This window comes from Bos indicus, chromosome 14 (assembly GCF_029378745.1).
Source record: "Bos indicus isolate NIAB-ARS_2022 breed Sahiwal x Tharparkar chromosome 14, NIAB-ARS_B.indTharparkar_mat_pri_1.0, whole genome shotgun sequence".
Classification (NCBI taxonomy): domain Eukaryota; kingdom Metazoa; phylum Chordata; class Mammalia; order Artiodactyla; family Bovidae; genus Bos; species Bos indicus.
This window is the reverse complement of record NC_091773.1, coordinates 23,765,362-23,881,415: the sequence shown is the minus strand read 5'-3', so window position 1 is coordinate 23,881,415 and position 116,054 is coordinate 23,765,362. Positions and strand designations below refer to the sequence as shown.

Below are 116,054 nucleotides of genomic sequence, written 5' to 3'. Positions count from 1 at the left end.
AATCTTTCTTCACTATATAATATTATATAACATGTACATTTTGCTCTCTTTTAACAATTCTACTAGAAATTTAATTTTTCACATTGGAACAAATGCTGCAGTTAACTCTTATATTCATGCACTGTCTGTCCTATACTATACAAAAAAACATGTATACATGTGTGCATGTAGTAGTAACTGTCTAATATAGCACTCTACTGCTCCAGGGCAAGGTTTGAAACTTCTGCCTGCTCTGTCTTGAATCCACCTGCAATGCAGGAGACATGGGTTCGACCCCTATGTTGTTTCATTTTATAACTATTTGTTAATTTGTGTGGTTGATTTTTGTCTCAACAAGTAGACAGTTATCCAGGGAAGAATACTGGAGTGGGTTGCTGTGCTCTCCTGTAGGAGATCTTCCCGACCTAGGGATCAAACCCATGTCTCTTAAGTCTCCTGTGTTGGCAGGTGAGTTTTTTACCAGTAGCGCCACCCAGGAAGCCCAAACTCATTGCAAAGATATGTAAATCATTTTAATTTAAATACATAATTATGCTCAGAAAATTATGAGCCTGTATGTAACTTAGAACCATATTAGAGACACTGCATGAAGTGGGAGCTGCAAACTGAGCTCCCAGGCTCTGAGTCTGGAGTCTGGTGGAGGCAGCCTCCTCTTTATCTCATGATAACTGGGGCTAGGAGGGGAGTGTGAGATCTGGGTCCATTGCAAGGACCTCAGTAGGGGCAGGTCTCGCCCATCTATTGAAGATGGCCAAAAGAAAAAAAAAGCCAAGACTGCTGACCAGGACTGCTGGATAGTTGAGGTGGGAAGGGCAAGTAGATGCAGTGGAAGAACCAGTATCTGGGCAAAGCCACCTATTTATTGAAATAAGATTGACTTTATGGTGGAGAAGTGGTTCAAACCTCCAATGTAAATTCTCTTTCTGAACCAAAACTCGTAAACAAGTAAGAATAAGGAAAGTGAGTGAAACAAATACTTTGGTTTGACATGAGTAGCACTACAAAATTCTACAATATATAAAGAAAATAACATGAAGAAAGCCAACATGCAATACCAAGAGCTGATTCATGTTGGTATATAGCAGAAACCAACACAATATTGTAAGCAATTATCCTCCAATTAAAAATAAATATTTTTAAAAAAGAAAAAGAAACCCAACAAATGCAACTACTATCACTTCACTCTCAAGCAAATATTAAGCAAATATTAAGACCACCTAAAAAGGAATTTTACAAGCATTTCAAGATTTTCAAAGAGATAAAGACAGGAAGGTCTTCCATAAAAAAAGAGGAAGAAATTTTGAAATTAAAATATGTTAGCAATAAATGAGGCATATTGTTATTAGGAAAAAACTAATTAAACAGGATAGATACTAGACCAGATACAATTAAAAATTGCTTTATGTAACAGAAAGTTAACAATAAGGAATTCATTCACAACAAAACACAGAAATTTTTTATTAAAAATTGAAAATGAAATTAACTGACAAGAATCAAATAAATGCATATAGCTGATTCACTTTACTATGCAGTAGAAACCAACACAACATTGTAAAGTAACTATACTCCAATAAAAATCAATTTAAAAATAAAGATGATACTGCAAAAAATGACAGAGAAGAAATAGTAGTCTTTTATTCTCACTGGAATGGCTATAATAATTTTTTTTTTTTTTAAGATGGTCAATAACAAGTGTTCTTAAGGATAACAAAAAGTTGGAACCCTCACACATTGATGGAAAGCAGTTGGGAAATTCCTCAAAAAGTAAAACTTTTTACCATCAATTCAGTTCAGTTCAGTCACTCAGTCATGTCTGACTCTTTGTGACCCCATGAACTGCAGCATGCCAGGCCTCGCTGTCCATCACCAACTCCCAGAGTCCACCCAAACCCATGTCCACTGAGTCAGTGATGCCATCCAACCATCTCATCCTATGTCATCCCCTTCTCCTCCTGCCCTCAATCTTTCCCAGCATCAGGGACTTTTTCACATCAGGAGGCCAAAGTATTGGAGTTTCAGCTTCAACATCAGTCCTACCAATGAACACCCAGGACTGATATCCTTTAGGATGGACTGGTTGGATCTCCTTGCAGTCCAAAGGACTCTCAAGAGTCTTCTCCAACATCACAGGCCAAAAGCATCAATTCTTCTGTGCTCAGCTTTCTTTATTGTCCAACTCTCACATCCATACATGACCACTGGAAAAACCATAGCCTTGACTAGACGGACCTTTGTTGACAAAGTAATGTCTCTGCTTTTCAATATGATGTCTAGCATAACTTTCCTTCCAAGGTCATAACTTTCCTTCCAAGGAGTAAGTGTCTTTTAATTTCATGGCTGCAGTCACCATCTGCAGTGATTTTGAAGCCCCAAAAATAAAGTCAGCCACTGTTTCCACTGTTTCCCCATCTATTTGCCATGAAGTAATGGGATTGTTGTAGCCACACGTTCTGGAAAACAAACTCACTCAGAAGGACAATGCAGATGGTGGGGTGCAGTTTTTTACACTGGTGGGCCCAAGGCAGAGTCTCCTCTTAGCCAAGGACCCCGACCAGTTTTTGTGAAAACCTTATATACCCTAAGTGTATGTGCCCAAACCCACCTCTCCAAATTCCCTGAAACTAGTCTGAACAAAGGAAAAGAAAGATACAGTCAAAGATAACTCATGATTCATATGTCTTAGGCCTAGGACAATTATCAATAGGCCTGTGGTCATACCCCAATAAGCATAATAGAATTTATGATTCTATTCGGTTACACAGATAATTAGGGTATTCTTTTGGGAGTCTAGGTATGAGCCTTGGGGCTCTTCCATCCGGGGTCTGGTTTTCCAGTTGGTATGTCATTTCCATAGATACTGGGCATATAGATTAAAGTCCATAGTCCAGCCCAAGATGGAGTCCTGCTTTCAAGACAGAGCCTGTTCTGTCTGTTTCCTCCTTCAGGACCGGATGCCATGACCTTAGTTTTCTGAATGCTGAGCTTTAAGCCTACTTTTTCACTCTCCTCTTTCACTTTCATCAAGAGGCTCTTTAGTTCTTCTTCACTTTCTGCCATAAGGGTGGTGTCATCTGCATATCTGAGGTTATTGATATTTCTCCCAGCAATCTTGATTCCAGCTTGTGCTTCATCCAGCCCAGCATTTCTCATGATGTACTCTGCGTATAAATTAAATAAGCAAGGTGATAATATACAGCCTGGACGTACTCCTTTTCCTATTTGGAACCAGTCTGTTGTTCCATGTCCAGTTCTAACTGTTACTTCCTGACCTGCATACAGGTTTTTCTCAAGAGGCAGGTCAAGTGGCCTGGTATTCCCATCTCTTTCAGAATTTTCCACAGTTTATTGTGATCCACACAGTCAAAGGCTTTGGCATAGTCAATAAAGCAGAAACAGATGTTTTTCCTGGAACTCTTTTGCTTTTTTGATGATCCAGAGGATGTTGGCAATTTGATCTCTGGTTCCTCTGCCTTTTCTAAAACCAGCTCAAACATCTGGAAGTTCATGGTTCATGTACTGTTGAAGCCTGACTTGGAGAATTTTAAGCATTACTTTACTAACATGTGAGATGAGTGCAATTGTGCGGTAGTTTGAGCATTCTTTGGCATTGCCTTTCTTTGGGATTAAAATGAAAATTAACCTTTTCCAGTCCTGTGGCCACTGCTGAGTATTCCAAATTTGCTGGCATATTGATGATCCAACATTTCATTTCATAGGTACATGCACAAGAGAACTGAAAACATATGACTGCACAAAAAACAGGAACACAAATGTTTATACCAACATTATCCATAATTTCAAAAAAAATGAAAACAACCCAAATACCATCAGCTGATGAATAGATTAAATAAAATGTGGTCTCTATACAATGGAATATTATTCAGCCTTAAAAATGAATGACACACAGATGCATGCTACAACATGATGAAGCTTGAAAACATTAGGTGACGTGACAGAAGCAGAACACAAAAGGTCCCATACCGGGGTCCAGCCCCTGCAGGATCCAGGGAATCCCTCAGGATGACGGCGTCAGCGATAAGGAAAGTAAAAGGGGAAAGAAAGAGGCTTGATCTTCCTTGGTTTACACAGAAAGCCAATAAAGCTCCTGACACAGAACTTGCTCTGTTCACGGAGGCCGCAGGTGCCTTCTCGGTGGGGTGAGGACGCAGGACGCCCTCTCCCCTGTGAAGATGCAGGGCGCCTTCCAGATCGGGTCTTAGAAGCCCAGGCAAAAAAGTGAACTCAGAGAGCCCCTGTTTCCCAAGGAGTCATCCTGAAAGAAGAAGAGAGAGAGAAAGAAAGAATAGGAAAGAAAGAAAGAATGACACGGGGAGACCAAGCTCTGATGAAGCCGGGTCTGCAGCTTTATTTTCAAAAGGAGCTTTTATACCCTGAATTACACATTTCCAGAAGTGAAAGATACAGAGTCATGCAGAGTCAGCTCAACATTACATCAATTTGACCTTCATCGGGACCAGGATGTTTTTTTGCATACCTTTCCATTTACAAGGGTCTTTGTGTTATGCACATTATCTTCTTCTGGCCCTGAGGCCTATTGACATTTTATGACCTTTTTCTGATAAAGGTTGGTCAGCCAGAAAACTTGTTTTCCCTTAAAGTGTTTCTTCTTTATTTTTTCAATCTGTGTCTCCCTCAGAAAGTTTTAAATAAAGTTACATTCTTATGGAGCAAAGTTGCAGTGGGTTACAACAAAGAAAGAACTTATTAACTCAAGGGTTTTATGTTGCTAATGTCAAGGCTACTGCTTGTTTTTCTTGCACACCAACTATACTAGCTAATGCACCCCCAGGCTCACACTGGGTAAGGGATAAGGAAACTTGGTAGCAAACATTGGCTCAACAATGCAATATTATTCTAATAAAGCTTTTTTATTGCTCAAAGGTTATACTTGGGGTGTTGTGAACAATCATGTGTGTTAGTTCCAAGAGGATGGATAAACCTGCCAAGCAAGCTAAAATGCTAACAGAGGGGTTAGAACTGAAATACTCCTTTCAAGCCCAGGAGACTTATTAATTAGAGCCCTAAGTTGATTTTCTTCGGAGGAAGGTGGTCGGGGATAGCCCCCTGTTAATGTCAGAAGAGTTGGTGAAAGGCATAATATAGTAAACAGTAGACAGACAGACTTTGGTTTCGGGGTCGATGCTCGAGCAGGTCCAGGGAGTCCCTCGAGTCCTGATCCGCCTTGCCTGTCAGGTCTCTTCCGCATGACCTTGTCATGGGTGGGATCTCCTGTGCTGGCTCCCGGCAGTCCCATATTGTATAATTCCATTTGTATTAAATATCCAGAATAGATGAGTTTGCTAAGGTCTGAGGTTCATTTTCCAGTTGATGAAAGTGTCCCAGAATTGAATAGTAAGGTGGTTGCACAACTTAGTGACATACAGAAAATGACTGAACTATACACGTAAAAAATGAATTTTAGGGCTTGTCAATTATATCTCAATAAAGATGTTATTTAAAAATACAGTGGCTGCAGATTTCATGGGATTGAAGAAAGATTTTAATCCAAAAATAGAAAGCATGAAGGTGGTGCCAACAAGGTTACATAAAAGTAAATCCATATCTAACTACACCATGGTGAAATGTACAACACCATCAGTAAAAAGAAATCTTAAAAAACTACCACAGGAAAAGGAAAATTATCTACAAAGGAATAACAGGCAGATTGAAGGTTCTATATAGGACATAATGTATGCTAGGAGACATCAGAAAATAACTTTTAAAAACTACCGGCAGTGTTGGGGAAGGATTGAAGAAATTCAAACCAACAGCCTATATTTAATTAAATTAATATTAAGAGTATGAAGCTGAGACATTTTGACTAACAGAAATATTAATAAAAATAGTGAAAGCTTTTTTGGCATATAATTGATAACAATAAACTGAACATATTTAAGGAGTTTTAAAGATATCACTTCACAGTGCTCAGGACACATGTTATTACAAGAAAGATGCTGCTGCTGCTGCTCAGTCATGTCTGATCTGGGATGAGGACTGAGAGTGGTACCAGGGAAGGTTTGGAGTCCGTATATAATGCTGTTAGTATTGAAAATGAAAGTGTTAGTTGCTCAGTCGTGGCCAACTCTGTGACCCCATGGACTGTAGCCTACCAGGCTCCTCTGTCCATGGATTTCTCCAGGCAAGAATACTGGAGTGAGTTGCCATTCCCTTCCCTGAAATATCTTTCCCACCCATGGAACCAACCCAGGATTCAAACCCTGTTCTCCTGCATTGTAGGTGGATTCTTTACCATCTGAGCCACCAGAGAAGCCAAGACACTGTGAATGTTTCAGGAAGAATAGGACAGAGGCTTGGAAAGCATGCTTATGCATTATGGTCACACTTCCCTTCCAAGGTATGTTGGAAGAGAAACATATCCAAGGCAAAGAAGAGAAGTAGGGAGCAGCTGATTTCCACATCTATACTAGATGTGGTCTGTGTTCTATTTTGCTATGAATAAAAGAAATCACAAGCCTTGGAAGTGGACCACCTAGGTTAGAGTGATCATATTCCATTGACTAAATCTGTGTCATCTTGACAAGTTACCTACCATTAAGTGCTATAAAAGGGATGATAATATTGCCTAACTTGAATGCCTGTTATGAGAGAAAGCAAGATAATATAGGTTCAGTGCCTAACAGAGATAAAATCCCGAAAAAACCCCAGTGAACTGTGGGACAACTTCAAGGAGACAGATGTATGTTTGTTTGGAGTTTCCAAAGGAAGATGGGTGGCAGGGATGGGGGGCAGTCATAATAAAATATTTGAAGATACATTGGCCAAAAATGGTCCTGCTCTGGTGAAAACTATAAATCCATAGTGTCACTGAATGCAACAAATGCCAATCACAATAAAAATGAAGAAAAACACCAAAATACATGGAGGTCAAATGAAAGGCAGGCAGAGGAAAAAAGACATATTCAGAAGAAAGATAAGAGTGCCAGCATACTTACTGTATGGAGGAAGAAATGGCAACCCACTGCAGTATCCTTGCCTGGAGTATCCTGTGGACAGAGGAGCCTGGTGGGCTACCAGGAAGAGCTGAAAGAAGAGCAGAAGTGTGGCTCAGCCCATGACCTCCCCACCACCAAGTCAACTCTAGACTTTTCCTCAAGTTCATTACCATGAACAAACTAAATCCTGTATCAGAAAATGTGAGGATTCCATGTTAAAATCCATATCTGCCTCCTTCTTTCTTAAGACATATTTCGATATTTGTCCCACTTTAAAAGTTCAGAAAGGAGATTCTGTCTGGAACAAGAAAGTATGTATGAAAAAAAGGCCTCAAGATGTATAGGAAAAAGTTCAATATCAGCCGCAGCAGCATCTTCCATACAAAGATACTAACATAATTGCTACACTGAAAATGGGCTTCCAAAAGTGGGAATCTGGGGAAGTAGGCAAAAAAATCTTAAAAGAATAGAGAAAAAGGGAGGGGGAGAAAAGCCAATGTTTCTAGGACTTTGGTCTTGTCAAGTGCATCCTGCCCAGAGTGATCGCTTGCCACCCAATCAAGATAGGGACAGAATAAAAACATAGAACCCAAAGAAAGCAGCAAGGACCATCAGCAACGAAGGAAGAAACTGAGTTACAAGAACCAAGAGTGCTGATCATAGTTACAGGCTGAGCAGAGAATTAGTCAAGACAAGACTAAGCTGATTATGCCCACTCATTTCTCTAACAAATGCTTATTAGGTACTCTTCTAAGTTGTGCCTACTTGGAGAGGAATTCAAAGCAATAGCACAAGGATGCAAAATTAAAACTATGCTTGCTCAACAGATATGGGGATGGTAGGGCAAAGGCAGATTCAGAAGCTGGAACCAAGGCAGAGCACAGTGTGTCAGAGTTCAGAAGCCATTCTGTTGAAACACCAAGCTTTGCCCAATCTGATGGCCACAACTTGCATCTCTTCAAATTGCCAGGTTTTGCTGCGGGTATGTGCCTGACTGTGTTACTAAGTCACTGAACGAGAGATGAGGCATTGAGGCAAAGAATACGACTGTATTCAGGGAGCCTGCACATCAAGAAGATGGAAGACTAACATCTCAAAACAGCCATCTTCTGGGGTCTGGTTGCCTGATTCTTTTATTGATCAGAGACGCGGTGCAGGGTGGAGGGGGGCGGTTGGTGAGGAAACAAAGTAAAAAGGCCATTTAATCTTGCAAGTCTCTCCTAGAATGGCAAGCCTCAGGCAGGGGGATGTGTTAATTTCTTCTTTCCTGCCATATACAGGTGGACAGGGTTCTGAACAATGGCACTTTAGTTCAACAGTCAGGCAGAGTTCTCTGAAGCAGGCCACTATATGTAATTATAATAACAAAACCAACGGAAAGCAAGTCAAAGGAACAGTTCCAGCAGAGTCAGAATTGACTTCTCCCTGCAACAACTGTCTGATAAACATCCTCCATGCTAGCTATTTCCCCTTCCCCTCCACCTTCTCCACTCTGGAGGCCAGCTGAATGGATTCCTTCCTTCCCTGGGAGGCATTGCTCCCTGGCTTCCTGCTGGGCTTCACCAGCAGAAGCACCTGGTGTTGAGAGTAAGAGGTGGATGATTCACACCTCCAGCTTCCTCCTTTCCTCAGGCTAAAGGTCTCAGATGGCAAAACTCAGCCCTCTCCCAGGGTCTCTGCCTCCTACCCTGGTAACCTCCCTCCCTTGCTCCTTCAGATCTCAGGGTACAAAGTGCTGCCTGCTGCTTGCAACCACTGAACTCTGCACTCTGCCACATGGTTTTCTCAAACCCTGCCCATATCTCTGTAAACAGGCTTTTTATTCAACTCCCCTTGAAGTATCCTAATTTTGAGCATTTCCTGCTGGGACTTTAACCATGCAGTTGCTGGTACCCAGGCTGCAAAGGTGTGAAAATAGAAAGCCCTGATATACAAAAATAAATGTGACCAAAAAAAATGAAGTAATATGTTTAAAAAAAAAAGAAGAAGGAAGAAGCGGGGAAAGGAAAGACTGGAGGAGGTCGGGGGCGGGTGGGAAGGGGAGGAAGGAAGAAATCCACAGACTGCAGAAAAGACAACACAGAAGCAGCTCTCATGACAGGGCTGGCACTGCAGTAAGAACAAAGCAATCTGTATGACTCTATGGTTCGCCATCTCCATAACTGTGCTAATCAGGAACCTGGGAAAAACGTGACTGTGAGATGACTGTGGGGTTAGAGGAGATTTGAAATTCGTCCAACACTCAGAATCTTCTGGTGGCTCAGCAGTAAAGAATCCACCTGCCAAGGTAGGAGACAAGGGTTCAATCCTTGGATGGAAAAGATTCCTGAAAGAAGGAAATGGCAACCCACTCCAGTATTCTTGCCTGGGAAATTCCATGGGCAGAGAAGCCTGGTAGGCTTTAGTCCATGGGGCTGCAAAGAGTCAGACATGACTGAGTGACTCAGAAACCCACTCTGAGTCAATTCTCAGGTTCTTAGAAGGCATCAAAATAAACAAGGGGGAGGAATACTCAACTCCAGGAAAAAGATCCTATTTTCTGAATAAAAACACATATGTGGTCATTTTAGTAGATTATTTTAATGAAACAGCTCTCGAATGCCCTAAAGCTCCAGGTTTCTTATGGCCCATTAGGGATGGATGGCAGCAGTCAGACTCATTTTGAACATTCTTACACTAACGTCTTCATTTTAGTTCCACTCGCTCCTCCTCGTATTCTGCATAAAATAGGATTCTGTGTAAATGCAAAACCTAGTATTCTGGTAAGGGAGGATTCCTTTGTAAATTGTTTAAAGTGGGTCAGATGTATATTTCTATTGTCAGCTAAAAAATGCTTCTTGAAAATGAGTTGTTGAAACTGCTGTCACTATCAGTTTAACTTGAGCAAAATACATTTGTTATAACTAACTTTGGACCTATTAGTTGTAAGAATTTCAGAAATGACTTGTGCAGTCATGAAAATACACAGCTTCCTCAAATGCTGAGTGTTCTGCCAAGACTTCTATTTTCTTCTTCGTGTGACTATTGAACTTTATCTGACTTATCTTTTCTTATCTGACTATTGAACTTTAACCTGATTTTTCAAATTTGTGGCAAAAAATCAGATTATCTTCAAAAGGCCAATCTCTGTCCTATAATTCCAGTTAGAATCACAGGACATATTTCAGTAAATTCCTGAAGGCAAAAAGCAAATCACACACCCACATATACTAAACTTTCAAGTATAAGAAATTCTCAAAGTGTTTATCTTCAAATCTATCATCTTTTTTTCTCTATTTATCAACCAGAATTAGGTTTTCCATGCTTTGTGGATGATACAAACTCTGATTCACTCATTAATCAATTTATAAACAGCTATTAATACTATCATGTGAAAGATGCTACAGAATAGCAAAGTATATAAATATTACCAGGGAAGATCTGTTTTAGAGTTTCTGAATATCATGCTTCTTTCCTCTGTTGCATTTAATTATTTTTGCTCAATTCATGTTGTTTTCTATTTGACTTCCACTCAACTGCCAAGAAAATACAATGCTTGGTGCTTTGATATAATTGTGTCTGAGAGCCTACACACAGGTCTCAAACAAACAGGTGTTTGAAAATACTTGTTGAATAAATGAATGACTTACAAATTAGTTGGGAGGATGTTGACCACTTATATTTAGAGTTAATTATCAATACAAAGGGGGAAATGATGGGCTCAGACAACAATTCAGAAAAAGAGGCATCACCCATGGGCTGAATGAGGGAGATGGAACCTGAGTTGTGATTGAACAGAGGACCTATCCATCCTGGGATGTGGATTGGGGAGCTGGCAGGGTGGGTGCTGGTGAGAGAATCTGGCCTGGGTCTCATGTAACTAAGTCTTAAGTATTTTCAGTCATAGAGGTCCATCCTAACTTCTGGAAGTAGATTATGCTTATTACAGGAAACATCACCCAAACAGCACCAAGAATTGGTATTTTTTAAATAAGTTCAGTATTTGTGTCATTATCAAAACTGTACTTCAGTGTGTCTTCTGGGTTATAAAGATGACCCTTTAAGTGCAATTTTGAAGCCACAGCTTGCGTGTAAGTGTGGGATGGCACATAGATGTCAGCCCAGGCGTCAAGTGTGATTAATATCTAATGAGGGTTGGGACCTCACCTTCCAGTGCAGGGGCTGTGGATTTGATCCTTGGTCAAGGAACTATAATATGATCCCACAAAAGCCTCTCATCAAAAAACCAAAGCATATGGTAACAAACTCAATAAAGACCTTAAAAAAAAAATGGTCCACATTAAAAAAAAAAAAAAAAACTAGTAAGCGTTGAAAAGATCTAGGCCATACCAGGGTTCAGTAGCTACTGGATAGTGATACATGTCACGCGTGTGGGTTGGGGGAATGGCTACCAGGCACCCCTTACTTATTTATTTCAAATCTCAGATTTATTTTATTTATTTTTTAGTTGTGACATGTGGGATCTAGTTCCTGAACAGAGATTGAACCTGAGCCCCCTGCGTTGGGAGTATGGAATCTTAGGCAATGGACCCCCAGGAGGTCGTAGGACCCCTAATTTAGATCAGAGACAAGCTTGCACAGGTGAGGGATGTTGGCAAATTACCCAGTGGAATAGGAAGGCACAGACAGCAAGAACAAGACAAGAATGCCCACTAGTGCCACCACCATTTACCATTGTCCTGGCGGCAGCAGTCAGTGCATTTGACAAGAGAAATCTCAAGTGTGAGGACTGATAAGAAAGAGATGAAACTATGCCTATCTACAGATGATAGAAATGCAAGGGACTTTCCTGGTGGTCCAGTGGTTGGGAATTCACCTTGCAATGCAAGGGACACGGGTCTGATCCCTGGTCGGGGAACTAATATCCCACATTCATTGGGTTAACTAAGAGAGAAGCTCATGTGCCTCCATGAAGATCCTGTGTGTCAAAATCAAGACCTCACATAGCCAAATAAATATTAAAAAAAAGAAAAAGAAACACACGGATGTCAACCGAAAAGTGACAGGAAAGTCATTAAGAAAAAAGGATATAAAGTTAATGTAGAGAAATTTATACTATAATATAAAATCTGTTAGAAGATATCACTAAGAGAATACAGGCCTCACACAGGAAAACTAGACATCCCAGCTGTTCCACAGCGGGGCAAGGCCAGGGGACTAATTCTAGTGCAAGGTCAACTGTGCATGACTTTATTGATGGTGATACCATTGCAAAGAATCAGCCTGGCCTGCTGAGTTGCCTGACCCACCTAGGTCTTTGCAAGAGTGATAGACAGGTCTTGACTCTATTTTTGTGACTAAGCTGTAGGGCTTACTTTTTTTCATAGTACAGCCTAACATTTTATATTTGCGGTAAGTTCCGTTCAGTCACTCAGTCATGTCCGACTCTTTGAGACCCTGTGGACCAAATACAGCACACAAGGCTTCCCTGTCCATCACCAACTCCTAGAGCTTGCTCAAACTCATGTCCGTTGAGTTGGTGATGCCATCCAACCATCTCATCCTCTGTTGCTCCCTTCTCCTCCCGCCCTCAATCTTCCCTAGCATCAGGGTCTTTTCAAATGAGTTGTTCTTCACATCAGGTGGCCAAAATATTGGAGCTTCAGGTTCAGCATCAGTCTTTCCAGTGAATATTTAGGGTTTCAATCAATATTCAGGATTTCAACTGAATATTCAGGAATATTCAATCATTCATTCAGGATTTCCTTTAGGATTGACTGGTTTGATCTCCTTGAAGTCCAAGGGACTTTCAAGAGTCTTCTCTAACACCATAGTTTAAAAGCATCAATTCTTCAGCGCTCAGCTATCTTTATGATTCAACTCTCACATCCATACAGGACTACTGGGGAAACCATAGCTTTGACTAGATGGACCTTTGTTGGCAAAGTAATATCTCTGCTTTTTCATATGCTGTCTGGGTTGGTCATAATTTTTTTTCCAAGGAGCAAGCGTCTTTTAATTTCATGGCTGCAATCACCATCTGCAGTGATTTGGGAGCCCCCCCAAAATAAAATCTGTCACTGTTTCCATTGTTTTCCCATCTATTTGCCATGAGGTGATGGGACCAGATGCCATAATCTTCATTCTTTGTTGAGTTTTAAGCCAGCTTTTTCACTCTCCTCTTTCACTTTCATCAAGAGGCTCTTTGGTTCTTCTTCACTTTCTGCCATAAGGGTGGTGTCATCTACATATCTGAGGTTATTGATATTTCTCCCACTAATCTTGATTACAACTTGTGTTTCATCCAGCCCCGCATTTCACATGATGTATTTTGCATAGAATTTAAATAAGCAGGGTGACAATATACAGCCTTGCAATACACTTTCCCAATTTGGAACTAGTCTGTTGTTTCATGTCTGGTTCTAACTATTGCTTCTTGACCTTCATACAGATTTCTCAGGAGGCAGGTAAGGTGGTCTGGTATTCCCATCTCATGAAGAATTTTCCAGTTTGTTGTGATCCACACAGTCAAAGGCTTTGGTATAGTCAATAAAGCGGTATATGTTTTTCTGGAATTCTCTTGCTTTTTCTATGATCCAACAGATTTTGGCAATTTGATCTCTGGTTCCTCTGCCTTTTCTAAATCCAGCTTGAACATCTGGAAGTCCTCGACTCACACAATGTTGAAGCTTTATTTGGAGAATTTTGAGCATTACTTTGCTAGCGTGTGAAATGAGCTCAATTGTGTGGTAGTTTGAACATTCTTAGGCATTGCCTTTCTTTAGAATTGGGATGAAAACAGACCTTTTCCAGTCCTGTGGCCACTGCTTAGTTTTCCAAATTTGCTAGCATATTGAGTGCAACACTTTAACAGCATCATATTTTAGGATTTGAAATGGCTTGACTGGAATTCCATCACTTCCACTATCTGTTTGTAGTGATGCTTCTTAAGGCCCTCTTGACTTTACATTCCAGGATGTCTGGCTCTAGGTGAGTGATCACAGCATCATGGTTATCTGGATCATTAAGATCTTTTTTGTATAGTTCTTCTGTGTATTCTAGGCACCTCTTCTTAATATCTTCTGCTTCTGTTAGGTCCATAGCATTTCTGTCCTTTATTGTGCTCATCTTTGCATGAAATGTTCCCTTGGGAATCTCTAATTTTCTTGAAGAGATCGCTAGTCTTTCCCACTCTATTGTTTTCCTATATTTGTTTGCACTAATCACGGACGAAGGTTTTCTTATCTTTCCTTGCTATTCTTTGAACTCTGCATTCAAATGGGTATATCTTTCCTTTTCTCCTTTGCCTTTTGCTTCTCTTCTTTTCTCAGCTATTTGTAAGGCCTCCTCAGACAACCATTTTGTTTTTCTTTTCATTGGAGATGGTTTTGATCATGGCCTTCTGTACAATGTCACGAACCTCCATCCATAATTCTTCAGGCACTCTGTCGATCAGATCTAATCCCTTGAATCTATTTGTCACTTCCACTGTAAAATCATAAGGGATTTGATTTAAGTCATACTTTAATGGTCTAGTGATTTTTCCCTACTTTCTTCAATTTAAGCCTGAATTTTGCAATAAGGAGTTCATGATCTGAGCCACAGTCAGCTTCTGGTCTTGCTTTTGCTGACTGCATAGAGCTTCTCCATCTTTGGAGACATCCTTCAGAAGGACTTATACCAGCACTGCTGTCTTCTTGGAGGGCACAAACAAATCCTTGTGCACACCAGGACCCAGGAGAAAGGAACAGTGACCCCACAGGAAGAGACTGAGCCAGACTTGCCTGTGAGTGTCTAGGAGTTGTTGGTGGAGGTGTGGGGCGACAGTGGCCTGCAGCGGGGTCAGGGGCACTGAATAAAACAGTGCTGGCATAAAGCAAGTATACTCTTATGAAAAAAAAAAAAAAAGGAAAAAATAGTGACTGAGAGAGGTGTGCCCACCATGTAAGGTATAGTTCTGGCCGAGGCAGAAAAAGGAAAGACGACCTCAACAGATGGAGGTTACCTTTATTCAGGCAAGGAGGGGCGACAGTCGGCCTAACGACCAGGCTGAGCTCGGAGAGGGATCAGGGAGGCTCCATACTTATAGGGAGGTTTGTGGAAGCGATAAGGGAAATGTTAATCAGGTGGGATGTTTTGTGTATTCTTTAGTTGAGATGGCATTTGTAGTTGGGCAGGGGGTGATAAGTCTTCTGGACAGGTGTAGGGGGTGGAAGGTTTCTGGACAGGGGGTGATAAGTCTCAGATAGATGCAACCGGCCTGGAGCATCAAGGTGGAACCTAAAGTTCTGTTTTGTTTTCTCCGAAGTTAGATGATTCAGCAAGGGCCTTTGAGACTGTTGTTTTCTTTCCTAGGCCCAAAAGACTCCTTCACTCCAGACACTGAAATCATAAAAAATGGGGAAAAGAGTGCCATATCTCTCTGGCTATTTCCTGCTGGATGGGGCGACGGTTTTGGGTTTGGAATGGAGGATAATCCTAGGGCCCAGGGTCTCCTTTTTCTGAGCTTGGGATGAGGCTCTCGAGAAGAAGAATGGTCTTGACATAATCTCGAGAGATGGCCTGAATCCGTTCTTGGAGAAACCTTTGAAAGAGATTGAAGAGACAGTGTCCAAATAAGAGGAACAGAATGATAAGTACCAATGGTCCCAGGAAAGGGAGCAACCAAGGGAGGGCCTGTTGGAACAGGTTTTGGGGACTGTAAAGGTTTTGTAACTCTTTTCTGCGGCATTCAATTCTGTCTCTAAGTTCTTTGACTCTGCCCTGGACTGTGCCCATTTCATTAACAAAATAGCAGCAGTCCTCTCCTAGGAAAAGGCAGGTCCCTCCCTTTTCTGCGGTGAGAAGGTCCAGGGCTCGCGTATTTTGTAGGGCCACAGAAACTAATGAGTTAATTTGTCTTTGGATTGAAACGAAGGACTCCACTACTTGCTCCATGTCTTCATTAGGTTCTTGGGACAGCTTGTAGTAGAAATGGACAGAGGTCGAGATGCCTCCAATCCCGGTGCCTAGGGCTACTGCTAAGCCAGTCCCAATCAGCAGGGGGGCTATGACAGCGCTTCTTTTCCTGTGGGAAAGTTCCCCTTGGGGGTAGACTATTTGTTCTACCTCTTCTTTGAGGAATGTTAGGCCTGGGGTCAGGAAGACCAAGATGCAAGTTCCAGGGGGGTCCAAGGGGAGACATGAATATGCATAGGTCCCACAGAGAATGAAGATTTCCAGATTGGTGCAATTATTTGTGCTGTGGACACAAGTGGAAAAGAAGGAGGGAGCAGAGTTTGTAAGACCAGTGTAGTTGGGACTAGAGTAGTTGATACAGGTTAGGTTTGAAGAGGCTGAGAGTAGGACATTGTCAGAGACTGGCCCAATGAGTTGTGCAGTTTTTTGTTGGGAAGGGGAGGTATAGTTGCCCTGTGACAGCCAGATTGAAGGTAAAGGAATTGCTATGTGCGGTGAGGGAGACAGTGACATGCATATCCAACATTGGGATGTGTGTTGTGTGCACTGGAAGAATTGGAAGGAAGAGTTGAGAAGGCGGGTAAGGTGTTGGTTGCCAGAGGGAGATTTTAGGAGAGGCCATAATTGGGAAAGGAGGTCTAGGCGTTTATAAGGCTCAGGGGTCGCCTGTAACTGGGAAATTATGTTCTTTATGACTTGTTCTTGTTTCTTTTCCCGATTTTGATCTAGTACCCTGCCCCCATCTGAGTACCCCCAGTAGGTAATGGGATAGAAACATATGTTTCTTCCATTTGGCTTATGGCAGGTACTCATGAAACTCCCTCTCTTTTGTACTCTAACAGTGAGTAGGGATTTGGACTTCCCGCCCCTGAGGTTCATGGTGCATGGTTTTGGAGCTGTATTATAACATGAGGAATGTACACAGGAATAAATGTCTGAGCAGGGGCAGGGAGTAGCCAGAAGGCTGGGGAGTGCAGCAAGGATGAGGAACAGAGGAGTCATGGGGCTGTTATTTAGGCAGTGCAGAGGAAATAGCACCCTAGGAGTAGAACACATCCAGCAACGCAGGCGATACCCACGGAAAGACGAAGGATAGGTGGCCAGTCCTGAGGGGAGACAGTTACTAGGCCTATAGCAAGGATTACGATTAAGAGTGCTGTTACAGTTAGAGAGACAGGGAGAGGCCAGTCAGAGTGAGGGGCAAAAGGCCCCAAGTTGGTGGTGGTTTGAATCTGAGGAGGAACAGTGTTCATTAGGATGTAGAATGATGTAGAGAATGAGAGTAAAGAAATCAATTTCGTCTGCAGTCAGGTTGTAGAAGGTTCCCTAGAGCCACAGTTGAGATACCAGTGTAGTCAGGTTTTGAAGGAGGTTCCTGTCGGGGTGCTGGTCCAGAGGTCTGGTAGTAGTTCGGTCGGGAACAGTTGTAGGTTAAGGAGTGTCCAGATAATTCAGTGTCCTCCTGGATGGCTGACAGAGGTTCTCACCAGGTGAATTTTAAGGAGGTATGTCCAGTAAGGGAGACCTGTCATTTAAGGAGGGCAGTGCAGGATCAGAGGTGACCCGTTTTAGATGAGAGAGGTGTACCCAGGAGGTGACCTTCTCGAGTTTAGCTGCAGTTGGGGTAAGGAGGATGATTTTGAATGGTCCCTGCCACTTTGGGGTTAGGTCACCCTGGGGATTATCAGACAGATAGACCGTGTCCCCAATTTGTAAAGGGGGCAGGGAGGCTTGGGAGTCAGGGGCAGCCAAGTTGTGGTTGATGTATTTCCAGAGGACATTGCGGAGTTCCACCAGCAGAGGGGAGTATAGGAAGCTTGGTATGGGAGGAAGTTCTGGGGAGAGTCCAGGAGGGAGCATGGGCCTTCCATACATCACCTCAAAGGGGCTCAGCCCCAGGGGCTTTCTGGGCAAAGCCCGTATTCTGAGGAGAACAATTGGCAAAAGTTTAGTCCAATCCAGATGTACTTCGAGGGTTAGTTTGGTAAGGGTTTCTTTGATTATTCTGTTCATCCTTTCTACCCTTCCTGAGGACTGGGGACGGTATGGAATGTGAAATTTCCAGGGCATCTGTAAGAATTGGACAAGTTGTTGGGTGACCTTGGATGTAAATTCCGGGCCATTATCAGACTGTAGGGATGAAGGCAGGCCAAACCCGGGGATAATTTCTGTGAGGAGGATTTGGGCCACGGTGTGGGCTTTTTTGTTTGTAGTGAGAAACGCTTCTACCCATCCCGAAAAGGTGTCCCCAAGGACCAGGAGGTATCTGGCTCTCCCGACCCGGCGCATATGAGTAAAGTCTATTGGCCAATCCTGTGCTGGGAGGCTGCCTCGCATTTGATGGCTTGGAAGGATGTAGGTTTAAGGTTGGAATTGAGATTAGTACGTTGACATGTTTGACAGGGGTGAATAAGATTATCTAAATATTGTTGGTCAACATTGGATATGGGGAAGTGGTTACGGAGGAACTGTTGGAGTGTCTTGGATGAGGGATGAAAAAGTGAGTGTAGAAAGGAGAAGATTTCTCTGGTGGTGGGAGGGTCGGGTGGAGTCAGAGCGAAGATAACAGGGGACTGGAGGGAAGGATGGGACAGTGCTATCTCCTTTCCTTCTGGTCTGCAGCATTGTTGTAGGCTGATATGAGACTTCCCTTTTGATGTCCCCTACAGTGGAGGATGGTGGCTTTGTTTCATAAGAGTGCTGCCTCTAGAAGTTTGTGGATCAGGTCTGAATTAATAATGGGGGATCCTTTTTGGGTTAGGAAACCTCTTTCTCTCCATATTAGGATGTTTGAGTGAAGTATATTATAGGCATATTTGGAGTCTGTGTGGATGTTAACCCTTAGATTGTTAGCCAGAGTTAAAGCTCTGGTGAGAGCTATTAGTTCTGCCTGTTGGGAGGTGGTGTGAGGTGGCAGAGGTGAACCTTCAATTGTCTGGGTTCTGTGATTGTGATGAAGGTCTCCCTGGATGATGGCATATCCTGCTGCAAAGGGTGGGGATTTTTGAGAGCTGCCATCAATGAACCAGTGTGGGGTGTCTTAGTCTAGGACGGGCTGATCTGTTAAATGTTGGAAGGGGTTTTGGGTAAGATCTACTGTTAGGCTACAGCTATGTAGGAGGGAGTCTGTTGTAGAGGACATGGGTAATAAGCTGGCAGGGTTAAGGGGAGAGCAGGGGGAGAATGAGAGCTGAGGGTCAAGGAGAAATGCATGTAGGACCTGTACCCTGGAAGGGGGAAGGGAGAGGAAAGCCTGATGTGATAGTAAGTCTTGGGAGGTGTGTGGAGAACAGACTGTTCAAGGGGCATACCTAGAGAGTTTATTTGCTTCGGGTATGAGGGCTGCGATAGCAGCCATAGCCTGTATGTAGGGAGGCCACCCCTTGGTCACCATGTCAAGCTGTTTTGACAGATAGGCTATGGGAGCCCAGGTGTCTCCAGCCCACTGACACAGAAGTCCCAGGGCCTGTCCTTGGTTGGAATGTGCAAAGAGAAAGAATGGTCTGGTGTAATCTGGCAGGTGGAGAGTTGGCAGTCGGAGGAGGCTCTGGGTGAGCTGGCGAACAGGATTGGCCAGATAGGAGGGATTAAAGAGGGGCTCATCCAGACATTCTTTAGTTACCTCATAGAGCGGCTTTGCAATGAGGGAGAAATTAGGGATCCAGATACAGAAAAATTTTGGGAGGCCGAAGATAGACAGGAGTTCCCTTTTCGTTTTTGGAAGTGGACAGTTAATCAAGGCCTGGATTCTATCTGGGGGAATAGTTATTTGTTGGTGGGATATGGAGAGCCCTAGGTAGGTGACGTTTGTCTGGGCTATTTGGGCCTTAGATTGGGACACCCGATAACCCCAGGATCCCAGGGTCCCAAGGAGTTTGGCAGTATGTTGGAGGCAGAGTTTTCGGGTTGGGCTACAAAGAAGAAGGTCATCTACGTTTTGGAGATGACTCAGGGCTAGGTCGAGAGTCCGTAGGTCCTTTTGTAAACCCTGTCCAAAAAAGTGGGGACTGTCTCTGAACCCCTGGGGGAGAACTGTCCATGTTAGTTGTTGGGAAACATGAGTCTCGGGGTCTTGCCAGGTGAAGGCAAAAAGGGGTTGGGAGAGGGGGTGGAGGGGGATGGTGAAAAAGGCGTCTTTGATATCTAATACCATGAAGTGGGTTGCAGTCGGTGGTATGGTAGACAGAGGGGTGTAAGGGTTAGGGACTACTGGGAATGTCGATGTGACGGACTCATTGACTTTTCGCAGATCCTGGACCAGTCTCCAAGAGTTTGGTCCCTTCCTTACTGCCAGAATAGGGGTGTTGTGTGGTGAATGGTTAGGAATTAGGATAGAGGCTTGAAGAAGACGATCTATGATAGGCTTAAGTCCCTTGTGGGTCTTCGGGGTGGCGAGTACTGTTGGGAGATTATAGTCGAGGGGTCTTTCAGGGTAATGTGGACTGGGGGATGATGTTTGGCTATGGATGGGTGATCAGTGTCCCAGACTTGGGGGTCTAAGGTGGGTAGATCCAAGGGAAGGTCAGGGATGAGGGATAGGGACCATCCAGGTGCCATCTGCATGCAGAATATAGAGACTGTATCAAGGAGGGGGATATGGTAATAAAGACCCCCAATTTGGATAACAAGTCTCTCCCTAGGTGTGCCATCGGGCACTGAGACATTATGAGGAATGAGTGTATAGGGGTCGATGTTACAAATTGACAGAGTAATGGAGGGCTGATTTTTGGCCTTAGGGGAACTCCAGAGATCCCCTTGATTGTGAATACTCTACCTTCACGTCTGATGTCAGCGGTGGACTGGCTGATGAATTGAACGTGAAGGTAGAGTAACCCAGCAGGGGTGGTGATATACTTCTGGACTGCCTCTGTAAGGCGTGCTAAGAATAAGGCCGGATTTTCATCTGCCCCTTGGATGAATTCTCTGACTTTATCATAATTGACATGGATATGAGTATTTTTCTGCATTCCTTCTAGAATGCAGGTAATCATATGATTGAGTCTCCTGATACCTGGGTCCGGGGCTGGTAAGTCCAGTGGGGATCTAACTGAAGCACAGCCTCATCAGCAACTGGGCTATCCTGGTTTGGTTATGTAAGTGATCGACATGGGCTTTTGCCGCTTGCCAGATATAGTCTTTTTCATCTGGGGTGAGAGTGGCATTTAGGATATAATATACGTCTTCCCATGTGATGTTATAGGCCTGGGAGAGTCTCAGGAATTCTTTTCTGTATCTGGTAGGATTTTCAGAAAATGACCCTAACTTTTCTTCTATCTGGCTCATATCTGACAATGAAAATGGCACATGGATGCGGGTGGGGCCCTCTGGTCCTGCCACCTCTCTCAGGGGAAACATGTGTTGGGTATGTGACCGTGCTGGGGAGGGGGGGGGAGGGGGGAGGGGGGTCGGGGAGATGGGGTAGCGGGGTCTAGGGGGATTCAGGAGAGGTTTCTGGGCCAATAGGTGAGTTGGATGAAGGGGAAGGAGAGGGTTGGTGGGGTGGTGAGTAGGGAGGGGGCTCGTCCGCGGGGTCGAACTCTGGGGGTGCAGAAGGTCGCAGTCTGTGATTAGTTGAGGAAGAAGAGCCCTTTTGCTTGGGAGGTGTCACGCAAGTGTATGTTCCTCGGTTCTTTGTCTCGTCACAACAAAGATTTGGAGCGACAAACATTAAAGCCCTCGGTGCGTCACAGCTCTTGGGTCTTGGACAAACCATGTTACAGCTCTTAGGCAAATCAGTGTTACAGCTCCATTTTATTTATAAGATAGCAGGAGAATCCAAGACTCAAAGAGAAGAGAGTGGAAGAGTGCATGGGGAGGGAGAAAGGGAGGGAGGGAGAGGGAGAGAGAGAGAGAGAGTGCGCAGGAGGGAGAGAGAGTCCGTGAGAAAGCGCTTTGGCTCCTCCTTTTATGTTTTTTCCTCCACCTGGGCCTGCCCTATGCAAATTGGGCTTAGCCAGGAGTGCTGTTTGTTCTGCCTGAAGTTTTCACTCTGGTCCTCGGACCTTCCTTTGACCTTCCTTGTCTTTTAGCCACTGCCATTTTGGACTCCTTTTCCCTATTCTACCTACCTGACAGAGGCAAGGCGCATAGAAGGACCTCGTGGGTGGAGCAGGCCTTGCATAGGGAGGGCCTGCTCCGAAGGACCCAAAAGGCTTGGGCATATGGGACCTCCAACCACTTGCCATTCCATTTAAGGAAATCGGTGAGATTTTGACGAATGTTAAAGTCACATGTGCCGACTTCAGGCCAGTGGTCTTGATTGTCTAATTGGTATTGAGGCCAAAGCTGTGTACAGAGTTGTTTTAAATGGTTAGCTTTGAGTTCAGTGAGTGAGAGTGCTTTGAGATTTTTGAGAACACAGGTCAGAGGGGAATCTTTTGGGACAGATTGTCCAGAACCCATAATTGAAAGGCAAGCAGAGGCTCCTATTGGGAGTTTGAATTGTCACCCGTAGTCACAATAGGAGTTATGAGAAGAGAGCTCTGTGTCGAGGCGGAGCATCCCCCAACTTCGCCTACAGAGTGGCCCTGGGCCAGGGGTCCCCGGGACCCGGAGAGGACTGAGTTCTAGGGCACCTATAGAACACCGTCTGGATCTTACCTTAATCTAGGGGCCGGCTTGAGTGAAGTATTGCATGTACAGCAGTCGAATGGCAAGAGTTCCCTGTTCCAGAGATCGTCAGAGAGAGAGACGGAAAGAGGGTAGAGCCGAGGCCTGGGGGTACGCAAAGCACCAATAAAGCCTTAACCCAAGGCTTGCACCGCTCACGAAGTCACTAGGCATCCCCGAGGGGAACTTGAGCCCTGGCAGAAAAGTGAGCTCAGTGGATGTTCCCCCTCCCAGACTCTAGGAAAAGGGAAAACAACGAGAGAGAGGGAGAGTAAAAGAGAGTAAGGGAGAGTGAGATGAGTGCCTGGCCCCTTCCCGGGTTTCGGCACCAAGAATGTAAGGTATAGTTCAGGCTGAGGCAGAAAGAGGAAGATGACCTCAACAGAAGTAGGTTACCTTTATTCAGGCAAGCAGGGGCGACAGTTGGGCTAATGACAAGGCTGAGCACAGAGAGGGATCAGAGAGGCTCCATATTTATAGGGAGGTTTGTGGAAGCGTAAGGGAAACGTTAATCAGGCAGGATGTTTTAGGTATTATTTAGTTGAGATGGCATTTGTAGTTGGGCAGGGGGTGATAAGTCTTCTGGGCAGGTGTAGGGGGTGGAAGGTTTCTGGACAGGGGGTGATAAGTCCCAGATAGATGCAACTGGCCTGGAGCATCAGGGCGAGACCTAAAATTCTGTTTTGTTTTCTCCAAAGTTAGATGATTCAGCAAGGGCCTTTGAGACTGTTTTCTTTTCTAGGCCCAAAAGACTCCTTCACACCAGACATGGAGTGGGGTGGGTGCTGGGTAAGTGGAGTCTGTACTATGGCCGGCAGAGGCTAGGGCAGGCCACACACACACACACACACACACACACCCCAGTACTGGTTGCAGCACCAATATGAGGGCAGATGTTGGGAGGCCTCGGAGAACCCCGCCTGACCTAGCCCTGCTCCCTAGCTCCCTCCCCACAGCCTACAGGGTCACAGCTAAGCTTCCTGGCTCAGAGCCCTGTCCTCCCGAGTAAAAAAGACAGAGAAAGAGAACTAGGTACAGCATTGGAGCTTTCTGTCTATGCCTCAGCTGTGGCAAGATTTTAACCTGCTTCCTGAAAGAATCCCTGAAAAACACCCTTGTGAGAATCAAGGAAGGGATGAATACTGGTTTATACAACCAACGTTGCATATATCCTGAAAATAATACTTTTCATTAAGAAAAAGAAAAAACAAGAAGAGCTTGAACATTTTCTCTGCTCCAGGAGCTCAAATTTACCTGCCAAAAATAAAAAGTAAACTCTCGGTTGCGGGGGTGGGGAAAGGAAAGGAAAGAAAACAGTGGAAAAGGAGAGTGAATACTGAAGAGTGGCCTTTACATTGTTGTTCCGTTGCCAAGTCATGTTCAACTCTGTGCAACCCCATGGCCTTACCAGATAGTAAATCAGAGATAAAAAGTATCAAGGCCCATAAGCAAACAAGCAAACCAAGAAACAAAGTAAAAAGAAACACACAAATATACTTGAGAATTTAGAATATGATAAGGCAAAATTTCAACTGAGTCCATTAAAACGGATTTCAGAAAGAAATGTTATGGGTATGACAAGTGTGTGCGTTAGTTGCTCAGTCATGTCCGACTCTTTGTGACCACATGGACTGTAGCCCGCCAGTCTCCTCTGTCCCTGGAATTCTCCAGGCAAGAATACTGGAGTGGGTTGTCATTTCCTTCTCCGGTGGGTTTGACTGGTAATCATTTGAAAAGGTAAAACTGAACCCACACTGCGCACCATGAATATAAACTGGAGATTGTGGAGCCGAAGCGACTTTTTGAGTGGCTCTAGTGGTAAAGAACCTGTCTGCCTGGTAAAGAACCTGCAGGAAATGTAAGAGATATGGGTTCAATCCCTGGGTGGGGAAGATCTCCTGGAGGAGGGCACAGCAACCCACTCCAGTATTCTTGCCTGGAGAATCCCATAGACAGAGAAGCCTGGCGGGCTACAGTCCATGGAGTCACATAGAGTCAGACACGACTGAAGCAACAAGCACGCTTCATGCACGCATGCTAAGCGTGGTTAGAAACTGCTGAGTTCTAAGCTGGAGGGGTCCTATCACTTGATCCAAATAATCAAAGATCTAAAAGTAAACAATAAAACTATACATCATCAGAAGAAAACACGTGTGAATTCCTTCACTTTTAAAGTTGGACTATGACAGGCTTTTCTAACTATGACACAAATTCAGAAACCATGAAAGGAAACATGGATAAATTCAACTATTTTTTAAAAAGTATGTATGACCAAAAAATATCACAATCATAAAGCAAAAAGAGAACTGAGAGAAAATATTGAGTACACTTGTCACATTTAAAGGGTGAATCTGACTAGTCTCTATATGCATACATATATATGTATATACACTAGTAGAAATCAGGAAGAAAAAACAATATCCTAGAAAAATAGGCAAAAAGCATAAATTACAATTCACAAAAAAGAATTATAAATGATGCTTGAACAAATGATAAAATTCCCGACTGATTATTAGAAAAAGGAAAATTAAAACTACTCCCGAAACCTGGTGTTCATTCATCATATTTTTTAAAATCCCTAAAGTTAACAACAGAGAGTGTTGGCCACCCCAAGAGCTGCACCTTTATACACAGAACAGAAAGAGAGTAAATGTAATGGCAGGAGCTTGGCATTAGCTCAAGTTATGCAATTTCTTCTTTGACCCAATAAACCCATATCTAGTCATCTCTCCTCCAGGTAGCCTACAAGGGTATACACTGAAATTCATTGCATTCATTTCATCACTGTTTGGAATAACAAAAGGCTGCAAACCATCCACACCACTGAACACTATGAAGCATGAAAAACAAAGAAGAGCAAGGTCTCTATGTGCTAATATAAAAGTATCATCAGGATATATTTCTAAAGGAAAAAAAAAATCAAAGCATCAAACATTATATACAGTGCTATTCTGTGTGTGGAACAAGTGAGAATTCAGAATATGGATATATAGAAACAGGCACATACAAATATTAGTATTTATAAAAATGAACATCAGTTCAGTTCAGTCACTCAGTCGTGTCCGACTCTTTGAGACCCCATGAACCACAGCACGGCAGGCCTCCCTGTCCATCACCAACTCCCGGAGTTCACCCAAACCCATGTCCGTTGAGTCGGTGATACCATCCAACCATCTCATCCTCTGTTGTCCCCTTCTCCTCCTGCCCTCAATCTTTCCCAGCATCAGGGTCTTTTCAAATGAGTCAGCTCTTCGCATCAGGTGGCCAAAGTATTGGAATTTCAGCTTCAACATCTTTCCTTCCAATGAACACCCAGGACTGATCTCCTTGAGGATGGACTGGTTGGATCTCCAAGGGACTCTCAAGAGCATCAGATCAAGATAAAAGAAAATGCTAAAAAATTATATTTATAGGTATATGTGTGTGTGTGTGTGTACAACATATGTATATGTGTGTGTGTAAAGAGAAAGCAGAAAAAATGGGGGAGAAGTAGGCAGAGCTTCAGTGGACAGGGGACACAAAGAGGATTTTGGAGGACTGGTAATTTCTTTTTCCTGACCTTAACTTTGAATCCTTTGGAAGACCCATTGAATTATGATGTGCACTTTTTGATAATAACAGCTTGTGTATGTGTGTGTGCTCAGTCGTTCAGTCATGCCCAACTCTTTGCAACTCTATGGGCTGTAGACTGCCAGATTCCTCTGTCCATGGGATTTCCCAGGCAAGAATACTGGAGTGGGTTGCCATTTCCTCCTCCAGGGGATCTTCCCAACCCAGGGATAGAACTCATGTCTCCTGCATTGAAGGTAGATTTTTTACCACTGAGCTATCAGGGAAGCCCCAATAACAACATACTTTAATAAATAAATTTATTGTTTTAAAATGATGGGGCCATAGGAAAAGTTTTTAGGCATCAGTTGGAAGGTGACCCCACACATCAAAGTTGTGACAGTGTCAGCCTAAAAAATTTTAATGGATTTAATTGATTCGAGTGCATTTAATCAATGAAAATTTAAGACTTAATAATAATAATTCCCCCAAAATAAGAGAATGTGAACTATTTATGCATGTTACAAGTTGGATGAATTATGCTAAGTGAAAAAAAAAACAGTCCCCAAATGTTACCTACTGTATGACTTTCTTGATAAGATGTGTTTGAAATGCTAGCATTCTAGAAATGGAGACCAGAGGAGTGGTTGTCACGGGTGGATGAGCAGGAGGAGGGGATGAGGTGTGGGACTGTGGAGAGTGTGGTTACAAAAAGGCAATCTCAAGGGATCCTGGACTGTGGTGTAAATATATGTGAGGAAACTGTATAAAACAAAACAACACAGCAACTTCCCTGGTGGTCCAGTGGCCAAAACTCTGTGCTCCCAAAGCAGGATGCCTGGGTTCAGTCCCTGGTCAGAGTACTGGATCCCACATGCTACAACTAAAATCCAACTCAGCCGAAATTAATTAATTAATTCTAAAAAATAGATAAACACACACTCACAACTGAATACAAGCAAAATTCATGGAATCTGATAGGAGGTTGACTGTATTAATGTCAATATTTCAACTACAATATTGTACTGTAGTTTTTATGGTTGTAAACTCAGTAAAGGATACTCAGGATTCTCTCTGTATTATTTATTATAACTGAATATGAACCTACCATTGTCTCAATCAAAAATCAATTCCAAAAAATTGTTAACTAAAGAGAAATAATTCTCTTTAATGCTTCATTTTTTAAGCATTTCCAGCAGGCTCTGTATTTCAGGGAAAACAAATGAAGACTGATCTTTGCAGAAAAAGCTAACTAACAATTTAGAAGGAATGACTGAATTAGAAAATCATCATTTGGTAACACCTAACAAGAATACTGACTCATACCAAAATGATGCCAATATTAAACATATTAGGTGTGTTTTAACTACTCGTAAGTTTGAAAATGTAACCATCTAAAGAAGTAACCAGAGGTTTATTTCACCAAGGAGCAGACCGTCACAGATATTTACATTTCCTGATGTGATACAATACAAATTGCACACTTCCTATCATTTGTCTAGATAAAAACATTTTTGCATATGTCCTGTGAGATAATAGAAAACATATATTGGTCGCTGCCCCCAGTGCTTGGCACAGAGCCCCTGAAACTCTTGTAATTTCCCAAACGATAAGAGCAGGAAGTGCACCTTTGGTTCTGTGGTGGTGGTTCTGGGTAAGCTCCTGGATGAGCGTTGATCGCCAGAAAGACAGAGCCAGGATTAGAAGGGTGGGATTTTCAGCCCCACCCCCATTCTCCAGAGAGGGGAGAGGGGCTGGAAATGGGGTTATTAATAATCATTGTTTATACCTATGTCAGGAAGCCTCCATAAAACCCCAAAATATCAAGTTCAGGGAAGTTCCAGGTGGATTAACACATCCCAGGTGGGTAGAGTCATGTCCCAGGTAGGTACTTTCTAAGTCCCAGTCTCAGTAATGTTAGGACTTTGCCACCCCAAGAACTGTAGCCTGCCAGGCTCCTCTGTCCATGGGATTCTCCGGGCAAGAATACTGGAGTGGGTTGCCATTCCCTTTTCCAGGGAGAGTGATACACCACAGTACCTGCCCTCAGGACCCTCCCAGACCTCACTCTATCTCTTCATCTTCTGCATCCTTTATCATATCCTTTCTCTTAAGAACATCATAGTCTAGTGGAAGACAGAAACGTGTTAATCAGCAATTATGGCATGATAAATAGTCTGAAAGATATGACAAATGCTGAGCTTCTATAGTTATCAGATCTCAAAATATATCTCTTCTGCCATAATACCTTTCTTTCATGTCATTTTCTATTTTCCAAGACCTTGACAATACACTGAGAGCTTATTGACTACAGTCATAATAACATTTGAAGCACACTATTCAATTCAATTCAACAAATAATTACTGAGTACTTGTTCTATGCCAGGCATTGGTCTAGGTTTTACGGGGAAAGCGAAAAAATGAAGGGATAACAATTAATCTTCATGCAGCTTTCTGAGTCCCAAAAGGGCACAAAGCATGCTAAAGTTAGATGAGCAAGAGAGTCATTCTTTTCTTTAGATTCCCCACTGTGAAAGAGAGACTTCGTTTTTTTTTAATAGCAAAACTTTTCCTGTTACAGAAAAAGACTATTTAATAAATGTGGTAAGGATGCTAAATTAGGAATTTACCATTTTTCAAGCTCCAGAATAATCACTGATTCAGGCAAGGGTTATGGGTGGATGTTAAAATTACTGAATGCACCCACACCTACTTGAGTGGCTAAGATGCAGACACTGACAACACTCAGTCTGACAAAGACAAGGAGCAATAGGAATTCGCATTCATTGCTGATGGGGATGCAAAATGGTATAGTCCTGCAGTTTCTCACAAAACTGAACATACTTTTACCATACAATCCAGCCATCACGCTGCTTGGCATTTACCCACAGGAGCTGAAAGTTTTTGTCCACAGAAAAACTTTCACACAGATGTTTTTAGCAGCATCACTCGTATTTGCCAGCTAAGGTACAACTCAGGTGTCCTTCAATGGGTAAATGGATAAATAAACTGTAGTATACCCAGACAATGGAATATTAGTCTGCAATAAAAAAGAAATGGGAAAAGAATTTGAAAAAGAAAGATACATGTCTGTGTATAACTGAGTCACTTTGCTGTACACCTGAAACTGACATATCATTAATCAACTATGCTCCAATATAAAATTTAAAACTTTAAATAAAGTAATCATAAAAAAGAAGTGAGCTCTCAAGCCACACACACACACAAAGAGAAAACTCAAATGCAAACTACTAAGTAAAAGAAATTAATCTGAAAAGACTACAGACTGTATGATTCCAACTATATGACATTTAGGAAAAGGCAAAACTATGAATACAATGAAAAGAACAGGGGTTGGAGAAGGGAGTGATGAATACAGACGATTTTTAGGACAGTAAAACTACTCCAAATGGTACTGTAATAGTGGATACATGTCATTATACATCCATCAAAACCTAAGAACAGAATGAACCCTAAGGTAAATTATGGACTGGGGGTGATGACGTGTCAATGTAGGCTCATCAATTGTAACCAACACCCTACCTAGTGCAGGTGTTGATAGTAAAAGGGAAAGGAGTATATGGAAACTTCCTGTGTTTTCTGCTCAATTTTTCTGTTATCCAAAAACTGCTCTAAAAATATAAAATCTACATATTTTTAAAATCATGAAGTGAAAGATTGTTGGGAGCAATATAGTCCTGGGGTGACCAGGTGCCCCACCTACACCACTAGGAATTGTAAAGGGGAAAGGTGCCTTTTCCGTGGAGAAAGCTTGTGGGTCCACCCTCTCTAAAGGACCAAATTTAGCATCTCTGGTGGTGAAACAGTCTGCCACTAGACATTATGCCAGTTGTGGTAGGACGTGCTCAACAGTAGGTATGATATTTCCTTACCAAAAATACTTAAACTGTATATAACCAAGGCTCTAAATCTAGCTGGATGGCATCACATACATGAGATTAAGTAAGCTCCGGGAGTTGATGATGGACAGGGAAGCCTGGTGTGCTGCAGTCCATGGGGTCACAAAGAGTCAGACACGACTGAGTGACTGAACTGAACTGAAATCTAACTTAAAATCTGCAAAGGGACATCCCTGGCAGTCTAGTGGTTAAGACTTCAGCTTTCAACACAGGGGATGTGGGTTCAATCCCCGGTCAGGGAGCTCAGATCCCACATGACTCACAGCCAAATAAACCAAAACATAAAGCAGAAGCAATATTGTAATGAATTCAATAAAGACTTTGAAATGGTCCACATCAAAAATCTTTTTTAAAAAATAAAATAAAATTTTCAAAAAAAAAAAAAAAACAGGGAATGGAAGTCAAGTTAAATGACACCAAGAGAGAAGACAGACAAATAAGGAATTATAGGACATTCTAGAAAACATGACAATGCATGACATTTAATTGGATCTCTGGGAGGAGGAAACGTCAACCCACTCCAGCATTCTTGCCTGGAGAATTCCATGGACAGAGGAGCTTGGTGGGCTACGGGGTTGTGAAGATTCAGACATGACTGAGCAACTAAGCATTGGGACAAGTGGGGAAACTTAAATATAGATCAGTGCTAGATAATGTTTGGAATTAACATTAATCTCATGCGGTGTGATCATTTTACTGTGGTTTTGTATGATAACTTCCTCTTCAAGAGATGAGTGTAAGATACTTGTAGTGAAGGCTCACACCTACAATGTACCTTGAAAGAGCTCACCTACAGAGTGAAAGAAATAAAAAGTAAATATGGTAAAATGTTTAAATTGTTTACATATAAGTTTTTTTAATATAAATTTATTTATTTTAATTGGAGGCTAATTACTTTAAAATATTGTATTGGTTTTGCCATACATCAACATGAACCCGCCACAGGTATACATGTGTTCCCCATCCCTAAACCCCCTCCCTCCTCCCTCCCTGTACCTCTCAAAAATATACAAGCAACTCCTGAAGCTCAATTCCAGAAAAATAAATGACCCAATCACAAAATGGGCCAAAGAACTAAATAGACATTTCTCCAAAGAAGACATAACAGATGGCTAACAAACACATGAAAAGATGCTCAACATCACTCATTATCAGAGAAATGCAAATCAAAACCACAATGAGGTACCATTTCACGCCAGTCAGAATGGCTACGATCCAAAAGTCTACAAGCAATAAATGCTGGAGAGGGTGTGGAGAAAAGGGAACCCTCTTACACTGTTGGTGGGAATGCAAACTAGTACAGCCACTATGGAGAACAGTGTGGAGATTCCTTAAAAAACTGGAAATAGAACTGCCTTATGACCCAGCAATCCCTCTGCTGGGCATACACACTGAGGAAACCAGAATTGAAAGAGACATGTGTACCCCAATGTTCATCGCAGCACTGTTTATAATAGCCAGGACATGGAAGCAACCTAGATGTCCATCAGCAGATGAATAGATAAGAAAGCTGTGGTACATATACACAATGGAGTATTACTCAGCCATTAAAAAGAATGAATACATTTGAATCAGTTCTAATGAGGTGGATGAAACTGAAGCCTATTATACAGAATGAAGTAAGCCAGAAAGAAAAACACCAATACAGTATACTAACGCATATATATGGAATTTAGAAAGATAGTAACGATAACCCTATATGCGAGACAGCAAAAGAGATACATATAAGTTCTTGGAACACTTATGTACTATTCAAGTTTTATGTGTGTTGAAAAACTGTTCATTATAAAAATTGAGGGAAGACTTCCTTGGTGGTCCAGAGATTGGGAATCCGCCTGCCAGTGCAGGCAGCATGGGTTCAGTTCCTGATCCGAGAAGGCCCCGTGTGCTGCAGGTCAACTAAGCCTCTTCGCCACAACTACTGAGCCCTTGAGCCCTAAAGCCTGTGTTCCACAAGAGAAGCCACTACAATGAGAAACCCAGACACCACAACGAACAGTAGTCCCTGCTCACCGCAACTAGAGAAAGCCTAAGCATAGCAACAAAGATCCAGAGAAACCAAAAATGAATTTGCATCTGTGACTGATTTGTGTAGATGTATGGGAAAAACCACCACAATATGGTAAAGCAATTAGCCTCCAATTAAACAAATTAATTTTTTTAAAAAAAGAAACAAACAAAATTGGGGGAAATGATGTATCCTGATCATCAACATGCTGAGATGAGTCAACCACTGTTTCCTAGTTTTTCCTAACTGACCTAGAAGTAAAATTTCAGGACACTCTCATAAGGGCTTGTGCCTGCAAGTCAGCTTAAATGTGTGCCTTCACAGGACTTACACCTTGACTCCAGCCCACTGTGGGATTTGAAAGTTTAGGATGTAGGTTGCCCACTGTTGGTAATGTACACACAGATCAAGCACAGGCTCCATTATCTGACACTCACAGGGGCCACAGAAGGTGTGGGAAGACTTGAAAACACAAAGAACAGCTTGTAGCTGTTGATCTGAGCTCTGTTGCTTCATCCTGTGTAAGGAGGACTCCACTGGAAGGCAGTATTTCTGCAGAAATGACCTGGGAGCAAATGTTCATACCTGTTGCTCAGAGCCAGCTTCTCTGGGTGTAATTTATTCTGCCCCCCACCTATGGGCTGGAGGTTATGTCATCTCTAGGGTCTGTTTGATCTTTTCTGGTTTTGCTTACTTTGGGCGGCGTAAGGGAAGAGGTGGTGAAAGGACATGGGAGAAAGCCAAGAAGGAGCCTAAGAAAGATGCTTGGGGCACTGCTGTGCACACCTGTGAGTGCACGGATTTGACCTTGTGACAGGGCGCCTCATTTAGCAACAGCTGACACCAAGATTGCAACTTAGCTTAATCCCTGCGCAAACTTGGCTCCCACACCCCCCTCAACAGTGTCACAGTGGAGGCACAGTCTCAACAGCACAGAAAATCTTTCCATTCTGCCTCAGTGGGCCTCCTTATGGAGGCCCAGCTGCAGACTTACTGTCATCACCCAAGAGTTGCGGGTGCAAGTGATAAAAATCAATACTTGCATGACACTTTTACAGTTTACAGAATGCTTTGTTATATGCGCTTCTTCAATATTTTTAACATTTTGAGAGTCAGCTATTTCTACAAATACATCTTCCATGCTCTCAGCCAACACTCTAATGCGAAGGGCTCAGGAGGGTCTGAAAAATGAAAGAAGATCCTTGTGATTCCAAGTCCAGTTTACTGAACGAAAAACTATATGCATGTAGTCAAAGGAGCACACATCCTGCACTCAAATCCCACTTCAACTCATACACTGTGTGCCCCCGACTGCTGTCACTACCTGAGTCGCTTACTCACTCCACAGGACCATTTTGGGACTTACAAAAAACAAGGTAATCGAAAGATGTGATGTGGTTTAAACTTGATAAGTGTTTGCTCATTATAACGCTTCATGAGTTTTTTCTAACTACCTGGTTGCCATGACTCCCCAAGCACCACCTGGGAGTAGTCATTTTTCTCACCAGTACTTCCTACATCCAGAAGGAAGAATATACTTTACTTGTACTTATTCCCTTTGTTGCATATCTGAATGCTTTCTGCAGCCGGAGAGTGCAGTCTGTTAGTCAGTTCAAGGAACGTTTAAACAATGAATGCTTGGAGAAATGTCAAAACTCCTGTCCTCAGAATGGTCCTCAAGCGTAGCAATCTGTGGCAGTTTTTAATAATTTTCAGAGAAAGCTACTTGAACTTCAAGATAAATCATCTACTTTGAGGATAAACTTCCTTCCAAAGAAAAAGGATGAGAAAAGTTGAAATTTTGTTCTCCATGCAAGAATTATGTGATGCAGAACCCCAACTCTGCTCCATTTGTGTTTATTCATAATAGATTATAAGATAAGATTGCCACTCATGATTGTAACATACTACATGTTGCCAGGATTGCACCTGAGCCAAAAAAAAGTCTATATAAGTTTGGCCAGGCAAGAATTTTCCATAGCTTAAACTCTTTCCTGAATGAACACTTGAAATCTGCATGAACTCTTGGTGAACGTTAAGGTAAGTAGAAGTCTCTAAATTTTTCCAAGGATGATACCTTTTGGGATATAATTAGTATTCTTAATAAATCCAAATTGTTAACAGGAAAGACCTAGAATGCCCTTTCTCTTCCTCTGTCTGAAAGGCAGACTTCAAATTTGCACTTGAGCAATGGCACCCCACTCCAGTACTCTTGCATGGAAAATCCCATGGACAGAGGAGCCTGGTGGGCTGCAGTCCATGGGATCCCGAAGAGTCGGACACGACTGAGCGACTTCACTTTCACTTTTCACTCTCATGCATTGGAGAAGGAAATGGCAACCCACTCCAACGTTCTTGCCTGAAGAATCCCAGGGACAGAACAGCCTGGTAGGCTGCTATCTCTGGGGTCGCACAGAGTCGGACACGACTGAAGCAACTTAGCAGCAGCAGAACTCAAATGCCAAAGCTTCTGCCCATTTTCTTATCTTCTACTGAAAACCACATTCCCTGTCCCCAACCCTGGGACCAAGCTTTATCTGCAGCAATTTCACTCTGCAACCCTGTGTTTCTTTGTTATCTCCCAGAACTGGACTCCCTGCTTCTCAGGTCCAGGGATCATAACTTAGCATCTTTAAAACTCAATGCCTAGAGCCTGTGATATAGAGTGAAGTGAGTCAGAAAGAGGAAAACAGATATCATAGAATAACACATGTGTATGGAATCTAGAAAAATGATGAACCTATTTACAGGGTAGGAATAGAGATGCAAACAAGAACAGACTTGGGGACACAGCAGGGGAAGGAGAGGGTGAGAGAAACTGAGAGAGGAGCATTGAAACATATATGTCACCATATGTAAAGTAGATAGCCAGTGGGAATTTGCTGTTTGGTTCAGGGAGCTCAACCCAATGCTTTGTGACAACCTAGAGGGATGGGATGGGGTAGAGGGTGGGAGGGAGGTTCAAGAGGGAGGGGACATATGCATACTTACGGTTGATTCACCTGTGTATGACAGAAACCAACACAACATCATAAAGCAATTACCCTTCAATTCAACATACTCACTGAATTCAACAAAGGCCCTGACGCTTTCCTGGGGATTTTTTTGGTCCCGTTGGAAAACACACACAAATATTTATAACAGTGTTCTGGCAGTAATGCTCTTTTCTATCTTTTCTCAGGAGAAGGCAATGGCACCCCACTCCAGTACTCTTGCCTGGAAAATCCCATGGACAGAGGAGCCTGGTAGGCTGCAGTCCATGGGGTCGCTAGGAGTCAGACACAACTGAGCGACTTCACTTTCACTTTTCCCTTTCATGCATTGGAGAAGGAAATGGCAACCCACTCCAGTGTTCTTGCCTGGAGAATCCCAGGGATGGGGGAGCCTGGTGGGCTGCTGTCTATGGGGTCGCACAGAGTCGGACACGACTGAAGTGACTTAGCAGTAGCAGTATTCCATTGTATATACGTACCACATTTTCTTCATCCATTCATCTGTCAACACACATTTAGGTTGTTTCTATTTACTTCAGTTCAGTTCAGTTCAGTCACTCAGTTGTGTCTGACTCTTTGCAACCCCTTGAATCACAGCACGCACCAGGCCTCCCTGTCCATCACCAACTCCCAGAGTTCACTCAAACTTATGTCCATCGAGTCGGTGATGCCATCCAGCCATCTCATCCTCTGTCGTCCCCTTCTCCTCCTGCCCCCAATCCCTCCCAGCATCAGAGTCTTTTCCAATGAGTCAACTCTTCACATGAGGTGGTCAAAGTATTGGAGTTTCAGCTTTAGCATCAGTCCTTCCAAAGAACACCCAGGGCTGATCTCCTTTAGAATGGACTGGTTGGATCTCCTTGTAGTCCAAGGGACTCTCAAGAGTCTTCTCCAACACCACAGTTCAAAAATATCAATTCTTCGGTGCTCAGCTTTCTTCACAGTCCAACTCTCACATCCATACATGACCACAGGAAAAACCATAGCCTTGACTAGACGGACCTTAGTTGGCAAAGTAATGTCTCTGCTTTTGAATATGCTATCTAGGTTGGTCATAACTTTCCTTCCAAGGAGTAAGCATCTTTTAATTTCATGGCTGCAATCAGCATCTGCAGTGATTTTGGAGCCCAAAAAATAAAATCTGACACTGTTTCCACTGTTTCTCCATCTATTTCCCATGAAGTGATGGGGCCAGATACCATGATCTTGGTTTTCTGAATGTTGAGCTTTAAGCCAACTTTTTCACTCTCCTCTTTCACTTTCATCAAGAGGTTTTTAGTTCCTCTTCACTTTCTGCCATAAGGGTGATGTCATCTGCTTATCTGAGGTTATTGATGTTTCTATTTATTAGCTATTGTGAATACTGCTGCTATGAATATAGGGTTGCATGTATCTTTATGAATTACAGTTTTGTCTGGGAATATGCTGAGGAGTGGGATTGCTGGATCACATGATAATTCTGTTTAGCTTTCTGAGGAACTTCCAGTCTGTTTTCCATAGTGACTGAACCAACTTATATTTCCACCAACAGTGTAGGAGCTGTGGTCTGTTTTAATGTGGGTTTTAAGGATGACCACGTTAAACTTCTACATGAAATAATTGTGTAAGAATGTTCAAATATAACAGAAAATGATTATCAAAAATCAAGGACACATCATCAAAAAGAAAAAAAACGCTCCATTATTTTATTTTTTAAAAGACAGGTCTGGGAAAAGGGCACATTAGCTCCAGAAAAAGCCCATTCGAGTGTTAAAAGTCTAGACTTCATTCAAGAGACCTCTGTCCTCAATCTTGACATTTCCTATTTTATTAGCTGGCTATATGGCATTCAATAAGTCTGGGTGCATGTGTGCTAAGTAGCTTCAGTCATGTCTGACTCTTTGCAACCTCATGAACTGTAGTTTGCCAAGCTCCTCTGTCTGTGGGGATTCTCCAGGAAAGAATACTGGAGTGGATTGCCATGCCCTCCTCCAGGGGATCTTCCTGACCCAGGAATTGAACCTGTGTCTCTTAGGTCTCCTGCACTGGCAGGCAGGTTCTTCACCTTTAGCTCCACCTGGGAAGCCCTTGAACAAAACTACTCAATCTTTTTTGTCTCAGACCCCCTCACTATAAACCAGCAGTAACTGTACCTGGTTTGACTCTGTCAGAGGGATATTATAAGGATTATGTGAAAATATAGAGCTTCCCAAGTGGTGCCAGTGGTAAAGAACCCGACTGCCAATAAAGAAGACTGAAACATGGGTTCAATCCCTGGGTCAGGAAGATCCCTTCGAGGGGGCATGGCAGCCCACTCCAGTATTCTTACTTGGAGAATCCCATGGACAGGGGAGCCTGGCGGGCTACAGTCCATAGGCCAAAGAGTTGGACATGACTGAACAGACTTGGCACCCACACGTGCATGTGAAAATATAAAAAGATTTATATTGCAAGAAATATTACTTCTATATTAATTTCTATTAGATATAAGATCATGAATTGAGTTCATATAACAGAAAAACGACCATGTGAGAGTCCAGAATCTTGGTTTAGGAGTCATGCAATGTATGTCTTTCACTATGAAGCTCTCCTAGTAAATTGAAATCTACCTGTAAATCAAATTAGATTACCTGTAAGGAAGTACCCTGCAAGTTGGAAAGATTCTTGTCAACATAAAATGTTTCCATGCTCATTACTTATATAATTCAAACATTCAACGATGGTAGCAGTTGTTGCCAAAATATGTATTTTGAAGAACTGATGTCTCAAAGGTAAATTCCCTTGGACTAAGTGTTTTATATGTGTTGCAATTGTGATAATGTCATGAATTTATCAGTTACCTTTTTTCCTAATTAGGACGTTACTTTCTTCAGTGAATCAATATGAATGTACTTCTCGACACCTCCATATTTTTGGGGAAATTTCTATATTATTTTTTAGAATCTTTATATTACAAGATAATTCCCAAGAAGAAAAAGGATGTTACGGGAGAGATTGTCCTTATAACAGGAGCTGCAAGTGGACTTGGGAGGTTATTGGCTATCAAATTTGCCAGTCTTGGAGCCATTTTAGTTCTATGGGACATTAATGAAGAAGGCAACATGGAAACATGTAGAATGATCAAAGAAGAGAGGGATGCAAAAGTATTTGCCTATACATGTGACTGTAGTAATAGACAAGATGTCTACAGAGTTGCTGATCAGGTAAGCTGACTGGTGTTCTTAGTTCTTTGCCCAAGAAAAGTACTGCATCTAATATGTGCTTTTGCAAAAAGAAGAGGAGAAATTTTGTCATATACTTCTTTTCCTATGCCTCTTGCTTGAGTCTGCATGTCAGAAATCTGACTTTGTGGAGACTTCCCTGGCAGTCCAGTGGTTAGGACTCCACTTCTAGTGCAGGGGTCGTGGGTTCAATCCCTAGTCGGGGACTGAAGCCAAAAAAAAAAAAAGAACCTGAATTTGTGGCCTCCAGAAAAGGAAACAAGAAAACAATGCAACTGTAAATTTGATGAGCCTTTTGAGTTGTTGCCAGCTGCTTTTCTGGTGACTCATTGCCACCAGAAGTCTGTAGAAACTAGTACTAGCCCTGCCTAGCTACCTGTCCTCTCCAGGTCCTTGTTCCTTTATCAGTAAAATGAAAAGACTGGACCAGATGATCTTCAAGGGGACACAGTATTAGGTCTCTGTATTGTATGATTCCAGTGTACACCCACTGTCACCTAGTTCTGAGGGTAGAAAGTCGGGAGGATGGGGAAGAAGCATATTTCTAGACTACATTTCCTCTTAGATTGAACTTATGGATATTCGTTCTAACTTCACACTTCGTTGTTCAGTCTCTAAGTCATGTCTGACTCTTTGCTACCCCATGGACTGCAGCACCTGTCACTAAGTACTGATAAATGCTTTAATTATAATAGGTATTTATTGTGTAATTATATATAGATCCCAGGGATATTGTAGAACAGAACAAGTGGGCTCAAAATCAGGTCTTATTTTGCCAAAGCAATGTGGCAAGAAAGGTTCATAGATGGAGGTCTTTGGGGCTAGCTCAGGGAAGGAGCCTGTGGGGGAGTGGCAGTCCCAGGACCACCACTAAATCACAGATCAGGACTCTGAAATTTGCAGCATCATCATATATAATCTTTTGTTTTTCAATTAATTTATTTTGATTGGATAATTACTTTACAATATTGTGATGATTTTTGCCATACATCAGCATGAATCAGCCACAGGTATACACGTGTCCCCTCCATCCTAAACCTCATTCCCCACTCCCTCCCGACCCCATCCCTCTTGGGTTGTCCCAGAGCACCAGCTTTGGGTGCCCTGCTTCATCCATCGAACTCACACTGGTCATCTACTTTCTATATGGTAATGTATATGTTTCAGTGCTATTATCTCAAATAATCCCACCCTCATCTTCTCCTGCTGAGTCCAAAAGTCTGTTCTTTACATCTGTGTCTCCTTTGCTGCCCTGAGTATAGGATTGCCAGTACCATCTTTTTAAATTCCATATATATGCATTAATATACAGTATTTGTCTTTCTGACTTACTTCACTCTGTATAACAGGCTCTGGATTCATATATAATCTTTATAGTAAAGTGGGCACAATTACATTGTCTCCTCTACTGATGACAGGAAGCCAAGGCATAGAGCAAATTAGTGACAGAGTAGAACCAGGTTCCATCTGCCTGGAATCAAGACCCCTGCCACATCCCCAGCAGTGACCCACCAATGTGTCAGCAATAAAGACTCCCTCACAGTCCTCTTCCTTCTATCAAAAGCACTGTAATTTCCATCACCCCCAATGAATCTTTCCCTCTTGTTTAAAATTTCCTTGCTGTATAGTAGAAAACGAGGCCAAAAACTTTAATCAAATATTGTCTTTTCACCATTTGAATGTATCTTGGACTTTTCTTTTCTCACAGGCCTGTAAACAGAATTCTTCTAAGTCAACCATTTTATTAATATTGACTGTTCTGTATAATTTTAATTACTTATCAACTCCCAAGAAACCCAAATATTAATACTAATGTTAGACTTTATCTACCAGAATGTCAACAAGCCATGGACATTATCCAGACCCCTGAAATTCATAGGAAACTTCAATAACAGCATTCTAAAGGGCTCAGTAATGGGACTTTCCTAGAGGTCAGAGGTTGAGATTCCAGGCTTCTACTGTAGGGGCCTTGGGTTTGATCCCTGGTCAGGGAGCCAAGATCCCATATGCCATGGGGCATAGCCAAAAAAAAACAATGATAATATTAAAAAAATTTTTTAAATAAAGGGCTCAGTAATTTCCCAAAATTTGACTAAGGTAACTTTCTCATCTCCACCACAGAGACTCAGTACACAAATGAATTTTTTGTTAGAATAACCAGCGTCATGCTTTATTCCCAAATGTCCAGGTCCAATTACTTATTTATATTTGTTAGTGTGTCTGTGTGCATGTTCACATACGTGAGATTTGTTAGTTACAGAAGTAATCATTTTGACCACAGAGAAGTAAATCTAAGTAAAAGAGAGCTTTTACTTTCTTGTATGTGTGTCGAAAACTGAGTGAGAACCACTGTGATTCTTCTCAAAAGCCAAAAGCTGTCCTTTGGCAAAATATTAACTTCTGAGAACCTCTGTTTCCTGATCTATAAACTGAGATTGGAATGCTTTCCTAAACTCACAGTGAAAATTAAATCCTATTACCTAGATGAAGTTCCTCTTAGCTCTGGGTCCCTAAGACTGAGGGATCTTCTTGGACAGGATGATGGGGACCATTCAGTTCAGTTCAGTTCAGTCACTCAGTCGTGTCCGACTCTTTGCGACCCCATGAATCACAGCACGCCAGGCCTCCCTGTCCATCACCAACTCCCAGAGTTCACCCAGACTCACGTCCATCGAGTCAGTGATGCCATCCAGCCATCTCATCCTCTGTTGTCCCCTTCTCCTCCTGCCCCCAATCCCTCCCAGCATCAAGGTCTTTTCCAATGAGTCAACTCTTTGCATGAGGTGGCCAAAGTACTGGAGTTTCAGCTCTAGCATCATTCCTTCCAAAGAACACCCAGGGCTGATCTCCTTCAGAATGGACTGGTTGGATCTCCTTGCAGTCCAAGGGACTCTCAAGAGTCTTCTCCAACACCACAGTTCAAAAGCATCAATTCTTTGGCGCTCAGCCTTCTTCACAGTCCAACTCTCACATCCATACATGAGAACTGGAAAAACCATAGCCTTGACTAGATGGACCTTTGTTGGCAAAGTAATGTCTCTGCTTTTGAATATGCTATCTAGGTTGGTCATAACCTTCCTTCCAAGGAGTAAGTGTCTTTTAATTTCATGGCTGCAGTCACCATCTGTAGTGATTTTGGAGCCCCGAAAAATAAAGTCTGACACTGTTTCCACTGTTTCCCCATCTTTTTCCCATGAAGTGATGGGACCGGATGCCATGATCTTTGTTTTCTGAATGTTGAGCTTTAAGCCAACTTTTTCACTCTCCACTTTCACTTTCATCAAGAGGCTTTTGAGTTCCTCTTCACTTTCTGCCATAAGGGTGGTGTCATCTGCATATCTGAGGTTATTGATATTTCTCCTGGAAATCTTGATTCCAGCTTGTGCTTCTTCCAGCCCAGCGTTTCTCATGATGTACTCTGTATAGAAGTTAAATAAGCAGGGTGACAATATACAGCCTTGATGTACTCCTTTTCCTATTTGGAATCAGTCTGTTGTTCCATGTCCACTTCTTTTTGTGTGTGTGTGTGTGTGTAATAAAGTTTTATTAAAGTATAAAGGAGATAGAGAAAGCTTCTGACATAGGCATCAGAAGGGGGTAGAAAGAGTACCCGCTTGCTAGTGTTAACAATGAAGTTATATACTCTCCAGTGAATCCAAAGAATGTCTGGAGGTTGTAAAGACCTCCTCCAACCTACTCCCATAATTTACATTTTAAGATAACACTGTCCTCAGGCAAGATACATCCAGGTCTACTCCCATAATTAACATTTTAAGATAACAGAAGGTTGAATCCAAAGACTGTCCTTAGGCAGGATACATTATTGGTATATAATCCTAAGGAATGTGGAGAAAGAAAAAAAGTTTGTCCTTTCTTCCTCCTTGAGAATTCCAGACCCCTCTCTCCTTGGGGACCCCTAGATTTCCTATCAACCTGCCTAGGAACTGACTCTCTCATTCCCCCCTTTTCTTTTAGGAGAATTATGTTGCCTAGGGAAAAGGGGTGTCGTTCTCGTTCCATAACTACTTCCTAGCTGACAAGGGGCGTTGTCCCTAAATTGGTGAGGCAACATATTCTCCTAATCCTCATATTGAGGATATCTGATCCAGGGGCCCCAAATAGTAGCTGGAGGAAGCTACAGCAGTAGCAGGAGTTTGGGCAACCATTTGTAACTTAAAAGCTTTCATGCGGCTAGAAACAAATCCAGTTATACAATTACAGATGCAGGGAGCAAACAGCAAAAACAAAACAACCAGAATTATTGTAATTAAGATAGTTGTCCACCATGGGGAACTAGTTAATGTCTCCCAAAGTAAGGCAATTGAGGAATCAAAATTGTAAGTCACATTATGTCCATAGTTAGAGTACAAAGTTGCACCAGTCCATTTTAGGGTTGGTAGATGTCATCAGATGAAGAAGAGGCATCGCATGTGATTGTTGTCGAAGGTATTCACAGACTTGGAGAAAGTCTTTTTCTTGAAGTGGGGATGTCCACCACAGGAAGCCTTCCACTGACAAAGAGGGGAGCTCTCTGCAGACCCAGCAGTTAGACTGATTGTGGAATGCAGCATAGGAGTGAGCCCAGGACAGGAGGACATTGTCTTGAGGATCCAACGGCAGACTCAGGATATTTGGAGTCAGCAGAAGTAGACTCACATAGATTATCAGGCCCATCTGCTGCCCTTTGCTTAATTCTAGAGCTCGGGTCAGGGGCACAAGCTCCGCTAACTGAGCACTGGTTCCCTCGGGGGAGAGATTTTGCTTCCAAAACCTGTTCAGCAGTCACCACGGCGTAACCTGCTTTACGGTTTCCATCCTGAACAAAAGAACTGCCATCTGTAAATATTTCCATGTCAGGATTGTCTAATGGGGTATCCTTTACATCCCCCCGAGCTGCATAGTTTAAAGTTAGGAATTGAGAACAATCGTGATCAGGTGTTTCATTTTCCTTCTCAGGAAGGAAAGTGGCAGGATTTAAATTTCCACAAACTTTAAGCTTAGCTTCTGGTCCTTCTAACAACAATGACTGATACTTAAGAAGCCTACTGTCTGTCATCCAAATATTAACCTTAGAATTTAAGATTCCACTCACATCATGAGAAGTCAGTACAGTAAGGTTTCATCCATTAATTATTTTTAAAGCTTCAGGTGCTAATAAAGCCGCTGCCCCAATTACTCTTAGGCAGTGGGGCCACCCACTTGAAACTACATCTAATTCTCTGCTTAGATAAGCAATAGGTTGCTGGTGAGGCCCTCGGGGTTGTGTCAAAACTCCCAATGCCACACCTTTTCTTTCAGTGACAAACAAATTAAATTCTGACCCTGTGGGCAAGCTCAGAGCTGGAGCTTGCAGGAGAGCAGTCTGAAGAACCTTAAAAGCCTTTTGAGTTTCTGGAGACCAAACCAGTTTGTCGGTTTGGGCCTGCTGAGTTTCAGCTATAAGTTTATATAAAGGCTGGGCAAGTTCCCCATAACCTGGAATCCAAATGCGACAGTAACCTGTGATTCCCAAAAATCCTCTCAATTGTCTTAAAGTCATAGGTAGGGGGTGATTTAGTATAGGTTTAATTCTCTCAGGGCCTATGGCCCTAGTCCCTTCTGATATGATTAGGCCCAGATATCTAACTGATTGTTGACAAAGCTGAGCCTTTTCTCTTGATGCCTTGTAACCACAGCCTGCCAGAAAGTTTAAGAAATCTTCTGAGGCTCGCGAACAAGCTTCCTCTGTCTCAGCACAGAGCAAAATATCATCTACATATTGTAACACCACTGCTTCAGAGCTATTAAAATTTTGTAGATCCCGTGACAAACTTTGTCCGAATAAGTGAGGACTGTCACGAAATCCCTGGGGCAAAACTGTCCAGGTTAACTGAGAAGCTGGCTGCATAGGGTCTTCAAAGGCAAATAGGAATTGACTTTCTTCTGCCAAAGGCACTGAATAGAAGGCATCCTTTAAATCAATTACTGAGAAATATTTGGCCTGTTCAGGAATTTCAGACAATAGAGTATAAGGATTAGGCACCACGGGGTGTAAAGGAACTACAGCCTCATTTATTATTCATAAATCTTGAACTAGTCTCCATTTACCATTCGATTTCTTTATACCCAAAATAGGAGTGTTGCAAGGACTGTTACAGGGAATTAATAGTCCCTGCTCCTTTAAATTTTCGATGATGGGTTTTAACCCTTCCTTAACTTCAGGTTTCAGTGGATACTGCTTCTTATGTGAAAATATGTGTGGGTCTTTGAGCTTAACAACTACAGGAATAGCATTTTGTGCTCGACCCACAGATTTTCCATCAGCCCATACTCTAGGATTTACATTTTGTTCAACTAAAGGGAGAGAAAGGGAAGGCTCCATATTCATGAAAACAGAGGCATGGACCTTGCTCAGTATATCCCTTCCCAAAAGGGGTGAGGGAGATTCTGGCACGATCAGAAACTCGTGTTAAAACAGCACAGAATCCCAGTTGCAAGATAAAGAATAACTGAAATAATACCTTTTGGCTCGTCCAGACAGTCCCATTATGGAAGCAGATCGGGAAGAAAGTGGGCCAGGGGCTTCAGTAAGCACAGAATAAGTTGCCCCAGTATCTAAAAGGAAATCGACGGATTGGCCCCCCACAATTATTAATACCTGGGGTTCCTCAGGTGTAATTAGGACGGGAGCTTGTGTGGGGACCCCCGGGCACCTTCAGTCCTGATTGTCTTGAGAGTCCGACCCCAGAGACCTACGCCTCTGGGGGTAGTCTCTCTTCCAGTGTGGTCCTTTGCAGACTGGACATGGAGCCAGGGGCGGCTTAGATGCCTGAGGGCAATCCCGCTTGAGGTGCCCCTCCTTTCCACAGTAGTAGCAAGCCCATCACTTTTCACCTGGGCCCCTCTGGGCATTTTTCTCAGGCTGTTTAAGAACGTTTTTCATAGCCATGGCGAAGGCTTCCGCCTTTTCCTTTGTCTTTTTTTGCCTTTCTTTTCCTCATATTCCCTACCATAATAGACTGTCTGAGCCAGTTGTAACAGAGTATCTAAAGACTGATTTGGTCCATACGCCTGTTTTAATAGCTTACGGCGGATATCTGGAGCCGACTGAGTGAGAAATCTATACTTTAAGATCACTTTTCCCTCTTCACTTTCAGGATCAATCTCAGTGAATCTGCGAAGGCCTTCTCTCAGTCTATCTAGGAATTTACCAGGAGCTTCTTTCTCCTCCTGTTCTATGTCTGCCAATTTGCCATAGTTTAAAGGCTTAGAACGCGCCTGCCTAAGTCCCTCAAGAATACATCTAACAAAATGACTCTGATCCCATCTTCCTTTAGCTGTGTTGTAGTCCCAGTCTGGTTCTATAGTTGGGAACTCCTGATTCCCAGTGGGGAGGGCCGCTATCTTGTTCTCCCTCTTCTCTACTGATTCATTACCAAGCCATTCATCTCCACAAGCAACCGCTTTTCCCAAAACTCGAGTCTTTGACTCAGGAGTCAGCGTTTGTCCCAAGATATACATCACATCCTTCCAAGTGAGGTCATAAAGCAGAGTAACACCTTTAAAGGCTCTAATATATTTTTCTGGATCCTCTAAATAGTCTCCCAGATCCTCCTTGATTCTTTGTATTTCTTAATAAGAGAAAGGCTTATTAACTCTCACAGACTGATTATTTCTCCTGGTGGGTGTTTTATAAAGAAGCAACAGCTTGTGTGGCTGTTCCTCAGTCTCTCTGGCTGCTCTGTGCATATGATCCCAGGGATAGATTGGAGAAACCTGTTTTTTCTCTTCTCTTTGTCTCCTGTCCTCCATCTCATCTCTTACTTCGATGGTCTGAGTTTCTACTGAAACCAGAGTAGTCTGAGGTCGTACTGAGATAGGAGTTGTTTGGACCTCCATGTGGGCAGTTTGAATCCCAGTTTGGAGTCCCCGGTACGGGGGCAAAGTAAGAGGACAGGAGGGAGCTGAAGATTTCATGCCCAAATCTATACTCTTAGGACATAAGTCTGGCATATTTCGTAGAGAGAAAAAGGGCAACACATATGCTACTTCTACCCATTTCCCTTGTTCCTTACAGAACCGGTCTAGTTGTAGAACAGTATTATACTTAAGAGACCCTCCAACTGGCCACCGTTCGCCGTCCTCCAATGGATACCGTGGCCATGCAGTATCACATAGGAAGACCAAGTGTGTCTTCTTTAAGCCCTGGGGATCAAATCTATCCCAGCTTTTCAGGATACAGTTCAAAGGAGTGAGGCTGGAATTGTTAGCTCCCATCTGTAAGAGAGAAAAAAAACGACCAAGGCCATTTTTCTACCGGAGGTGTCCCTCCCTGCTCTAGATGGGGGTGTAGACAGACGTTACACCAAAAGCTTTTCCTTCCTGGTCAGACTTAGTCTGTCCCTTACCGACGCAGGCGCCGTACTCGTCCCTCCCGGTTCTACCACCGAGATGGGGTGGGGATGTACCAGGGGTAGACTTGATAGCATCCCTACTTGACGTCCAGCTCTTCACCCTTAACCTTGCTTGCCTCTGATGTCACCCGGGGTGAATCAGAGTAACCTTCCGAAATGCCTCCCAAGCTAAGACTACTAGGGGAAACATTCATCACCTGAGTGCCTGTGCACGACCCTGAGTATTTCCCGACCACAATAAGACCGACACGAACATAAAACTGAGATGTTCTTTCCAAGCATCACCACACCAGTATAACAGCCTCTTCTGATCCACTAAGAGCCAGCGTTACCAAAGGAAAAAAAAAAAAAAAACCCATCGCAGTCCCAATCTGAGTAACCTTTAACCTCAGAGATGTTCTGGGAGCTAGAGCTCCATCTAGCTTATGAACTTTCGATTCCTAGCGAGGCTAGACACTTTCTTGACTACCAATCCAAGTTTGGGACCTAAGCCACAGTACACAATAACAGTATAGATCACAAGTCCCTTGAAAGTCTATGATCCGATAGATTAGGTTAGTACTTCTAATTCCCAAGGGGTTATGAAATGGTCAAAGAGACCGAAAAGTTTGACCGAGAAAGGAGAGTTCGGTCCACACGCTTCGCCCATTTCTGGTCGGTTTCCGAAGGAGACATTGGGTGCCTCTTGGCATTGGCAGGTCAGTACAACGCCCCAACAGGTTTCTGCCATAAGCTGTATGAGATCACCATGGAACCGCAGAGCAGGGCCCCTTACTTGCTTCATGCAGGGCATGCCATTCATTCACACAAGCACATGGTAGAGTTAGTAAAGCACGGCAGAAAATGTGTTCACTAAGAGAACAAAGAACTAAAGCTCCAAGCTTCCTTACCTTGTCCTGAAGGATCCCGGACGAGCCCCCAAGATGAAAGGTTGTTGTTGAATCACACGAATACACCGGGATTCTTGGCCCCCGGAGGAGAAGAATTCAATCCGGGGCCAGAGACGAGGCTTGATCGCTCGGAGCTTTTGTGTAATAAAGTTTTATTAAAGTATAAAGGAGATAGAGAAAGCTTCTGACATAGGCATCAGAAGGGGGTAGAAAGAGTACCCCTTCATGTCCACTTCTAACTGTTGCTTCCTGACCTGCATACAAATTTCTCAAGAGGCAGATCAGGTGGTCTGGTATTCCCATCTCTTTCAGAATTTTCCAGTTTATTGTGATCCACACAGTCAAAGGCTTTGGCATAGTCAATAAAGCAGAAATAGATGTTTTTCTGGAACTCTGTTGCTTTTTCCATGATCCAGCAGATGTTGACAATTTGATCTCTGGTTCCTCTGCCTTTTCTAAAACCAGCTTGAACATCAGGAAGTTCACAGTTCACATATTGCTGAAGCTTGGCTTGGAGAATTTTGAGCATTTCTTTACCAGCCTGTGAGATGAGTGCAATTGTGCACTAGTTTGAGCATTCTTTGGCATTGCCTTTCTTTGAGATTGGAATGAAAACTGACCTTTTCCAGTCCTGTGGCCACTGCTGAGTTTTCCAAATTTGCTGGCATATTCAGTACAGCACTTTCACGGCATCATCTTTCAGGATTTGAAATAGCTCAACTGGAATTCCATCACCTCCACTAGCTTTGTTCGTAGTGATGCTTTCTAAGGCCCACTTGACTTCACATTCCAGGATGTCTGGCTCTAGGTCAGTGAGCACACCATCGTGATTATCTGCGTCGTGAAGATATTTTTTGTACAGTTCTTCTGTGTATTCTTGCCATCTCTTCTTAATACCTTCTGCTTCTGTTAGGTCCATACCACTTCTCTCCTTTATCGAGCCCATCTTTGCATGAAATGTTCCCTTGGTATCTCTAATTTTCTTGAAGAGATCTCTAGTTTTCCCATTCTGTTGTTTTCCTCTATTTCTTTGCATTGATCGCTGAGGAAAGCTCTCTTATCTCTTCTTGCTATTCTTTGGAACTCTGCATTCAGATGTTTATATCTTTCCTTTTCTCCTTTGCTTTTCACTTCTCTTTTCACAGCTATTTGTAAGGCTTCCCCAGACAGCCATTTTGCTTTTTTGCATTTCTTTTCTATGGGAATGGTCTTGATCCCTGTCTCCTGTACAATGTCACGAACCTCATTCCATAGTTCATCAGGCACTCTATCTATCAGATCTAGTCCCTTAAATCTATTCCTCAGTTCCACTGTATAATCATAAGGGATTTGATTTAGGTCATACCTGAATGGTCTAGTGGTTTTCCCTACTTTCTTCAGTTTAAGTCTGAAATTGGCAATAAGGAGTTCATGATCTGAGCCACGGTCAGCTCCTGGTCTTGTTTTTGCTGACTGTATAGAGCTTCTCCATCTTTGGCTGCAAAGAATTTTTCTTAAATATTTAAGAATGCCTTACACCAAAGATTTCCCATCCTCCAGAGACCCAAGTTCCTCCCCAAGTTGGTCTAAGATCAAGCACTTGCTCACACTGGCTCCCTCATCAAGCCAAAAGCTCACATCTCTTGGGTGTTTGTCCCTGTACTGCCCCTCTCCAAAGCAGAAGGGCCTAATCCCTCTGCACAACATCGGTGCAGCAACAGTAATTCTTCCTTTCAGAGCCTGTTCAACTTGATGACATCAGGAGCAGTTTTTCCCTAATATCCCCCACCATGTGATCTGGAAGCCTCCACACAGAGCAGTAGGTGGGACCAGGACAACCAAGTCAAGTTTTTTCCAAACTTCCTGTTTGGAAAAAAGAACAGATTGTCATGACAGCACCAAAGATACAGTTCAGGGCAAAAACATCTTCAAATCGTCGTTTGAACATACATCATGCTTTACATCATATTTTACCCCAAACCAGCTTTATCAAGGTCACTGCAGTGTTTCCTGGAGCCTAGCTTCCTCCGAGCAGGGCTGGTGGTAGTAGGTTCTGTACGCAGATGAGGTAAGCAATTCAGAAGGAAGGGTGAAGGAAGACCCTCAGGACGCAGCAGTGGTAGCACAGCTGGAAACTCAGGGAAGTAATTGGGCATAGACAATTATCAGACCTGGGGAGGTCTTTTTGACAGAGGTCACAGGCCCACAGACACCTGTGATCCCACAGGTGGGATCCAACATACCTGTGTTTGGGATGTCTTTGTGCTCAGGACTGGCCACGCCCTACAGGGATGGGATGAGCTCCTGCACCCTGTCACAGAGGAGTCAGGAAGAGGGCACCTACAGAAGTAACTGCCACACACACCTGGTTGAAGAAAGACACAAGCACCATCCAAAGGGAGACATTGAGAGCCACACAGGGAAATAGAGACAGCACTCTGCAGTACCCCTGGCATTCACCTCTGGCAAAAAGGGACGGTAACATGACAAAAATAGAGGCAGAGAAAACACACTGCAACACCCAGTCCTCTCTGCACACACACAAAGATAAGCAAAACTGGCAAATCAATGTGTTTTTTTACACAATCAATCATAAAGCTACTTTAAACTTGCTGAATTTCTATGAGAGAGAGAAAATAGCTATGTTTAAAGAAACTACCTGAATAAAGTAAAAAATAATAATAATAATAATAATGGCATGGAAAAATAAGTAACCTAACGTAAATGAATTATTTGCCTCACTTCTGCACAGGTTAAGAAGGAAGTGGGCAATGTGACCATCCTCATTAACAATGCAGGGGTCGTGACAGGAAGAGAGTTCCTCAAAACTCCAGACCACATGGTGGAAAGATCATTTCTTGTCAACGTCATGTCTCACTTCTGGGTAAGTCTTCTTTCTTTTTCATTTTGTTTTGTTGGTGAATATGAGAATTTCATGTAGCTCTATAAGTGAGAGTCACTCAGTCGTGTCCAACTCTTTGTGACCCCATGGACTATAGTCCATGTGAATTCTGGCCTCTCCAGGCCAGAATACTGGAGTTGGTAGCCTTTCCCTTCTCCACTGGATCTTCCCAACCCAAGGATCAAACCCAGATCTCCCGCATTGCAGGCAGCTTGTTTACCAGCTGAGCCACAAGGGAAGCCCGAATTCTATAAACAATTAGTCAACCATTTATCTGTTGATAGACCATTTGTGAGTTCCCATTGATAGACTAAGCAGAATTCTTGGCCTATCCAGAGTTGGAGGCAGAGGTGGTTATGGGCTTGATGGCCAAAACATCCTTTGTCTACTGGTATTATTGTTCAATTGCTGAGTCATGTCTGACTCTCTGCGATCCCATGGACTGCAGCATGCCAGGCTTTCCTATACCTCACCATCTCCCGCAGCTTGCTCAAACTCATGTCCACTGAGTTGGTGACGCCATCCAACCATCTCATCCTCTGTCGCCTCCTCCTCCTCCTCTGTCACCTCCTCCTCCTCCTGCCTTCAATCTTTCCCAGCAATGAAGTCTTTTCCAATGAGTCCATTCTTTGCATCAGGTGGTCAAAGTGTTGGAGCTTCAGCTGCAACATCAATCCTTCCAATGAATATTTAGGTTTGATTTCCTTTCAGATTGACTGGCTTGATCTCCTTGATGTCCAAGGGTGGCAGGCAGCATTCCTTGTCCACACCACAGCCTGCTAGGTGCCTCCATGCTTTTGCTTATGACTTTGAACTTCTTTTAAAATTTTATGGGGAGCCAAATATTTCTTGTAAATTGACCCAACTGAATATTCTTTTAAAGTATTGAAGTCTTTTAAGTTGACACTACAGAGTAACACAGTTACTGTTGATATTAAAAGATTGTCCAAAAGGTAATTTTTTAAAATTGCAAAAGGCAATGCAGGTAGAGAAACAAAGTCCAAGTAATTGGAAACCTGTCCAAAGTTCAAAAATACTAGTTCTTTTTTTTTTTTAACAATAAAGTCATCATTTGTTGCAATTCAACTGAACACATATTTGCCATCTTCATAAACTGAGCTATTTTATGGAAATAGTGATAACTGATTTAATCTATAACCAGGGGGAAAACATTTAGGAAATTCAGTCATTGAACTTTTGCATAAGAAAAATGGAATCTTACAACAAATACAATAAAACAAAGACAAGCAAATCTGACACTTGCTTGTATTACACCCCACATGTGATCAAATCAGGGAAAATAGATATACCTATTTATCAAACACATGTCATTATTTCAGAGTTACCTTGATTGTACATATATGTAAACCTGGATTCGTATGTATGTCTCTGGTTTAAATTATATTCCCAAAGTTTCATTGATATGTTTTTGATGACTAAATGCTTCCTCAACACATACTTGCATTCCTTTCTCTTCCCTTTAATGCTGGGAATCTGTACATCCAGAACAAATAATGTCTTTATAATATAAATTTATCTTCTAGAATGTCTTTAAAAAGCCCTCCGCTGACACATAGGGCTAGAAATACAAACAGACCCTTGAAATATCCAGTCACCTTTTCCCTGTGAGGAAAACATTATTTTCAACTGGAAACAGAAAAATGTTAGCAACATAAGAGATGCCAGTTGGATCCCTGGGTCAGGAAGATTCCCTGGAGAAAGGAAATGGCAACCCATTCCACTATTTTTGCCTGGGAAATCCCATGGACAGAGGAGCCTGGCAGGCTGCAGTCCATGGGGCCGCAAAGAGTCCAACATGCAAACATCAGGTGTTAAATAAATATTTATTAAGTAAGCTTATAAGTTAATCACATACTTGAGCAGAAAGAGTAATAAATGAGTAATGAATATTGACACAGTGTGTTTATATCTTCCAGACTTATAAAGCCTTCCTTCCTGCCATGCTTGAAGCTAACCATGGTCACTTAGTCTGCATTTCAAGTTTTGCAGGAATCGTTGGGATCAACGGACTGTCAGGTGAGTGCTCCACCTGTGACTTTGTATCTCCAGCTCACAGCACCCAGAAGTCAGGACTCTTCTAAGGCATGGAAAACTCTTCTGCACCAAGGGGAAGTCTCTACTACATTTGGCTCTGTTTGTAACGCCAGGATTCCTTCCCATTTCCCAAATTTGAATTCCACACATAAGTGATATCGTATGGTATTAGTCTTTGTCTGGCTTACTTCACTTAGTAGGCCCATCTCTAGGTCCATTCATATTGCTGCTCCCCTCCTCTATATAAAATAACAGTGGTGGGACTTCCCTGGTGGTGCAGTGGTTAAGAATCTGCCTTGCAATTCAGGCGATGTGGGTTGGATCCCTGGTCAGGGAACTAACATCCCACATGCCATGGAGCAACTAAGCCCATGCACCACAATTAGAGAGTCCACAAGGAAAGATCCTGCATGATGTAACTGCAACCTGAGGCAGCCAAATACATATATTTTAAAATAATAAAATCACTCTCTTCTTAATAAAAAATAACACAAAGAGAAAAAAAGAACCAGTTGTCTTTGTAGTCTTCTTGGGTTAAGAGAAATTGAAATCATTTTCATTTTGTTGTTGGTATGCTGTATAGAGCTATAGAAGTGGAGTGGCCACAGAAAATGACTTTAAGTGATGCTTTCCCTGGTAGCTTAGATGGTAAAGAATCCGCCTGCAAATGCAGGAGACTCAGGTTTGATACCTGGGTCAGAAAGATCCCCTGGAGGAGGGCATGGCAGCCCACTCCAGTATTCTTGCGTGGAGAATCACGCACTTAGGACATGACTGAGTGACTGACACTTTCACTTTGCCCCCAGAATAAGCCAAAGAAAGGGAAGGGAGTTTCCATTTTCAAAACAATTCCATGAATTAACTTGTCAAAGTCTGTTGCTAACAGCTCCTCACTCTGTTTCAGATTACTGTGCCAGCAAGTTTGCAGCTTATGGCTTTGCGGAGTCTCTCCACTTTGAATTAAAGCTACTACAAAAAAGCAAAATTAACACCACCATTGTTTGCCCATATTTTATCAAAACTGGAATGTTTGAGGGCTGTTCAACCAAGTAAGTGAAATCTTACAGTAATCTTCGCTCTTATGATAATCTTCCATATAGGTAATTATCATCTTTCATTTTGAAGTTTTGAAATATGAAAAGTAAAACGAAAGACATCGGTAGAATGCCTGAGTTAGTCAAAGAAAACTTTCAACCTGCATTAAATTAATGAGTTTACACCATTTAAGGATAATAATATGGTTATGAGCATATGGTATAGTGAAAACATAAACTTAAATTGCTAATCAGAATATTACAATATAACAGAAAACTTGGTAGTGAGAAGTTATTAAAATCTTTAGCACTGTTGTGTTGAGAAGATAATTTCCTTTCTAAAAAGAATAGTGAAGTAAAAATCATCCAAAAGATAAAATATTTTGAAAGACTGACTAATATATGTGGGGAAGTATTGGAGGATGATATACGTTTATATTTGGTAGAATAGACCAAGGAAGAAACAAGTGAAATACGAAGACTTTTATACAAAGGAGCCAATCAGTAGAGTATACTGAGAAATGGTCTAGGGCCAGTGTAGTCATTACAATTGCTAAAAAGGGGATTGACAGGAACCAAATGCTATGATCAGCTATATCTGTAGGAAAGAGAGACAGCCAACGAAAAGCCTGTCTAAAAAGCAATGAGGCTATTTAGAGTCTAGGGAAATTGTAAGATTAAATTTAAAGTGTCAAAACAGGTGATGGAGTTGACAGTACTGCAGGGGAAAAACTCTCACAAAGAAACATCTACCATGCAAGTCAACATTAGCAAAGACAATCATTTAAAATATTTGGAGATTGACCAAAGAGCATGCAATCCATTGAGAAGTATTTATTTAACAAAACCTACAGAAATTCGGTAAGAACTCTGAGAGGCCTTGGCATTGGAACCAGGAACTACACTCATCCTCCACACAACAGCTCTGCCTTGCAGAACAGCTGTTTCAGGGGCTTGGCAAACCAGTGGTAATTCCCATGTCTCCCAGTCTCTGGAGGGGCTTACCAGGTGGCTCGGTGGTAGAGAACCCGCCTGCCAATGCAAGAGCCACAAGAAACTCGAGTTCGATCGCTGGGTAGGGAAGATCCTCTGGAGGAGGAAGTGCAACCCACTCCAGTATTCTTGCCTGGAGAATCCCATGGACAAAGGAACCTGGTGGGCTAAAGTCTGTAGGGTCACAAAAAGCAACCGAGCATGCAGCGTGCACACACACACCAGTCCCCAGAGAAGGAGAACTCCGCTGGGCAGTTTGGCAACAGGTGAATACTCAAAGATCCCGATTTCTGTAGAAGGCCTATAATGAATGGATAGACTCAGTCAGACAGTGCTTGCTCCTCCACCTCCAAGGTAGGAAAGACCTGGGGAGAGGCTATTGTTGAAGAAAGCCAGTTCCTCTTTCCACAGCTCTTTGTTGTTGGAGCAGCAGTCATGTGTCAAAAAAACCTATGTGTGGTAGACTTACCCAACAGTAAAAATGAGCAGACCCCAAGCCCCAGGTTCTGGGTGCTGGAAGATCCATACAGGCTAGTAACAGCAGCTGGGTGGCAGCATTACTTCCTACCATTCCCCCAGACTCTGTTTGATAAGTAGGGTGAGAAACCCAGTAAAGAGTCATTTTATCATCACCAACTCCTGCTTCATAACAGAGGTTCTGACAGACAAGGTCACAGTCAGCAGCAAAGACTGGCATCTTTCTCCCTCTGCCATTGGATAAAACCATAAATCAGAGCATCTTCAAAAAAAAAATAGCACCACCAGCTAGCAAACTACAGCATAAGAGGTAGATACGATACAAATAGAGGCAGACCAGCTAGAGGCTTAAGAGAAAGAGGCAGTCAAAGATTGCCGGGTTAAAAACACAGTTTCCCTGGATGGAGTCCTTCAAGGAATGACATCAGAAGCCACACCTTGGAGGAGAGCTAGACCTCATGGAACTAGTTTCAGCCAAGTGACTGAGGAAATAAACAAGCAAACAATTGCAGAGGACAGTTATCCAGAGTTGCTACCATATATCATCTAAAATGTTCAGTTTTTAATTAAAAAGTAAGATAGGCAAATACACAGAAAAGTGTGACCCATACATGAGAAAAACCCATAGGCAATGGAAATTGCTTTGAAAAGGACCCAGGTGTTGGACTTAGCAGACAAACTTCAAAGCAAGCTATTTTAAATCCATTCAAAGAGCTAAAGAAATCCATATTTTTAGAATGGAGATGTTTCATCAAATATTAATAAATAAATACAGATTTTTTTAAGCAAATGTAACTTTGGGATTGGAAAAGAAGAGTAAATGAAAAGGAAGATACACTAGAGCAGCTCAACAGTAGATTTTGGCTGGTAGAAAAAAAAAAAGTGAACCTCAAGACAAATGAACAGAGAATATGCAACCAGAAGGAAGAGAAAACATAAATGGAAAAAAAGGAACAGATCCTCAGAGAATGCTGGGACACCTTTAATCACATCAACATATACACAAGGAGAGTAACAAAGAAATAAGAGAAATGGTCAAAAAAACCATTTAAATATTATACAGAGTGAAGTAAGCCAGAAGGAAAAACACCAATACAGTATACTAATGCATATATATGGAATTTAGAAAGATGGTAACAATAACCCTGTGTACGAGACAGCAAAAGAAACACTGATGTATAGAACAGTCTTATGGACTCTGTGGGAGAGGGAGAGGGTGGGAAGATTTGGGAGAATGGCATTGAAACATGTAAAATATCATGTATGAAACAAGATGCCAGTCCAGGATCGATGCATGATACTGGATGCTTGGGGCTAGAGCACTGGGACGACGCAGAGGGATGGTATGGGGAGGGAGGAGGGAGGAGGGAGGAGGGTTCAGGATGGGGAACACATGTATACCTGTGGCGGATTCATTTTGATATTTGGCAAAACTAATACAATTATATAAAGTTTAAAAATAAAATAAAATAAAAAAAAAACATTTAAAGTAATGATGCTGAAAACCTCCCAAATTTAATGAAAAACATTATTTACATATAAATGACTACCCACTCCAGTATTCTTGCCTGGAAAATCCCATGGACAGAGGAGCCTGCCAGGCTACAGCCAATGGAGTTGCAAAGAGCTAGACACAACTAAGTGATTGAGCCCACACACAAAAATAGAATTTTTGAAGAGGTGTGGTTCAAGAAACACAGAAGCATAATATAAAAGTATAAAATGTCAAAATAATGTCTAATGGGAGCTTCATTACATGCTAATCCCATTTCAACTCCAATTGATTTTGCAAACATCTGAGTTTGCTTACTGTAGTAACAATAATGTGCCTAAAATAAAGCCATATTATACATGCTCAGGAGCGCTTTCCTTTGGGTAAAATAATTTTGCAGTTTCACTTCTTAATAGTATACAGCTATCTGATGTTTGGGCTGAAAGACAGAAAAGAAAAATATGGAAAAAAATCTCAAAGCACTTCCTTCCATAGATCTAGACCATCAAAGAGGAGAAAATCAATAAAGGCCAGGAGTTCACTCCAGGAAATGAAATACGTTAGCTTTTGTTTACTCGCTAAGTCATGTCTGACTCTTGTGACTCCACAGACTGTAGCCCACCAGGCTGCTCCATCCATTACATCTCCCAGGGAAGAATACTAGAATGAGTACCCATTTCCTTATCCAGGTGATCTTTGCGACCCAGGGATTGAACATGCATCTCCTGGGGCTCCTGCATTGCCAGCGGATTCTTTGCCACTGAGCCACTGGGGAAGCTGGAAACGTGTTAGCACTGGTCCCAATATGATCACGAGAGAAAACACAAGGCTTTTTCTAATATTTACACATGATTTGCATATTTATAGACATATGTTGATGACTTGATATCTAAAATTTAATAATTAGTGCTCACCATATTGAAAAGCAGAGACGTTACTTTGCCAACAAAGGTCCGTCTAGTCAAGGCTATGGTTTTTACTGTGGTCATGTATGGATGTGAGAGTTGGACTGTGAAGAAAGCTGAGTGCCGAAGAATTGATGCTTTTGAACTGTGGTGTTGGAGAAGACTCTGGAGAGTCCCTTGGACTGAAAGGAGATCCAATCAGTCCATTCTAAAGGAGATCAGTCCTGGGTGTTCATTGGAAGGACTGATGCTGAAGCTGAAACTCCAATACTTTGGCCACCTCATTCGAAGAGTTGACTCATTGGAAAAGACGCTGATGCTAGGAGGGATTGGGGGCAGGAGGACAAGGGGACAACAGAAGATGAGATGGCTGGATGGTATCACTGACTTGATGGACATGAGTCTGAGTGAACTCCAGGAGATGGTGATGGACGGGGAGGCCTGGCGTGCTGCTAATCATGGGGTTGCAAAGAGTCGGACATGACTGAGCAACTGAACTGAACTGAACTGACTGATGGCAGCAAAAAAATACCACTTTAACAATATAACTTTTTGTGATTTTTTTTATTCCAGGTATCCACTTTTGTTGCCCATGCTGACTCAGGAGTATGCTGCCCAAAGTATTTTAAATGCTATTTTAGAGGAGCAGTTGTACTTGATAATGCCCAGATTCTCGCATGTTGCATTGTTCCTGAAACAGTAAGTGAATAATGACTTCTCTATCATTTTGGTTGTTTGTGAACAAATTGCTCTCATCATTGCTACCTCTTTTACCAGAAAGCAACCTTGTATCTTTCTTAAGGTTGAAGGAAGAATAATATCTAAACAATGCCAGGGCAACTTATTGGACTAATTCTAGCTGTGCTTGGTTATTCCAGACCCTGAGAAAATTCAGAAACTGTTGGTTCTTACAGAGTGCTAAGTTGCTCCAGTCGTGTCTGACTGTTTATAACCACATAGTTATAGCCTGCCAGTCTCCTCTGTCCATGGGATTTTCCAGGTAAGAACTCTGGGGTGAGTTGCCATTCCCTTCTCCAGGGGAATCTTCCTGACCCAGGGACCAAACACACGTCTCTTATGTCGGCAGGTGGATTCTTTACCACTAATGCCACCTGGGAAGCCCTCTTAGAGAATAAAAGTTATTAATTTCAAGAAAAACAAATAGAACCCCAATGACGGGAGGTGAATTCTATCAGTTCAGCTGACACAAAATTCTATTTTGAAAACAAAGGGCCAATAAACCCGAGTGCATTGCCAGAAAAATATTAAGGATTTTTGACAAGTTTCTCACTTCCTCTGGTGAAAGAGGACCTGTAACTTCACGCTTAAAGTTCCAGAGTTTTTGTGAGTGCATTTAGGCCAGGCCCACTATCTTCTCTGAAGAGAAGAGAGAACAACGTGTAAGATTCATCAAGTGTCTACCTGGGCCAGACTCTGCATGACAGCCTTGCGTGGTTTATCACACTTCAAGTAACTGAGGCTTAAAGACCATTAGTCATTTTTGCAGGATTAAACCGCTAATGGGGTTTCCATGGTGGCTTAGATGGTAAAGAATCTGCCTGCAAGGCAGGAGACCCGGATTTGATCCCTAGGTCAGGAAGATTCCCTGAAGAAGGGTATGCAACCCACTCCCAGTATTCTTGCTGGAGAATCCTATGGATACAGGAGCCCTCAGGCCCCAGTCCAAGAGGTCGAAAAGAGTTGGACACAACCGAACAACCAACACACACTTTGTGGCCTGAGCACTGGGACTGTTCAAAGCTCTGTAGACAGCATTCAGTGCCCGTGATGCAACATTTCCACATTTGTCCCTCTCAGCAGTGACAAGCACACAGTGTGAGCCACGAGAATTCACAAGTAATCTTTACAAAGATATTTCTCTTTTGTTCATTTATTTATTTGTTTGGCCGCACTACGTGTTATGCGGGATCTTAGTTCCCCCTCCAGGGATGGAACCCATGCCTCCTGCAGTGGAAACCCAGAGCCCTAACCATTGTGCCGCCAGGGAATTCCCTGAAGATGTCTCTTTGACTCCTTCTAAAGCATTCTGAATTTTTTCCCTCTGCTTTTCTCTAGAATAATATCTACAAACATGATGATGACCATGGCTGAGTACCTTGGAATGGACATTTCCCTGGCTTCATTTATAGAACGAGAGAAATCAGGGGAAGTTCAGACCAAAACTGAGAGGAAAACAACAGTAGCTAAAGCTCCAGACGTGGTAATAAGTGTCATGAGGAGCAGCCACCGGAAGTCTTGTTCATGCTCAGAGCACTCCAGACTTCCAGCAATGACCGAGGCTTCCAGAAGTGCTCACTGGGACATAGCTGACACTCTCACAACCTCCCTAGGCATTCACATTACATACTCAAGTTTCCTGTCACTTTTTAGTTTGATTTAAAAAAAAAAAAAACAACACTGCAGCCGTTCCAGTGTCAGAGAACTCAGAGAATACAGTGTATTAATAAAAACATATTAATGCAAATTAACCTTAATTTAATTTTTAAATAGAGTAGATGATACTTTTAGAAAAAGAGTAACTACAAATAGACTTTTTAAATTGCAGTTTTAGGCTGATAATTTTTAAATATTATATGTAAAGAAAATTTTTAGTACAGCTGTTAAGAAAAATAACACTTTTCTGTGTGCTTATTAATTCCTACTGGAGCTGGATGACCATATCAAGATCCTTAGGGAGGCACTGAATCTGTTTATTCAATAAAATAAGTCCACAACTAATCATGTTTGTTTGTATCTGAATATGCCTGTAATTCTTAGCTTTTTTGTGTGTTATGATGTTTCCTAGTGGCACCAGCAGTAAAGAACCCGTCTGCCAATGCAGGAGACATAAGAGACTCAGGTTCAATCCCTGGGTCAGGAAGATCCCCTGGAGAAGGTCATGGCAAACCATTCCATGTAGCCCTGGCAGGCTACAGTCCACGGGGTCACAAAGAGTCAGACACGACTGAAGTGATTTAGCATACAGCACGCACATGTGCTCAGTCATGTCTGACTCTTGTGACCCAGTGGACTGTAGCCTGCCAGGCTCCTCTGCCCATGGGATTCTCCAGGCCAGAATACTGGAGTGGGTTGCATTTCCTTCTCCAGGGAATCTTCCCAATCCAGGGAACAAACCCACATCTCCTGCACTGGCAGGCGGATTCTTTATCACTAGTGCCAGCTAGGAAGCCCTCTTCTTCCTTACTCCATAAGGGAAAAAAAAGTACATATTAGACTCTGTATTGCTGGTTTGAAGAAGAGACTTATTTTTATAATTCAGTCAATAAATTAACCTTAACTATGATGGGTTTGCATACACGACATGAGCCACCCCTGTTAAAAATGTATGTACTAATTCAAATGTGCACCTCACCTGACAGCCCCGGCAAACACTCCCAAGTGACTCTGTGAGTTCAGAAATGTACTTGATTGAGCTGAATCACAGGATAGTAACCTAGCTTTATCTCTGATGGGTCAAGAGCTAGTGATAACAGCAAAACCAAAAAAAGAAAAAAAAAGAAATATCAAGTATATATTTCCCTCATAGCTCAGTTGGTAAAGAATCTGCCTGCAATGCAGAAGACCCCGGTTTGATTCCTAGGTCGGGAAGATCCACTAGTGAAGGGATAGGCTACTCATCCCAGTATTCTTGGGCTTCTCTTGTGGCTCAGCTGGTAAAGAATCTACCCACAACGGGAGACCTGGGTTAAGGAGATCCCTTGGAGAAGAGAAAGGCTATCCACTCCAGTATTCTGGCCTGGAGAATCCCATGGACTGTATAGTCCGTGGGGTCAGAAGGAGTCAGACATGACTGAGTGACTTTCACCTTTATTTGTTAACCAACAAGGGAGCATTCAATATATAAAATCTATCCTATTATTTGGGGCTTCCCAGGTGGCATTAGTGGTAAAGAATCCACCTGCCAATGCAGGAAACATAAGAGTTGTGGGTTTGATCCCTGAGTGGGGAAGCCTCCCTGGAGGAGGGAATGTCAACCCACTCCAGTATTCTCACATGGAGACTCCCATGGGCAGAGGAGCCTAGCGAGTGAAAGTCCATAGGGTCAAAAAGTATCAGACATGACTGAAGAGACTTAGCATGCATGCACATCCTATTATTTGGAACATAAAAGGCAAAATGATAGGATACTGAAAGAGGAACTCCCCAGGTCAGTAGGTGCCCAATATGCTACTGGAGATCAGTGGAGAAATAACTCCAGAAAGAATGAAGGGATGGAGCCAAAGCAAAAAGAATACCCAGCTGTGGATGTGACTGGTGATAGAAGCAAGGTCCGATGCTGTAAAGAGCAATATTGCATAGGAATCTGGAATGTCAGGTCCATGAATCAAGGCAAATTGCAAGTGGTCAAACAAGAGATGGCAAGAGTGAATGTCGACATTCTAGGAATCAGCGAACTGAAATGGACTGGAATGGGTGAATTTAACTCAGATGACCATTATATCTACTACTGTGGGCAGGAATCCCTCAGAAGGAATGGAGTGGCCATCATGGTCAACAAAAGAGTCTGAAATACAGTACTTGGATGCAATCTCAAAAACGACAGAATGATCTCTGTTCATTTCCAAGGCAAACCATTCAATATCACAGTAATCCAAGTCTATGCCCCAACCAGTAATGCTGAAGAAGCTGAAGTTGAATGGTTCTGTGAAGACCTACAAGACCTTTTAGAACTAACACCCAAAAAAGATGTCCTTTTCATTATAGGGGACTGGAATGCAAAAGTAGGAAGTCAAGAAACACCTGGAGTAACAGGCAAATTTGGCCTTGGAATACGGAATGAAGCAGGGCAAAGACTAATAGCGTTTTGCCAAGAAAATGCACTGGTCATAACAAACACCCTCTTCCAACAACACAAGAGAAGACTTTATACATGGACATCACCAGATGGTCAACACCAAAATCAGATTGATTATATTCTTTGCAGCCAAAGATGGAGAAGCTCTATACAGTCAGCAAAAACAAGACCAGGAGCTGACCGTGGCTCAGATCATGAACTCCTTATTGCCAATTTCAGACTTAAATTGAAGAAAGTAGGGAAAACCACTAGACCATTCAGGTATGACCTAAATCAAATCCCTTATGATTATACAGTGGAACTGAGGAATAGATTTAAGGGACTAGATCTGATAGATAGAGTGCCTGATGAACTATGGAATGAGGTTCGTGACATTGTACAGGAGACAGGGATCAAGACCATTCCCATAGAAAAGAAATGCAAAAAAGCAAAATGGCTGTCTGGGGAAGCCTTACAAATAGTTGTGAAAAGAAGAGAAGCGAAAAGCAAAGGAGAAAAGGAAAGATATAAGCATCTGAATGCAGAGTTCCAAAGAATACCAAGAAGAAATAAGAAAGCCTTCTTCAGCCATCAATGCAAAGAAATAGAGGAAAACAACAGAATGGGAAAGACTAGGGATCTCTTCAAGAAAATCAGAGATACCCAAGGAACATTTCATGCAAAGATGAGCTCGATAAAGGACAGAAATGGTATGGACCTAACAGAAGCAGAAGATATTAAGAAGAGATGGCAAGAATACACAGAAGAACTGTACAAAAAATATCTTCACGACCCAGATAATCACGATGGTGTGCTCACTGACCTAGAGCCAGACATCCTGGAATGTGAAGTCAAGTGGGCCTTAGAAAGCATCACTACGAACAAAGCTAGTGGACGTGATGGAATTCCAGTTGAGCTATTTCAAATCCTGAAAGATGATGCTGTGAAAGTGCTGTACTGAATATGCCAGCAAATTTGGAAAACTCAGCAGTGGCCACAGGACTGGAAAAGGTCAGTTTTCATTCCAATCCCAAAGAAAGGCAATGCCAAAGAATGCTCAAACTACTGCATAATTGCAGTCATCTCACACGCTAGTAAAGTAATGCTCAAAATTCTCCAAGCCAGGCTTCAGCAATATGTGAACTGTGAACTTCCTGATGTTCAAGCTGGTTTTAGAAAAGGCAGAGGAACCAGAGATCAAATTGCAGATCCGCTGGATCATGGAAAAATCAAGAGAGTTCCAGAAAAACATCTGTTTCTGCTTTATTGACTATGCCAAAGCCTTTGACTGTGTGGATCACAATAAACTGTGGAAAATTATGAAAGAGATGGGAATACCAGACCACCTTATCTGTCTCTTGAGAAACCTATATGCAGGTCAGGGAGCAACAGTTAGAACTGGACATGGAACAACAGACTGGTTCCAAATAGGAAAAGGAGTTCGTCAAGGCTGTATATTGTCACCCTGCTTATTTAACTTCTATACAGAGTACATCATGAGAAACGCTGGGCTGGAAGAAGCACAAGCTGGAATCAAGATTTCCAGGAGAAATATCAATAACCTCAGATATGCAGATGACACCACCCTTATGGCAGAAAGTGAAGAGGAACTCAAAGCCTCTTGATGAAAGTGAAAGAGGAGAGTTAAAAAGTTGGCTTAAAGCTCAACATTCAGAAAATGAAGATCATGGCATCTGGCCCCATCACTTCATGGGAAATAGATGGGGAAACAGTGGAAACAGTGTCAGACTTTATTTTTCTGGGGTCCAAAATCACTACAGACGGTGACTGCAGCCATGAAGTTAAAAGATGCTTACTCCTTGGAAGGTAAGTTATGACCAACCTAGATAGCATATTCAAAAGCAGAGACATTACTTTGCCAACAAAGGTCCATCTAGTCAAGGCTATGGTTTTTCCTGTGGTCATGTATGGATGTGAGAGTTGGACTGTGAAGAAGGCTGAGCGCCAAAGAATTGATGAACTGTGGTGTTGAAGAAGACTCTTGAGAGTCCCTTGGACTGCAAAGAGATCCAACCAGTCCATTCTGAAGGAGATCAGCCCTGGGATTTCTTTGGAAGGAATGATGCTAGAGCTGAAACTCCAGTACTTTGGCCACCTCATGCGAAGAGTTGACTCATTGGAAAAGACTCTGATGCTGGGAGGGATTTGGGGCAGGAGGAGAAGGGGACGACAGAGGATGAGATGGCTGGATGGCATCACTGACTCGATGGACGTGAGTCTGAGTGAATTCCAGGAGTTGGTGATGGACAGGGAGGCCTGGCGTGCTGCGATTCCTGGGGTCGCAAAGAATCGGACACAACTGAGTGACTGATCTGATCTGATTTCTACATTTATGCAAAGAAAGTTTAATTTGCAATAAACTAGAGGAAATTTTTGAACTAAAAGAATAAAAATTCCAAAATGCAATAATTTTCAGGAAATGAGTTATATTTTAACAGTTCTGTAGGTAAAAATCTTCACAAATTTTTGACATCTCTGCCTTCTTAAACCAAGTATTCAAACAACTATAAAAATTTTCCTTGTCATAAATTTCCATTAATTTTCCTTAATGCCTAAGGAGAATTAACATATTTCTGTCTATCTGGGTTGACCCCGGGAGTGGCTTTTGAATGGCACTTATCTCTAAGTAAACTAGTCCCCACACCCCTACTGGGCATCACCTTCCACTTCACTCATCGAGGAAGGGTCCTGCTACTTCTAATCGGGCCCCTCTTATTTTCAGTTGTCAAGCTTCAGGAGGGTCTTTTATGAGTTCACTTGTTCATTTATTCTGCCTCGTTCACTGAGTACCTACTCTGTGCGGCAGGCTTCCCCAGTGGCACGGTGATAAAGAACCCACCTGCCAGTGCAGGAGACACAAATTCAATCCCTGGGGAAGAAAATGGCAAGTCACTCCAGTATTCTTGCCTGGAAAATTCCATGGACAGAGAAGCCTGGTGGGCTACAGTCCATGGGGTCACAAAGAGTTGGACGTGACTGAGCACACACACACACCCCACACACATTCTGTGTGGCACTAGAAACACAGCAGCAAATAAGGCAGTCACTTAGTCAGGGATGAGATCTTTGTGACAACTTTCAGCCACACAGGGGCTTCGGTTTTGCTTGGTCTTGCCTGTTTCCTAGTTGTCGGAAATCTAGCTTCTCATCTTGTAGGTTGACAAGGTTTAGAAACTGCAGAGTCTGTTTCTCTGTGCTCTTGCATTTAGGTTGTGCGTAAATGCTAACCTATGTTTTGTTTTTCTTCAAGAAACTATTCCCTGAGGTTGACATCCTAGCTCTGTTCCCCTGGCAACCTGGTTAAGAGTCAAATGTCATATATGTTTCTAAGCAATGTTGCTTATGAGGAAAAGGATCACCAATTGGTAACTTGCAGCAGACTGAGAGGAGCTGTGAATGCATCCTAAGGGCGTGATGGGGAGGGATGACTCCCTGAGGCTGAGTAGGGGAATCTGGTATGTGGGATGCTGTAGGCAGTGCCCATGTCGGCTCTGTGGGGCAAAGACCTTGTTAAGTCCTATACTCACCCTGTCTGCATCTCCCCACCCCAGAGCTGGCCCCACAAGATTATTGATGTCTGTGCTCAAGGCTGTCTGGACTGGGGGACTGCCACCCCTTTCCCACTCCTCCTCTCAGCCTCAGAGTGGACCCCTGTCCCCTGAGTCTGAAGGTGGAGTTGAAACTAAAGGATTCTCTGGGGGCATGGGGGGTGGGGTCAGGCACTGAACTTTCTCTTCCTATTTCATTGCTTTCTGAAACGTGAGAATATATAACAATTGTTCATGTAACTATGTTCCACATTTTCAAATAGAGCAATGAAATCTGTCCAGTAGAAGCAACAAAACTGAATACATTACTGAGTCTGAAATTTGGTCACATCTATTATTTCCTTCCACCAAGTTCTCAAAAACCGCAGTTACCCTAGCCCTTTTCACATGATGGCTCCCCTTACCCTTTCCCTGTACTTAAAACACTTCATCGGGATGTTTTGGGAAGTGAAGATTCATGTAAGCATGTCATCCCCTTCTGATGTCTGTGTCAGAAGCCTTCTCTATCTCTTTTATAATTTAATAAAACTTTATTACACAAAAGGTCTGAGCGATCAAGCCTCATCACTGACCTCAGATTGAACTCTTCTTCTCCAGAGGCCAAGAATCCTGGCGTCTTTTGTGGTTCAGCAGCAACCTTTCATGTTAGGGGCTCATCCGGGATTCTTCAGGACAAGGTAAGGATGCTAGGAGCTCTAGTTCTTTGTTCTCCTAGCAAACATGCTTTCTGCTGTACTTTACTAACTCTACAGTGTGCCTGTGTGAATGAATGACACGCCCTGCAAATGAGGGAAGCAAGTGAGTAACCCTGCATTGCGGTTCCACGGTGACCTCATACAGCTTATGGCAGAAATCCTGACAGGTTTATACCAACCTGCCAATGGACTTCCCTGGTGGCTCAGTTGGTAAAGCATCTGCCTACAATGCAGGAGACCCAGGTTCAATCCCTGGGTTGAGAAGATCTCCTGTAGAAGGAAATGGCAACCCACTCCAGTATTCTTGCCTGGAAAATCCCATGGACAGAGGAACCTGGTAGGCTACAATCCAGGGGGTCGCAAAGAGTCAGCCACGATTGAGCTGGCAAGCTACAGTCCATGGGGTTGCAAAGAGTTGGACACGACTGAGCACTTACTTTCTTTGAGAAGTGAAGATTCATTTTTGCAACAGGAAAATATTATAATTGATAGTTACTCTCTCCTTGCAAAGCGAAAGTCACTCAGTCATCTGAGACTCCATTAACTGTAGCCTGCCAGGCTCCTCTGCCCATGGGACTCTCCAGACAGAATACTGGAATGGGTTGCCTGCCCTTCTCCAGGGATCTTCTCAACCCAGGGATTGAACCCAAGTCTCCAGCATCACAGGTAGATTCTTTTTTTTTTTTTTTTTGGAGGCTAATTACTTTACTGGAGAAGGCAATGGCACCCCACTTCAGTACTCTTGCCTGGAAAATCCCATGGATGGAGGAGCCTGGAAGGCTGCAGTCCATGGGGTCGCTGAGGCTCGGACACGACTGAGTGACTTCACTTTTACTTTTCACTTTCATGCATTGGAGAAGGAAATGGCAACCCACTCCAGTGTTCTTGCCTGGAGAATCCCAGGGACGAGGGAGCTTGGTGGGCTGCCGTCTATGGGGTTGCACAGAGTCGGACAAGACTGAAGTGACTTAGCAGTAATTACTTTACAATATTGTGGTGGTTTTTGCCATACACTGACATGAATTAGCCATGGGTGCACATGTGTCACCCCGTCCTGAACCTCCCTCCCACCTCCTTCCCCATCCCATTCCTCTGGGTTGTCCGAGTGCACTGGCTTTGAGTACCCTGTCTCATGCATTGAACCTGGACTGGTGATCTGCTTCACATATGATAATATACACATTTCAACGCTACCCTTTCAAATCATCCCACCCTCACCTTCTCCCACAGAGTCCAAAACTGTTCTTTACATCTGTGTCTCTTTTGCTGTCTCGAATATAGGATCATCATTGCAATCTTTCTAAATTCCATATATATACGTTCAGTTCAGTTCAGTCGCTCAGTTGTGTCCAACTCTTGGCAACCCCATGAATTGCAGCACGCCAGGCCTCCCTGTCCATCACCAACTCCTGAAATTCACTCAGACTCATGTCCATCAAGTCAGTGATACCATCCAGCCATCTCATCTTCTGTTGTCCCCTTGTCCTCCTGCCCCCAATCCCTCCTAGCATCAGGGTCTTTTCCAATGAGTCAACTCTTCGAATGAGGTGGCCAAAGTATTGGAGTTTCAGCTTCAGCATCAGTCCTTCCAATGAACACCCAGGACTGATCTCCTTTAGAATGGACTGGTTGGATCTCCTTGCAGTCCAAGGGACTCTCAAGAGTCTTCTCCAATACCATAGTTCAAAAGCATCAATTTTTCAGTGCTCAGCTTTCTTCACAGTCCAACTCTCACATCCATACATGACCACAGGAAAAACCATAGCCTTTGTTGGCTTTTCAATATACTATCTAGGTTGGTCATAACTTTCCTTCCAAGGAGTAAGCGTCTTTTAATTTCATGGCTGCAGTCACCATCTGCAGTGATTTTGGAGCCCAAAAAAATAAAGTCTGACACTGTTTCCACTGTTTCCCCATCTATTTCCCATGAAGTGATGGGGCCAGATGCCATGATCTTCGTTTTCTGAATGTTGAGCTTTAAGCCAACTTTTTAACTCTCCTCTTTCACTTTCATCAAGAGGCTTTTGAGTTCCTCTTCACTTTCTGCCATAAGGGTGGTGTCATCTGCATATCTGAGGTTATTGATATTTCTCCCGGCAATCTTGATTCCAGCTTGTGCTTCTTCCAGCTCAGCGTTTCTCATGATGTACTCTGTATAGAAGTTAAATAAGCAGGGTGACAATATACAGCCTTGACATACTCCTTTTCCTATTTGGAACCAGTCTGTTGTTCCACGTCCAGTTCTAACTGTTGCTTCCTGACCTGCATATAGGTTTCTCAAGAGGAAGTTCAGGTGGTCTGGTATTTCCCATCTCTTTCATAATTTTCCACAGTTTATTGTGATCCGCACAGTCAAAGGCTTTGGCATAGTCAATAAAGCAGAAATAGATGTTTTTCTGGAACTCTCTTGCTTTTTCCATGATCCAGTGGATGTTGGCAATTTGATCTCTGGTTCCTCTGCCTTTTCTAAAACCAGCTTGAACATCTGTAAGTTCACGGTTCACATACTGCTGAAGACTGGCTTGGAGAATTTTAAGCATTACTTTACTAGCGAGATGAGTGCAATTGTGAGGTGGTTTGAGCATTCTTTGGCATTGCCTTTCTTTGGGTTAGTATATATATACTGTTATATATACAGTAGTATTGGTGTTTTTCTTTCTGACTTACTTCACTCTGTATAATAGACTCCAGTTTCATCCACCTCATTAGAACTGATTCAAATGTGTTCTTTTTAATGGCTGAGTAATATTTCATTTTGTATACATACCACAGCTTTCTAATCCACTCGTCTGTCGATGGACATCTAGGTTGTTTATTGTAAACAGTGCTGTGATGAACATTGGGGTACATGAGTCTCTTTAAATTCTGATTTCCTTGGTGTGTATGCCCAGCAGTGGGATTGCTGGGTCGTATGGCAGTTCTATTTCCAGTTTGTTAAGAAATCTCCACACTCTTCTCCATAGCGGCTCTACTAGTTTGCATTCCCACCAATAGTGTAAGAGTGTTCTCTTTTCTGCACACCATCTCCAGGATTTACTGTTTGTAGACTTTTTGATAGTGGCCATTCTGACTGGCTTGAGATGATACCTCATTGTGGTTTTTGATTTGCATTTCTGTGATAATGAGCAATGTTGAGCATCTTTTCATGTGTTTGTTGGTCATCTGTATGTCTTCTTTGGAGAAATGTCTGTTTAGTTCTTTGGCTAATTTTTTGATTGGGTCATTTATTTTTCTAGTATTGAACTGCTTGAGCTGCTTATATATTTTTGATATTAATTATTTGTCAGTTGCTTCATTTGCTATTATTTTCTCCCATTCTGAAGGCTGTCTTTTCACCTTACTTATAGTTTCCTTTGTTGTGCAAAAGTTTTTAAGTTTAATTAGGTCCCATTTGTTTATTTTTGCTTTTATATCCATTACTCTGGGAGATGGGTCATAAAGGATCTTGCTGTGATTTATGTCAGAGTGCATTCTGCCTATTTTTCCCTCTGGGAGTTTTATAGTTTCTGGTCTTACATTTACATCTTTAATCCATTTTGAGTTTATTTTTGTGTATGGTGTTAGAAAGTGTTCTAGTTTCATTCTTTTACAGGTGGTTGATCAGTTTACCCAGCACCACTTGTTAAAGAGATTGTCTTTTCTCCATTGTATATTTTTGCCTCCTTTGTCAAAGATAAGGTGTCCATAGGTGCATGGATTCATCTCTGGGTTATCTATTTTGTTCCATTGATCTATATTTCTGTCTTTGTGCCATGCAAGTGGATTTATTACCATCTGAGCCATCAAGGAAGAAAAGTTTTCCTAATCCAAGGCAATAAAAATAGTCATGTTAAAATGTTAAATATATATATATATATATATATATATATGAAAACAGTGTTAATTATGAATTAGCCATTTTAAAATTAAATGCTTGGGGCTTCCCTGGTGGCACCAGTGGTAAAGAATCCACCTGTCAATGCAGGAGAAATAGGAGACACGAGTTTCATCCCTGGGTGTGGAAGTTCCCCTGGAGGAGGACGTGGCAACCCACTCCAGTATTCTTGCCTGGAGAATCCCATGGACAGAGGAGCTTGGCGGGCTACAGACCATGGGGTCACAAAGAGTCAGGCATGACTGAAGTGATTTGGCACAGCACAGATTAAATGGTTGAGAAAATTTACAGGCTGAAGAGATGGAAGTTTTGATATTCTAAAATAGATAGCTAGAATCCTCCATGGGTTTGGAAAATGAAAGCATTTTCTTTTTCATAAGTTTATTTTTTAAAGTAGCCATTTATTCTCCTTGATATTGGAAAGGAGGTAGATTTTGACTTAACATAACAAAGAACTATCTAATAATAACAGTGGATTGAGATAAAAAACGACTTCAGTGTGACTCCTGAAAGATGAAGTTTCCCATTTCTGAAAACCAGAGAAAGATAATGACTAAATTATCTGGATCCCTTCCAATCCTAAAAAAAATAAATCTCTAGTTAGGACTCATAATTAATCTTTATTGAGATCCTATGTGCAAAGCACAAATATTTGTCAAATTACTGAGCATACTTTTGACTCACAATTAAGACTTGATGAGAAAAAGAAAATAAGAGACTCTGAGGGTAAAGAACCCACCTGCAATGCAGGTAACTCGGGTTTGATCCCTGAGTCAGAAAATTCCTCTGAAGGAGAGCCTGGTGACCTGCTCCAGTATTGTTGCCTGGGAAATCCTATGGACAGAGGAGCCTGGCAGGCTACAGTCCATGTCGTCACAAAGAGTTGGACACGACTGAGAGACTAAACAACAACAACAAAGATGAGTGTAGTAACACAGCACATCTCCACACACTGCTGGAAGAACTACATTGCAATAACGCATGGAGAGTTCTTAGCACAGCACCTAGAACACAGTTAAAGCTCAGTTAATTCCAGCTCTCCATAGTTTATTACTCACGACGAGAGGCAGACACTGTTGTCAAGATGGTGGCCCTGTGTGGAGTCTGGCCCTGGTGCCACCGATTGCAACTGTAACTCTTGGCAAGTCCTCCTCTTAGGCTGCAGGTGTCCTGTCTGTAACACAAGTCCTCAATTAATACACGGAAAGATCTTAGACAAACACGCAACAAGTTGCAAGCATTGCATGAGTGTTAGCTTTGAATATCTCTCATTACCATTATTTACTTCTTACAACAACCAGGACAGGTACGTGTTATGATGCTCGCCTTACAGAGAAGAAAACTGAAGCTTCAGTAGGTTCAGCAGCAGCTCACCCAATATCATACTGCCACAGAGGGGTGGACAGGGGTCTCAGCCTGGCTGTGGCCCTTCTGATTTCAAGGCCCAAACTCAAAAACACTTACTGTTCCCGGATGAATACAGTGCATATCTGACCTTGCTGAGTGGATGGTGAGGGGCCCACAGCCCCTAAGTCATATCTGCAAAACCAGAAGTCAAAAACTTTTGGATTTAACTGATTTCCAACATCCTTCCCAGCTAGTGTGTTAGTCACTCAGTCACGTCCAACTCTTTGTGACCCCATGGACTGTATCCCGCCAGACTCCTCTGTCATGGGATTTCTCAGACAAGAATACTGGAGTGGGTAGCCATTCTCTTCTCCAACGGATCTTCCCCAGCCAGGGATCGAACTCAGATCTCCACATTACAGGCAGATTCTTTACAGTGTGAGCCACCAGGGAAGTCCAACATCTTATAAACCCAGGTCAAAACTGGATAACATCACCTGTGGACTTTTGTGCTATCTAATTTCACTGCAGTTTCCACCATATAGGCTGACATCCCTGAACTGGTCCAGACCAAGGAAACAGATCAACAAACATGTGGTGATCTGTGCTGTTGTCACACAATGTCAGTCCATTTCCTCCTCTGTTTCTATGGAGCCGGGGTCCAGGGTCACTTGTACCCACTGCTCTGCTCCCTCTCCTTCCCTGGAAACCCCCTCCTCGGAAACAGCCATATTGCGGCAGAGGCCAGGCTGGGCTCCTAGTGTACCTAGAAGCGGCCAGTGGCTGGGAACAGAGATAGGATAAAGGAAGGCCCCTTTGGGTGGGAGAGAAGTCAGGTTCACATCAACAGCTGGTCCTCACAGGAGCTAGGATGTCCCCACTCTGGGAGAGAGGGCTCTCCACCTAGTAAACCTCAAAGGGTGCTTCTCCACATTTTATTGTCATTTTTCACACTGTAGAGACAAAATTGTAGCAGCCAATGTGTAAAACCCACAAGTATGAATTGGATAACATGGAAGCTGCCTGTGAATGACTTTCTTGAAGAACATGTGAATCTACTGATAAACTTTCAAGGAGTCAGTTAAGCCTAAAGCCGAAATGACTGCCTGTCTTGGAACTTGAGGTTCTGTCTATGTGTGAGGGGTATACCTGGGAGATGGTGGGAATGGGTGTGGAGGATGGAATTACATGGGATGGGGGTGGTGAAAGCCTGGGTGTGGGTGCAATTAGAGACATCACATAATCAGCTGGGGCTCCCTAGTGCCCCTGCATGGGGGCGCCGTCTGTGCACCTCTGGAAGCCAGTGGGCGGGCCCACAGGGAAGGTTCACAGGGTCCCTGTCAAGCACCGGGTTTTGCAATTTGATGAAAAAATCCTCCTGTGCACCTGGCATTTCATACCCTGCCTCAGTCCTGCCAAAAATAAGAAATACTGCAAGAAACCGAGCACAAGTGAAAGCTTGCAACATATGATGAGATTCAGAATTCTCCTGCTTCTCAGCGATTTCATCAGCCAAAAAAACTGCAGATTATGAATCCTTAACAAGATAGAACCCGGTAAAGAATAACACCAAGCTGTGTCTTCTCCACAGGCTAAAGTCTAAAAGCTACTCAGTGGTCCCCAACCTTTTTGGCACCAGGGACCGGTTTTGTGGAAGACAATTTTTCCACAGACCAGAGACAGAGAGTGGTTTCAGGCTGATTCAGGCACATTACATTTACTTTATCTCTATTATCATCAGATCAACTCCACCTCAGATCATCAGGCATTAGATCCCGGAGGTTGGGCACCCCTGATAAGTGACAAAATATTCCCCTGAACATTGTCACTGTTATCAGCAACAATAAAAAGAGAATGAATATATAACATAAAAGAGTTGCCATGGTTTTAGTTGGGTGAAAGAATCACAATATTTTTTTAAGTAAACTTTTTCTTGAAATAGAACATATATTCAGCAAGGTACAGCCAGTGCATATAGCTTGACATATATTTTCATAGTGAATGCGCCTGTGTGACCTCCATCCAGATCATGATGTTGTAGACAATAGAGTGCACTCTAGAATCGCCTTCAAGCCATTTCTGTTTTTACTCCAGTTAGGTAACCACCATTATGACCTTTAACACCAAAGATAAGTATTGCTGGTTTTGACAATACTAAAACATTAAGAAAGAAAGATTGGTATAAGTCAATGGTCTTCAAACTTGTTTGAACAACCCCTAAAACTTTTAAAGGCTTCCCATTTGGCTCAGTGGTAAAGAATCTGCCTTCCAAGGCAGGACACAGGAGACTCAGGTTCGATCCCTGGGTCAGGAAGATTCCCTGGGTCAGGAAGATTCCCTGGAGGACAGCACAGCAACCCACTCCAGCATTCTTGCCTGGAGAGTCCCATGGACAGAGAAGCCTGCTGGGCGACAATCCACGGGGTCCCAAAGAGTCAGACATGACTAAGCAACTCAATAACAACAAAAACTTTTAAAATTATTTATCCTGAGAAGTGGTCAAGATGGCACAGTGGTAAGACCCTCCTTACACAGGAGGAGGATCTCACTTCCTCCCATGGGTACACCAAAATTACAACTATTTATAGAGCAACCATCAGGAGCCCAACCTGAAGACTAGCAGAAAAGATTTACAACTAAAGACATAAAGAAGGAACCACAAGGAGATGGGTAGGAGTGGTGGACATGCAGTATAATTATAATAATAGTTGTGGAGGTTCTCCCTATAGACCAAGAGGTCGGAGTCCTGTCTGCATCAGACTCCCCAGATCTAGGGTCCTGTACCAAGATGAGCCCCTGGAATGTTTGGATTTGAAGACCGGCAGGGCTTACTTCTGGGAGAGCCAAAGGGTTTGGGAAATAGAAACTCCACTCTTAAAGGGCAAATGTAAAATTTCAGATGCTCCAGGACCCAGGGCAGAAGCAGTCAGTTGAAAGGAGCCTGAGTCAGACTCACCTGTTGATCCTGGAGGGCTTCCTGGACAGGCAGGGGGCAACTGCAACTCCCACTGGGGACACAAGTTCTGGCAGCAGAGCTCATTCTATCACAAGGACATGGAAGCAAGCAAGCACAATGTTGGAACCCTTCCTCTAATTCACTACTGCCAGGACAGGTCCCACAGGTCCCTACTGCCAGCAGCTTGACAGTAGCTCAGGGACCTCTTGGGCCCCATAGCCAGAGGCCCCAGGATCCAGACTCACCTATCAGTGGGTGAGCATCAGTCCAGGACTATAGCAGCCCAGCAGCCAGCTATGTCTGGACCCTGCCCACCCATTAGCAGGCCAACACTAGCTTCAGGACCCCTTTCCCCACAGTCAGTCACTCTGGGACCTGGCTTCACCAGCCAATAGACCAGCACTAGCCCTAGGATGACGCAGGCTTCATAGCAAGTGATCCAGTCCCACCCACCGGTGGACCAGTGGCCTCTGCACTAGTCAGGACCTGACAACTAACCAGACCAACACCAACACCTACCAGCATGTTCACAGTAGTCAGCCTGTCACAACAGAAGGGTCCACACAGCCCATACAGAGGACACCCCTAGAGCATATAGCTCTGATGACCAGAGAGAAATGCACCACTGGGCCCCAAAGGACATCTACATTCAGCCACTTCTCCAAGATCAAGATAACCAACTTACCAAATACAGAGAATTAGGCAAAAGGAGGCAACAGAGGAATATGTTCCAAGAGAAGGGACAAGATAAAACCACAGAAGAACTAAATGGAGTAAACAATCTACCTGACAAACAGTTCAAGGCAATGATAGTAAAGGTGCTCAAAGAACTCCTGAGAACAAGGGATGAGCAGAGTGAGAAGTTATGTTTCTAACAAAGAGTTATAAAATAGAGGAACCAAAGATGAAGAATACAATAACCAAAATGAAAAATGCACTAGAAGGAATCAGTAGTGATTGGATGATAGAGAGGAATGGATCGATGAACTGGAAGATGGAGTAGTGGAAATCACTCACGTTGAACTGAAAATACAGAAAAGAATAAAAAGAAATGGCAACAATTTAAAAGCCCTCTGGGACAACATCATGCATACTAACATGCACATTGCAGAGATTCCAGAAGGAGAGGAGAGAGAGAAAGGGGCAGAGAACATATTTGAAGACGTAATAGGTGAAAACTTACCTAACCTGGGAAAGAAAAGAAAACAGACATCCAGGTCCAAGAAGCACAAAGAGTGCCAAAGAAGACCACAACAAGACACACTGTAATCAAAATGGCAAAAATTAAAAATAAAGACAGGATGTTAAAATCAGCAAGGGAAAAATAAGTTTCATATAAGGGAACTTCCATAAGACTCTCAGCTGACTTTTCAGCAAAAATCTGCAGGCCAGAAGGGAGTGACACGTAATATTTAAAGTGATGAAAGAAAAAAAATAATAATAAAGTGAAGAAAGGGAAAAACCTACAACCAAGAATACTCTCTTTGGCAAGGTTATCATTCAGGTAAATGGGCAGTAGACCTAAATAGATATTTCCCCAAGGAAGACATACAGATGGCCAAGAGGCACATGAAAAGATGTTCAACACTGCTAATCATTAGAGAAATGCAATTCAAAACTACAATGAGATATCACCTCACTTCAATCAGAATGGGCATAAAAAAAATCTATAAACAATAAATGCTAGAGAGGGTGTGGAGAAAAGGGACCCCTCCTACACTATTCACGGGAACATAAATCAGTGTGGCCACTATGGAGAACAGTATGGAGGTTCCTCAAAAAACTAAAAATAGAGTTACGATCCTTCAGATTGACTCCTGGGCGTATATCTGGAGAAAAACATTGTCCAAAATGATACACACACCCAATGTTCATTGCAGCACTGTTTACCAGAGCTAAGACATGGAAGCAACTTAAATGTCCATCAGCAGAGGAATGGATAAAGAAGATGTGGTACATATATATAGTGGAATAGTATTAAACCATTTTAAAGAATAAAAGAATGCCATTTGCAGCAACACAGATGGACCTGGAGATTGTTGTTCAGTCACTAAGTTGTGTCTGACTCTTTGCAACCCCATGGACTGCAGCACCCAGGCTTTTCTGTCCTTCACCATCTCCCAGAGTTTGCTCAAACTCACATCCACTAGTAATGCAATCCAACTACCTTATCCTCTGTGACTCCCTTCTCCTCATGCCCTCAATCTTTCCCAACATCAGGGTCTTTTCCAGTGAGTCAGCTCTTCATATCAGGGGGCCAAAGTATTAGAGCTTCAGCATCAGTCCTTCCAATAAATATTCAGGATTGATTTCCTTTAGGATTAACTGGCTTGATCTCCCTGCTGACTTTCAAGTGTCAGAAGACTCTCAAGAGTCTTCTCCAGCACCACAATTTAAAACCAAGCCTTCTTTAAGGTCCAACTCTCACATCTGTACATGACTATTGGAAAAGCCATAGCTTTGACTAGATGGAACTTTGTCAGCAAAGTGATGTCTCTGCTTTTTACTGTGCTGTCTAGGTTTCTCATAACTTTCCTTCCAAGGAGCAAGTGTCTTTTAATTTCATGGCTGCAGTCACCATCTGCAGTGATTTTAGACCCCAAGAAAACAAAGTCTGTCACTGTTTTCATTGTTTTCTCATCTATTTGCCATGAAATGATGGGACCAGATACCATGATCTTCGTTTTTTGAATGTTGAGTTTTAAGCCAACTTTTCATTCTCCTCTTTCACTCTCATCAAGAGACTCTTTAGTTCCTCTTCACTTTCTCCCATAAGAGTGGTATCATCTGAATATCTGAGGTTGTTGATATTTCTCTCGGCAATCTTGATTCCACCTGTGATTCATCCAGCCGACATTTCACATGATGTACTCTGCATATGAGTCAAATAAATGAGTGACAATATACAGCCTTGAAGGGACTTACTTCACTTAGGATGATAATGGAGATTATGATGATAGATGATAATGGCAATTATCATCCTAAGTGAAGTCAGATAAAGAAAGACAAATATCATGTGATATTACTTATATGCAGAATCTAAATATATATATATATATATACACACACACACACACACACACAAATCAACTTATTTTAAAAAACAGAAACTGACTCATAGACTCAGAGACTGAACTTATGCTTACCAGAGGGAAAAAGATAGGGGGAGGGATAGATTGGGAGTTTGGGGTTGACATGTACACATCATTATATTTAAACAGATAGCCAACAAGGGCCTGATATACAGCACAAGGAGCTCTGCTCCATATTCTGTAATAACTTAAATGGGAAAGGATTTGAATAAGAATAGATACTTGTATATGTGTAACTGAATCACTTTGCTGTACACCTGAAACTAACACAACATTGTTAACCAACTATACTCCAATACGAAACTAAAATTAAAAAACAAAACCTCACTTCTAAATTCTAGCACTAAGGTAGAGAAGGCAGGAACCATTATCAGGAGTCAGGCACCTGGATAAAGAGGCACTGCCCCCTTCCGCACTGTGCTAGCATTCCTATGCCCTTGAGCATCTCCTCCTCTGGGGCTATCCATTCTAGAATTATCCAATTGTCAGCCCAGAAGGGCCAGCATCCCAGGGCAAAACATGAGTAAAATTCAGAGAGGGTGAGAAGCACCCCCACTTTTCATGCAGTAGGGCCAGCTTGATTTGAGAGAGCCAACAGAGCACAGGCTAGTCTGGGGCAGATTGATTTAGGAAAGAGTTGCGTGCAACTTCAGTTGTTCAGTCATGCCAACTCTTTGTGACCCCATGGACTGTAGCCTGCCAGGCTCCTCTGTCCATGGAATTCTCCAGGCAAGAATACTGGAGGGGGTAACCGTTCCCTTCTCCTGGAGATCTTCCTAACCCAGATAGCGAAGCCGGGTCTCCCGCATTGAAGGGCGATTCTTCACCACTAAGCCACTTGGGGAGCCATCTATAGCCAATACAGGCAGCTAATGCCCTTCACTAGCAGTTTCCTGACCACAGATAGAATCAAAAGGGGAAAGAAATCCAAGAAGAGAACGGCAAAATGAAGAGGAGAAGACGTATCAGTGTCATGAGACATTGACTGTGTCTGAACTGCCTTCCAACATGACACAAGCAGCCTTATTATTGCAAACCAGGTCAAACCCACATAAACTCATCACAATGCCACCCATACCATGTTTACTCAGAGGAAAAGAAGGGGCAGGATGGAGGTGATTATGATCTTGGGATAAATAGAAGGGCAAAAACAAACTGGTATCAACTCACCTCTTTGTTTTTTTCTGTGAGAGGGGTCTGAGGAGTGTTTGGCTGTGTGATCAGCCCTTCTGAGAAACGTGGCACCAGGGGATTCCAGTCCTGTGTCTGTTCTATCACCGTCTTTTTTTACCAGTCCTGGCTCTCTGGAACTTCTGACTTTCTGTGGTGTACAGTTCCTCTGCCCAGCCAGAAGCCAGCACAACTGTCCCCCACCTCCTTCCATCTTGGGATGCTTATCCACATGTATTGTTCTTCCTACTCATTCACTGAGTCAGACGTACTTGTTGCCTACTTCGGTCTTGGCTGACACTGCTTTTCTCTCTTCATGGAACAAGCCAATGTATTTAGAAGCTAATTTTGTTCTCTGAGAATTTTATAATTTCCTTCGACCAACTCCAGGCAGTATCCCAAAATAGTACATTTTGGCAATACTAATATATTTTGAATGTGTCACCTAATCTCCAAAGGCAATCTCTTATCTCTCTTTTTGGAGATTTGGAATTAAAACTTTTTTTCAAATTTTAGTTGATTTGGGGCTTCTCTGGTGGCTCAGATGGTAAAGAATCTGTCTACAATGCAGGAGACCCAGGTTTGATCCCTGAGTCAGGAAGATCTTCTGGAGGAGGAAATGGCTACCCATTCCAGTATTCTCGCCTGGGAAATCCCATGGACAGAGGAGCCTGGTAGGTTATAGTCTACAAGGTTGCAAAGAGTCAGACACAGTTGAATGACCAACACTATCACTCTCTCTCTCATAGTTGATTTACAATGTTCGGTTGACAATCTGTTCTTAAAATGAGTCTTTTCTAAACAGAAAGTATGTCCATTTCAGTCACTATTTTGGTTTTTAAGATTACAAAATAATGCATGGCATTTGTAGAAGGTCTAATGATAAGAAACATACAGATGTAGAAAACAAACTTGTGGTTATCAAGGGAGAAGTGCAGGAGGATAAATTGGGAGATTGGGATTGACATATACACACTACTACATAGACATAGATATATAATGAGATATATACATATATAGCTATCTATATAACATAGATAACTAATGAGAACATAGTGTATAGCACCGGGAACTCTACTCAGTACTCTGTAATGACTTTTATGGGAAGAGAATCTAAAGAAGCGTGGATATAGAAGGATATATAACTGAGTCACTTTGCTGAATAGCAGAAACTAATGCAACATTGTAAATCAACTATACGCCACTAAGAAGTAATTTAAAAAAAGAAAGAAACATATACCCTGACTCAGGAAACCTCCCTTAATGGCCCTCACTTGATTTGGTCCCCTTCTAGGGGTAACCACTGTGAACAGTTTGGTGCTTCTTCTCAGACGCATTCCTGTATGTGTTTCCATCTGTATTTATATACACACACGTGCACACAAACAGTGCCATCTTAAATTTGAATTTCATGGAATAAGACTGTATTTTTTTTTTTCATGTAACATACCCTGGAGATCTCTCCCTGCCAGTATATAGAGTTCTGCTGCTGCTGCTAAGTCGCTTCAGTCGTGTCTGACTCCGTGCGACCCCATAGACGGCAGCCCACCAGGCTCCCCTGCCCCTGGGATTCTCCAGGCAAGAACACTGGAGTGGGTTGCCATTTCCTTCTCCAATGCATGAAAGTGAAAAGTGAAAGTGAAGTCGCTCAGTCGTGTCTGACTCTTCACGACCCCATGGACTGTAGCCCACCAGGCTCCTCCGTCCATGGGATTTTCCAGGCAAAAGTACTGGAGTGGGGTGCCATCACCTTCTCCTATATAGAGCTCTAACTTCATTCTTTTTTTTTTATCTTTACATCACTTTTTTATTCAACAATATATCATGGAAATATTTATACATCATTATGTGTAGGTTTTCCTGCATTCTTTCAAATTACATTTTTCTTTCTATTGGATATTTTAGTTTGTTTCCAGTTTTCTCCTGTTAACCTAGGCTGAAATAAATATCTTTGTGTGTGGAGAGGAGAATTATCCTAGCAGAAATTTTTGAGATATGAAATTGGTGCATGCTTTTTTTCCCAATTTTTTTCTTTTTTTTAACTTATTTTTTAATTGAAGGATAATTGCTTTACAGAATTTTGTTGTTTTCTGTCTAACCTCAACATGAATCAGCCATAGATATACATATATCCCCTCCTTTTTGAACCTCCCTCCCATCTTCTTCCCCATCCCACCTCTCTAGGTTGATACAGAGCCCCTGTTTGAGTTTCCTAAGACATACAGCAAATTCCCATTGGCTATCTATTTTACATATGGTGATGTAAGTTTCCATTTTACTCTCTCCATATATCTTACCCTCTCCTCTCCCCATGTCCATAAGTCTATCCACTATGTCTGTTTCTCCAATGCTGTCCTACAAATAAATTCTTCAGTACCATTTTTCTAGATTCCATATATATGCATGAGAATATGACATTTATCTTTCTCTTTCTGACTCACTTCACTCTGTATAATAGGTTCTAGGTTCATCCAACTCATCAGAACTAACTCAAATGCATTCCCTTTTATGGCTGAGTAATATCCCATTGTGTATATGTACTACAACTTCTTTATCCATTCATCTGTCAATGGACATCTAGGTTGCTTCCATATTCTAGCTATTGTGAATAGTGCTGCAATGAATGATGGGATACATGTGACTTTTTCAATTTTGATTTCCTCAGGGTATATGCCTAGGAGTGGGATTGCTGGGTCATATGGTGGTTTTATTCCTAGTTTTTTAAGGAGTCTCCATACTGTCTTCCATAGTGGCTGTATCAATTTACATTCCCACCAACAGTTCAAGAGCATTCCCTTTTCTCCACACAATAAATAAACAGCATTTATTGTTTGTAGACTTTTTGATGATGGCCACTCTGACTGGTGTGAGGTGATCTAATTGTTGTTTTGATTTGCATTTCTCTAATAATGAGCTATGTTGAGCATCTTTTCATGTGTTTGTAAGCCATCTGTATGTCTTCTTTGGAGAAATGTCTGTTTAGGCCTTTTCCCACTTTTTGATTGGGTTGTTTTTCTGTCATTGAGTTGTATGGGCTGCTTATATATTTTGGAAATTAATCCTTTGTCAGTTGTTTCATTTGCTATTATTTTCTCCCACTCTGAAGGCCGTCTTTTCACCTTGCTTATAGTTTCCTTTGCTGTGCAAAAGATTTTAAGCTTAATCAGGTCCCACATTTTACTTTTGTTTTTATTTCCATTACTCTAGGAGGTGGGTCATAGACAATCTTGCTTTGATTTATGTCATCGAGTGTTCTCCCTATGTTACATTTAGGTCTTTAATCCATTTGGAGTTTATCTTTGTGTATGGTGTTAGGAAGTGTTCTAATTTCATTCTTTTACATGTAGCTGTCCAGTTTTCCCAGCACCATTTATTGAAGAGGCTGTCTTTGCCCCATTGTATAATCTTGCCTCCTTTGTCAAAAATAAGGTACCCATAGTTGCATGGGTTTATTTCTGGGCTTTCTATCTTGTTCCATTGGTCTATATTTCTGTTTTTATGACAGTAGCATACTGTCTTGATGACTGTAGCTTTGTAGTATAATCTGCAGTCAGGAAGATTGATTCCTTCCTCCATTTCCATTCTTCTTTCTCAAGACTGCTTTGGCTATTCGGGGTCTTTTGTGTTTCCATATGAATTGTGAAATTTTTTGTTCTAGTTCTGTGAAAAATGCCATTGGTAATTTGATAGGGATCATATTGAATCTGTAGATTGTGTTTGATAGTTTAGTCATTTTCACAATATTGATTCTTCCTACCAAGGAACATGGAGTATCTCTCTGTTTATGTCATCTTCGATTTCTTTCATCAGTGTCTTATAATTTTCTATGTACAATTCTTTTGTCTCCTTAGGTAAGTTTATTCCTAGATATTTAATTCTTTTTGTTGCAGTGGTGAATGGGATTGATTCCTTCATTTCTCTTTCTGATTTTTCATTGTTAGTATATAGAAATACAAATGATTTCTGTGTATTGATTTTGTATCCTGCAACTTTGCTAAATTTTAGCTCTAGAAATTTTCTGATACTATCTTTAGGGTTTCCTATGTAGAGTGTCATATCATCTGCAAACAGTGAAAGCTTTACTTCTTCTTTTCTGATCTGGATTCCTTTTATTTCTTTTTCTTCTCTGATTGCTGTAGCTAGGACTTCTAGAACTATGTTGAATAATAGTGGTCAAAGTGGACACCCTTGTCTTATTCCTCGTCTTAGAGGTAATGCTCTCAGTTTCTCACCATTGAGAATAAGGTTTGCTGTAGGCCTGTCATATATGGCCTTTACTGTGTTGAGGTAGGTTCCTTCTATGCCCATTTTCTAAAGAGTTTTGATCATAAATGGGTGCTGAATTTTGTCAAAGGCTTTTTCTGCATCTATTGAGATCATCATATGGTTTTTATCTTTCAATTTGTTAATATGGTATATCACATTGATTGATTTATGTATACTGAAGAATCCTTGCATCCCTGGAATAAACCCAACTTGATCACAGTATATACGCTTTTTGATGTGTTGCTGAAGTCTGTTTGCTAAAATTTTGCTGAGGATCTTTGCATCTATGTTCATCAGTGATATTGGCCTGTAGTTTTCTTTTTTTGTGTGTTGTCTTTGGTTTTGGTGTCAGGGTGATGGTTGCCTCACAGATGAGTTTGGAAGTATTCCTTTCTGTGCAATTTTTTGAAAGAGTTTTAGAAGGATAGGCATTAGCTCTTCTCTAAATGTTTGACAGAATTTTCCTGTGAAGCTATCTGGTCCTGGGCTTTTGTTTTGGGGAGATTTTTTTTAATCACAGCTTCAATTTCAGTGCTTGTAATTGGGTTGTTCATAATTTCTATTTCTTCCTAGTTCAGTCTTGGAAGACTGAACTTTTCTAAGAATCTATCCATTTTCTTCCAGGTTATCCATTTTATTGCCATATAGTTTTCATAATGGTCTCTTATAATCCTTTGTATTTCTTCCTTGTCTGTTGTAACCTCTCCTTTTTCATTTCTAATTTTGTTGATCCTTTTCCCTTTTTTTCTTGATGAGTCTGGCTAGAGGTTTGTCAATTTTGTTTATCTTTTCAAAGATAACTTCATTCTTTTTGTCTGCCTCAAAGAATTCTATTATATGACTGCTGCTGCTGCTGCTAAGTCGCTTCAGTCATGTCCGACTCTGTGCGACCCCATAGACAGCAGCCCACCAGGCTCCCCCGTCCCTGGGATTCTCCAGGCAACAATACTGGAGTGGGTTGCCATTTCCTCCTCCAGTGCATGAAAGTGAAAAGTGAAAGTGAAGTCGCTCAGTCGAGTCCGACTCTATCGACCCCATGGACTGCAGCCTACCAGGCTCCTCTGTCCATGGGATTTTCCAGGCAAAAGTACTGGAGTGGGGTGCCATTGCCTTCTCCAATTATATGACTACGCTATAATTATTGGAAAAGATGTGTATTTAAGGAGTTTCTGTTTTTTGCCACTGCAAACAAGCTTCACTGAGAATTCCTTCTGAGCAAGTGTCAATACTCCTATGTGATTGATCCATAGATGTGAAAGAACAGGGTCAGAGGCATGAAAGCTGCTGCCCAGTTGCCTTCTGGAAAGGATACATCAGCATCTGCCCTCAAACCAAATCCATAAGCATACCTGTGTTCCCATACCAGCATCATTTCTGGGTTTCCACCTAACTTTGTAATGTCTCCATATCAATGGATGAATCAAAAGGATATTCTTTTTCAACGTGCATTTTCCTGAATACTAGTGAAATGTAGCATCTTTTCAGAAGTTTTCAGTCACTTGTATTCATTGCCTATGAGTTTTCTGTGCATATCTTTACCCATTTTTTTCTACTGCCTTACTCAGAGTGGTTTATACAAAGTCTATAAATTATGGCTAATTGTCAATTCTTTATGTGAAAATATTTTTCCATAGTCTGTTGCTTGCTATTTTACTTTGCTTATGATATTTTTTTACTGTATGATAGTTCATACTCTTTATGGAGTCAGATAAAAAATTGTTGGTTTCCAGTGGCAGAAGTAACAAAACAATGTTTGTATATTTTATTTCAGTACTTTTAGTGCTTTGTTTTTCTTGTTATATCAAGACTCATACTCCATCTGGATGATCTATATCCTATTTCCACTCTTTGTGTTTATTTACTGGATTGCAGTTACTCAGGGATTTTGTTGGGAAGAATGACTCATTTCTCCAGTGTCTTCCCTGAGTGTGTTTAAGGTATCTTTCGCTCTGGTTTCTGGAAATAGGATCCATCTGCTTACTGACCTCTAGTCAGTTCCCACTGAGACAGCCTTTCTTTTTTTCTAACACTATTATGTTCAAATTCACTTTAACATCTTCCCCTTCATTTCACAGGAATTTTGGAAGAAAATAGGGATAAATGCCTATACTTATCCTGCCATCTTGAATGGAAACATCTGTGTGTGTCTGTTCTAAGAAAAATTTTTACTGTGAAATAAAAGCACATAATAGAAAATTTGGAAAATACAAAAAGACACAAAGAAAAAATAAAATCAACCAAAATTCCACTATTCAATAATAATAATAAAAATAATGTGAAGACATTGGTGAATTCACTACCAGCATTTCTAATGCATGTAGATAAAGTTTTCATAGAAAAATAGGATCATATCATATATTGAGTCTTATACTATGATATTTAAACTTATATCACATGAAGAGTATTTTTCTATATCCTTGAGAGTAGGATTTTATTTTTTTAAATGACTATAAGTACTCCATCTGCACATATTTCTTAGAAATTAAAGATCGATTTATTTTTAATAATATATGTGTTTCCAGAAAAAGTAATATATTTCCATGAGTCAAAGCAGTCAAAATGTTCTTCCCAGTGGCCAGTTTTCCTTCCTGGAATCAACAAATTACATCCAATTATTCTGTAAAGATTAATGTCATGGATGGAATGGGATGAGAGGTTCATATATTTCTAGCTCCTGATACATACTTGCTCTCCAGAAATGTTTTATTTACATTACTGCCATATGAAGACATTCTCTCTTTTTTTCAAATATTTGTCAATTTGGCAGGCAAGAAATAACTTAATATGCATTTTTTGAAGAATAAAGTTAGAGCATTTTCTTTCATGTGTTCATCAGCCATTCTACATCCACCATCAGAAACTGTCTGTTCCTAGACTTTGGCATGAAGGACCCTTTAAAGGTAATTATAGTTTTCAGGCTTCCAGTCACCTATGAGTGCTCCCCATACCAAGTCAAAAGGAGGCCGTTTCCAAAGGCAGCGCCTCTAGTTCCCTGGAAGGCATCATCAGGGGAGCCCACTGCTTCACATTCATATTGTTTTAATGAGCTTTCTAATAATGCTGCAGACTTTTTCTTGAGGTCTACTGTGAACTACTGACCAGAAAGAAGAGGGACAGTGCAGAGAAACCATGAAGATGATAGAAGGCTGGCGTTTCCCAATGTCCCCCTGATAGGGACAGAGTAAAGGGGCAAAGTAAGTGATCCCACTTATGGACTTCCCTGTAGCTCAAATGGTAAAGAATCTGCCTGTGATACAGGAGACCAGGATTTGATCCCTGGGTTGGGCAGTTCCTCTGGAGAAGGGAATGGCAATCCCCTCCAGTCTTCTTGACTGGAGAATTCCATGGACAGAGAAGCCTGGCAGTCTACAGTCCGTGGGGTCGCAAAAAGTTGGACACGACTGAGCAACTAACACACACAAGTGATCCCACTAGGGGATTGGCAGTAGAAAAGATACGGGAGACACCTTTAAGTTAATGATTACTCAACAAAAGCAGGTTAGTTTAACAACAAAACCAAGCAGGCTTGCTTAGCAACAAAACCATGACACAGAAGCACAGGCTGTACCTCCAAACAATAAAACGATGATGACATGAGCCCCACATCCTGCCCAGTGAGCTCAGAAAGCTAGGACATGCTCCCTACACACATTAAAAAACAATCATTTGCAGCCCTAGCCTGACCATGTAGGTGCAAGAAATCTTCCCTGCCCAACCCGGAGGAGAAGCTGATGATGGAGGCATGACATCTATTCAAGAAAGTCAAAAAAGTCTCCCCCCCTCCCTTTTCCTTTGATTATAGAACTACAGCCCAGTAAGTTCTCAGCCTGATACCTTTTCTTCCACCTACTTGTAGGCCTCTCAAGCGTCCTATTCTAATAAATTGCTTCTTGTCTATCACTTTGCCTCTTGCCAAATTTTTTCTGTGCTGAGACATAGAGGACCAAGGGCTCTTCAGAGTCTTCTGAAATGTCATCCAATGGTTTCACCCCACCTCTGAACTTTTGCAGGCCGGCTATGTGACCTGGAGTCCATCACCCAACTTTTCTGTGCCCTGGTCTGTAAGCCGGAAGGGTTAATTTTGAATTTATGTTGGATCTGTTTCTATGACCTTTACCCTCATCTTGCCACTTTTGTCACTGCAAGCATACATAATGGCAGGGAGATAACCTAAGCCACTCACCTGTGAAGGACTGTTAGGAAGTGAAACTAACACATTCCCCTGCCTGAAGCTTGCCATTCTAGGGGATATTGGCAAGGACTGAATAGTCTTTTTACTTTGTTTCCTCACCCCTCCATCTCTGATCCATAAAAATCCTGGCAACCAAGCCCCAACAAGATGGTTATTTTGAGGCACTAGCCTACCATCTTCTCAGTCAACTGGCTCCCATATAAAGTCTCTTCCTAGTCCCAATGCCTCGTCTCAGAATCACTGACTTCCCATGCAGTAAGCAGAGCAAGCTTGGACTTGGTAACAGCCCGCTCTCACTCCCCACTGAGTCAGCTCCTCATTTGATGGGTTCTGTCTCTGAGTTAGGAAGGCTCTTCTGGCCAACTCCGTCTCCTCATCCAGGCTGAGGGGACCCCCCCCTTCCATGCACTTGGGACACCTCCCTGCCTGTCTCTATCACCTGCACATGTGTACTTCCTAACTGTGTCTCACTGCCTCCCCAAAAGCTCTGTGGTTCCCCCAGCCACAGAGAGCCCCCTACAGCACATGTCCTTGGGTGACGCCTGCCAACATGAAACCAACACACACACCTGCCCTATTCACCCTCACATAGAACAGCTCCTCACCGCCTCCAGAACACACCATTCCCCGCTAAGCGCTGAAAAGGCATTCAAGGCTCTCCCCTACATCTACTCCTCCAGGTTTCAACCACCCGCCTGACTCTTCTCACAGCCAAATAAAGAACAAATGTGCAGTTCCTCACCACATTGTAACCCAGCAGGACCCTATGAAGCCTGCCTGGAACAGGCCTTCCCCCATATCCTCTGCTGTAGCTCCGTCTGACCTAACCACCATGAGCACACAAGCCTCAGGCCTCCTGGAACCCAAGGACTGATCTCGCTAACCTCTGTGACACGACCCTGTGACCTCACCATTAGCCCATCAGAGAATTGTGCTCAAGCTGATCATCCTGGGACCCCTCTCCCCACCAGCCCTTATAGATAGCCAATGGAAACTCAAATTGGGGCTCCACAGTAACCTAGAGGGGTGGGAAAGGCTGGGAGGTGGGAGGGAGATTCAAGAGGGAGAGGACATATGTACACCTATGGTTAACTCATGTTGATGTGTTAGGTAGTAGAATAGGAAAAAGGAGTCCAGAAGGGCGGTGGCTAAAAGACAAAGAAGGGGAAAGTCCAGGAAAACAGAACAAAGGAAGGTCCAAGGACCGGAGTGAGAACCTCAGGTAAAACAAACAGCCCTCCTGGCTAGCCCAGTTTACACAGGGTAGGCTCAGGGGGAGGAGAAAAAACATAAAAAGAGGAGCCAAAATTGGTCTGGCTTCTTTTCACATCTTTAGGGTTGGCCCGCCCTCATGACTCAAGGATATAGTTCCCTTTGCTTTCCAAATAAAACTGAGCTGTAACACACAGCCATAATGAAGGAAGAAATAGACAGAACAGGCTCTGTCTTGAAAGCAGGACTCCATCTTGGGCCAGAATGTGGACTTTGAGCTATATGCCCAGTATCTATGGAAACGACATACCAGCTGGAAAACCAGGCCCCCAGAAGGAAGAGCCCCAGGGCTCCTACCTAGACTCTCCATTGCCTAAAAGAATACCCTAGTTATCTGTGTAACAGAATAGAATGATACATTCTATTATGCTTATTGGAGTATGACCACAGGCCTATTGATAATTGTCCACTGTTAACTACCTAGGCTTAAGGCATATGAATCACGGGTTAACTTTGATTATATCTTTCTTTTCAATTGTTCAGACTTGTTTCAGGGAATTTGGGGAGGTGGGTTTGGGCACGTACACTTAGGGTATATAAGGTTTTCACAAAAACTGGTCGGGGTCCTTGGCTAAGAGGAGATTCTGCCTTGGGCTCTCTGGTGTAAATGGTGTTATAAACAGCACTCCACTATCTGCATCTTCCTTCTGAGTGAGTTTGTTTCCCAGAACGCGTGGGTACAACAGTGACCCTGGTCCCTCCGAGGGCAATAACACCAGTCCGTCTGTCATGTCAGTGAGACAGAACCAAAGAAATTACAAACTCCCTCAACAGATGCATGACAGAAATCAAGCCAATATTGTAAAGCAACCATCAACCAATTAAATATTAAGAAATATAATTATATATATTAAAAGAAAATTTTTGCCAAAACCCTTCCAGCTGCTGGAACATTTCAGGGCATGAGCCTCCTTACCTCCTCGCAGGGCCCTGCAGTAAACACTTCTCTGCTCCAGACTCCAACATGCCAGTGTGTCTGGCCTCACCGTGCACCCAGCACACGGACTTGAGTTAATCACACTGCCAGGTTTGTCCCAGATACATGTTGGCTAAGCAGCTCTCCTGTGCACCTTGGGCACTCCTGGGTGTCCCACTTAACCCTCAGTAAACTCCAAACGCAATCTTGTCCTGACTCCCAGTTCTTCCTTTAGCACCCTATAATCTGATATTCCTTCTCATGCCATTCATGAAACTCCACACCCCCACTCATTTCACTGGTGACCTAGTAAATGATGACCAAAGGTTATTCGCTGATTATTATCTCTTATTTCTTCCCAACATATGTAGCATTGCTATGTCTCTGGATCTTTGTACACAGAGAAGATGTTCAATAAACAGGGGTCAGCGTTTGTTAACTTCTCGGACTTCTCCAGGCCCCCTGCCAGCTCTGCAACCACCAGCTTCCCGAGCTGTGCCACGCCCACATGCCAAGGCCCAGGCCGGAATCTGAGCAGCCAAACACAGCCCAGTTCTCGCCTCTCTGCTCCACACTGCAGGCCACAGGACAGTACCTGGTTCCTTCTCCGCACGGACCCGGCATCTGCCTCCCCCGTGTTCTCTCCAAGGGTCCCAGCCTCGATCTGCGTTTATGAAACGCTTGGGGAATTTTTTAATTGTTGGTGCCAGGGCCCCCTGTCAACCCAGCCATTCTGACTTGATAATCCAAGCTGCAGTCATGGGCATCGCAAATGTTAAACGTCCCCGGGGGATGCACTTGCCCGGAATCTAGGTATACGTCGGGTCCACCAGACAGAATTGTCAGCTTCCAAATATAGCAGCCTGGGAAGAAAAAAATAGGAAGGCACGCGCCCCCCGGGCTCGCAGAGGCCCGCGGGCGCCCCACCCCCGCGCGGGCGCGGCCGTCCCGCCCTTGGCCTTGGTCTCCAGGTGGCGCCAGGGATAAACCCCGAACCTCACCGAGCTGAAGCCAGAGACGAGGTGCCCGCGGCGGAACAGGCTGGCTTCTCTTCGGCAGCTGTCCCGGGTGAGTACCGAGGTCTCCGGGAGGCCAGGGTCATGCGAGGCCAGCCTGCGGCGTTAAGGTTAATGGGGGTGGCGGCGATGAGCGTGCGCGTTTGGGGATACCCGGCGGCTGGGTGCAGGGCCCCCGAGGCCCGCACTGCGTCGGCGATCCGCGCTCCCCGGTCCCCGAGAACCGAGCTGCCAGCCTCCCACCCCACCCGGGTGTCCTCGTTTTCTTCTGGACATTGTGCCCAGGTGCCCCACTCTCCCCTGCTCTGTGCACCCACCTTAGTCTGTCGCTGCCCCTCTCCAGACTCCCCCCCCCCACACACACACACAATTCACCCCGTGCCCCCTTAGCAGGGCAGCAGAGCCCTGGCCTGGGAGGCAGGCCTCATCTGTTTATGCTGCACCAAGTTAGCAATGGCACCCTACTCCAGTACTTTTGCCTGGAAAAAAAATCTCATGGATGGAGGAGCCTGGTAGCCTGCAGTCCATGGGGTGGCTAAAAGTCGGATATGACTGAGCGTCTTCACTTTCGCTTTTCACTTTCATGCATTGGAGAAGGAAATTGCAACCCACTCCAGTGTTCTTGCCTGGAGAATCCCAGGGACCGGGGAGCCTGGTGGGCTTCCATCTATGGGGTTGCACAGAGTTGGACACGACTGAAGTGACTTAGCAGCAGGACTAAGTGGGTAAGCCATGGAATGAAGACACCAAAGAAGTCTTAGCCTGATGAAATTTAACACATATTTGTTCCCTGACTTCCTAAGGAGCAGTCTTTACACTAAAAGAGAGCCAGACATTTACCTGTGTTCCTCAGTAAAGTTACTATTAGCCTCTTTCTCTGGCATAGCCGATTATCACAATTCATATGCTAGCTGGAACACCAATCACAACCTTAGCTGGTATTTATTTTGCTGTCACTATGCGCCTGGCACTCTTCTGGCACATTGTAGGTGGGTGTGGATGGGAGATAAACCTGGCAGCACTCAGATCTAGCCCAACTCCTCTCCTTCCACCCTCACCCTCACTCTCTGCCTCCTGGAGAGGGCTGTGCTCTGTGGCACAATAGGGACCTTTTTTTTCCCTCCAGTCTGCTCAGAAGTTTCACATGGGTTTGTTGTTGTTTAGTCGCCAATTTTTATGACTCAAGTTGTGTGCCACCCTGTGGACTGCAGCACACCAAGATCCTCTGTCCATGAGATTTCCCAGGCAAGAATACTGGAGTGTCAATCAAAAAAAAATACTTTATTGCTAAAAAATGTAACCATCATCCTAGGCTTCAGCAAGCTATAGTCCTTTTGCTGGTAAAGAATATTGCATTGATGTTGATCGCTGCTGACTGATCAGGGTGATAGCTGCTGAAGGTTGGGGTGGCTGTGGCAATTTCTTAAAATAAGACAACAATGAAGTTTGGGGGGAAAAAAAGAATACTGGAGTGGGTTGTTATTTCCTTCTCTAGAGGATCTTCCCAACCCAGGGGTCGAACCTGTGTCTCCTGCATTGTAACAGATTATTTTCTGGGAAGCCCTTTATAAGGAGCCGTAGAGATCATATTACACACCTCAATACCAGTGGTGCTAGTGGTAAAGAACCTGCCTGCCAATGCAAGAAACATAAGAATCGAGGATTCGATCCCTGGGTCAGGAAGATCCCCTGGAGGAGGGCATGGCAACCCGCACCAGAATTCTTGCCTGGAGAATCCCATGGACAAGAGGAGCCTGGCGGGCTGCAGTCCAAGGGGCCACACAGAGTGAGACACGACTGAAGCGACTTAGAATGCAGCATGCATTAACCTCATAAAGCTTCCACACCTTCCAAATTTCATATATGTTAACTTGTACTAGTAGAATCCCCCTGTTCAGAGAAGGAAACTGAAACACAAGAGATGCAACAGTTCTTACCAAGGATGCAGAGAGGTCGGTGGCAGATCAAGATTTCCAACCCACAGTCTCTAGACCTCACTACCTGTGCCGGTACCCCACAGACACCCTAAACCCCAAATGAGGGGGCCTCAGGAAGCCCAACTCTAGAGAACCTGGGAAGCATCTGCTGGATCCGGTTAAGAAGTGGCTTGTCCTAGGGCTTGTGTCACGCCAGCATGGAGACAAGGGAAAACTGAAGTCTAGAACCCCTGAAACGAATAACTTTCACGTCAACCAGGAGAGTGGTGAGGCTTCCAGCTATCTTCAGGGTGCTGGAGACGCTGAGGAGAGAGGTGGAGCATTGTCCTCCTGGCGAGGACATACATCATGGTGTCCCTGAAAGGAGTTGTCCACAGCCGGCCAGTGTGGGTTTTCTCACAGAAGGAGTGTTTCATGCACAGCCAGCTGATGTGGGTTTTCTCATGGAAGTAGTGCGGGTGATGCCAAGGCTGCCTCCTGGGGAGGGTGCCCAAGGTGTTGGCATCCCTGTGCAAAGTCTGATCCTCTTCCTTCAGGTCTGAAGGAATCCATCCCCTGACTGTGTGTTTAAAATGAGAATCTGAAGACCACTGTTCACCCATTAAGGTACCTTCTCTCCAAGTCCTTTGGGCCTGGGAGATTCTATCAATCATCCAGAAGCAAAGACGACAGAGAGTCTGAGAGCCATTTCATCCAAAGTGTGGTAAAGCTGCGTGCTCCACAGCAGGAAGCACTCATTGGACTGGAACATCCAGCTCCCACACCCCCACCCCCACTAGCATGCCTGTTTCCTGGACACATAGAGCAAACCTACCTCAAGGCTCACACTCTTCCATCCCTGTGCTGGATGGAAGCTGCTCCCAAGCCCTCCCTTGCCCCGTTCATCATTTGCACGTCCAATCAAAGGTCACTTTCCACAGATCTCGCCTGTTGCCTCCTCTGTTGACTCCCATCTAAAGCAGGTCTCCTGGCTACTCTCTAGAGTGCCCCCCACCACACACACACACTTTTCTTTATAACACTGCAGCTCTTACTGGTATATTCATTCTTTCATTAGACTCTTATCTCCCCAGGGCAGAGATTATGGGAGATTACCCACTCACTCAGCCCCATGGCCCAGCATTGTACCTGCACAGTATCCATGCCAAGGAAATGTGACAATGAGCTCACCTGGCCTACACAAACTAGACAGGGATCCTGGCTAAGCCACACACACATTCTTTCTGGTCCTTGGTCCCATCTACACATGCTTGCACGCTCACTCAGTCGTGTCTGACTCTTTGCAACCTCATGGACTATAACCTGCCAGGCTCCATCTGTAGAGAAAGCCAAGAAGCAGCAATTTAGTTTGCCACTTCCTAAGGGTCTGACCACGCTTCAAGCCATCCTTTAATGAATCTATGAGAACTAGTGTGTCCTCAGCCAAGCTTCAAAGTCAGTGTGGAACTGCTTCACTTCACTAATGAAGTCCATCTTCTGTCCTCACGTCCAACTCTCAGCTGGCCACCCCATTCAGGGAAACCCCAGCCCACAGCACAGTATGCCCCTTCTCTCCTCGTCTGGAGGGAATAAGACCTTCCCTTCTTTCTCAGGTGCTTGTTAGGAAAGCATCTTATAAGCTCATTCTCACTAAAATGTGAGTGACTGATAGGGTGGAGGCATTGAGCCCTGTTTAAGTTTGCCTTTTATTCATTCGATAAACTTGTCGGGTACCTTCCTGTGGGCAGTGCTGTGAGTCTGAGAAACAAGGTAACATCATAAAGCGCTAGCTGCAAGGCAGCATTGTGGTCACACATGCGCAAACATTCTCATTATACTTGCAAAACCACCCTAGAGCACAGGACCAGGAAGTAAGGAGACCGAGGCCCGGCGTGGCCTGCCGCAGGCTCCACAGCCAGACAGGGGCAGGGCCTAGCTATCTCACCCCTTCCCCAGATGTCATACAATTGCAGGGCCAAGTAGTAAGGGATGTGGCGTGGGGGCCTCAGAGCCTGGAAAATGGGTACCCTGTGCTGACGGCAAGTTGTAGGGGCCAAGGTTTAGAATGTCTAATTACTCCTCTTCAGGTACATTAATACAAGCAGGATTTCACATTTTTCTCTTGAATCTCAGATTTTAAATAACAACAGTGCAATGAGAAAACAGAAACCTCAAAGGAGGCAAAAAATAAAACCAGAAGGGAACAGTTGTGTCAACACGATAGGGTCAAGACCTTAAAGGTGAAATCAACCTACAGGACATATTATGGAGCAAAACCAGCTATAAGAAAGAGTGAGCTTCTGCTTTGGGTTAAATGTAGCCGTGGTTACAGTTTCTGGGTAACGAGCATTTCTGTCACCTAGAACACATAACAGGCATTCAGGGATGTGATGAGCTTGGCACGGTGATGCAAGTTGGTCAAGATGGTCCCTGTGGACCCCCTCCCCCCTTTCTCAGCTCAGAGTCTGCCACCAACAGGGATGTTTACATCACGATTCTTAGTTTCTTTCACTTCTGCAAGGGAGTATGGGCCCCATGGAATAAGGTCCTTACATGAGTCCCTCTTGCTTTATAGGTATGAGCCAGAACATGGCGCTCAAGCTGAAGGCAGCCAAGAAATTGCTCATTTTCTTAGGAAAATCAGTGTTGGCTCTTGTGGAGGCTGTAGTTTTTGCTATAATCCCAAAACCACGGAAGAATGTTGCTGGTGAAATCGTACTTATAACAGGCGCTGGAAGTGGACTCGGAAGGCTCCTAGCCCTCAAATTTGCCCAGCTTGGGTCGGTGCTTGTGCTCTGGGATATCAGTCAGGAGAGTAATGAGGAGACCTGCAAGATGGCTGTGGAAGCTGGAGCCACGAGGGTCTATGCCTATACCTGTGACTGCAGCCGGAAGGAGGAGATATACAGAGTGGCCAATCAGGTAAACCTGTGTGTTTGCTCTTCCTATGGGCAGTAAGGACTTGATGTAGTCTCTGATGTCCATCCATATTTGCCTTCCTCAGTGCTAATTTGCCTCTCTTTAAAAAATATCAGGGTGTGGGAATTAGCATTTTTGAGTTCTTGCTATGTGCCACACACCATGCTTGGCACCCTCTGAATTATACTCCTGGAAAGTCAGGCCTCTTATTATCTCCACTTCACAAATAAGAAAATGGAGACTTAGTGCAGGTGAGTTTCTCAGGTGACTTAACTGAGAAGTTTAGGTAATAAGTAGCAGAGCTGCAGGTGGGATGCGAGTCTCTTGACTCTGAAGAATGCCCTCTGGCCAGCTCATGTGCTGGTTGTCCAGGCCCCCTGTTGCCATGTAAGAGAAAGGCCATAGCACCCTTCATGGAGGCATAACAAAAACTGAGAAGCAGGGCTATTAAATAACCTGCTGGGAGTCACAGAGCTAGGGGAGGACCATGCCAGGAGGTGAAGCCGTATCTAGCCTGATCGCAAGTCCAGCTGTTTCCCCCACCCCCAACAGTGATTTCTATTCAACCTGCATTTCTCTCACGTGGTCATATGAAAAGTGAGTATGTTATTCATCCTAAAGACTCTTAACTGCAGCTGCCCCTTTGGTGATGGTAGAGAAGTATGTATAAAGAACACTTTCAGGAGCCCAGAGCTCCAGTGGATTTTGCAGGGCCTGAGGAGACACACGCCTCTGCGGTGGCCACTTGGTCTTCCCTCAGAAGGATTTCTCTAACCGCTCGTTGCACAAGCACTGTACACATCACTCTCCTGGACCACTTTTTTGTGGCTCTTGGAGTTCCCTGGTTTCAGGAGAAGGAAGAAAGTAGATGTGCCTGCTGGAAGGTTCCTGCCCAGCTTGTAGGCTCTAACTGGGTTCTGCTTGCAGCTTCTCATCTGACTTCCCAGTGGAGGGGTGTGCCAGTCTCTGGCCAGTGAGTTTCTTTTAAGTTGTGACTTTTGTCTTTACATCTTATACATGCGTTACCACCACCATCACCAATCGCAGGCTGCCCGGCAAGTCTGGGGATCCAGACCAGACAAGCTGGCATGGGCTTGTGTGGGGACCACCTTTCAAAGTGTGTGTGTGTGGGTGGGGGCGGGCGGGTCTGCTGCAGCTACTTTTGCAAACTAAGCCCTTTGCACTTGGAACACAATCTCCTGCCAGGTTGACTTCCCCTGGCTATGAGCCACTTCTCTGGCTATGAGCCACTCTTAAGCAGTGACTGGTTCACATTTAAAGAGAAAAGACCTTAAGATGTTCCTACTATAAACCAGCCATTTCCACCTCTTGTTCTTGATAAAAGAAAGGTAACCAGGAAATTTTTATCCCATAGAGGAATAATCAAGGCGTGGATTTTTAGAGCTGATATGACAGTGTTTTATTTCCACAGAACCCAGTAACTGAAATCTTGTGTCCCTAGATCATAGCTTGGGACTAATTTCAGAAAGTCCATCCTTGCCAACTGGCATCCGGTTGAGTCGTTTGTTGTTCAAATCACACAGTCCCATTCAGCGTGTGATTTTGCCCCAGGAAGAGTACCTTGACTGCTGTTCAGCTTTGATTTGACTTAATATTTTAGCCACTCTCCATATCAGACTTTAAGTTAGATTGTTTCCAGCACTTCTATCCGAAAACTTCAACATGAAACATGAGGTTTCCTTGGTGTCTATTGCAATCCTAAACTTCGCCGAGGCTACGGATCTCATTGGTTAGTGGACACCGAGCACGTCACCTTCCTTGCTGGGACTCATGCCTTCTGAGAGAGCAAGAGTGGCAGTGTCTGCTGTCAGTAATCCAGCCCCTCTCCCCCGCTGCACCACCCACACAGGCAGGCTCACACCCACATCTGCACACCCACACGAGTGCGCACAACACACAGAGCCAGAGACAGATGCACGTGGTGCTGCGGCCAGCAGTTCCCTCTGATTCGGGGGACACAGGGCCCCTGCTATGTGATACAAATTACAGGAATGAAAGTGCAAACGAAGGCAAGCCAAGGGACAGCCCCACCTGCCATCAAGCCTGGAAAACCCAGTGCTCAAAAACAAAAAAGAAATCTGACCAAGCCTGGGTCACTTGCTGACGGTTTGCTCTAAAGGGAAGGCTCCAGTGGTACTCCCAGGATTTTTATTTCTTAAATTAAAGTTATTAAGTATCTAGTCTGGCTGGTGCTGGTGCGACAGCAACAGGCGGGAGCCGCTCTGATCCTCCCTTCACAGACCTTACACCTAAACGTTGGTGCTGGGGAGAAGAGAACCAGTCAAGGGATGAAAACAGGACAGACAGGTTCTGAGCTCCTGTATGTTTGAAACATTCATATGACTATTATACTCCCTCGTTCCCTCCCTGTCCCACCCCCGTTGCTACAAGTGCCAGGGCTTGATTTACATGGCATGGTATCATGCCTGACATATCACCACATTCATTAAAAGGCTGTGCTGCTCATGCTTCATTTTCAGTTCAGTTCAGTCGCTCAGTCGTGTCTGACTCTTTGCGACCCCATGAATCGCAGCACACCAGGCCTCCCTGTCCATCACCAACTCCCGAAGTTCACTCAAACTCATGTCCATCGAGTCGGTGATGCCATCCAGCCATCTCATCCTCTGTTGTCCCCTTCTCCTCCTGCCCCCAATCCCTCCCAACATCAGAGTCTTTTCCAATGGGTCAACTCTTCACATGAGGTGGCCAAAGTATTGGAGTTTCAGCTTTAGCATAAGTCCTTCCAATGAACATCCAGGACTGATCTCCTTTAGAATGGACTGGTTGGATCTCCTTGCAGTCCAAGGGACTCTCAAGAGTCCCCCAACACCACAGTTCAAAAGCATCAATTCTTCGGCGCTCAGCTTTCTTCACAGTCCAACTCTCACATCCATACCTGACCACTGGAAAAACCATAGCCTTGACTAGACGGACCTTTGTTGGCATGCTTCATTTTAGCATAAGACAAAGTCACTAACCATGTCACTACTGAGTATCAGAATAACTCTCCCTGTAGGAAAGTAGTGTTACAGGTGTTGCAACCATCATAAGAAGAGGGGAAGATGAGTAGAAAGGCATTAGACTTAGATCTCTGATGTGCCATGAACTCTGCAAAGGAAATAGACATGCTTTGTTCTTAGAGTGCCTTGCAGCAAGCAGCAGCTCAGTCTGAGTTAACAAGGACAGAAGCATCTAAAACCACAGGAAAATAAATCCAGTTCACATAAAGAATTATGGGCACACCTCATTTTATGGCACTTCACAGACATTGCATTTTTTCTACCATCTGAAGATTTTTTTTTGCAAATTGAATGTTTGTGGCAATCCTGCCTTGAGCAACTCTTAACGGCACCCTTCTTTCGACAGCATTTGCTCACTTCGTGTCTCAGCATCACATTGTTTCTCATGATACTTCACACTTCCATTATTATATTTGTTCTGGTGAGCTGTCATCAGTGATCTTTGTTACTACAGATCAGTCAAGGCTTAAATGATGGTTGGCATTTTTAGCAAAAAAAAACATTTTTCATTAAGGCAACTTGTTTTTTAAACCTAAAGCTCTTGCACGCTCAATAGACGACAGTATAGTGTAAACATACCTTTTATATGCACCAGGAAACCAAAACATTTGTATGACTCAATATGTTGTAGTGTCAGCTTTACTGCGAGGGGTGTCTGGCACTGAACCTGTGTATCTCCAGGGTCTGCCTGCGCTGCCCTGGTGGTGCTGATTTCCTTATTCAATTCAGGTGAAGAAAGAAGTTGGTGATGCTTCCATCCTGATCAACAATGCCGGAATCGTAACAGGCAGAAAGTTCATGGACTGCCCGGATGAGCTTATAGAAAAGTCTCTTGACGTGAATTTCAAATCACATATATGGGTAAGTACTTTTTCTTCTCGTTATAAATGTCATTCCCAGGTGGCGCCAGTGGTGAAGAACTCACCTGCCAGTGCAGGAGACATAAGAGATGTGGGTTAGATCCCTGGGTCAGGAAGATCCCTGGAAAAGGAATAGCAACCCACTCCAGTACTCTTGCCTGGAGAATCCCACGGACAGAGGAGCCTGGCAGGCTACAGTCCATGGGGCCACAAAGAGCTGGGCACGACTGAAGCGACTTAGGCTTCCTCTTGTTCTCTTACAGTAATGGAAGTGTTGGTCACTCAGTCATGTCTGACTCTTTGCCAGGCTCCTCTGCCCGTGGGATTCTCTAGGCAAGAATACTGGAGTGAGTTGCCATTCTCTTCTCCAAGGGATCTTCCTGACCCAGGGGTTGAACCCAGGTCTCCTGCATTGCAGGCAGATTCTTATAGAATCCACTGCAGAGTGGACTCTTACAGCAGTACTGGTCTTAAACCACAGACTTCTCAGTTGTAGCTCAAGCTGTCCTCTCCTGATCCAACTTAAGCTCTACCTCCCCACACCTCTGCTCAGGGAATCCTGCAAAGACACAGCTGCTCTTGTGTCCTAATCATGTACTGACAGCCAGCGTCCTGTCTGGTACCATCCCAGCCACCTTGTGAATAAGCCTTCAAACAGCCCAGTGAGATAAGGGCTCACAGAAGTTAAAAGTGACCATGCTTAGACATGACCAGGTGACCTCATCATTTGCCTAAGGCAGGAACTCCCTTGAAGTGAAAGGAGGCATAATTAACAAGCAAACATCCAGCAGGTCTGTTTGGGGGCACACGAAGATGCACAGTCAACTTTGTTGTTGCTGTTCATTTGCTAAGTCATGTCTGACTCTGCAACCCCATGAACTGTAACACTCCAGGCTTTTCTGTCCTTCATTATCTCCCAGAGTTTGCTTGAACTCATGTCCATTGATTGAGTGATTCCATGCAACCATCTCATCTTCTCTTGCCCCCTTCTCCTCCTGCCTTCAATCTTTCCCAGCATCAGGGTCTTTTCCAGTGAGTCAGATCTTCACAACAGGTCCCCAAAGTATTGGAATTTCAGCTTCAGCATCAGTCCTTCCAATTCATATTCAGGGTTTTTGTCCTTTAGGATTGATTGGATGGATCAAGGACAGCACAGAGATCCTTTAGGACTCTCAAGAGTCTTCTCCAGCACCAGAGTTCAAAAGCATCAATTCTTCAGCCCTCAGCCTTCTTTGTGATCCAGCTCTTACATCTATACATGCCTACTGGAAAATCCATAGCTTTGGCTATGTGGACCTTTGTTAGCAAAGTGATGTCTCTGCCTTTCAATATACTGTCTAGGTTTGTCATAGCTTTTCTTCCAGGGACAGCGTGCCCACCAGCAGCCTGATAACTACGTGCCTTGAACATTAAAAGGCATGGTCCTGACTCTCAAGGAGAGGTGCCCACACTCAAGTTGCATTGTCCTGGCCTTTGCACAGACCAGTCACATTAGCCTCTCCAGCCACGCACACACCCTCGTTCTGCCCCTCCTGGCTCTTGCTCATGACCACGTCTCCCTGACAGGCCAGATGAGTTTCAAAACAAACTGATATTTTAAAACTGAAACCAACAGCCACATGTCCTGTGAACAAAGTTCAGGAAAAATTTGAAATTCAAATATAAGCCAAGGGAGGAAAAAAGTCACCATAAATCTAAATAACCATATCTTTGAGTGGTCTTACTGGTTTGTGGACTGTGGATACCACAATTAAGATTTTCCTGTACTGTTTCAATTATTGTTTTTGTTGTGTTTTTAAAAGTCAAATATGAGCAAATGTAAGTTTGAGTAAATTATTTTTAATAATTTAAATTCCCATTAAAATACTGGAATAACCACCAGCAAAATATTGATCCACAGTTTAAACAAGTTAAGATGGTTACTTGCCAGATATTTAAGTTTGAATGTCCCATTTCCTTCAGGTATTTTTTTGAACTTGAACAACTGTTTTCAATCATGATGATTATATAAACATCTGAAAAAAAATATAATGTGCTATAAAATGTTAAATATTTTACCTTGATCTTCTTAGACTTATAAAGCCTTTCTACCTGCTATGATTGCTAATAACCGTGGACATTTGGTGTGCATTTCAAGTTCAGCTGGATTAATTGGAATGAATGGACTGGCAGGTAAGAGAAATATGGTATTTCACAACCGCAGCTTGAGCAACAGCTCTGAATAATCAGCACTGACTTGGTGCATTAACAATAAATGGTAATAGATGAGGACATATATTCAGTAAGGTAAGTTGTTGAGAACTTGATCATCCAGCGAAACTGCCCAGCTGCTATACTTACACGAAGTTGAACTGGGCACTTTAGAATCATTAGGTCTTATGCAATCACTTGGAATTAATAAAAGACCTAGATGGGTGGGATAAGGAGGTGGGAGAGAAGCTCAGGAGGGAGGGAGTATATATATACATATAGCTGATTCATGTTGTACAGCAGAAACTAACACAACATTGTAAAGCAATTATCCTCCAATTTAAAAAAAAAAAAGAAAGAGACCCTACTTATAAATTCCTTACATAAGTGATTAGCATAGTCACCTTCCCCCAGACTCACCTGACACTGTAATCAGGGTGTTAAGGAGGATCCTTCTGGGACTTCCTTGCGGTCCAATGAATGAGAATCTGCCTTCCAATGCAGGGGCTGCAGGTTCATCCCTGGTCAGGGAACTAAGATCTCATATGCTGTTTAGTTGCTCAGTCGTGTCTGACTCTTTGTGACCCCATGGACCACAGCACACCAGGCTTCCCTGTCCTCCACAATTTCCCAGAGTTTACTCAAACTCATGGCCACTGATTCAGTGATGCCATCCAACCATCTCATCCTCTGTCACCCCCTCCGTCTTTCCCAGCATCAGGGTCTTTTCCAGTGAGTCAGCTCTTCGCATCATGTGCCCAAAGTATTAGAGTTTCAGCTTCAGCATCAGTCCTTCCAATGCATATTCGGGGTTGATTTCCTTTAGTATTGACTGGTTTTATCTCCTTGCTGCCCAAGGGACTATCAAGAGTCTTTTCAGGGCAACTAAGCCCATGCACCACAACTACGGAGCCCACGCTCTAGAGCCTGTGCTCCACAACTAGAGAAGCCCTGGCACACTGCAAGTAGAGAAAGCCTGCACACTACAATGAGATCCAGCGTACCCAAAAAAGAGAGAGGACCCTTCTGCCCTATGAATTTTCCATAAGTGGTCTCCCCTGGCTGGCAGCTTGGAGAAAATATCTTCACCCCAGGAAACCTAAAATTAACTTTCTTTTGCTGTTCCATTGGTTGGAGACTGGCAGGAATTTGTTGTCACTTCCATATCCCTTGCAACCGACTTGACATTAGCAGTGGGGAGAGGATAAGACATACAAGATCTTCAGTGAAGAGGGCCCACTGGGGAGCTGGCTCTAGGAAGTCCTGCCCTTCCCCTTGGGGTGCCCCCCAGAGGCTCATCCATCAGAACCCTAATTGCAACACTCAGGTAACAGACCAGCCAGCTTGGCTGACTCATAGCTGGTTCCAGTTTCATAACACTGGTCTCAGCAAGTACCTCTCAGCTGCTGGATAGGATTCCAGAACCACTTGTCACCCCAATATTAGCAGTCTGTACATGTCTCCCTATAGCCTGGGTCTCCCTGCCTCTGTCCTCCTTAGAATCCATCAGGTATTATTATTACCCCTCTCTCTCATACATCTGAGAAGTCACAGGTCCTTGACATACCACAGGTGTATTTACAGGGCCTGTGAATCCTTTGGTTAGACACAGCATCTCTGTCTTCAAATGCAGGTCTCTCCTCCCTGGCTCCCTTAGAAACAAGTATTCCCAGCATGGGCAGCAACTCCCCAGAATCAGAACCACTGGAGCTGCTACTTGGAATGCAGGTTCCCTGGCCAGTCTCGGGGGTAGAGGAGCTCAGTGAGCTATAGTTCTACCAGACGACTCATATGATCCCAGAGGCAGCTCAGGACCCCTCCTCTCACCTCCCTGCACCCCTTGCCACTTCTTCTGTGTCTTTCCCAGCGTCTGGGGCAGCAACTGCCTGATATCCTATGCCTGGCACGTGCAGCCTGGTTCTTGCTGGTTGGAGTAGCTGCTTCCCAGCAGAGCACCAAGGTGTATGTCTTCTGCTGTGTGAGGCAGAGGGAAGGATAAGTCACCTAAATGCCTTTTCTTCTCCTGACATTTCCATTCAGCAAACCGAATGCCCAGGTTTTGACTTGAAGTGAGTGTAACGGAGGACAGAAAGCTCAAAACTGACCCAGATACCACTTCCCCTGCATTTGAAGATAGTCAAGCAGTCGAGGTTGAAGGGGCAGTGTGTTCTTTGCAACCCCATGGAATATAGCCCACCAGGCTCCTCTGTCCATGGGTTTCTCCAGGCAAGAATACTGGAGTGGGTTGCCATGCCCTGATCTTCCCAACCCAGGGATCAAACCCCAGTCTCCTGCATTGCAGGTGAATTCTTTACTGTCTAAGCCACCAGGGAAGCCCAAATAAGAAAAACTTTATTTTCCTTCTGGAAGTGGAAGAATTTGAGTTGGAAGAAAACTTGCTCTGACAGGTATCATGACCAACACTGATCTCTACCGCCTAGACTCCCACTTGACTTATTATTAGTGTTTTTTTTTGTTTTTTTTTTTTTTGCCTGCCCTGGGTCTTCCTGGTGGTACTTGAGCTTTTCTCTAGTTTTGGCATGGAAGGGCTTCTCTTGTCACAGAGTAAGGGCTCTAGAGTGCATGGGCTCCATAGTTGTGGCTGGTGGGCTTAGTACCTCCAAGACATGTAGGATCTTAGTTCCCTGACCAGGGATCCAACCTGCATCCCCTGCATTGGAAAGCAGATTCTTGACCACTGGACCACCAGGGAAGTCCCTTGACTTATTATTTTATTTCTTCTTCTATGTGTCCTTCTGCCCATTTGGGCCAGAGTTCTTTGGGACAGAACCCACATCTGGTGCCCCATGTCAGGGCACAAGTGCCTTACCATCACTGCCATGGGAGTAAAGTTCGACTGTGTGACTCCCGGCAGCCCTGCTCTTCCTCAAGCCCACATGGCCATTGTCATCTGACCTTGACGTGATCACTGACCTTCCCACTCACACATCACCTCTTCCAGGCAGAGAAGACCAAGATCATGCAAAACAAGAACTCTGAAATGGCTTGTCTCTGCCGGTATTCGTGTTATGAGGAAATCTTCCTATAAAGCCATTTTAAAACTTTGCACTATATAATAGTATCGTTTGTCTTTTCAGATTACTGTGCAAGTAAATTTGCAGCCTATGGATTTGCTGAATCGATATTTTTAGAATCATTTACCAAGGGACAGAACGGGATCAAAACCACTATCGTGTGTCCATTTTTTATAAAAACCGGAATGTTTGATGGATGTACTACTGGGTAAGCATGTCGTTTGATTAAAAAGGAACTGTATTTTGAAAAATGATTGACCATCGATTTTATTTTGTTCTGGCTGAAGTTATTTAAAAAGACTTTTCCAGCATTCAGCCTGCTTTATAAACAGTTTTAGAATTTATTTCCTTAGATGTGTTAGTGATTAAGACACTGGGTTTAATAGTGATGGTTTATCAAGGCTTGGAGAAGGAAATGGCAACCCACTCCAGTATTCTTGCCTGGGAGATGTCATGGACAGAGCAGCCTGGTGGGCTGCAGTCCATGGGGTTGAAAAGAGTCAGACTCAAACAAGCATGAGCACCACACACAAACATCAAGGCTATACCCACGTCTTCAAGGCCACCCTGTGGCCTCAACCTGCTCCCCCATCTCCTTGGCGCTGCTGTCACACACCCCCTTTCTGCCACCAACTCCATCCTGCTCTCATCCCGATTCCACAGAAGAACGAGAAGTTGTTGAAGAGGCATAAATATCCAGTCTGCACTCATCAGATGACAGGCAGTTACTTTTCAAAGATGCGCTTTGCAACATTTAGGCCATTTGTTTAATTTGGTTTCACCACATGTGCCTAGTATAACATCATTGTATTAATTAGAATCCCTGTTTTCCACTTCAAATTCTAGTTATTACTCACCATATTGATAATAAGACAGCAAGTACAGAAAAATATCAAATCTGGAAGGAAAAGAAGCCAATAAACGATAATGTCTTGTGTGTGCATGCTTGCTAAGTCATTTCAGTCGTGTCCGACTCTTTGTGACCCTATGGACCATAGCCTGCCAGGCTCCTCTGTCCGTGGGATTCTCCAGGCAAGAATACTAGAGTGGGTTGCCATTTCCTCCTCCAGGGGATCTTCCTGACCCAGGGATGGAACCTGTGTCTCTTATGTCTCCTGCATTGGCAGGCAGGTTCAATACCACTAGCTCCATCTGGGAAGCTCACAACTGTTTTATTGTCCTTTTTAAGAATTGCTTTCTCTAATTTCTTTTTTTTTTTTTAACCCTCCTCCCCCTCCCCAAGCTGTCCTTCTCTCTTACCGATTCTGGAGCCAGAATATGCAGTCAGGAAGATAGTAGATGCTATCCTGCAAGAAAACATGTACCTGTATATGCCCAAGTTTATATACTTCATCGTGTTTTTAAAAAGGTAATGTTTCTGCTCCTATTAATTCTCAACGTGCCAGTCCAGTCAACAGCTTACTCCACAGCCAACAGAGAGGAGCCATTTTTTTTTTTTTAATAAAATCTGGTTGGGAGCACTTACTTTATATATAATAATGCACAGAGGTTGGTTTCAAATTAAACAGTGTCTTCATATTTGAAAAAACAGGTGTGCGTTCCTCAACATGAGCAAGTTTTCTGATTGGAACTCCCAGGGCCAATAATGATAGCTGTTTCTTTATTAGGGAAATATGTTCAATAAATAGTCTGTTGAAACCTCTAGTGGGGCAAACATTTCCTATGGAAGACCATGCAGTAGGGCTTCCTTCTTCGGTTAGAAGGCAGCACTCTCTGGGGTCCACATAGAATGGGGAACTCTGCCCAGCCTTGGGGTGGGGATTTCAGGACAAAGACAGGAAGGAAGGAACCGTGTGGAATGAGAGGAGCCATTTAGAAGATAACTGGCAGTGTTGGGGGCAGGGTGGGGAAGATAACCATTTTTTGTATGTTTGTTTATTTATTTACTTTGTTTTTGTCAGTGCTGGGTCTTCATGCTGCGTGGGCGCTTCTCTAGTTGCAGCGAGTGGGGACTACTCTGTAGTTGGGGTGAGCAGGCTTCCCACTGCTGTGGCTCTTCCTGTTGTGGAGCAAGGGCTCTAGTATGCATCCTGATTTAAGCGTCAGGATGGCCACATGGAGAAGATAATGTTTGACCAGAGACCTGAACCTGTGAAGGGCAGGAACCCCCTGGATATCTCAGGCTGCCTCCAGAGGGACCGTGAGCCCAGGGCCCTTCTCTTGTCCCCACTCCTAGGACAAGTCTCCGGTTGGCTGACTGTACCCTTCCTCGTCCTGCAGTGTGAACGTCATGATGGACAGGATCAAAGTGTCAGGAGGGGCGAGCAGGATGGAGAAGATGGACAGTCTTAGTTGGGTCTTGCCAAAGCTCTGAGGGGCTATTGCATGGACTTCTCTCTGTTGTCCAGGAAAGAAAGGTCAATGACCTCTTTGGACAGTGGGAGGAACGGAGTGTTGAGAGCCCAGTAGCACTGTGAGCAACAGGGTGAGGTTGCAAGGCAGGATCAAGACTCCTCAAGGCTGCATGCTTCCTGTCCATCATTACAGAATGCAGTCAGGCCTTGAGACTGACACGGAAGTGAGTGAATAATGTAAATAAAGCAAAGAGAAACACAGAGATCCTGGGCCGGTGTCCTCACACATGATGGACGAGCCCCAAGTGACCACAGGACAGGGACGTTCAGGTGGGCGTGAGTGACTGACGCCTTCTGCAGCAAGTCAACGGCCCTGCTTTTCAGTGGAGCTCGTAAAGATGTTCCATGAATGATAACCAAGATGTTCCCTCTTGTGTTCTCTTTAGCTTCTTGCCCCTCAAGCTGGGGCTGCTTTTGGGTGAGTACCTGGGGGCCTTTAATTTAATGGATGGCTTCACTGGCGCCAGGAAGAAAAACTGAAGACCGATTCTGTGGCTGACATCCCCAGGTACCCACAGTTACACAACATCTATTTCAATGAAGAAGTGTCTTTGTTGACAGAATGTACCTGGAGACCACAAGCACCAGTCTGCTGTCTAGACTAGTATTTGCAACCAGTGCCTCTGAAAATAATGTTGCGCTCTGTTTTTCTGTTGAGTTTTTTTTAATTAAAAAAAAAAAGTCCATGTTTGGTGTTTGCTTGCAACTGCTGTGGAAGTGATTGTTGCTGTTGTTTTAGTTACTAAATCACATCCGACCTTTTGTGACCCCATGTATGGAAGTAAGATCATCTCTCTCTCTTGTGAATTGCCCATCATTTTGGTTGGGGGTCTGTGGCTGAACATACACTGGACAGGGGAAGTGAGGGCTGAGAAGAAGCACCCAGCATGTGGAGGTGGGGTGTCCTGAGGACACAGAGCTCGTTCCCCATCACCTTGTTCTCAGACTTGGACTTGTTGAAACTGTGCCATCTGGCATGGAAAGGTCAGCCTCCCGCATCCTTCTCCCCACACAGATGCTCGTCCTCCTCCCCACAAAGATGCTTGTTTCTACAGCCGTGGGTATTCAGAGAGCAAGTGCCAGACCTGCTGAAGGTTCCCCAGGGGCACAGTGTCAGGGAGCTTTCCTGCACATTCCTGCATAACCAAGGGCCAGTGATACTGGAGTGCGTGCTAAGTTACTTCAGTTGTGTCTGACTCTTTTGCGACCCCATGGACTGTAGCCCACCAGGCTCCTCTGTCTATGGGATTCTCTAGGCAAGAATACTGGAGCAGGATTGCCATGCCCTCCTCCAGGGGATCTTCCTGACCCAGGGATCTAACCTGCATCTCCTACATCTCCTGCATTGGCAGGTGAGTTCTTTACCACTAGCACCATCTGGGAAGGCTTAGTGATCCTGGACCAAACTTTAAATAGGATCACATTGCTTTCCTAGAAGATACCAAAGAGCGGTTGCTTATGACCCTGAAGAAATGACCTTCTCCAGAGTTAGATGAACTGTTCCCTATTAAACCAGAAACCATTCCTGTGGGTAATTTCAAGTGTTTCATTTAGTAGTTCAAACTGGGTTTCTCATAAGGTACTTTTTTTTTACAGAAGGAACAAATTTATCCATTTATATTCATCAGGGCTGCCTTCATTTCATTTGTATTGCATGCTTAGGGTTTAATCGACTGGCCAACTCTTTTCACGCTTTGGAGATTAACTACAAAAGCAAGATTAAAAGAAATATGTTAATTACCATAACCCCAGAGGTCCTTCCCCGGGTGGGAGGAAGCACCTGCCTTGCCAGAGAAACAGCAGCCTTTGTCTTCTGTCTCTGTCACTGGAGAGTGGGGAATGGGGAGGAGCACCTTGGGAGTCCCTGTGAGAGTCATTTTGTGGGTAAAATGCTCTTAGAGGGACGGCCATCTCAGGAAATGTGGCATCTAGAATCTATTAGGGACTGATTTCTCCTGAGCTGCCTGTAGGATTCTGACAATTTTGCCCCTGTATTTCCTTTCCCTTCAGAAAGCCTTTTTTTAAAAAACTCGTTTTTCATAAAATTAGCCCACAAAGACATTTGAAAATATGTTTTCTTTTTGCAAAAATGGGTGATTATTTTCAATATTCCAAAGCAACTGTATCTTCCTTATTTAAAATACTTTGTTTGGGCTTCCCAGGAGGCACTAGTGGTAAAGAATCCACCTGCCAATGCAGGAGATGTAAGAGACGTGGATTCAATCCTTGGGTCAGGAAGATCCCCTGGAGAAAGAAATGGCAACCCACTCCAGTATTCTTGCCTGGGAAATCCCATGGACAGAGGAGCCTGGCAGGCTAGAGTCCATGGGATTGCAAAGAGTTGGACCCGACTGAGCACACACACACATATGTCAGTGATTATGTAAACTGCAAAAGTGCTGGGCTAAAATATTTTGTTTTTTACTGTTTTTTTTTTTTTTGGAGAAGAAGAAAATTCTTCAACAAAGTAAGGATTTTGAAGAAATATAGGCCTGAACAATATAGGTATTATGTATTTTTTAAAAACTTATTTTATGATCATAAAAACAATAGCTTATATTTGTTGTGCCTGGCACAAAGCTTGCCACTTACACACACGATTTCATTAAATGAGAATCATAAAGGTATCTGATGGATGCTGAAGAAGAAACGGCATTTATTTCACAAGGGTGACATCCTCCTCAACCAGGGACCTGCATTCAGAGGATCAAAGACCCACTTACATCAACCAACTCCTGTGCCAAATCCTTGGCTAACAAGGTTAATTAAGAGTGAGGCACAATATTGCTCCCATATTACGATTCCAAACACGTAGATTCTAGGGGCCTGTCTTTTAACTGAAGAATAAAGAAGAGACTCTAAGGGGATTTTGTAGAACAAGGGTCTGGGGCATAGCGGACACCCACCACCTCATAACAGCATTAACAGCAATTATTTCTAATTGGAGTGCATCTTGGCTGGACGACTACAGAGGCCCGAAATTCAATTGTGGTTTTACAGTACCTGTACAATTGTCTAAATGAATTTGGATCTACTCGAAGCACTCAGAGGGGAAGAGACCACATGTAAATTAGAGAATTCCAGAGGGTGATAAATACCAAGGTGAATTAACGCCATGGGGGAACAAACATCTTCAGAGAGTGTTTCCTGGAAGCTTCCACCTGAAATTTAATCCTAATGAAGCCATGATCAAGAGCCCAACACCCAAAGAGGCCTCAAGACTCAAAAGGCCAGAGACAAGAGTTGTCCCCAGGAATGGGCACCCTGCCCTCCAGATTACGTCACCTCACATCCTGTAGTCAGCATACCGCTCAAGAATGAGGAAGACCTCTTGATCTTGGGAGGAGTTTGGCTGGGGAAGATACGTACCACCATGGTTTGGGGGCAGCTTTTTGGCTTGTTTTTTTTATTATTATTATTTTAATATTTATTTTTATTTGTTTGGCTGTGGTGGATCTTTAGTTGGGACATGTGAGATCTAGTTCCCTGACCAAGAATCAAACTCCAGCCCCCTGCACTGGGAGCATGGAGTCTTAGCCAATGGACCACCAGGGAAGTCCCTGGCTTGGTGTTTATATTGTGAAGCTGTATTCGTCAGCTCAGACTGGCCCACCATGACAAAATAGCAGAGACTGAAGGGCTTAAATATCAGACGTGTATTTTCTCACAGTTCTGGAGGCTGAAAGTCCAAGACCAAGGTGCCAGTGGGTTCAGTTTCTGGTGAAGGCTCTTCCTGGCATGCAGTCAGCCCTCTTCTCCCCATCCTCACATGGCCTTCCCCTGTGTGTGACCACTGAGAGGGAGAGGCCATGCTCTTCCCATAAGGGCACTAATGCTATCACGAGGGCCCCATCCTCACAACCTAATTGACCCTACTTACCTCCCCAAGGCTCCATCTCCACATATCATCACACTAGGAATTAGGGTTTCCAACACCACTTGCTATCAGCCAGAATTAGTCACATGACTGAACTAGCCTGCAATGGAGGCTGAGTGTGGTCCCTGACTTGCACTGCATGAGCCAGCTAAACATCAGGGGTTATAGCACTATGGAAAAAGATAAAGACACCTGTTGATGTCAACTTACAGCTCTGTCACAGTCTGCTTCCCCAAATGGCTATGTATCCTCTTCTCAGATGGAAACCACAGACCCACTCTGCCTTCAAGACCTTCCCACTCTGCATCTCAGGCAAAGTCCAGGACATCTGGACCAGGGCAGCACTCTGCATCAGGTCCAGAAATGGCTCTTCTCAGTCTGATGCCCAAGAAGGTAAAAGGTAATATTTGCTGCCATGCTGGATTCTATGGTCTAGAAAACAAGCTTTAATGGAAGCTGCTGGGGAAAGGCTTAGGACCACAGTCTTATTTCTGCTAAGGCCACTGTCTTGAATCCACACTTCCCAGGACTTCTCATCAGACACAGAGAGTGCTGGTTGCTTCAACCATTCCAGGCTCTGCTCTGCATGTAGAGAGGGCCTCCTGGAACAGATTTTCATCCTCTTAAACCTCCACTTGCATATGGGTGTTCTCCAGTCTTCAATTCCAGAAGATTGCTGAAAGCAGCAGAAACATCCAAGTTGTAGCAAAGTTATGAATTTGTCTTAGTAGCTTTCCTCCTCACACTGCAGTCTCCCTTAGTGGGTGACAGAACTTTCAAGGTAGAGTAAGGTCAATGTGAACCCAATGTTCCCATATGCCAAACAAGGATCACCAGATTTCTAGTCCCTATGATTATGAGCCCTTGCCACCTCCCCCATGAGAACTTGAACTTACATATTTTCATCTCTGCCATACAAAGCATTGCTCAACATGGTATTGAGTTATTGTTTGTTGTTCAGTTGCTAAGTCATGTCCAACTCTTTGTGACCCCATGGACTGCAGCACACCAGGCTTCCCTGTCCTTCACTCTCTCCCAGAGTTTGCTCAAATTTATGTCCATTGAGTTGGTGATGCTATCCAACCATCTCATTCTCTGTGGTCCTCTTCTCTTCTTGCCCTCAATCTTTCCCAGCATCAGGGTCTTTTTCAATGAGTTGGGTCTTTTCCAATGAGTCGGCTGTTTGCATCGTGGACAAAGTATTAGAGCTTCAGTTTCAGCATCAGTCCTTCCAATGATATTCAGGGTTTACTTCCTTTAGGATTGACTGGTTTGATCTCCCTACTGTCCAGGAGACTCTCAAGAGTCTTCTCCAGCACTAAAATTCAAAAGCATCAGTTCTTTGGCCCTCAGTCTTCTTTATGGTCCAACTCTCACATCTGTACATGACTACCAGAAAAACCACAGCTTTGACTAGATGGACATTTGTCAGCAAAGTGATGTCTCTGCTTTTTGATATGCTGTCTAGGTTTGTCATAGATTTTCCTCCAAGGAGCAAGGTATTGAGTTATAAATTAGTTTAAAAACAAGGTTCAGTGACCCAGTGATTCAACCCACATCTCCTATGTCTCCTGCATTGGCAGGTGGGTTCTTTACCACTAGCACCCCATGGGAAGCCCACTGGAGTGGGTAGACATTCCTTTCTCCAGGGGATCTTCCCAAACCAGGGATCAAACTCAGGTCTCCTACATTGCAGGCATATTCTTTATCATCTGAGCCACCAGGGAAGCCTATCAGTGGGTTTAGATAATTCTAAAGTTTGAAAACAAAACTTCTTTGTAAGTCAATTGTTAAATTTTTAGGACTTCAGCTTTCACATTTATTTCCTAGATGCTTCATGAGAAAAAAAAAAGGGGGGGGGGTGATATTAAGACAATGAATATAACTCAAACAAGATTATGTATAACAAATAAAGTACAAAAAAATTAAAATAAGGTTCAGCTGTAACAGTGACTGTAAATAACAGAGAGTTAGGAACTATAAGTGTATTCTGTCACGGGAAAGTCCGAAGGTAAGTGGAGCATGCCTTCCTTCCATGTGGGCTCTGCTCCATGAAGTTCCAGTGATCTGGGCCACAGACAGCTCCTCACTTGGTCATGCCCATAGTGTGGCAATAGCATCTCCAGCAAGATGGCAGCTGTCATAGAGCCCTCCAGGCAGCAGATGTAGGAAGGAATAAGGATGAAAAAGACACAGGCACAGTTTGCCTTTTAAGAATATTTCTAGAAACAGCCACACAACACACTCCTCAAACATTATTAGTCAGATGCAAGTGAGACTGAGGGTTGTTGCTTTTACTATAGCAGCAATGATTCCATTTCATAACTGCAGAGATTTCTAAACATGGGAAACTGGGCCTCAGTGATCTTGGCCACAGGCTATCTCAGATCATAGATGGGAATTCAAATCAGTTGAGTTATGCAACTTAGGTCAAGTGATGTGGGCTTTCTGAAACCCTTTTGCAATGCTGCAAATGACTGTAATTACTCAGGTGTAATTCCTCATAAACAGCCTCTTGATAAAAGTGAAAGAGGAGAGTGAAAAAGTTGGCTTAGAACTCAACATTCCTAAAACTAAGATCACAGCATCCTATCCCATCACTTCATGGCAAATAGATGGGGAAACCGTGGAAACAGTGAGAGACTTTATTTTGGTGGGGCTCCAAAATTACTGCAGATGGTGACTGCAGCCATGAAATTAAAAGACGCTTGCTCCTTGGAAGAAAAGCTACGACCAACCTAGACAGCCTAGTAAGAAGCAGAGATGTTACTTTACCAAAGAAGGTCCGTCTAGTCAAAGCTATGGTTTTTCCAGTAGTCATGTATGGATGTGAGAGTTGGACAATAAAGAAAGCTGAGCACTGAAGAATTGATGCTTTTGAACTGTGGTGTTGGAGAAGACTCTTGAAGAGTCCCTTGGACTACAAGGAGATCCAACCAGTCCATCCTAAAGGAAATCAGTCCTGAATATTCATGGGAAGGACTGATGCTGAAGCTGAAACTTCAATACTTTGGCCACCTGATGCAAAGAACTGACTCATTGGAAAGACCCGGATGCTGGGAAAGATTGAAGGTGGGAGGAGAAGGGGACAACAGAAGATGAGATGGTTGGATGGCATCACCAACTCAATGGACATGAATTTGAGTAAATTCTGGGAGATAGTGAAAGACAGGAAAGCCTGGTGTGCCATGGTCCATGGGGGTCACAAGGAGTCGGACATGACTGAGCGACTGAACTGAACTGAATTCCTCATAAGGAGTAAATGAGCTGACAGTTATTAAATGCCCAACATATGGTTTGGTACCTACTAATGCTTAATACTCCAGAATCCCATGGACAGAGGAGCCTGGCAGGCTACAGTCCACGGGATCGCAGAGTCGGACACAACTGCACAATGAAAACACCCACACACAATGCCCAATACACACCAGATTTTTACTGTGTCCCCTATGTTAATCCCAAACACCTAATTTATTGCCTTCAGTTTTCTGATGGGTCAAAGAAAAGTAATTTGTTTTCGGTTTATCTAGATTTTGTTGTTTAAGATTGGAATGATGACTTTATGTCAGAGATGAAACCTGATGTTTAGAAGATGAAATCTGAAACCAGAAGTTAGCATCTATCAGCTAGTTCTGCATGCTTAAGTTTAACATGGTTTTTCAGAATATAAAGATCCTTATCATCCTCAGCGTCGTGGCTTCTGCCAGAAGTTCAAGGTATCAAGAAAATGTTCCACTTGAGAGCCTGTAACTGGGGCTTCTCTGGCAGTTCATTGGTAAAGAATCTATCTGCCAGTGCAGGAAACACTGGTTTGATCCCTGATCCAGGAAGATCCCACATGTTGTAGGGCAACTAAGCCCATATGCCACAACTGTTGAGCCTGTTACTGAGCCCACACGCCACAACTACTGAAGTCCATGGGCCCTAGAGCCTGTGCTCCACAACACGAGAAACCACTGCAATGAGAAGCCCACAGAACACAATTAGAGAGTAGCCCTGCCTGCCGCTACTGAAGAAAGGTCTGTGCCGCAAAGAAGACTCAGCACAGCCAAAAATAAATAAATCAATAATTTTTTTAAAGAGCCTATAGCATCCATTTGCACACCTAATACATTTTGTACACACAGTACTTTGCAAAGTGAAACAAAATGGACATTCAGGACATATTTTTGAAAGGAAGACAGGAAGAGATAGAGACAGAAGTTAGAAAGGAGAAAGGAGGAAAGAGAGAACAAATAGGAACCATAAGATAGTCAAGATCCAAAGTTTATCCAAAATTATATCAATATAAGTGGCCTACATATAGTATAGTGAATAGTAACATGAGTAAAAACATCAAAGTAGAACATTATGTTTTCTTTGTGTGTGTGTGTGTAGTCCAAAAGATAGCAAATTCTTTTAGATTACAAAGAATTAAGAGAACATTCTATACCTAAATGTCCACTGAGAAGAGGAATGGATTAAAAAAATGTGGTATGTATATACCATGGAATATTACTAAGCCATAAAAATGAATGAAATAATGCCATTTGCAGCATCATGGATGGACCTAGAGAGTTTTATACTGAGGGAAGTAAGTCAGACAGAGAAGGAGAAATATCACACTATATCCTTTATATGTGGAATCTAAACAGAAATGGTACAAACAAACTTACAAAACAGAAAGAGTCTCATAGATTTAGAAAACAAGCTAATGGTTGCTGGGGGGAAGGGAGAGTTAGGGAGTTTGGGGAAGGTTGGGTACATGCTGCTATATTCAAAATAGATAACCAACAAGGACCTACTGTACAGCACAGGGAACTCTACTCAATATTATGTGGCAGCCTGGATGAGATGGGGGTTGGGGGGAGAGTGGATAAAGGTGTAGGTATGGCTGAGTCCCCTTGCTGTTCACCTGAAACTATCACAAAATTGTTAATCAGCTATACTCCAATACAAAGTAAAAACTTAAAAGTTTGAAAAAGAATATTCTGTAGAAATCCATATCTGTAAATAACTCTACTTTCTGCAGTGAAACACTAAGATACCCTTTACATATAAGTTTTAAAATGTCATTGCAGCCATTCTGACTGGCATGAGATGGTACCTCATTGTGGTTTTGATTTGCATTTCTCTGGTAATGAGTGATGTTGAGCATCTTTTCATGTGTTTGTTAGCCATCTGTATGTCTTCTTTGGAGAAATGTCTGTTTAGTTCTTTGGTCCATTTTTTGATTGGGTTGTTTATTTTTCTGGAATTGAGCTGCAGGAGTTGCTTGTATATTTTTGAGATTAATTCTTTGGCTGCTATCCAAAAGTCTACAAGCAATAAATGCTGGAGAGGGTGTGGAGAAAAGGGAACCCTCTTACACTGTTGGTGGGAATGCAAACTAGTACAGCCACTATGGAGAACAGTGTGGAGATTCCTTAAA

General features: G+C 43.3%; 2 protein-coding genes, 1 long non-coding RNA gene and 1 other non-coding gene across 4 annotated transcripts; 3 read left to right on the top strand and 1 right to left on the bottom strand.

Annotated features, from left to right (window-relative positions):
* Positions 1 to 37,812: 37,812 nt before the first annotated feature.
* Positions 37,813 to 57,974, top strand: LOC109568283 (short-chain dehydrogenase/reductase family 16C member 6). Its single transcript, XM_070802169.1, has 4 exons — positions 37,813 to 38,133; positions 52,253 to 52,352; positions 53,275 to 53,419; positions 57,845 to 57,974. Exons 1-4 carry the CDS (start codon positions 37,813 to 37,815, stop codon positions 57,972 to 57,974), a joined length of 696 nt encoding a protein of 231 aa, XP_070658270.1.
* An 8,548-nt stretch (positions 57,975 to 66,522) lies between these two features.
* On the top strand, positions 66,523 to 66,594 carry TRNAC-ACA (transfer RNA cysteine (anticodon ACA)). The gene has a single exon. It is a non-coding gene; the product is annotated as a tRNA-Cys (tRNA).
* Positions 66,595 to 70,943: 4,349 nt separating this feature from the next.
* LOC139186892 (uncharacterized) lies at positions 70,944 to 89,572 on the bottom strand. The gene is made up of 3 exons (XR_011570574.1): positions 87,970 to 89,572; positions 74,508 to 74,592; positions 70,944 to 71,743 (listed from the first exon to the last, which is right to left on the bottom strand). It is a non-coding gene; the product is annotated as an uncharacterized lncRNA (long non-coding RNA).
* A 781-nt stretch (positions 89,573 to 90,353) lies between these two features.
* SDR16C5 (short chain dehydrogenase/reductase family 16C member 5) lies at positions 90,354 to 107,473 on the top strand. The gene is made up of 7 exons (XM_019974115.2): positions 90,354 to 90,483; positions 94,923 to 95,269; positions 99,037 to 99,168; positions 101,240 to 101,339; positions 104,456 to 104,600; positions 105,636 to 105,761; positions 107,154 to 107,473. The coding sequence occupies exons 2-7, from the start codon at positions 94,925 to 94,927 to the stop codon at positions 107,245 to 107,247; spliced, it is 942 nt and encodes a 313-aa protein (XP_019829674.2). The 5' UTR covers positions 90,354 to 90,483; positions 94,923 to 94,924; the 3' UTR covers positions 107,248 to 107,473.
* Positions 107,474 to 116,054: the final 8,581 nt, after the last annotated feature.

Excerpts from the sequence above, each read along its gene's own strand:
- LOC109568283 (XM_070802169.1), top strand. The coding sequence starts at position 37,813 with ATGAATGTACTTCTCGACACCTCCATATTTTTGGGGAAATTTCTATAT. Across the intron at positions 38,134-52,252 it reads TCTACAGAGTTGCTGATCAG|ACTTATAAAGCCTTCCTTCC; the intron begins GTAAGCTGACTG and ends TATATCTTCCAG. Across the intron at positions 53,420-57,844 it reads TTTGAGGGCTGTTCAACCAA|GTATCCACTTTTGTTGCCCA; the intron begins GTAAGTGAAATC and ends TTTTTATTCCAG.
- SDR16C5 (XM_019974115.2), top strand. The coding sequence starts at position 94,925 with ATGAGCCAGAACATGGCGCTCAAGCTGAAGGCAGCCAAGAAATTGCTC. Across the intron at positions 95,270-99,036 it reads TATACAGAGTGGCCAATCAG|GTGAAGAAAGAAGTTGGTGA; the intron begins GTAAACCTGTGT and ends TATTCAATTCAG. Across the intron at positions 104,601-105,635 it reads TTTGATGGATGTACTACTGG|CTGTCCTTCTCTCTTACCGA; the intron begins GTAAGCATGTCG and ends CCCCTCCCCAAG.